The sequence below is a fragment of the Mchenga conophoros genome, linkage group LG15 (assembly GCF_057382185.1).
Source record: "Mchenga conophoros isolate Kocher_MC1m ecotype Shallow Benthic linkage group LG15, M_conophoros_male_GT1.1, whole genome shotgun sequence".
NCBI lineage: Eukaryota > Metazoa > Chordata > Actinopteri > Cichliformes > Cichlidae > Mchenga > Mchenga conophoros.
Window position 1 is genome coordinate 29,076,272 of NC_140540.1, and position 141,056 is coordinate 29,217,327.

General features: G+C 40.6%; 1 protein-coding gene across 4 annotated transcripts; it reads left to right on the forward strand.

Moving 5' to 3' along the window:
• The first annotated feature begins 1,282 nt into the window (after window positions 1-1,282).
• cd2ap (CD2-associated protein) lies at window positions 1,283-111,486 on the forward strand. Of its 4 annotated transcripts, none has more exons than XM_085247056.1 (19): window positions 1,283-1,646; window positions 27,480-27,637; window positions 44,170-44,338; window positions 47,415-47,515; window positions 48,302-48,431; window positions 49,925-50,103; window positions 51,563-51,650; window positions 58,782-58,900; window positions 59,946-60,044; window positions 61,705-61,758; window positions 67,451-67,487; window positions 68,480-68,542; window positions 75,178-75,325; window positions 92,500-92,600; window positions 101,541-101,656; window positions 102,351-102,431; window positions 104,713-104,891; window positions 105,361-105,424; window positions 107,732-111,486. In XM_085247056.1, exons 1-19 carry the CDS (start codon window positions 1,643-1,645, stop codon window positions 107,771-107,773), a joined length of 1,932 nt encoding a protein of 643 aa, XP_085103182.1. In that variant the 5' UTR covers window positions 1,283-1,642; the 3' UTR covers window positions 107,774-111,486. The 4 variants fall into 4 exon arrangements, with proteins under 4 accessions (XP_085103182.1, XP_085103179.1, XP_085103180.1 ...); XM_085247053.1 differs by having other exon boundaries at window positions 1,284-1,646; window positions 58,806-58,900; window positions 102,339-102,431; XM_085247054.1 differs by having other exon boundaries at window positions 1,284-1,646; window positions 58,806-58,900.
• Window positions 111,487-141,056: the final 29,570 nt, after the last annotated feature.

Consider the following 141,056-nt stretch of genomic DNA (forward strand, 5'->3'; position numbering starts at 1 on the left):
AATGTCATTCTAATTTTTCCATTTTATCCCAGTGCTTACATTACATTACGGCTTTGCACATGTCTTTAATTGCTGGTGTTAATTGCTGCCCTCATTACTTACTTCCTGTGCTAGCTTTTTGCTCTTTATACATTACAGTGGCAGCCTGTTTGTTTGACCTGCCCTCTAACAACAGTGCTGTTACATTGTGACAAGTCACAGCAAATTTAAATACAACAGACATTAACAAAGTGCTACACTACAAGTAAATCTACCAGCAAACAGTGCTAAACAGAGCAGATAATTAGAGAATAAAAAATAATATAACAAGAAAAGATACAACCTGTTGAAATAAAGTAATAAAAGAGGCCTATTGGGGAAAAATGACACTGTCAGAACCTGAAAATGTTGGGACTTACATACTGTTAGTGAGGGAGATGATCTTTTCTGAAGAGGGAAGAGGTTTGGAGCTGAAAATGAGAATACCCGGTACAGGCAGTGTCAGGAATCTGCATTACTAAAAAATGCTGATCACCAGCAAATGTATGCAAGACTGGTTGAAAGTGGTCTCCAGCTGCTGCTTGTGAAGTTGACTTTGTGATTTCGTTGCCCTTGTTAAAGCATCTGACACAATATTGACGATGAGCCACAGCAGAGTGAGTGATTGAGTTATTTTATTCTGTTACAGCTTGAGTCCTCGAAGAGTGTCAGAGACCGTGACTCTGTGAATATTATTACTATTCTTAATTTCTGTCAAACACTTTCTCTTGTGTATGGTATCAGAGATGAGTGTAATTAAATGTGTGCACTGTGCAGTCATCTTTATTTAAAAAAACAACAACAAAAAACACCCCTTTATTGCCAGCACTATTGAGACAGCTGAAAACTGTACTGGGTTGTTTAACATTATGTCAACACCGAGTTTCAGCTAAATTAAACAGGAAATGCTACATGTCTTTGTGGCACCTTGCAAACCAATGCACACATACTATAGGGAGACACTATCACAATATTTCACTTTGGTACTTCATTCTGTTCACATAATCTACTAAGTCTCCCAGAATTATACTCAGATCAGACGCGTTTGGGTCTACCAGTGCTACTTTTTGCACTTATTGCTAAGTTATGGCACTGGAAGGTCTGCTATCGTTCAAACGGCCCAAAAATTATGGGCCTGACATTCATAACAGCGTATGTTGTGTAGGTTAGATGTGGTCCCAAATGTCACAAGACATCTGAAATCACAAAGTTAACAGGAGGAGGTGGTGGTTGGGGTGTCAACATTCCATTAACCATTCCTCTCGCGGGAATGAAACATCGCGAAGTTTCCTGCTATGTAGTGTTTTGGTAGCAGCAAGGATCAGGCAATCGGAGTAGCAGCGAGCCGTGGAGGCAAGTCCAAGAAAGGTGGAGACTCCTGGGTAACGTCCTGCACTCAACTCTAGAAGCACTACCGAGAGACACAACCAGGGAGGCTGCTGCCGCTGCTGAAGCGAAGACGAATGGATATACCCCTCATCTGGCTTCTTTTTCATCAGTAACTCGACTAGAAAACTCTTGGCGGTTGGCCGTGCTCATCTACCTGGTTAGTAGTTAGCTAGCAGCGAGGCTGCTGGACGACAGAATCCCAGCATTTGATCGCGAGGCGCCGAGAAGGACAGGAATGGGTGAGTTTCCATGATGTGGCGCTTGTGTGTGTCTGTTTGTGTTCATACGTTAACGGCTTTTTATTTCCCCACCCAGCCCGCAATCGTAACCCAGACTGAGCTTCAAATTAAGGGTCTTAAGTCACGCTGTCAGCGTCCCCCCTCCCCCCTTTTTTATACCAGCAGGGAGTTAAAGTTAGCCAGCCTTGGAAGCTAGCCTAGCCAGCTAGCTGACTGCCTGGCTGGATAACGCCACCTCCATCCCACCAACGGATTTGGCTGTGGTTGTAGCTAATGTTACCAGGAGCTTCGAGTGAGCTCAAGTCCACACGGCCTCCGCGAAAACACTCACTGTGCTGAAAATAGCGTAGCAGCTCGGAATTCCCATTTTATTCCCACCCGGCAGAGGTAATTATCCAAACTGAGGATAGAAGTACGCAGACTGGAAACTTGTGACGTGAACCTGGCGTCTTTGGCTCTGAAAGGGTATTAATAACTTCCTTTTCTGACGTTTGCTCTAAGCCTGATGTGATTTGGAAGTTTTCCGTGGCATACTCTCCTTGACTTCCCACACCCTAATGCATGCCATCCTCCAGTTTCCTCTGCTTCGTCTTGCGTGATCGTACACCAGGGTCTTTTTTTTTTAAGGTGGACTCAATATGATAGAAAAAATGAAGTGGATTCTTCCAGACTTAAACAACTGTGTAACTGCAGCTTTTGATGTTGCACACATCTCTGTCAAGGAGAGTGTGGTGCTGCTGTTGTGACCGTCATGCTGCTTTTGCTGTCAGCATGCAAAGCAAACCTCTGATGTGTGTGTGTGTGTGTTTGTGTGTGTATGTGTACAGTGCAGACCTCCCCTGTTGTATCATCAGACTGCAGCTCTCTGTAGGCTGTGGTTAGTGTAGCGGTGTGCACTTGTTATCTCTGCGTGAAATTTTACTTATTTACTGTATGCTGTAAAACCGGTTTTAAGCTCAGGCTTTTGCAGCTTTGGGTGTCTGGGACTTTTTGGGATTTTCAAGTGACAGAGATGCTTAAAAAGACCCACAGCCACAGGGCTTTTAACTAGCTTAGAGTTACTGTGTCTGACTTTGCTATGCCTTTGATCAGGTAGCTCATTCATAGCTGCGTTTGAACATGTCCCAGCTATGTGAGTGAGCCCCCTCACTCACACTGTTTGCTTTCCCTTCTCTTAGTTTAGGCTACAAGCAGTCAGCCTCAAGGTGACAGATCTCCTGGTCTTTAACTTTTAGCTTTTTTATGACAAGAAAGAAAGGAAGATGGGTTGCCTGAGATGACAAAGAAAAAGCAGTCCCCAGATATCAGCATAGAACTTTTCATTACACACATAACTGGAGCAGCAGGATGTGAATACCACAGCAGAGCCTAAATCAGTCTGGACATGGGCCAAACTGTTTGATTTAATATTAAACCCAATCTCTGCTGGCCTCAGCCAGTATTTAACAGTCTGTCGTCAGTGTTGACCTCCCACCCTGGCGTTGGTGGCGTTGGGAACGATCATTTCTCTAGAGCCGTGTCTAGATATGTTGCTGTTTTTGTCAGCCTTTGAAAACATCTAAAGACAGATGTAAATGCTGTCACCTGTCAGCTGATATCTGTCACAAGTAAGGGATTAAGGTAGACTGGATCATTCATGGCCATATGGAGAGCATTGACTATCAGTGCTCTTTAACAACCAGCTTCTAATCCAGTGTTGGGGGTTTCTGATAGAACAAGCTCTCCTACATTGTGTTTAAATAGTCCTTTTTCAGTATGTGTCACTTTAACATCAATAGTTAGCATTGATGTAAGTAGGGCTGGGTATCGTCACTGATTTCTAGAATCGATTCAATTCCGATTCACAAGGTCCCGAATCGATTCGATCCACGAGTCGATTTAATTCGATTCGATTCGATTTAAATCTGGGAAATTTTGACAGTCAGAGATATAATTCAGATCAGGACATTTACATATTTTTGTATCTATAAAAAGGAAGCTGACACTCTCAAGACTTTATCCAAGGTGTGAGCATCACAGCAGATGCCTTTGTGTCAAAGTAGCTGAAGATAAAACACAGAAAAACATGTAGGTGATTTTCCTGGCCTGGGATTTTATAAAAATATTCTGCAGTACATCAAAAACGAAAGAAAACCATTAATTAATGAACATTACCTCTGACGTTACAGCGGTTTTATTAGAGACATGACTAAGCATTTTGCATTTTGAATAATTTTAAAAAGTTTCAATTTGTTCAGTATTGAACAGCAGAAATGAGGTTTTCTTTTCGGAAGAATGTAAAAGGGGAAAAAACAGCGGCCGACAGCGCTGTAAGCAACAGTAGACTTGTGTAACAAGCAAGCGAATAATGAAGAAAGCGAAACTGTTCGAGAGAGAGAGGGGGGGGAGAGGGGGAGGGAGAGAGGGAGAGAGGGAGAGAGAGAGAGCTGCGCATCGCAATGGAAGCAAAACAGTAAAAGAGTGAATTCATGACGATGTTTATGTGAAGCGTTTGGATCTTCTTTTGCTGCTGATTCGGTCAATATTGTTTGGAGAGAGATCAAACTAACAGCTTTAGAATCAGCGCATAAAGGGCGTGAACACAAAGCGCGGACCCGGATCAGCGAGCTGTCGGCTTTCAGCCCCGACTGTGAGAAAGGCGACATCTAACTGATTCTGATCCGCGGGTCGCGCTGTGTGTTTAAGTCTATGTGCAGAATCCCTGTACCTGCTCTCATTTACTGTTTGGTGGTTCTTGAAATTTTGTGAGATGTCACCAGAGATTCTGGCATTTCGGACAAAATAAATTTATATTAAAAAATCGATTCAGGATTTTAATGAATCGATTTTACGTTATCCAAGCCAGAATCGATTTTAATCGATGAATCGATTATAAAAACCCACCCCTAGATGTAAGCCATCTCAGACTGCCGGGACCTGTTTGACACGCATACCTGCTGTTTGCTTATAAAGCTACTGGTTAAGTCCCTAGTAGAGCAGGACCTGTTTAAATATTAGCTTAAAATAGGGGTCCCACTGAAGGCGAGTTTGACTAGTTGACTGAAACTTAAACTCCATTTGTGTTTAATGTGTGTTAAGGCGTCAGTAAAACAACCTGTTAAGCTGTTAAATGGGGAGAGAATCCAGGCAGTGAGTGTCTTTTCTCCTAGCAGCACACTGCTCTTTGTATCAGCCACCTCTCAGATCAGGGGGGAAGGAATGCAGTTATGAGTTTCCTCCTTACTGATCGTGTGTGAGTGACTGAGTGAAGCACGCAGCCTGCCTGGCAGTCGGCTCGCTTGCGTGGCCTTGTGTACCCCCCAACACCCTTCGCTCCTTCCTTCCTTTCCCCCCTTTTCTCTCTCCCCTGTAACATCCTCCTCTCTGTCATCAGCTTATATAAGATCCCAAAGTCTTCACCTGCGCCGTGCAAGGCGAGTCAAACCAGTATAGCTCGTCTATTGATTGTGAGCTCACAGACAGGACATATGGTGGGAATTTGCTGCTCTTTGCATTTACGAATTTGATAGCTATGAGTGTAGTTGGGATATGTATATTTAGATTGAATAATATTTTTTCCCCAGCTGAGTTGAATCAGAATGCGCAATGACTAACCAGAGTTGCAGCAGAGGTGGACAGACACTTCACCTGGTCTGGGTTCTTTCCTCTTTTTTTTTTTTTTTTTTTTTTTTTTAAATTGTTCTCTTGGCACAAAGACAATAATCATTCTGACACATGCACATGTGAAAACTATTCAGTCTGTTTTGGCTTCTCTAAAATATACAGGTAACAGTTATCACCTATGTTAAGTTTGGAGGGTTAAGGGATGATTTTCCTTATGTATGTTTTAAAACCTTGTAATGAATGCTTGAAAAAGTATAATGAAGTCGTGTGGTTTAATTTCAGTTAATTAATTTAGTTCAACTTCAAAAAATTTTTTTATCCTGCAAGTCAGTACTTTTACTTGGTAAGCAAAAGGTCACTGGTTCTATTCCAGCCGGAGATGGAAATCCCCTTTGGGGTTGCGTAAGGAAGAACATCCGCCATAAAAACTCTGTCAAACAAAACATGCAGACAATACCTGCTGTGGCCAGTAGCTGCTCCTTCTTCTATAACTGGGAAGAGGTAAAGCAAAATGGACAGCTTCCTGATTGAATAGAAAACAAATATCCTATCTGTGTTAGCTCATGCCATCTGCAGTGTGTCATGGTACAGTTAAATGCAGTTTATCCTACAGCGCTAGACTGGATTTATGGAAGTATTATTGTCATGTGGAGCTTGCAGCAGATCTTCAGAGTAGAATTGTTACTGTTGCCATAGACTTGAGTTGGAATTCATTTGACTGTCTTGATTATGATATTTTCGGGCATTTGCTGATCTGTTCGTCCAATGAACACCACTTTGTTTACCTAATAAAATATTGGTGATGGTAATACAGCCAATCACAAGTCTTCAAACATAGGGAAGATGGTTAAATATAGGCCTAAATGACAGTTGGATGTATCAGTGTCTGGTTCTATAGGCAACCACTTTACAACCAGTAGTAATTGCTTCAGTCATTTTCCTGTGTTGAAGAACTTGAGCTCTGAACCCACCTACTGTGCTTTGCTGCATTTCATTGATATTGCACGGCTCCTGGTTGCTAAATCTGCATTGGTCTGTTCCTGTGTGAACACTCCTTGATAACTTCAGAACACTTCACTGGGGTATCTGGACGTTTAAAGAGCAACACTGGACTAGCTTACAGGACTACTAGTTACTCAGAGCTGACTTGCTGGGACTAAATACTTTAAATGATCAGGCCAGTAACAAAGCAGCCATTCAGTTAGTCCATCAAGAAGTGTTGCTCTTGTCTCTTGATATGAGAAGATTTAAATAGAAGATAGAAACTTAGACATTTTAAAAATTTCTTGTTAACTGCAGTAAAATTCAAGGCCTTTAGATCATCATTGGATTCAGTTTTAAGGTGTCAATATTAGGGCTGCACGATTAATCGTTAGAAAATCGCGATCTCGATTCATACTTATGTGTGATCTCATTTCCAAATGACAACGATTTAAAAAAAAAAAAAAAAAAAAAAAGAAAGGGGAAAAAAAGACGACGATTGTACCGCATTTTGATCCGGGACGTAATCTGCAAGAAAACAAGCGCTCACTCTTCCTGCTCAACAAATGACAAGGGCGGAGCCTTATACCACGTGATACAGAAGCTGTGCCGTGTGATGTTAAAATTAGCAGGGAAAAAACAACGGAGAACACGTCAGGGATGACGAGAAAGTGACAGGAGAAAATCCGTCCCGGTCAACCACCCAAACATCAATAACGGGAACCTTATACAGCGCTTCCCTATACCCGTCGAACTCCCGCAGGCACAAAGACATTACGGAGGCTATCACTTATCACCTGACCAAAGATATGGCTCCTATCAACACTGTGCAAAACGAGGGATTTAGGAAAATGATCAACACCCTAGACAAACGCTACACAGTGCCGTCCCACAACTATTTTTCTATTGTTGCACTACCTGCTCTATACACGCAGCGTCGAGCAACGGTGGAGACGGAATTTCAAGCAGTACAACATTTGGCAATGACAAAATGTGAGACATTTGTTGTTTTTATGTTTATTTATTGTTTTTATGTTCAGTTTCAACTGTTACGAAGTTGATGTGCAGTTAATAAGCGCAATAAATATTTATACTGGAAAAGAAAATCGTGAGAGAATCGGGATCTCAATTCTAAGCAAAAAAATCGTGATTCTCATTTTATGCAAAATCGTGCAGCCCTAGTCAATATCCATTAATGCCATTATGGTTGTCCTAAATTTGATCCTCTACATGGGACTGGAACTGAGCTTGGCATCTAGTGGCTATTGGCTCTGTAAACCCTGACCCACTTCAACACTTTGCTGTGCAGATGTACAATTTTTGCATTCCAGTATAACCTCTGAATACACATGACACACAAACAAGAAGCAGCTGTTTGAGTTAATATTCAGATTTTAAAAGAATACATGTTTGTTAATGCAAGTCTAGTTTTAGTGTCCAGCTGGATCAGTTGTTGTAGCAAATGACCCAAATACAGCGGAGCTACATTTGAATGAAGTGGAGTCGTTTCACGTATTAGTGAATATTTAAAGACCCAGATCAGAGCTGAATGCAGTGAATTATAAAGGGGACCTGCTGAGTCAGCGTTTCTTTTATATCGCAGTCCCAAACTCTGCCGTGTGCGTGTTTCCAAAGTGGATCAAGTCCTCAAACATAAGCCGTCTCCCTCTCTCACTAATGTCACAGCAGCAGCAAATATGTCAAGAATCCTTAAGTACCGCTCCACCACGCCTAGGTGTCATCACACTGTTACCGTCACTGTTACTGTTTTTTTTTTTTTTTTTTTTTTTTTTTAAATTTCTTTCCTAACATTATTTTTGCTAGTTTTTTCACACCCACATCAGAGACGGCTGACTTTGCTTTCCCTGTGTGGCCGTGCTCAGTAGTCAGTAGGGCAGCAGCATGGATGTGTGCATTGTATCCACTCAGAGATGTGGTTGCATCTCCATAGAAATGCCGTCTGTTGGCTGTGAGAGTGAGGCTCCGTGGGTCTGTTGTACAGCCAAGCAGCGTTAAGTGGTTTGTAAATGTTAATGTTTCCAGGCATTCCGTATCATGATCCATATCTATCAGAGACAAGAAAAGGCCTGAGGGAAAGGGGTTTATCACACATGTCCGTAAGCGCGGTGAGTCAGCAGCAGCTGGACCTGCTGTTTTGTCTTGGATTTACACCTGGCTTACCAAGTGCAGTCTGGCTCATTCAGACACATCCTGCTGCATTTACACACTTTGTTTTCACCCACCCAGATAACATACAGAATGCTGAGAGGTGGTGTGACAGTGTGCAGTTGCCCATATCAGTACACACATACAGTTTCCCACACGTAGACTATGCTCGTTGGTTGTCTGTTTTGGAGATGAAATGGATTTGTTTCTTATGGATTTTGATGTGCAGAATCCAAATACGACACTGGTATTGTGGTCACTTTGCAGGGCGTTTGGGATGGACACCCAATTAATGGAAACAGGTTAGGGTTATGGAAATGGTGGTTAAGAGGAGATGAACACTGTTATGAGCTGTGGCACCAAACAGGAGGTGCTCTCTGTCATCAGCTGGAGCTCCTCTGTTTTGACTATTCCTACCATTTAATTGCTGTGCTTCTGGGAGCTCTTGTCTCTCCGTTCCAGTTGTGCATTTAGAGCAAGACAGTAGAAGCACTCCTGCAGCAGGGATGTGGCTGCCGCTGGCCACATTATTGATGTATTCTAAAAACTTGAGGTGCTTTTACCCCCACCACTAGAGCAGGGCGATATGGCCAAAAATATTTATCACGATATATATTTGAAAATTTGCGATAACGATATAACTGACGATATAATTGATGCGAGACAAAATACAACTCCACAACATTACTAGCGCAAAAAGGCAACCTTCCATTTATTTTCACTTAAACAAGAAGCTGGTTTTTATGTACATTAAAGCTTTATAAAAATTTAACAGTGCAAATGCAAATTCCTTGCTGAAAGTTTAACCAAAAGGCATTTCCAGTAGAAATGGGCTGACATATCCTGAGCATAACCATGTATAATATCCACTGAAGTTAAAAAGAGGTGCTTTGCAACATTAAACTGCAGTGTGCAGTACGTATTTTTCGGACCATAAAGTGCACGGGATTATAAGGCACATTAAGCGAAACAAAGCAGTCAGATAAATCAAACTTTATTAAACTAATTCTTCTTGCTTCCTCCACTTCTGTACCATTGATTCATTAATGCTGTATTCTATCACAGCTGCTCTATTCCCATGTTGTTGCAGTATATTAATGACTAACCTCGTATTGTGGATGGATTATCTCAGTTGTTCTCCTGACTGAAGTTTGGTCCGTTTACAGCATCCTGCCATGCGATTGCATTTGTCTCTAACCATGAAGAACCTTCACGTTAACTTTTATCGAGTGGAAAAGTGTTAGTGTTCGTCCTCCAGCTTCACTGTTTATGTTATGCTAACATAGCTGTGTCGCTACCGATCAGGTAGCACATCATTATATACCAGCTAGCCCAACTTCAGTAACCCTATAAACGTCACTGCTGTTTAGTTTCCTGTCTTCATTTATGTTGGAAGTGATAGCAGAGCTGTACGTTTGATTTTTTTTCAGAAATCTCTATATCATGCTTAGGTAACTAGCGAAACTAGCGAGCTAACTTCCGCTAGCTTCCTGCTAACTTCTAACTCCGTTAAATGTAATACATTTTGTTTTCATGGATGCCTGGAAGTTAAACTTCATAGTTACACCTGGTAAAGCAGCAATGCTGATCGTTTTAATAAAGATGAAAGAATTTAGACAGTTTTTAACTCTCAGTGATGCTGCAGTGTTCATTTGACCTGAAGATTACGGAGTTTAGGACCCAGATTACTCCCAGATTTAAGAGCATCTTAGTCCGACAAATACGACAATAACGACGGCCGCTTGCATGTTCTGCAAAAAAAATGTGCTTTGCCGTGTATCTGACGGACAAACACCAAACCAGTTCCACATCACTGAAGTTGCACCATTTTTACAAACCAATTCTGGTTCATCTGTTTCACTCAACAATCGGCCATGTGCGTATGAAAACAAAGGCACTGCGCATGCGAGTTTTACTCATATTCTATCGCGATATTTCATTTTCCTATTGTTGCCTAACAGTATTACCGTGAACAGTATAATATGGCCCAGCCCTACCCACCACCACCACCATCGATACTGTGTTCACATTAGTTTGGTAAATGATTCAAACTAAGGTCCAGTTAATTTCACATCATTGATGCAGTAGGATAGCTGTGCACCAGTAACGGAGCCAATCTATTGTAGTCTGGTGTCACCTGGCCATGAAGGACTAGCAGACCTGCTGACCTACATCTACACAGCAATACAAAGATGGCGAGGCACCTGTAGGCCCGTCAGCTTCCTGCTTCGGTGCTGAAAGTTGTTTGTCAACGCCTAGCAAACAGTGAGTGTATGTTCAGATGTGCTGTATGGCAGAGCCCAGTTATGAGGTGTTATGAATATAAACTGTAAAGCAGTGTAGCTGTTTCTGGGGCAGAGGCCAGGACTAGAGAACTTGAGGATATGCCTTGTCTGTAGGGCTGCCATGATTAGTTGACTAGTCACGATTACGTCGACTATTAAAATCGTCGACGACCAATTTAATAGTTGATGCGCCGTTTGAAGCTTTGTAAGATCCTGAAAGACGCAGGAATAAGTAGTAGGATTTAAGAGTATAATAACGGACTGAAACAGAAGATGGCAGCACTGCATGTCCAGGGATGCCATCTGCCGTTAAACCCTGAAGAAGAAGAAGCAGTGTCCGGTTTCATAGCTGTGACCAGATTTAGCAGCCACATCCTTCGGAGGCTGCATTTGTAGGCGAATTACGTTACAGTGACACGGCGAAGCCTGTCCAAATTCAAAGACTCCCCCAAATGCGGCCGAAAAATGCGTCCTTCATTTCCCCAGATTTGAAGGATGGGTCGGTGTATCCGTTGTGGCCCAACCTGTCTCAGAGTTCATAGCGCGGCCCAGCCAATTCCAGTTTTCAACAATGGCGGCAGCTACTTAGTTTTAATATTACTCTTATTTCTCTTTCTGGGTCACAAAATAAACTTGTAACATATTTTCAGGCGAGAATGTAGCTGTGTAAACCTCAAATATCTGCTCGGTTTAGCAAGACATCACATATTTGCAAAAGTGCTCCGACGTTTTCGGAGAACCACCAGCTCGATAGCTAGAGGGTTCAAGGCCCACTAGAGCTGGCGAGAACAGCAAACTCCCGGGGCACATCATTTTCAAACCCCCCGCGGTCTTTCACTACTCAGGTTAAACATGATATATAAGTCACTCAGATAATTTAAAAATGTCAAAGGAGCTTGCAAAGAAAAGCGTCTGGACTTCTTTAAGTTGCTTGAAGACGTTTCACCTCTCATCCGAGAAGCTTCTTCAGTTCTAAGGTCAAATGGTGGAGAGTCCCAGATATAAACCTAGTGGGAGTGACCCCCCACGGAGGGACAAAAGGACCCCCTGATGATCCTCTAATCGCCTGAGCCAAGGTGGGGAAACTGGGCGTGGGTCCCAATCAGCCAGAGTTTCGGGTGTGTTCATTGTGAAACCTGGCCCCACTTTATCATGCGAATTCCTGAGGTCAGATGGCCCAGGATGTGAGTGGGCGTTAAGGCGTCTGGGAAGGGATCTCAAAACTGGATTATAGATGGCAGAGAGTTGGTGTCGTAAACCCCCGCCTCTGTTCAAAGATGGTCGCTCACAGTGGACATAGATGGCTTCTTTCACTCCTCTTTCAAACCATCTGTCCTCTCTGTCCAAAATGTGAACATTGGCATCCTCGAAAGAGTGTCCTTTATCCTTAAGATGCAGATGGACTGCTGAGTCTGGCTCAGGCGATTAGAGGATCATCAGTGGGTCCTTTTGTCCCCCCGTGGGGGGTCACTCCCATTTAGGGATGGGTACCGGTGTCCGGTGCCATGATGGCACCGGTTCTGACATAAACGGTAGTAACCAGACCGAAAAGCAGCGCACATTTCGGTGCTTTATTTCGGTGCTTTTTTTTCCTGAGCTGTGATACACTTTAGATTCTAGCCAATCATTTTACGTTTCCGAGGATAGTAGGCGGGGCCAGGTACGTACGTTCTGTTAGAGCAGAGCTACAGATTAAAAATGTCCAAGGCAAAGCGGTCAAAAGTCTGGCTGTACTTCACAGCAAAGTATGCAAACTCAGCAGCCTGCAACAAGTGCTTTAAGCTGATACTGTGATACTGTCAAAGGAGGTAACACCTTAAATCCGACGAAACACCTGGCGACGCATAGCGTTTTTTTTAAAAGCCCAGAAATGCGCCGTATTTGATAGCTTGCTGCGAGACCTCACACCGAGCACATCTACTGCGGGTGGGTTGCCTGTTATGCAACATCCCCCAAAAACACGAAGAGGAGAGTCCTGGCCCCTAGCCCTGCCAGTGTAGCAGAAATGATGACGGATGATGGTGGCAGCAGCAGCCGTTCTTCTCTGCGTGAATAGCTAATTTACGTTGAGTAGGCTAACCACGTTATTACATTAATGCATGTAAGGTGAACTAGCAAACATCATCATAGCTACATGCGGCTGTCCTCTTGTTTGATGGCAGATACTCCCTTCACCCTGGCTAAAAAGGCTAAAATGACCAAAGGAAAAAGTGGAAAACAGTTAAACATGAGAGGTTTAGGACAAAGTTTGTGTTTTTTCCATTGTTTAAGCACTGCTTCCAGCCAAGAGTGATACCATATATGCCCCATAGCTGCAGAAAAGGCTAACATTGTTATATTTTTACAAAAAACAGCTGAACATGAGAGGTTTTTGGACCAATTTTGTGTTCTCCATTCTTTAAGCACCGGTTTGAGCACCGTTTGAGCACCGGCACCGTTTCAAAAGTACCGATTTGGCACCGGTATCGGATAAAACCTAAACGATACCCATCCCTACTCCCATTAGGTTTATATCTGGGACTCTCCACCATTTGACCTTAGAACTGAAGAAGCTTCTCGGATGAGAGGTGAAACGTCTTCAAGCAACTTAAAGAAGTCCAGACGCTTTTCTTTGCAAGCTCCTTTGACTACGATGACCTGGATGACTGAGAACCTTCACAGACATAATTTAAAAATGTTATTGTTTGGCTTTTTTCAATGTTTTATTTGTTCCTCAGTAAATTGGTTTGGCTGAGATTAAAGTTACAGTTTTTACACAGCTGAATAAATGTCAAACAGAGAACTGATTAAACAGAAGTGTGAAATGGTAGAGAATTTACTCCAGTATCCTGTTGTTATATTTTACATTTGCATTTACAATCTGCAAATTTCATTAAAAGTTTAATAAACTATCATCTTGTCTTTATTTTTAGTTAGCACATACCTTAAACACTTCAAGCTGTAAGCTAATGATAGTTATATAAGAGCAGGCGCACGCTGGTGCGCTTTACGTCCAATGGATGCATGATCCGATTAGTCGACTAATCGCAAAAATAATCGGTGACTAGTCGACTATCAAAATATCGTTTGTGGCAGCCGTACTTGTCTGAAAGTTGCTGCTTGATCTGAGCTTGTCCAGCTTAGGCTATTAGGAGACTTTTCTTCACTTTCAGTTTTCAGGAAACTCTAACTTTCACCCTCAACGTTACTTCATAGGTTGCAGCTGTTTCAGCCTCAGTCTTGCTGCCCCGTGGCGTGACTCTAGTGACTAGGCAGGAAGTTTGCTGATGCCACGCACACACAGTACCTGTACGCCGTCTTTTAATGCGCCCATGCTTAACATATTTGGAAAGGCATTTCCTCCAAGGAACAAACCAAGAGGACTTTGTCCACTGCTACACCAACAACTAAACAAAAACGCATTCTAAAACAAAGAACCCCCCCCCCCCCCTCCCCCAGTCCCACACAGATCAACACAACCATCAAACATATTACAGGAATATATAGGGCTGTGCGATATGACCAAAATCTCATATCCCGATATTAAGACATCTATCGTCCGATAACGATATAAATCACAATGATGCAACATTTTCTGTAAATTCTGTGAATCTCAGGCAGTTCGACTTCTGTGAAGTGTTTCCAGCTGGGCGTCATAGACCTAGAGTCGAGTGTTTTAACTGATGCATGAAACTATACATTTTTAGACATAGGTTGTGACGGCTGCCGTTTTCTTTGTGAGTATTTATTATCATTATTATTATTATGTTTTAAGAAAAACATGACATCTTTAAGCCACCGGGAAATAGTAGGATATTTAACAGACTTCCAATGCAACAATATTAGACGTCTCGCTAATAGGGATGTGAAGGCTATAATATCCTTTTGTGTGGAATCAAGTGTAAGTGAGCGATCAGGAATCCCGACTACAGCAATCAGAGGACAAGGATGAAGAGTTACCCCAAGAACAGTTGACATAATAGCAAAATACCCTGTCCAGAAACCTTCTAGCTCAGGACACAGAAAAAAACATGTGGCTAAGGTGACAAGGAGAGCCATGGCATTTATCACATTTATTTTCCACTTCTGGATACAATTCAGAAAGTCTAGACTTAGAGAAATGCACCCTGTGTATGACCTTAAATTGAATAAGTCCAAGATGAGCACAGGAGGTGGAAGATCGTACCCTCGCTATAGCCTGTTCCCAAGACTCCTCATGTATTCGAATTCCTAGTTCTCCTTCCCATGTACACTTAAGCTTAACATTAGAGTCCTTACTAAAAGACAAGATAGCATCATAGAGTTTCGAAATGGTTCCTCTGTGATGAGGAATAAATGATAACGTCGTTTCTCACTGCTGTTCTGGAGGTAAAGAGGGGAAATTTGGGAAACACTTGGCAACAAAATTTCGAATTTGAAAATGGCGAAACAAATGGGTAATAGGGAGATTGTAACGAGAAGACAAATTGGGAAAACTATTGAAAACACCATCCACATATAAATGTTTGAACTGTTTTATACCCTTGTCACACCACACGTCTAAACTGAAACCAGATTTTGAGTGTGTTAAGAACCACCTAATTATCCAGAATACTTAAAACAGCAAGGATGGAGCGTACAGGGTCAGTCATATATAATAACAAGTCATCCGCATACAATGATACTTTATGTGCAATTTCATTACGGATGATTCCCCTGAATACAGAAGGAGGTCTCAATGTAATAGACAGAGGCTCGATGGCAATGGCAAAGAGTAAAGCTGACAGAGGGCAACCTTGACGACAACCACGACCCAGCGCAAAATAATCAGAGTAAACATCATTAGTTTGAACACTGGCTTTAGGGGACGAATAAAGAAGCCGAATCCAGGAAATAAATTTATCGCCAAAACCAAATTTCTCTAAAACTGCAAACAAGTACTCCCACTCCACCCTATCGAAAGCCTTTTCAGCATCTAAAGAAATCACAAGTTCAGGAAATTCAGATAGATGCTTTGAGAAAATAGCATTAAAGAGTGTACGGGTATTAAAAAACAATTGTCGTCTCTTTATAAAGCCATTCTGCTCTTCAGATATAATTCGAGGAAGCACATCCTCTAGGTGAGATGCAATTACTTTAGCCAATACCTTTGCATCGGCATTAAGCAGAGATAATGGCCTGTAGGAACCACAGGAGGTTGGGTCCTTGTCATTTTTGAGAAGGAGCGCTATGGTGGCTTGTGTGAAAGTAGGTGGTAATGAACCCGTTTCCAAGGATTCATTAAACACAGACAAAAGCAATGGTGCAAATTTACCAATAAATGTTTTATAAAATTCAATTGGAAACCCATCTGGGCCTGGAGCTTTATTAGGCTGCATAGATGTAATAGCTTTTAATACTTCTTCAACAGATAATGGGGAGTCCAATTGCCCGGCAATATTAGTACCAATAACAGGGTTTGAAAGATTATGAAAAAATTCATTCATTTTAGCTTTATCCGTGGGAAATTCGGACTTGCACAACAAAGAGTAAAATGTTTTAAAGGTAGAATTAATTTCCAAGGGATCTGTAGTGATATTGTCATAAGAGATTTTAATACTGGGTATCACATGTGAGGAGGCATGACGTCGTAAATGATGTGCCAACAAGCGACTAGCCTTGTCACCGTATTCATAATATGAACCACGACTGCGTAGTAATAAGTGCTCAGCCTCTTTGGTTGACATAAGATCAAATTCTGCTTGCAAATCAAGCCGCTGCTTCAGTAATTCTGGAGAAGGGTTCAGTGTATAACTTTGATCAAGGTTACTAATTGCAGCTATAAGTTCTTTAAGCCTGGCATTAATCTTTTTATTAGCACGAACAGAGTAAGAAATAATTTGACCTCTCAGGTAGCATTTAAGAGTCTCCCATAGCAGAGAATATCAAACAGAATCATTTTGATTTAAGGACAAGAACTCCTCAATAGAGCTTGAAATAAATTCACAACATTCTTTATCCGCCAGAAGGAGGGAGTTAAATCTCCAAAGTGGAGGACTACGTTTATAGGTAGAAAGTTGAATATCCAATAGCAGAGGTGAATGATCAGATATTATAATACCAGAATAGTCGGAAGAATTAACACACGAATTAAGAGTTCTGTCGATGAAAAAATAATCAATCCTGGAATAAGACTGGTGGACCTGGGAGAAAAACGAAAATTTTTTGATTGAAGGGTTGCGAAATCTCCATGGATCAACAAGATCATTCTGTTTCATAAAATCTGAGAATGTTTTAGACATAGATGATGGAGTCAAATTACGAGGAAGAGATCGATCCAAGATTGGATCAAAAACACAATTCAGATCACCACCAAGGATAAGCAAATGAGTATTCAGAAAGGGGATGTTACTCAACAAACTATTAGCGAATTCAGCACCATCAAAATTCGGGGCATAAACATTTACCAACAAAACCTTTTTCTGCATTAGGGTATCAGCAACAATGATAAATCTACCATTCCTATCAGCGATAACATTGGTCGAAGAGAATTGAACTTTCTTATTAATGAGAATGACCACTCCTCTAGCTTTCGAATTAAAATTTGAATGAAAGACCTGACCTACCCAAGGGCAATATGACCTATAATGATCCTTAATGTGAAGATGAGTCTCCTGTAAAAATGCTGTCAGAATTTAGACGTTTCAAGATCTCTTAATGGGGTTACCCATACATATTCCAACTAATGAATCTAAGAGGCATGCCTGACCCAGCAATGCTGGGGTCTATATTGCCATTAACCATTCATAAAAAGGAAGAAGAAAAGAACCAAACCAAAATGCCAGTGGCCATGAAGAGCTGAAATGGGACAGCCTCCCTCCCCAACCCTAAACACAAATACACCCCAAGTCTCCACAGAGCAGAACAAAGGAGACAGCAGTGTACCCCAAAGTAGCAAAAATGATTCACCAATGTGACTGGACTAATTGGAGTCCGAATAAAAATAAAAGCGAGAGAGGGGAAAAAAAAAAAAACAACCTCTCGCCAACTTCTCTACAGTATAACAGTGTGCGCGTAACATTAAACATGTTTTTTTTTGTTTATTTTTTTAAAAAAGGGAAAAAAGAAAAAGACCCCCCTCCCCCACCCAAACAAACAAAAAAAAATCTCACAGTACAAAATATGATTTCCTCAGATGGAGAACTTTACAACACACCAAAAGTGCATAAAATTTAAAAAAAAAATTAATTAATTAAAAAAAAAAAAAACAACCAAAAAAAGATGACAGAAACAAAAAACAACCCAGTCCTGTGCAAATCAATGCAGCAAGCTTGGAGAAGATTGTGCTGGACTGGTCTGAAGTTCAAGAGTATATTATATGATTCAGTTTCATTATATAACAATGAAAATAAAAGGAACCAGCACACCAACAGTACAATAACTAGCACAACGGCCTAAGAAAACAATGCACAGATGGCGTTAAACCTAACGAGAGTGTGAACCCTTATTAGCATTACAGCATCAAACTGAGGGGCTATCGAGGCTCACCCAGAGATCAAAGTTTTGACATAATCACTGGCCTCCTCTGCTGAAACAAAGTCCTTCTCGACACCCTTATATGTGATGCGGAGTTGCGCTAGATGAAGCAGGCCATACCGAACACCTTCAATGCCACGGAGTTGCTGCCTGACAGTGTTGAATGCAGCACAAGCCCGTGCCACCCTGGCGGTATAGTCGGGGCAGACTGAGATGGTCCGGTCTCTAACTTTAATCTGTCGGCGTTCTCTAGCACGTTGTAAAATGTCAACACAGTCAGTGTGGTAATGAAACCTGCATACAATGGCTCGTGGACGGTCGCCAGGCTTCGGTGCGGGTTGGAGGGTCCTTTGCGAACGATCCAAAAGCGGCTCCTTCCCCAGATCAAATGCTTCTTTTAGCAAGGAGGCTACGGCAGCAGTGGTGCACGTGTCAGGGCCCTCCGGTACTCCCACTATCCTAACATTGTTGCGCCGCGACCTGGACTCCAAGTCTTCACACTTATTTTCCAGCTTGGCTACATGAGCTGTGAGGCCCTTGATAGTGTTTTTCATCTCAGCTATATCATCAGAGTAGACAGTAAGTGCGTGCTCCATCTCCTTGACCGTACCTTTTAGCTCGGACACGGTAGAGTCATTGGCAGCTTTATCGATCGCGTCTTCACCGCCTGCAGGTCGAACTTAATGGTAGACAAAGCATCACCCAGAGTGTCCTGAAGTTCCTTTTTAAAGATGTCGGCGATATCTTTCCTCAGCGAAGCCAACAGCTCGACCTTGAGAGCCTCAATATCAGGATTAGCTTGGCACGAGGGTCCATGGTAGTCCATGGTAATATTATGTTGAAGCACAGTACACAGTACGACGGCTCACTCGAGGTATTCAACATACCTCGAGTGAGCCGAGGTATGTTGAATACCTCAACATGGTCGCGGTTTGCAAACTAGGCCTCAGTTGTGTTTGAATCCGGTTGTTCAGTCTGACGTCACTAGCCGTGTCTGGGTCTAAACTCCGCTGCAGGTCCATATATCAAACGATCACTATGGCATTACTGAGAGTTGAAAAACTGTCTTTAGTCTTTCATCTTTAATAAAATGATCAGCGTTCTGCTCTACCAGGTGTAACAACTGAGTTTAACATCCAGGCATCCATGAAAATGGAATTTATGACATTTAACAGAGTTAGAAGTTAGCAGGAAGTTAGCTCGCTAGCTTCCATGTAAATACAATATAGCATGTCCTGACTGCGGGGTTTTGGAAACAAATTAAAACGTACAGCTCTGTTATCACTTCCAGCATAAATGAAGACAGAAAACTAAACAGCAGTGACGTTTGTAGGGTTACTGAAGTTGGGCTAGCTGGTATATAATGATGTGCTACGTGACCGCTAGCGACACAGCTATGTTAGCATAATATAAACAAGCTAACTTTTTTTCCACTCGATAAAAGTTACCGTGAGTGTTCTCGGTGGTCAGGAACAAATGTAATCGCATGGCAGGATGCTGTAAAAGGACCAAACTTCAGCCAGGAGAACAACTGAGATAATCCATCCATAATACGAGGTTAGTCATTCATATACTGCTGCATGGGCTGGGCTGTAGCTACATCCTAAGGTTTTAAAAACTGAGCTTAAATAAATGATTAGCGGTAATAAAAGCCGAGGGAGGTCAACGGTGATCACTGACTGTTTTAGGAGCTTTTTGAGATCAAATAGAAGAAAATACATAACATTAAACATGTTAACAACACAAAAGCCATATTAAACGCAGACTACTTTAGACCCGGAAGTAGGATTCGTCGCGTCATCACTGAACAACCGGATAGAAGTAGTTTTAACATTTTTTGCTGCCATTTTACGCAGGCCCGAGTAAAACTTCTCAACAAAACAATCAACAAACCAAAACAGGACTGGAAATATAGCCGAAAAGCGCGAATGAATAACAATTTAATCGAAATCGGCGGCAGCTCCCAGACTCGCGTCCTACTCCATCAAAGCTCTTCCGGAAGTCCATGGTAATATTATGTTGAAGCACAGTACATATTACTGCTCGAGGCTCTTGACTACGGTAGCCGTAATGCTCCGACAATCGTGGCTATCTGACGGACAAAAACCATACAAGTTCCACATCACTGAAGTTGCACCATTTTTACAAACCAATTCTGGTTCATCTGTTTCATTCGACGATCTGCTTTTGTCCTTCTCATTCTCTGTTGCCGCCATGCTTTTTCCGCCATGTGCCTAATAAAAACAAAGGCACTGCGCATGAGCGTTTTACCCATATTCTATCGCGATGTTTCATTTTTTTATCATTGCCTAACACTGTATTACTGTGAACGGTATAATATGGCCCAACCCTAGACGGTATATTTTAGAAATAGCTGTAATCTTGACTGCAGCGATAGTCCTCCACTATCCTATACTATAGCATTTAAATAGATGATATCATTGCCATTTATATGTTGAATACTGCCCTACTTCTCCATCACACCATGTGCATTAGCTCTGAATTCACAGGCTTTAGCTCTAGTTTGTGATGACAGTCATCATTCTGCTGTGTAGTATGATCAACACCTGCTGCAGGGGGTGATCAGAACAAGAGCTAGTATCAGCTGTAGTCAGAGGTGGTGAAGATGGAGGCAGTCTGATTGTAGGATGGCGTCTTCGCTGTACGAGCAGTTGAATGATGGTGGACTGTGAGAAATGGGCTTTGTATTGAAATTTATTGTATTTATTTTATCTGTATTGAAATACAAGGTGGGCAGGGCTGCAGCTAGTTGGACATTAATGGATTAAATGGAATGGATTAAACCTTAGAAATAAAAGCAAGCAAACTGTAGACTAGTAAAACAGTCACACATGGACATTCTTAGACGGTTGGAGTAAATTCCTGTATATACTGACTTCAAATGCTGTTTGTGTGTGACTGTTTTGTTGTGTTACAGTTGTCTGACGAAAAAAGGAGTCGGTCTTCTGCGCAGGAAAAACCCTTTAAATTGGGACTCCTGCTGATATTTCCATACTGAGAGGATTCTCAGTGTTTTAGCAGTGCACAGGAACAGCTTGGAAGTGAGTGGTCATTGGTCATCACAGGCTAAATTTATGTTGTACGTGTTTGGTCATCTGACAGAAAAACTTGTATTCTGGGCTTAACTCACAACCTGATAGCCCTGTGTTTTGTTGATCTCACCCTACAGTAACACACATTTTAAAAGAAGATGCAAAATAAAACAGTTTCTTGGTTGCCTTCTCTCCACTGAAGACTATGAAAGCAATAATTATCTTAAGCTGACTTCCGTTGGCATATAAGTGGTGTTCAGAAGAGATTTGAGTCAGACTGATTGAGGAGCTGTGCTGCTCTAAGCCAGGGTCTATTTGTGTGATCTCTGAGGGGCTGTTTTAAAGTCCCTTTGCTCCACATCCAGTCTTGTGCCCTGTGTATTGAATTAACTGAGGGTAGGTTTCTGCCTATCGGAGCTCTCCATTGTTTGTTTACTACCGGAGTTCGTATCTCTTCCTGTGGTTACACAGACAGATATTCCTAAATTATGGTCTGGGGCCTCGGCTAAGCTGTTTATTTTTCTGTTGCTCGGCTTGTGCTTCTTTTATGCATTTAATGTGTTTAGACTGTCGTTTACAGTGTAAATGCAGACTAGATTTCTTATAGGCTTTTGTAAAATTACAAATGTTGATAAAAGCCAACACTGTGTGGTTTATTGTCTAGTTCCATGAAGAGGAAGGAATGTAATTAGCTAACATGTGTGGAAGGATATCAGTTGAATAGCCAACGGTAAACTGCATAAAGTCACAGTTGTGCCAGGGCTCTAGACTAACTTTTTGCCATGGTTGCACTGGTGCACCTAACGTTTTTTTTCTTAGGCACACCAGCACAAAAGTTAGGTGCACCCAAATTTTTCAGCCGCATCGCTTAACACCACAATTTTATATGTTCACTTTTTTCGTTGTTTTTTTGGGGAGTAATTGCTGACCATACAGACAATATTGATTTGTAAATGATTAACAACACTAAGTTCTTTATTTGGAACCAGAGATGGGCTGTAATCTGATTACTTTTTTCAAGTAACAAGTAAAGTAAGGGATTACTATTGCAAAAACTGTAATTAGATTACCGTTACTTTCCCGTAGGAACGCTGCGTTACTGCGTTACTAAAACCGTGATTTTTTTTTTTTTTTTTTGCGAGAATGTCTCACGACAGTGACGTAAGCAAGTGCGACGTTTGTGACAACAGCTGTGTGCAGATCAACAATGGATAATATATCGAGTGCGGGAGAGAGTATGAGCATGCAGCGTTTAAAGCGTGGAAGTACTGACCTTCCTTTAAGTTTGATTCCATAAAACGTGACAAAAACATTAGCATCCATTGTGCGTGGGAAGAAAACTTCTTTTTACAGCGAACCCCCCCCCCCCCCCCCCCCCCTCCTAAACTTCCAAGCAAGCACCGAGTGCGCAACGACGTAATGGGAAATTCACGCGGTCAGTTCTTCAACTGCATACCTGCACCAGGGTAAACCTCCGCCTACCCTACTCCTGCTTTACAGGTGAAAATAGAGCAAAAGGACCGCTGAGTCTTTGATTTTATTTATTTTCTGCTGTGTTTTACTTGCATCTATTTGAAAGAGTGAGTGTAAACACACACACAAAAAAAATTATGTGCTGGAATGTGCAGAAAATAGGTTTAAATATTAAACAAATTTCTTCCAGTCAGAGAATGTTGCATATAATTAAATTTTTGCTTGATGCATAAAGTTAAAAGATTAAAACTAATAAAACAAGTTTTAAAAAGGGACCTTTCCATTTGATTATGATGGATTATGTAGAAAAAGTAGAATTGGGCTGAAAGATCTATCGCTTTATCACCTATTCAGGTTGTAAATCGTGTTTTTAAAAAGTAACTAAGTAATTAATTACTTTTGAAAATAAGTAATCAGTAAAGTAACGGGATTACTTTTTTGGGGAATTAATCAGTAATTAGTTACTGATTACTTTTTCAAGTAACTTGACCAAAACTGTTTGGAACACAGTTCTACAAGAAAGATAAGATCGGGCCTTAACATAAAAGTTATCAATCGTTCTTTTCATCTTTTCTCATTACACACAGCTACATCCACTTCTGCAGTTTTGCACAGTAAAATTTTTAAATAGCTTTAATGCACATAAGTATTTTGTCTCGCGCCAATTATATCGTCAGTTATATTGTTATCGCACATTTTCAAATATATGTTGTGATAAATATTTTTGGCCATATTGCCCTGCCCTAGTAGTTACCATTAACTTAGCTTGCAACACGCTGACAGAAACTCTATTCAGTGTAACTGCAATTACACTGAGTCATTATTGTATTTATAAGTAAACAGATTATTCAGTAAAGGTGGTATTTACTTTTAGCTATAGTGAGATGGATGAATATTTTCAAAAAGAATGATCGGTGCCATATTGTTGCTTTTACGGGCAGTCTAAGGCTTTAGATTGTATTTTCTATTATAGCAGGATATGAAGCAGTAATTTTTCTGGTGTAGATTCTGGTTAGAGTAAACCAGTGCAGGCAGAGACAGTGCAGCTGGAGTATGGCAACCACAGTGAGAGATCCTACGTGTAACAGCTGAGTGACTTGAAAGCAATTTGGCCAATGAGCTGGCTAGAGGAAAGAACCCACAGAACATCTGAAATATCAAATTAAAAGGACAGGGATGGTCCCCTAGTAAGTCGTGGATGACGTCGTCGTCCTGAGTAGATTAAAAGATGCTAAAGTTAAAGATGCACATCAGTGTTTCCTGCTCAAGTAAGTTCTATGTGTGGAAAACGCTGATGTGACTCTGGTGTGAGGGTTGATGTTAATCACTCTGACATTTCGGAATGTGGCTCAAAAACTGTGCTGCCATGTAATACAGTGAGAGGTCAGCAGGCAATTGGGGCACTCTAAATGTACAGTAGAAGAATTGTAATGTCAGAAACTTATGATAACAATCCACATGGTTAATGCTGGTAGACACACTTTTGTTAGCCAGCCAATAGGAATGCAGCATGAAGTGATGTGGAAAAAGCAAAACAGACCCACAAGGGGTGCATGGTAGTAAACTATTTGGGTTTTAACAAAGCAGAAAATGCAGTGAGGTAACTGCAGCAGAAATTAGTTTGGGTGGTGTGGCCTACAGCTGTTCTTGTGACTAAATAAGATGTAGCATGGAGAGATACTGCAGTCTCATGAAACAAATCTCATCAGCCTTTCTAGTGTCATTCTAGCAGTGTCAGCAGAGCAGGCCTAACAGGAAATAAACTTCTTCTAACTGGGGATAGTGAACATAAATCTACCAGTATGGTCCCTGCTGTTTTTAGTCAAATCAGTAGGAGGCTGATGTGAATCTGGTATTTGTCTGACCATTTTCCATAACAGTAAATGGACAACCGAATCATATCTGTTGGTGATCAGCCTTAAAAATTCCTGGTTAGGTTTCTGTGGTGCAATGTAAGTGTTTCCATCAGTGAGGCTGTCCAGCAGGCGTTTAAGGAGATCGTACCTACCTCATTGGTCCTCCTCTTCTCCTTGGTGTTTGATGCTGAGGGGAAAAACTGCTGTGAGATCATTGGTCAGGAAACTCTACTTATTCTGCATGTTTTTGTTTCTGCTTGGTGCGAACTCAGCCATGTCAGCGGAGCCTTTCCGCTATGAGTCATGAGTTAAAAGGCCACCCTGTGTGGCTGGAATACCTCACAACCTGTCACTCCTCCTAAGACTGTTTATTGTCGGAAGCAGTTCAACCTGCTGTGCTGGATTCAGTCAGGCAGCCTCTCAGTATCTGTTTTCTGACCTCCTTTTACTTATTGTGCATTTTCGTGTCAGTTTGTTGCTAAATACTGCAATTGGAGGGACCAGTCATAGCATGTACTTAAAAGATAAAAAAAATGTCTGTAACCACTGTGATATCCATCATTGGTTTCTGCAAGGAAACTTGGTATGTTAGTATTAGTGTTTTGGTTGCTGCCATATTGGCATTTTGGGGCCAGAGGTGACTGTATCTTGACAAAAGTTAAATTAGTGACAAGCTATGTCCAAAACTAATACAAAAGTATTGCATACAAACTGTAGAAGTGCTATACACAGACCCACATATCTGCTATTAAGGGCAGTGTAACCTCTTGTACAGTCTGTGCTGCACAGCAAGCCATAGTGTCTGCCATTAAGAGGTCTACTTCAGAGGCTGAAACTAACAGCAGCGTCAGAGTGGCCACACGTCTACCTTTAAACCTTACTGTACACTCATATTTTAATAGAACTTCATTAAAATTCAGTTGCTAGCCCTGGACCTGTTTTTGCCCCCTGGTTGGGTCACTGGCTGTGGTTTTTGTGTACCTGCGTCACTGGCGATGTCCTCCTGTGTTCTGATGGACTTGGAGTGGCCCTTCAGCTTGTAGCAGATATCCAGAGGACTAATGTCTCCATCTAACTACTTTCATCACCATCTTTAGCAGATGATTGTGAAGTTGGAGTTAATCAAAGAAACTGAGCTAATTATTTTACTCAGATATTAAATGTTATATAGCCAATAAAATATTTGCGGAGGAGAAACATTAACTGTAACGGTTATGTATGACGTTTTGAACTGACTAGACTGTATATAAAAGATGGGCAAATCGGCATTCTTTCTGTGTGGCAAGAAAGGAGGAGATCCCCCCTGGTTATATAAAGAAGCCTGGTTACATATGAGTGATGGCCTTTGGCTGAGTTATAAATGGCAGGGATAGCTCAGTAGGTAGAGTGGTGGCCCCATGATTGGAAGGTCGGGGGTTCGATTCCCCTGAACAGCTACCCTGAGGTACCCCTGAGCAAGGTACTGTCCTTTCACACTGCTCCCCGGGCGCCCAATGGCTGCCCAATGCTTCACTGAGTGAATGGGTTAAAGGCAGAGAGGAATTTCCCCACGGGGATCAATAAAGTACACTTTCTTTCTTTCTTCTTCTTTCAATCCTGGGTAAATGTTCCTGATGAGTTCATGGGCTCAGTTGCTAGTTTCTGTTCTTAGTGGAAACATTGTGGTGTTTATTTAGTAAAACACAATCCTGTGAGAGTCAATAAGGGGGATGAAGCATTGTATGCTATAGTGGACATACAAGTTACTAAACTATGAGTGTAAAGTATGTCAGATCCACCCCATGAGTGTTGCATCTGCTCTGCTCAAGGCTTCACAACAAGACCTCACTAACCAAAGGGTGACAATGATTGTCTATTTAATCATCTGCCACAACTAGAATATACATCTGTGAAAAACTCTGTTAGCTTAGCTGTGCACAGATGTTGGAAGCTCAGTTGTCAGCACCATATTTTCCATATTTTTATTCCATATTATACAAAGTAATTGCTTTGTAAGGCAAGTTGTTAAAGGTCTTGGTTTTGACTATGAAAGAGCACTCTTTTCACTCAGTCAGTATAATCAAACATGTATTCATGTGTCAGCATGAGTGTGGTTTTTTTTAATTTATTTTTTAAATTTTTTTTATTTCAGTAAATACGCTTCAGTATACGGTAGAAGTCTGTACAGTCTGTGGCTATTGTTTTTTTTTTCCCTTTGTCTTTTTTGTGGTGTGTGGAGCATATTTCATATATTTCAGTTTGGTCTCAGACTAAACTTTTTAATGTGTAGTATTTTTCTGTTGAAAAATCTTGCTTATCCTGCAATTACAGATGTAGATAGAAACATTGAAGTTGCATAAATCATTTAGTTTGCCAATTACACTGATTGTTGGTAGGACCAGACATTCATAGAATCACATTCTTTCTGAATTATTATGGAAGCCCATTTGTGCCAGTGTGGGTGTTTTGCTTTGTTTTTTCTTTTTTTGTTTGTTTGTTTGTCGCCCCCCCCGCCCCCCCAATTGATGTAAAATCATGAACTTTGGACTCTTTTTTTTTTTTTTTTTTCCCCTTTTCAAGTGAGAACATTTAGCTAATAATTGTGACTTTTACCATTTTATTTAAACGTTTAAAGAAAAAAAAAACAAGACTAGACTGTTAGCCATCGTTATTTTCGCCACATTTCTCAAAATAAGAATTTTAACTTTTGAGATTAAACGTTTTAGAGTGTGTGTGTGTGTGTGTGTGTTTTATGGGATAGTAGTGATATTTTCCTTTAAATCCTTTAAATGTATCAGTTAAATATTTCACTCAAGGGTGTTTAAGAGATTTATGTGTAATAAACAATTTTACAAAAGTATCGAATTTTCAATTTTTCATTAAATTTGGACTTCATCTTGGCTCATCCATTCCCCCCCTGCCTTTCCCCCCTCTTTATCATTTCATCATCCTTGTCTGGAGTAGAGGTTGTGGTGGAGTATGATTATGACGCGCTCCATGATGACGAGCTGACCCTGCGACCTGGCGACATCATCAAAAATGTGCGCTACGTAGAGGAGGATGGTTGGATGGAGGGGGACCTCAATGGGAAAAGGGGCCTCTTTCCCGACAACTTTGTCAAGGTGAGAGATAGATTAGTGTTCATCTATCAACTGGCTTATATCAAATTGCAGCTTGTTTGTTGGAGTAGAGCTAACCGTGTTGTCTATCACACTGTTAGTGATAATCCTATTGAAACTGGGAGCATTATCAGAGTATAGCAGTCTGCTACACAGAAGAATTTTTGTGCTTTATATTTGTGTGGATGCTTTAAGCATCCACACTATTGAGTTCCTCTTGGGACTTCCGTACACTTTTTGGCACTTAACTACTTCCACAATTTTCAGTCGATTTTCACCGTTCAAATTTTAAACTATTCTGCTATTTCTGCTAATGTGTGCTATGTCTTTTGGTATTTTTCACTATTATACTTTTTAAAATATTAAGCTTAATTTGTCCCATTGAAATGAATGGGAAACTTCTGCAATTCTGCTAAAATTTGCTTGTTTTCGAAACTTAACTACTTCCTCATATTTTCACGTAGAACAAGCATTCAAACTTTAAAATGTTCTCAAATTATTGGGCTATTCAGGTATTAATCAGCTTTTTCAAATCTTTTACCGTTTTACTTTTATGCCTCTTAAAGTTTTCAGTTGCAAAATTGTGATTTTTCACAAAATACATGCGTTGTTGGGTGGATGCCGTAGGCATCCACACTATTGAGATCCTGTTTCTCTTTATTCTTTATCCTTTATTATTCTAGTTGCTCCGTTTCTTTGCCGCTTAACTACTCCCTCAGTTTTCAGCCGATTTTTACCATTCAAACTCTAAACTGTTCTGCTATTTCTGCTTTCGACTGCTATATCTTTTGGTACTTATTACTATTATACTTTTTAAAATATTACACTTTTTTCCTTTAATTTGTCCCATTGAAATGAATGGGAAACTTCTACAATTCTGCTAAAACTTGCTTGTCTTTGAAACTTAACTACTTCCTCATACTTTCACCTAGAAACTCCATTCAAACTTTAAAACGTTCTCAGATGATTGGGCTATTCCTGTGTGATTCAGCTTTTTCATATCTGTTACCGTTTTCATGTAATGACTCTTTAAGTTTTCAGTTACAACTTTGTGATTTTTCAGAAAATACATGTGTTGCTATGGTTGCTATGCAATTAACTCCCACTGCACACTCGTCCGTTCTGAATTTTCTCTTCATGTCTGAACAACTCCTTGCTACTCGCTCAATTTCCACTCAACTTCCACAAATTATACATCAAAACGTAGGTATTTTTGCTGGCTTTAAGACAGTGTCACTATAATTATTGTGAGAGTTACGTTTTTTTCACAATTTGCCTCGAAGTGACACATGGTCTAAAAACTCCCCATTCAAAGTCTATGGGGAGGTTGTGAAACTCAGAGCTGAAATACTGAAACTGAAGGCATTTTCAAATCGTCATATCTCCTTAACGAAGCAAAGTTAAGACATGAGGCTTGTCCCTGTATATCTTCAGACACTCCTGACACTCACAATTCAAGAATTATTTTCTCACCTATTACCGTTCTGAGATGAGTTAGACTTGTTTGAGGGGTGGAAATCTGTCCTCCTCTCATTTTTCAAATTCCGAAAATGAAGCCGTTTCTTCTCTCGTCATATCTCCGCGACGGAGATACAAAGAGCTATGTAAATCGCAGTCAAAGTACACCAAAGTCCGCTGATTCACCCAGTGCAAGAATTATGCTTCTATCCCACCTAGTTTTTGAGTTACACGACGTTTTGTAACTCCAAAAAACGGCGTTTTTCGCGTCTCACCGCGATCTAATTCTGACTCCTCATCACCCTTTTTTTCAAAGCGCCCGCCCCCTTAGAGGTGGCGCGATTGGTAATGACACCGCTCTTCAGACCAGAGGTCGTGGGTTCGATTCCACCTTGGCCCACATGTTTTTTTTTTAACTACAAATTTATACACTATCACAGACCGGTAATTCATATTGATAATTTATTACAATTCTGCAAAGTTTAATGATTTTAGCAGCTTTTCTAATATGGACCTCAGATTCTGGTTAACAGTCTATGGCAGAAATACATACAAGTACACAGCCTGATGAAGCAGACAGAAGCAGTACCTCTGATTGGTTCCGCAGTTTCACCTCTTATCAGCACAAATCTCACCCTCTTCTGCTGTTTTCACCTCTTTTCTGCTAATTTGAGCTTCTGTTCCACAGTGCACTCAGCCTCTTCTGCTGTTTTCATTAGAATTTTAAGCTTTTCCACCTTTTTTCAGTTACGTGAGAACCAGTTTGGCTCAATGAGTAGCTGAAAAATATCAGCCTCTTCTGCTGTTTTAGCAGGATTTCAGAGTTCAGCTTTTTCACTTGTTTTAAGCACAAATTTCAGTTTCTTTACCTCATTTCACAACAAAGTTCTTCCTCTTCACCTCTTTTCTGCTAATTTGAGCTGCTGCTCCACAGTGCACATTTTCCCTCTCATCATATCTTTGCTTGTGACCAGAACTCATTTGGCTCAGAGGGTAGGGCATCTGTCGTGAGACCCGGTGGCAGAGGTTCGAATCCTACCTGTGACAGCTGCTACACATGTTCACTGCTTGCATGCGCTCTGCTTTCTTGACACTCTCCAGTGTGTCATTACACATACAGCCATCTTCAGCAAGCACTTCTGCTTCTACACTTCTTTTCAACTCGGCTTTTTGCTTCTTTACCTCTTTTCAGCAGAAATTATTCCTCTTCACCTCTTTTCTGCTAATTAGAGCTCCTGCTCCACAGTGCACTTAGCCTCTTCTGCTGTTTTCATTAGAATTTTAAGCTTTTCCACCTTTTTTCAGTTACGTGAGAACCAGTTTGGCTCAGTGAGTAGCTGAAAAATATCAGCCTCTACTACTGTTTTAGCAGGATTTCAGAGTTCAGCTTTTTCACTTGTTTTAAGCACAAATTTCAGTTTCTTTACCTCATTTCACAACAAAGTTCTTCCTCTTCACCTCTTTTCTGCTAATTTGAGCTTCTGCTCCACAGTGCACATTTTCTCTCTCATCATATATTTGCTTGAGACCAGAACTCATTTGGCTCAGAGGGTAGGGCAGCTGCCGTGAGACCCGGGGGCAGAGTTTCGAATCCTACCTGTGACAGTTGCTACACATGCGCTCTGCTTTCTTGACACTCTCCAGTGTGTCATTACACATACAGCCATCTTCAGCAAGCACTTCTACACCTCTTTTCAACTCATCTTTTTGCTTCTTTACCTCTTTTCAGCAGAACTTCTTCTGATTCACCTCTTTTCTGCTAAATGTTTAGCCTTTTCACCTCTTATTAGCACAATACTAAGCAGCTTCTGCTAATTTCACCAGAATTGTCAGTCTCTCCACCTCTTCTTTGTAAGAATCAGTTTGGTCCAGTAAGGTGAGACGCCGCCTATAGATCAGAAAGGCCAGGTTCGAATCTCGCTCAGGGCAATGTTTTTTGTTTTTTCAACTTTTTCTGCTTTTTTCAGCAGAAATCTTCAGCGTAAGGCATCCACACAGCATTTTCGCAGGAAATGCAATTTTTTCTAGTTATGGTTGCTATGCACTTGGCTTCCAGTGTGCCACTGAAGGTTTTGCAGTCTTCTCTTCATGTCCGAACAACTTCTTGCTACTTGCTCAATTTTCACTCAACTTCCACAAATTATACATCAAAACGTAGGTATTTTTGCTGGCTTTCCGAAAATGTCACTATCATTGTTGTGGGATTTATAGAATTTTGGCAAATCTCCTCAGACCAACACAAAGTCGCAAAACTCTCCATAGAAAGTCAATGGAGAGCTTGTTCAAAATCACCGCTTGATTTCTGTAATGAGAGGCATATTCCAATCGTCATATCTCCTTAACGAAGCAAAGTTAAGACATAAGGCTTGTCCCAGTATATCTTCAGACACTCCTGACGCTCACAATTCAAGAATTTTTTTCTCACCTATTGCCGTTCTGAAATGAGTTAGACTTGTTTGAGAGTAGGAAATTTGTCCTTCGCTCAGATTTCTTCAGATTTCAAACTCTGGAAATGAACCACTTTTTTCTCTCGTCATATCTTTTTAATGGATTTCCACAGAGACCTGAAAATTTCCATGATTGTTCACCAAAGCCTGCTGTCTCTTACGGTGAAAGAATGATATCGATACTCCAAATAGATTTAGAGTTAGAAAGCGTTGTTTGAGGGCAAGTCAAGGCAGTTTTTGCTTTGCTCTACTCAGTTATGGTGCATTAGAAGTCAAATATCTTTAATAATTCATATTTTAATGATAAATTGTCAACACTTTAAGATTCCCCCATCTCTTCTGAACAAAACGGTGTAAGAATGACCGTTCTAGCCCCTACGGTTAGGAAATTATGGTCATTTGTTTGAGGGGAGTCGTCATTACGAGAAATAGACTGCAAAAATCCTGTGTCTCTTTGTGCTGCGTGCACCTGTTTTGGCGGGAAAAAGTGCACAGGCTCTCTGATTGGTGGATTCAAATTGAGCAGCTCCCAGGCTGCTTGACTGAGCATGAAACTTGCTTCTCTCTCCCTGTGTGTGTGTGTGTGTGTGTGTGTGTGTGTGTGTGTGTGTGTGTGTGACAGAGAGAGAGAGAAACCCTTTTTATGGGATGATCTCATTGTAAGATTCAAATTCAATATATTTAGACTGGTTGACTGAATTGGATCTTGTGTGTGTGTGTGAGAGAGAGAGAGAGAGAGAGAGAGAGAGAGAGAGAGAGAGAGACCCTCTTTAGGGCAGCATCTCATTGTTGGAAAAAATATAATATATTCAGACTGGTTGACTGGCATAGACCCTCTGTGTGTGTCTCTCTCTCTGTGCATTTGTGTATACATATTTGATTTTGTGTGTATCTGTTGGCTGTTCCTTCTTGTTTTTTAAATTTATTTTTATTTCTTTATTTTTTTTTCACAGGTGAATAACAATTAGTTTTGAGGGAACTTAACCATGTTCCGTTTTTTTTTCAGCTTGTCATCTTACATTTTCCAGTATTTTCACTTAAGTTATTACTATTCTGTTCAATCATAGTATTTGTTCTAAATCATTGTTATTATGCTATATTGTAGTATTTCTGCTAAATCATACTATTTCTACTATACTATATTTTTCTTTCTAAATATAGCATTTCTGCTATATAATTGTATTTCTGCTATGTTATAATATTTGTGCTAAACCAGAGTATTTGTGCTGAAACATGGTATTTCTGCCAAATTATAGTATTTCTGTCAAATTATAGTATTTGTGCTGAAACATAGTATTGATTTAAAATTACAATATTCATAGTTCAACACAGTGTCTCTGGTAAATCACAGTATTTCTGCTCTGTTGTACTATTTTTCTAAATCATAGTGTTTCTGTAATGCTTAAGTATTTTTGGCTAAATACATTCTTTCTGTTATCTTATATTATTTCTCCTAAATTCTTGTATTTTTGAGAAGTTATCATGTTTCTGGTAAGTTACAATATTTCTGCTAAGTTCTGGTATGCTATTGTATTTCTGCCAAGTATTATGTTTCCTCTAAGATATTGCAGTTCTGCTAAGTTATTCCATTTTAGCAAAGTTCCTTTGCTTCTGCAAAGTTTTTACAATTTCTGCAACTTTTCAGCCTTTTCAGCTAGTTTTTGCATACAGCTTCAGCTTTAAAGCATCCACACTGCATTTTCGCAGGAAATGCTAATTTTTCTAGTTAATATTACTTTGATGAATGATGTAAACATTTTAGAATAGAAAGGATAGAACTAAAGATCAGAAAGTGTTTACAGAATTCCTTTTGCGAAGTTAGATTTGTGTTTTGGAAAAGCAGAACCTTTTTATTGGAATAAAGGTTTAAAGGGGTAACTTGACCTGGTATCATTTTGATGGATTATTTTAGAGACATGAGCAATGTTCCCTCTAATTTTTCATGTGTCTGAGCGAACACACAAACTCCCTGAGCGGTCCCTTGGACCACTGTGAGCAACAGCAGACATGTGCACTGTGGTCACGCCAGCATTGAATCCATCCAAGTTACGTGGTTTATTAAAATAATCAAATTACAGCATTTATGATAGACTACTTTTAATTAACTGCTTTAGCCCACTTACAATGAAAATTAAAAAAAAATCTTGTTCATGACCTGTGTAGTATGTTAACTAGTGGTGCAACGGATCAAAAATCTCTCGGTTCAGATCGGATCACGGTTTTAAGTCACGGATCGGATACATTTTTGGATCAGCGAAAAAAGACAAAAATTTAACATTTACTTATTTACTTATTGAAGTATTTTTTGCCTGTTAAAAACATTCAACTCAAGACTCATTCCACGCACTTATAAAAAAAAATAAATTATGGTACAATATAGGGCAGTACAGGTCTTTGTATCTACCACTCAATTCAATTCAATTTTATTTATAAAGCGCCAAATCACAACAACAGTCGCCTCTAGGCACTTTATATTGTAAGGTAGACCCTATAATAATACATACCGCTCATTATATCGCACTCTGCTGTGATATAATGAGTTGTCACGGTCACGTAGCTTTCCGTTGCCCTGGAGGTCCACCCATTTGTAGTAGTTGGGGCAACAGTAGATGCCTGGGACAGTTCAGCCACGACTTAAATCTTTTCTAGCTCATACATGCTTGGATCTTGCCACTAAAGTGGACGCGAACACAAACGCATGGCATAAGCACGTTCATCATAGCTTAAGCCCCTTGTTTTGCACAACGGAATACAGCCTTCCATCTGCAGCTAAACACCCCAATAGCTTTTGTAATAGCTTTAGCCCGGTCGGATTGGGCAGCAAAGGGCTGCTTAAATACCGCAAACGCCTCTGCTCCTCCACTTAGACCGCTAGCGCTGGCCATAACTATCGCTTGACAGACCCACCACACGCACCATACACATACTTTTTTTTCTTCTTTTTCGAATCTTCGGATCACGTGCGTACCGAACCGTGGAGTGGGATCGGTTCGGATTACGGATCAACCGTGATCCATTGCACCACTAATGTTAACACTATTGGAAGTTTAAAAAAAAACAAAAAAACAAAAAAAAAAACACTTCAACTCCAATTTTGAAAACACAACTTTCTTTCTTTTTTTTTCTTTTTTATAAAGCCCTGACTTGTATTATGAGTATGAGTCTGTGGTCTGGGAGAGCGTCATGTAACTCTGTAATAACCAATGTTGGGCAATTAATTATATAGTTACTTCTTCAACAAAGTAACTGAGTTATGCAAATTACGAAGTTTTTTTGCAGCTGTTTATCTAAAAATGCAGCCAAGGCGGTTTTTTAAATAAACATTTAAAACTATTTACAGAACAATCAGGTGTTCTGCATCAAATTTGATGCCACACAAATTATTTGTGCCACTTCAAAAATAATTTCTGTCCACTATGAGATAAAGGAGAACAACCTGATACCTGCAGGCCTGACAACAGGAGATGTATCACTCCTGTAACACCTGTAATATTCAGTAGTCGCCTCATTGTTCTGACACACACAACAAAACTATTGACCACACTACACACTAACAACACAAGATTTGCGCTAAACGTCGTAAATCGCTCACATCTCAAAACACCGCCGTCACTCCTAAAACTCCCCCCCTTTCCTAAACAACTAAATGCCATGTTGGCATATCATTTTTTGATTGGGCGACATGATACATTTTTCGACCAATAGGAAAGGGTGGGGGTTTTTTGGTTTTGTTTTTGCTCACAGGCGGCGAGTGCTTTCAAGCGCTTTCAAGCGCTTTCCTTATAAAACGCTGTTTTTACTGTTTCTTCCCGCAAATATAAACAACGATAGTATTCAGGAAGCAAACCAAACATTGCATATATTTTTATCATAACTCTGGTTTTACGTAGCCTATCAACACAATTTAAAAACTGGTATAAAGTCCACACTTTTTCCGTCAGTTGTTCCGTCTGTCCTGCTCACATATCTAATGGTTGTACACGTTGTCATTAACGTGGCTTCACTTCACATCAGCCACACTGCTTTGCTAGCTAAAACACTGGTGTCGGCACATAAGGACGCTGTCATAGCTTGTCAACGACGTTGATTAGCTGCATATATACGAATGTGAATCGCATTATTGCCTGGACTATGGGATAAGTTGGCATCGTTGTTATCCCATACGGGAGCAGCCAGTCACTTACTGACTAACACTGCAAAACAGAATTGTTTAAGTTTTAATTTCAATTCAGGTTAAAAAAAATTTTTTTCTTTTTTTTTGTGCGCAATGCAGATTTTCTGTGCGCAGAGACCGTGCCAGCAGTGTGCAATTGTGCACGTGCACAGCTTAGAGGGAACATTGGATGTGAGGTATCTTGTATTTAAAAGCACCTCTGTCTTCTCGTGTTACTTCTCTGTCTCTTATGTTAAGCACTTTGGTATACCGCTGGTTTTTAAATGTGCTCTATAAAAAAGTTTGTTGTTGTTGTACCTTATGTGTCTGGCCTTAGCCTCTAAGGAACAGATACCACTGAGCTGAAAGCATTGGTATCGACACTGCAATACTAATTTAAAGATTTGTAACCCTTACAAAGGTTCCTTTTTAGATGAAAAGATAAAAATAAGACTGAGTAGTACTTCAGTCTGTCACCAAACAATCTGATATAGAAACAAATGCAGAGGAGCAGTATCGGGATTGGGGTGTTGACTTTTTTTTTCCTTTTCTGGAGTGAAACTGGTTATTAAACTGTCGTCTGCAGAGCTGTGTCCGGTCTATGATGACCTTTCTTTGAGAGATAATTTTGTGCTGCTTTAACAGTGAAATGTAGGAACTGCCAATTGCAAAGTCATTCTTAAAGCGTAAACACTACTTCAAATCTAAAGCACACACTGATAACACAGTATAACCTGTATATAAAAGATACAATGTAACCAGTTTTTTCCAGCCTCAACCATTTTCCAAACCGTTTCTGTAACACAACAATACTTGTCTGTTAATTAGTGGTGTTTATCAGATAGTTGTAATACTGCAATATAAAATAGTATGTAGCCATAATATTTCTAAGATATTGCCAATGGGTCGAACACAGTTAAGTTGTCTAGTGAACAGCTAACTGTTATCTGGGCCTCCACTAGCAATCCTGTAACTCTAAACGGCTCTCCCTTGCCTTTAAGCCTTTTGACAGGATCAAAATTATCTTAAGGTAAATAATAAATTACAAAATGTACCCATCATACAACTGCTAATGGGGCCAGGGACTCTCCATGGAGGCTAAAACTTGGCTATAAAGATGCTTCGTAATGCAGTAAAACTAGACATTTTAATATAGAAATAAAGCAAAAGTGCTACATAGATAGCTTAAACAAATTGCCACATAATGATCTTACATTTTTTTGACTTGGGTTTTCACAGTGTAGTGTCTGGAAAGTTCCACTAATGTTAATTTATTACATTAATGTCGCATGATAATAGTAAAGCTCACTGAGTATTTCTCCAGTGGTCGGGTAAATCATTCCCACAGTTTGAATGAGCCAATGAATTTACAGCCACCAATAAACAAGTGCTGCTTAGTGCATTTGATAGCACAGCAACTTTCTGGCATTTTGGCAAAGATAAACTCAGAGGCGTTTAAAGAATGGTTGGAGAGCCAAGAGTATTGTTTTCTGCCCACCTACTATGTATTGGGATAACTTGCTTTTTGAGCCAATTTTTGGCACACTTTACATTGCTGAATCAAATTAGGGTGATCAGCCCGGATACAGTTGGTTTCCAATAGAGAATTTCCTATTGTGGCTTGTCATTATGAATGAGCTTGGACTGTGAACGATGAAAGTGGCCTCTGATTTAGCGAGGGCTTAAATTGGTTGATTAATGCTAGTGGTCAACCTTTTGCTGTTGGATTTGGGTGATGCTGCTACTAGTAGTAAATGGCCTGTATTTGTATAGCACTTTACTTAGTCCCTATGGACCCCAAAGCGCTTTACACTACATTCAGTCATTCACACATTCACACACAGCTAATTCACAGCTGTGGATTAGCCGTCAGTCAGCTCTGTGGTTTTAATGTAGCTCACTCACCTTTTATTACTTATTCGTGCTGTCTGCATCTGACTGCTTCTCCTTCTGCACAGCTAATGCACTGAAAATGAGTCCCTGAACTGCTGCCCTCTTCTCTCCTCTCCCCACCATCACACAATCCTATGTAGTGTAGAGCTGGGCGATATGAGATTTTTTTCATATCACGATATGTTTTTTTCATTTCAGGCGATAACGATATCTATCACGATATAAGCCAAATAACTATATTTGTAAGATTTAAATGTGCCATTGCTCACAAGTAAAATGTGAAATAATCAGCAGCTTGTTTTTATTTAAATATTTATTTCCCATAATAAGTTCAACAGGGTAGATGTACTTAAGGAACATGAGACTTTTTCAGATAAATAAAGGCAAATATTGCAAACTACACAAAAGGCAGCCGCTAAAGCGTTTAAGTTTCAAAATAGAACAAACGAAACAGACTAAACTGTCAATTCCACTTAGAAACAAAATATTAATTCTAAAAATAAATCTTAGTTTGTTTTACAGAAGAACAGACAAAACTGACTTTTGTCAATATCAAATAAACTGAGAACTAAAAGCAAATTCTCAATCTCTCCTTGCTGTATAGCTTAGCTTTTCAAACAGTTTTAACAGTTACTTCAGTCTGACAAAAGCCGAATGACGAATTAGCGCTTCCAGTCAGAGACTGAGGCTACGTACACGGGTATTTTTGAAAACGGAGATTTTTTGTTTTCGTTTTAAAAAATAATCCCGTCCACACATAAAGGCAGAAATGAAGGAAAACGCTGCTATGAACATGCCAAAGCAGCAGGTGGAGCTGGATTCCTAACCGTGCAGAAATGTTGGCCAATCAGAAGTCTAGAAGCCTCGGTGGGAAAAAGCAAACAAAGCTGGGGCATAGAAGCAGAACAGAGTCATATGTGTGGAGGGACAGTAACTGTGTGTATATGTAAGCATTTAAACACTGCAGAGAGTAGAATTAACAGTAACAGTATTGTAGAAATTCATTTCACCGAAACAATAACGTGGCGCACAATGTGACGCATGCACCAGTTTATTGTATTTCCAGACTTGCTTTCGGCACAATTTACAGTGCACGCTACTCTGTTTTTTGTCAGACATGAAATAGCCGAAATACCTTCACACTACGGAACTTCTTTGGCTCTTCCGTTCGACAATCTCTCCGGCATTGGAACCATCATCTGTTTTCTCTTCGGTCACGCTCGGTTGATTTTTCTAGTCGGCACACTCATTTCCTCCATTACGCGCTGGCTCCATTACCCGCTGGCTGCTTCCCAAACAAACAAACGTGCGGCTTGGCACTTGTGCTGTACGTAACAAGTCACGCGACGTGACGCTGCGGCTGTGATTGTTTCGGCTCTGCGCTACTTAATTTGGATTGGCTGACCTTTTTTTATTTTTTTATTTTATTTTTTTAAGAGGACAAGAGCAGCGAGGTCTATCGCGATACATATCGTTATCGTTCTATCGCCCAGCTCTAATGTAGTGATAGGTAATCTGCTAATCAGCCTGGTCTAGTCACTGTGCTCAGGTATTTAATCCTCTATGGAGCCTGCTGGCTGTTGAACTTTGCTCCTTATGACATAACAGTGGTATGACTTATTGCATTTCTTCTTCCTCCTCCCTTTAATTGGAGTCATACTTGTGTGATCGGAGGGATGTGAAACTGAGGCATGGTAAGGAAGTTGGCTAAATGAAAGACTCTCACAATAATGGGAATGCTTTAAGGAATTTTGTAATTGATCATTTTTTGTGTATGGGTAGTGAAGGGTTTGGAAGCTTCTCTCTTCCAGTTATTCACTTTCTCCTGGTTTTACTGGTTTAAATGTTTCAGGCTCTGAAAGTGTTTGTGTTTTTGTAAATGGAATACAACTGTATGGTCTCAGACTTTTAGGTTACATTGTACTAGCTAGCTGATACCTATCTGTTGGCAGCTTCTCGCAGTATTAACTTTTTTGAAACTCATTGTCTTCATTGGGAAGGACTTATTGACAGTCAATTATGGTCACAAGTGTCTGTAACATTTACTGATAGCAATGGTTTCATTTTGGATAAATGCGTTAAGACTGTCTGATAATGAGCTGAAAGTCATTTAAATTCAGCTCATAGATTAAAAACACTGTTTTCCTGACACAAAAACGATTACTTACAACAAATAGACTCATTGATTCCTTTTTTTTCTTTTTAAAATGTTACCATAATCTATGAATTTCACAATCAGGAAATTCTTTTCTAGTTAAAATCAATCTATGCATTATTTTTGTTTTTAAGTCAATTGTATAAGGAAATGTAAAATATTTGTTGACAGTCTACAGCTGAGAATTAAAGTTCAAAATTCTATGTACACTCATCACAGGCATGAATGCCATGGAAATTTTGGGCTTTCAATGACCTTCGCAGTGGGTTCACAGCTTAGAATTTATTTATTGCAGAGGGTCAAATATATACTTAAATCCCAGTAATATTTGGTTTAATGTCCCTTTGCAAGTTGCAACTTGATCAGATGCCATCGGCAAGCTTTTGACACAATGCTGGTTGGATATTTGACTACACGTTTTGGGAAAAATTAACGCAGTTCATTTAAATTGGTTGGTTTGGTGGCATAGGAATATTCAATAGGATTGAGGTTGGGGCTTTTGGACAGCCATTTCAAAGGCATTTTCTAACAACTGCAAGATTATCCGTTGGACACAACTGGACATAAGTAAATGTTTGTTTGGGTCTTCTTGTTGACTTTGGAAAACTGTCATCCTCAGATGAGAGGAAATTGGTTTGCATATTGAGTAAGCTTTTCATAGCCATGGGCTGAGGGTTGCCATCCAGGAAGGAAGACTCTACTCCAAAATCAACAATTTGCAATTTCCCACATAGACAGACAAATGCCTTCTCGAGAAATGTTTTATATTCAGACAGGACAAAGATTGAGCTATTTGGAAACAATGATAGGAGGGTTTCAGACCTAAGAACACTGTACTTACTGTCAAGCATGGAGGTGGTAGGATTATGCTCTCGGACTGTTTTGCTTTGCACAGAGTGGATGGAATAATGGAGGACTACCTTCCAATTCTTCAACTTTGCTTGAAATTAACAGAGGGGTGGTTGAAACTTGTACATAACTGGGACATTCCAACACATCAATGATTCCAAACGCATGTCAAAACTGGTTTCTGGAATCATCTTCCCAAGGCCCCGACCTCAACCTTTTTCAACATTTGCGTCCTATACTTACAAATTGGGGTCCAGGCCTCCAATTTAATTGAGTGCAGCCAAGGAGAGTGCTCAGATATCCAGCCAGAATTGTGTCAGAAACTTGATGCTTAGCAAAAGCCTTTGGTCAAACTAAATATTTGTGTGGATGTATGCATATTACCAAATCTATGTATAATGTTGAATGGACTGTACTTTTATAGCACTTTTCTACTCTCTACTCGATTTCTGCTACATGCTTCATTCACCCATTCACACATTTATACCAGCACTTCCTTTTAAGCCCGGATGTGTCCTTGAATTGACACATGCACTCACACAATGATTGATTGGGACAACCTAGGGTTTAGTATTTTGAAGTATACTTGGCCATGCAAGACTATGGGAGCCGGAGATCAAACCATCGACCTTCTGATTTGATTGTCTACCTCCTGAGCCACAGCCACCCAATAATTGTGACCCTTTGTGGATTAGAAAAAATCCTAAATAAATTCAAACTTGTGCACTCAGTGCAGCATCTGTAAGAGTTGTTGAGTAGACGAAAGTGCACAGAGACAGCTGCTTGGATGGCTGATTTTGCTGGAGGAAGATGTTTGTTCATACAGTGAATGTAAAAAAAAAAAAAAAAAAAACCCCTCAAATTAATACTCTGGCTGTGTGAGGTCAAATATTTTAAGTTCTCAGCAGAGGTCAGAGGAGAGGTGTTGTTGAAGCAGCGTACATCGTGTTCATTTCTTCCATTTGTCATATCTCAGCTTGCTGGAGCTGAAACTTTTTTAAAAATGTATATATATTTTGAGGCAGACACACAGCTGGGCTTCCTCTTCTGCAGAATAGTAAAGTGAGTGTCTGTGCACCAGGAAGCATGTGGTGAACTGTTCACTCTTTAACCAGCACAGCTTTAAAGTCCTGTGGGGTGGCGGTCTCCAGATCAGTCCCACCAAGGACAGTCCAAACTCCTCCGAACAGTTAAGTTGCTTTCATTTATGTTAAATGTGGGAAGTTGGTGCATTGAAGCTTTGATGAACTTTAAAAGTGTGATCACACTTAAGCTTCTGTTGCGGGGGTTTTTCTGTGAAAGACTCATTGGTTCAAATTTAAGCACCAAGAGAGAAGAGGAAAAACAGAATTGTTTTCATCAACCGCAGCGCAGAGTCAAATTTTGCAATAATTTAGTCCTCTGTTTGTATTTGCTGCACAATCAACTGGCCTGACATACTTCATGCACAGACTCGATTATATAGAGAAGCTGTGACTGGTGCCCTGCTTTTTAATGCTTTAAAGTTTTAACTTTACTAAGTGTTTGGGAATTGAGCTGCTTTTGGATCCGCTACCTCCTCTCTGCGTTTCTATGCTGGCTTCAGTTTTAAGGCCCAGATGCTGTCATTTGAAATAATGCCACCTGTACACACACTAAGAGGTGGATCAGAGATTCAGTATGCTTTAGTAAAACAAAAGTCTTTGTTGGTGCATTTGTTGTTGGTGTAGTAGTAGTTGTTTGGTGATGATCTGCAGTTGTTGTTAAAACGTTCTGACTCGTTACCAGTTTACACCTCAGTACTTCTTGCGATAAATGGTACAATACATTGAAAACTCTAAGCAATGTTACTCAGCATGCTGGCTAGTGTCCCTTCATCTGTGCACTCGTGACAGTATTTAGTGAAGGTGTGACCGGGACTTCGTGCTGTTGTCAGGGAATTTCCCAGGCAGGCAGAATGTGGCAGCTGTTTTATAGCCCGACTGTGTGGCGTGGTTGGGATCATTAGCAATTGCTACATTCAGCTGTAAGTAGTACAGTCTTACTTTGCAGGCTGATACTGGTTTCCATACTTATGGTTTCACGTTGAACATTTTAGATTACGTTTCAGTTCCCCTTATGTTGTGTGAAACTGACACACTGTTTTTTGTTTGTTTTTTTTCTTCTTTTATTTCCACCTAATGGAACCTAATGTCTTATTGTCCCTTTCGGTGACACTGGAACTGTCTCAGCCGCTTTCATCCTGCGTGGCTCACATCCATGGGTTCTGTATGTTGAGAGTTTTTCAGAACACATTCAGAAGCTGTTTAAATGGCCAAACTGTGAAATTTTTTTTTTTTTTTTTTTTTTTTGCTGCAGTAAGAAGGAGAAGAAAAGAAATTAAGAGAATTCCATTGAGTTCAGATTTTAAACTTCTATTTTAGTAAATAAAATCTTGGCCATGAGTACATTTCCATTTGATTCTCTCTCTCTCTCTCTCTCTCTCTCTCTCTCTCTCTCTCTCTCTCTCTCAAAATCGTTTGAAGCTTTGTAAAATCACATAAGATGCAGGAATAAGTAGTAGGATTTAAGAGTGTAATAATGGACTGAAACAGAAGATGGCAGCATATATTACTGCATAATATTTATGCATACAAATAACCAAACATCATGGCAAGCTGTGTAGCCACACAATGCACAATTGCATCAAACTGACATTGAGGTATGTCAATTTGTAGTGTTGCTCCATGGTGCAGCCACGACACCGTAGCAAAGTTTACACACTATGTCTACTTAATCCACGTCTGACTCTGCAAACCCATAATGTTTCCACACCACTGAAGTCGTTTTATCTCTCTTTTCAACCAACGGCATTCTTTCTTTAGCAGCCATTATCCTATTCTCTCTAAATAACTTCTACTTAGCTTTCCGAGCTTCCCTCGAGTCCTCTTTATTGTTGTGATGTGTGTTCGAAACGCAGAGAGGCGCGCTTGATTTGCCACACGGAGCAGCGCGAGAGTAAAGCACGAGGGAGGTGCTAATAATCGGCTCAGTCATTTTTAATGATCGTTGAAAGCCGAGATCGTAATTTAGATTAAAATTTGATTAATTGAGCAGCCCTACTTCCTTCATATTTTTTTTTCCTGATGGCTGCTCCTTGTAAAGTTGTAAACTGATTTGAATAGAACATGGGTGGCACATCTGTGAGGAGATCATATTAGCAATGCCTGCTTCCAATAGCAGGAAAAAAAACTGTGTGAAACTATGTGTTTGACCTGAGGTCTTGTCTCACAGGATTTACTTGTTCATATGCGGACCTCATTATTTGAAACTTTGGCCATCTACAACAACAATGTCTACCAACGTAACAACATTTATGTAACAGGAAATGAAGAAAAGCTCAAGAAGTTCCGTTTAATAAACAGTGGATTGTTGTAAAATTCATAAGCAGACACCTACAAAATGGCTTCAGTTTGTTGATCTCTAAGTAGTGAAGTACTAGATTATTGCTTAAACTTGGTGTGAAGAAATGCTTCCCACTTACTACCAGCTGCCTGGTGTGTGATTGTTACTCATTTATGTATATATGTATGTATGTATGTGTTTGTATATGTATTCATAGGAACTGAAAAAGGACCCTAAAGAGGGCAGTCAAACAGCAGATGAGCCAAAGGAAGAGCAGCCTCAGAAGAGAGAGAAGGTGGGGAACGTGGCCGGCCTGGTCCAGAGAATAAGCACTCTTGGCATCCCGACCGGTGCCTTCCAGCCACCAGTGCCCGCAGCTTCAAAGAGTAAGGAGCCCGAGTTTGGTGTTTGAATGTTTGGAGGGAATGAGACTTTAAAGTGCTTGGTGTCCAGGACGTGGACTTCTGGTAAAACTTGTTCATGTAGCATCTGGCAGGTTAAGAGAAGTTGATGCTTCCTTTTATTATTTCAGCTGTACGTTCCACATCTTCACCGTGTCTCGTTTCGCTCAGAGGTCTTTAACTGAATACAGATCTTTGTCTTCTGCATGTATCTATCTATTCTTCTGAGTGGAGAGCTCAAAGTGTCCATGTTACAGTAGAGCTGGGCGATATGAGATTTTTTCATATCACGATATGTTTTTTTCATTTCAGGCGATAACGATATCTATCACGATATAAGCCAAATAACTATATTTGTAAGATTTAAATGTGCCGTTGCTCACAAGTAAAATGTGAAATAATCAGCAGCTTGTTTTTATTTAAATATTTATTTCCCATAATAAGTTCAACAGGGTAGATGTACTTAAGGAACATGAGACTTTTTCAGATAAATAAAGGCAAATATTGCAAACTACACAAAAGGCAGCCGCTAAAGCGTTTAAGTTTCAAAATAGAACAAATGAAACAGACTACTAAATTGTCAATTCCACTTAGAAACAAAGTATTAATTCTAAAAATAAATCTTAGTTTGTTTTGCAGAAGAACAGACAAAACTGACTAACTTTTGTCAGTATCAAATAAACTGAGAACTAAAAGGAAATTCTCAATCTCTCCTTGTTGTATAGCTTAGTTTTTCAAACAGTTTTAACTGTTACTTTAGTCTGACAAAAGCCGAATGACGAATTAGCGCTTCCAGTCAGAGACTGAGGCTACGTCCACACGTACACGGGTATTTTTGAAAACGGAGATTTTCCGTTTTTGTTTTAAAAAATAATCCCGTCCACACATAAAGGCAGAAATGAAGGAAAACGCTGCTATGAACATGCCAAAGCAGCAGGTGGCGCTAGATTCCTAACCGTGCAGAAATGTTGGCCAATCAGAAGTCTAGAAGCCTCGGTGGGAAAAAGTAAACCAAGCTGGGGCATAGAAGCAGAACAGAGTCGTATGTGTGGAGGGACAGTAACTGTGTGTATAAGTAAGCATTTAAACACTGCAGAGAGTAGAATTAACAGTAACAGTATTGTAGAAATTCATTTCACCGAAACAATAACGTGGCGCACAGTGTGACGCATGCACCAGTTTATTGTATTTCCAGACTTGCTTTCGGCACAATTTACAGTGCACGCTACTCTGTTTTTTGTCAGACATGAAATAGCCGAAATACCTTCACACTACGGAACTTCTTTGGCTCTTCCGTTCGACAATCTCTCCGGCATTGGAACCATCATCTGTTTTCTCTTCGGTCACGCTCGGTTGATTTTTCTAGTCGGCACACTCATTTCCTCCATTACGCGCTGGCTCCATTACCCGCTGGCTGCTTCCCAAACAAACACACGTGCGGCTTGGCACTTGTGCTGTACGTAACAAGTCACGCGACGTGACGCTGATGGTTCGGCTCTGCGCTACTTAATTTGGATCGGCTGACCTTTTTTTTAAGAGGACAAGAGCGGCGATAGCTTAATTTCTCTATCGAGTAAAAGTCATATCGCGATACATATCGTTATCGTTCTATCGCCCAGCTCTATGTTACAGGCAGGTAAAGGCAGCCTCAGAGCACTAAGAAGAGACTGCGTCGATGCATCCACCTGTTTAGGTCATTCTTTCAAAAAGGCCCTGAGACACTGATATTGAAAACCTTGAAGTAGTTTAAGTAAAGCTGAAATGCTTGTGCCAGCTGACCCATCAAGGTTTCATTTACTGAGTGGTGAATTAAAATGAATTAGAAACAAGCGTAGAGCTCAATCTATTTCCACTTTTTTGTTCTTATTCCGATTTTGATTTATTATAAATTGAAAAACTGTAATAGAAAATAAATCTGTATTCTTTGGGTTCTTTTTGTGACAGAGGGTTGTTTATGTTGTTGGAGTTTATATTGTGCTGCTTGTAGTCCTTGTCCTGCTCTGCAACCACAGTGAACTCAGTGTAACGACATATGAGCCAGAGGGAGATGGCATGCATGGCCTAACTGAATTCATGATATTATTCAGTGTCCAACCACATCGAGCTACACAGAGCAGGCAGGGAGAGCACGAGGTCAGAAAGTAATGTGGTAGAGAATAGGATAGACCCACCTTCTGATTGAGTTGACTAGCTGAGTGTGCCATATCCTTTGGGTTCTCAGTTCTCAGTATGATCCTCCCCTTGTCACGCCTGGAGAAGATGGAGAAGGCTCCAGCTTTAAAAAATAAAACCCAGTGTGTGAGGTCACAGTTGCTACATTGTCTTTGATATACAGTCTTTGGGCTTTATAGTTTTGATACTTTTTGTGATGCCAAGAACACAAATTCATATGAGCTTGACTGATTTCTTTATCCATGGTTGGTTGTTATTAGCCAATATTGGCTGTTTGCTGAGCCGCATTTATAACATATAAATGATGTCACAAACACAGAAGACAGTTGGGCAAGAGTGTAAACAAGTAAATAAAAGCAGAACAAACAAATACAACCGTTATGAGGATAGTCTCATATAAAATATTGGCCAATGTACTGGACTATTTGAATCAATGATTACTTGGTATCTTAAAAGACAGTTAAATGTGTAATCATAAACGGTAATTTAAACTCTAAAATGTTGCATACTGTCAGTAAGTTGGTTAAACCATTCGTTTATTAAATAAAGGCTAATGCTACTAGCAGCACCTTTCTATTAGAAGTGATATTTTCTAGGAAAAAAATGAGAATTCTAAGGTTGATTAAAAACATTTCACTAAATGACCTATGTGAATATCCATATTCTTTGAATATTCTGCACAGCTCTGCTTGATCAATAGGGCGGGGCTACTTCATGCTGTATGATCACCTTGTAGAAGAGTTTCTTATGAGCGAGCTTTTCATTAAAGGCCATCCCACTGGCTGGATCCATGCCTTTGTTGCTTTCCTGCATCGCTTACTTTTACGTTGCAGACATGCAGGTTTACAAACAGCAAACGCAGGTCTGCTTTTTTTCTTCTTCTTCTCAGAGCCTAAGAAGAGACAGTGCAAGGTGCTATTTGAGTATCAACCGCAGAACGAAGACGAGCTGGAGCTGAAAGTTGGAAACATCGTAGAGATCACTGAAGAGGTACTGTGAAAAACCAGGCCCCATTGTCAAAGGAGCTTGCAAAGAAAAGCGTCTGGACTTCTTTAAGTTACTTGAAGACGTTTCACCTCTCATCCGAGAAGCTTCTTCAGTTCTAAGGTCAAATGATGGAGAGTCCCAGATATAAACCTAGTGGGAGTATCCCCCCACAGAGGGACAAAAGGACCCCCTGATGATCCTCTAATCGCCTGAGCCAAGGTGTGAAACTGGGTGTGGGTCCCAATCAGCCAGAGTTTCGGGTGAGTTCATTGTGAAACCTGGCCCCACCTTATCATGCGAATTCCTGGGATCAGATGGCCCAGGATGTGAGTGGGCGTTAAGGCGTCTGGGAAGGGATCTCAAAACTGGATTATAGATGGCAGAGAGTTGGTGTCGTAAACCACCGCCTCTGTTCAAAGATGGTTGCTCACAGTGAGAGGTGAAACGTCTTCAAGTAACTTAAAGAAGTCCAGACGCTTTTCTTTGCAAGCTCCTTTGACTACGAGGACCTGGATGACTGAGAACCTTCACAGACACCAGGCCCCATTGAAGATATTTTTTAGTCTAACTGCTTCCTTGTGTATAGGTGTAGTGTTACATGAATGTTATGGTTTTGCAGTGCAGACACGTTTTGGCAAGTGAGAGATGTCAGTGGTTGTGCTGTGGGAAAAGTTTTTCACTTTTCCTTTGGACCTTTCTTGTTGCCCTCATGGCATCAGAATGTTCTGACTGAACCTCTCAATCTCTCTACACAATCAGGACTGATTGCTTTATTTGACATGTGCACAGGTAGAAGAGGGCTGGTGGAGCGGCACCTTGAACGGTAAATCAGGCATTTTTCCCTCCAACTTTGTCAAAGAGCTGGAGCCCATGGGAGACATCGGAGAGTCCAATGACACCAGCAGAGCAGATGACACTGGTAAAAATTTTAAAAAAGGGTGCAGCTGAATTTAAAAACATTTGGATTTGAATTTACTAACTTTGTGTAATTTGTCTTTAGTCAGTGTGCTAATCATTTAATAAACCATAAATACCACTTATACAATAGTGTTTATGGAGAAATACCTCAGAGCTGTGGAGGTAGGAGTGTGATATGATTTTAACCACAATAAAATGATCAGAGAAAGTTGGAAGCAACAGGAGATCACTCAGTTTTCACTGTTTTGCACACTGCTACACAGCAAAACACACCGAAGTGTAATGATCCCAGCAGTGAATGAAGGGGCCGTAAAGAAACCAACCAAACAGCTGGCCATCAGCAAACATTCATCAGACACAGTGAACACTGCTAGTTATTTTCTAAATCTAGAGCTTGTTAGTTAAGCTGTGTTGTTTCTGTATTTAAAGGTCATTACTCCATTGTTAGTAGAATTAAGTGCAATTAATGAAGCCGTTCAGTTTAGAATGCAGTCCGTCTGAAACAAGCCTCAACAAGCCAGTAGGCTAAGTTGTTTAGTCTACAGCTGCATGTTTTTAAGCCTTCTGCCCGGTTCTTCTATGACTGAGAGATACAGAAGCTCTTTTAAAAAAAAGTCAATTTAGGATCCACAGATTGATGGCAGTCAGTAGTAAACAAGTATTTCATATGAGAGCGTATTGGAGGAAAGTTCTATCAGTCAGAGTGTGTGTGTGTGTGTGTGTGTGTGTGTACTGTAGGACAATGAGAGCAGAGTCAACACGTTTTTTATGAAACTATAAAAGCCAGATATGTTGTGTAGCTAAACCACAGCTAGCTGGGTGACTACCTTTTATGTTGATTGTCACTGTGAAAGGTAAATCTTTGCATTACTGACAGAGCTGCTTAGCTCAACTATCAACACCATTTCATATTGTACAGAATTTAGTAACATGGATCATGTTAGCTGCTGAAGTAATTTGGCAAGCTGATAAACTAGCATTTCTACCGGGATATGACTTTGCTAGTGATAACGTTAGCAATGAAGCCGAACAAATGACTATCCAGCTAGCTATGACTGATCTACACTGCATGCAATTGTTAGATTTGTGACCAGAGAACAGAGAAGAGGTCAGGACCAGTTTTAATCTGAACACTTCCTAAATGAATCATGCTCAGCTGAGACTGATTTTAATCTTCCCTGGCTTTGGATTAGACCATTGATGGATATTTTTGTTTTTATGGTACCGCTTGTCATAGGTGCTTAATTCACTATGAAAGTTGAATGAAAACAGCATTTCCTTGACTTTGTAACTAAGAATTTCACTTTAAAAGTATTATTATTGTGATGGTCAAGCAGAAGCCCCACTATGATTTGAGATGGAATACCCTGTTTAAGAAGTAAATCACAGTTGCAGCACTGACTGTCGGCTGAAAACAGACTCTTCTGGTGTCTTATAAAGTACTACAGTAATAGTAAAATGAACCCCTGTTAACTCAAACTCTGTCTCAATCAGATGGAAATGGAGCGGAAAGCATTGGCACACCCACCTCACCATTGCCCACTCCGGGGAACGGAGGCATTGCCCAGCCCAAGAAGATCAAAGGAGTCGGCTTCGGAGATATTTTCAAAGATGCTTCTTACAAAAAACGGCACTCAGTGCAAACCCCTGACAAAGAGGAGAAGAACGAAAACGTAAGTGCGATTTACACCACAGTAATGGCAGACATCAGGCAAAAGCTCCTTGCCATAAATCGAGCTGCCACACGTTTCTCCCCCCCATTTTTCCTGCAGTTATAGAAATCACGATATTGTGGATTTCCTTGTATCAAGCATCACAGAATGAGTGTTTGATTAATACCATGCATTACTGAGGGCAGTGTGTCATAATATTATTGTGACATGACAGGATTGTATCTAAGTGGTTTAGTTTTGTATCCTTATGTTATTTGACTTCGTTCTGGTAACCATATCGTAACAACATCAAATCCTTATATTACTGCGATAATATCACATCTTGATATTGTGACAGTATTGTACTGTAATAGTATCATGTCTTATTGTGATAGTATCATGTTGTCACAATATTCTATCCTAAAAGTATCACATTGTGAAAATATTGTGTCATATCTTGACAACATCAGGCCATGATAGGATTATATTAGGACAGTATTATTACATGATCTTAGTGTGCTGTATGTTTCTGTTGGTTGACACCCCATGTGTGATTCAAGTCATATCTGTAATGATTATTTTTATGTTAGCTTGTCAGCTCTTCTGTTCAGTCTGACACTCATGAGGCTCATATATTACTGTGGACACTGAAGGACCATACCTACATTAATGTTTATTTTAATGAACACACTTGTTGCTATCATCACAGTAAGTCCAAGCCGGAACTTTCACCTTCACCTGTCAAGTATAATTTTCTCAAATATGGAAAGAGTAAATCCCAGCCTGCTCCTGATAAACAACTCGATGCATAAGCTCAGTGAATAATTAGTATAGCTTTTATTGTTTTTCTGAAACTTTGCCTCTCTCTCTCTCTTCTTCACAACAGCTTTCACACTCTGTCTTTATCACTAGCTCAGCTTCCCCCACTCTCCTCCACTCCTTACATACCACCACATTTCACATGTTCTCCCACAGTCTTCTTCACAGCTTCAGGTATCTTCATGTGACCTTCATCATCCCTCAAACACTACTGTCTGACTTTGACTTATTGCACCTTTTAGGGACACACCCCCCCCCCCGACCCGACCCGACCCGACCCGGCCCGGCCCGACTCAAATAAACCCCCAAAACCTTAAAAACTGATTCATACCTATTCCTTTTAGCACCTCATTGTTGCTGGCATTCAAACATTTCTCAGGATTCTTTATCCTCATGCTCTGTTTTTCTTGCCTGTGACTGAAGCACTTGTCGTTCTTCTTTCCTGCTGCGTCCTATGATCCGTAACTATTAATCTCATAATTAGCAACACAGTCCATCCGATGTCCTTTAAAAAAAAAAAAGAAAAAAAAAGAAAGAAAGCTGTTTGGATTATTCCACTCATTTCAGTTCAGACACACTGTTCAACAGACAACGCGCCTCCAAACACTGTCCACTCATGTCTGATAAATCATTCCCATCTGTATGGTTTGCTTCATTTTAGCCAATCCCATCAATACCCCTTGCTGCAAAGCCCGCCCCTCCCAACACGACAGATTCACAGAAAGCAGATGGAGACAGCAAAGCCAAAGGTAACACACTACAAACATACTTCAGGTGCATTAGTGTAATTTCTGTCACCAGTCTATAGATCTGTATGAGAGTGATGTTTGTCTTTTTGTTTATCTTTTTGTGAGATTTATTGATTTTAAATACTGAAAACCTTGGTTCAAAACAGTCTACAGAGTGGAATTGCAAGCCTTAAAATGTACTGTAAAATCTGAAGTGTGATCTACATGCATCCCTTTTCTGCTAAGGGGTATTGATTATGGAGGAGTATGGAGCAGCACTGACCAATTAGCTGCCACCATGCAAAAAAGAGTCACCTGTGCGTGTTTATATTAATGAACCTAAATGAAGCATTAGTGCATTACTGGTGATGTTGTTAAAGCGTTCAGCATATCGGTGAGCTACTGATATTTTGGTGGATCTGATGCAGCTTTGCATTTGTTGACAAGATGTAGTTGGAACTATTTCCCACATGCAGTAACCCTCTGTAGATTATTTCAGAAAATTAACAAGCAGCAAACCTGCAACAAATCTGGTAGAGGTGAGTTTTTCTCGGTGGCAGTGGGTTCTTAACTTTCTACAAAAAGGACTATGTGAAATGAATCTAAGTGTACATCATTAAGCCCAGAGTAAACCTGGCCACGTGCAGTACCTGATAGATGTACTAGTCTGCCCCCCAGTGTAGTATTTAGGCCACAGCTGTCCCACATTAACAGTATTGGTAAGAAATCCCTTTTATGCTTCTGTCATGGTCAATCCACCAGTATGCACAGGTGCTTTCATCTGAATTTTTTTAATGCTAAAATATAATAATAAGTATTAGTATTATTATTATCCATGAATTTACAGAGTAAATAATGAAGCACATGATTATTTTTTGATTCAGATGCCAAATTAGCTATTTGCTTGCATTCTTGGACAGAAAGTATAGCCTTTTTGTTTGAATATTCTGTTTGATTAAATGTACTGAAGCTTTAAGTACTAGACACAGAAGGATCAGATCAGTTGTCGGTTCATATAACAATAAGACAATGACCCAAGCAGGCTTCAAAGCTGTGCAGAGACCCAGAAGAAGGAATCTGGAGTGCTGGAACTGATGGGCCAACCAGGTCAAAGTCCGGACTATTAAACAAATCTGGAATTTAGTGGATTCAAAGATAATCAGACAGCTAACCTATGGGATCTAATAAAAGAAACTGTCAAAGTGCATAAAAACAATGCCAGAATACCAGATGTTATCAAGGCCAGAGGAGGTTGCATGAAAATATTTCTATGGTCACACTGTGTGAATAAGGACCATGTTAATTGCCCAAAAATGTCAAAATAGTGTCTATAGTTTTAAACACGTTTTTGGCATTTTTCTAAAATATTTGTGTGTCTAATAAACGTGTTAAATGGTAAATAGTCATGTTGTTTTACAACACTCAAAGCACATTCTATAACATTCATAAGCACTTTTTCTACATGTCAGTGCTTTCTGTCCAATGTTCACACATTTACACTTGGTAGTTTAAGAATATAATCCACCCACTGTTATCATCTTCAATGCCCTGTACCAACATAGAGCAGAGCAGCTATCTGAATACTACTCCAACAGAGGTCGATTATTTTGTTAATAATTTTACCTCCTCACTACGTACGACTAACTCCTAAGCTGAAGAGGAAATGGCGTATCACAAATTTAGAGGATCATCATTTAGCCTGGAGAAATAGTTTGTTGCTTTATAAGAAAGCCCTCCGCAAAGCCAGAACATCTTACTATTTGTCACTGATTGAAGAAAATAAGAACAACCCCAGGTTTCTCTTCAGCACTGTAGCCAGGCTGACAAAAAGTCAGAGCTCTTTTGAGCCAACCATCCCTTTAACGTTAACTAGTAATGACTTCATGAACTTCTTCACAAATAAAATTTTTATCATTAGAGAAAAAAAATTACCAATAATCATCCCACAGATGTAATATTATCTACAGCTACTCTTAGTACCATTGATGTTAAGTTAGACACTTTTTCTCCAATTGATCTTTCTGAGTTAACTTCAATAATTACTTCCTCCAAACCATCGTGTCTTTTAGACCCCATTCCTACAAAACTGCTCAAAGAAGTCCTGCCATTAATTAATTCTTCGATCTTAAATATGATCAACCTATCTCTAATAATCGGCTATGTACCACAGGCCTTCAAGCTAGCTGTAGTTAAACCTTTACTCAAAAAGCCATCTCTAGACCCAGCAGTCTTAGCTAATTATAGGCCAATCTCCAACCTTCCTTTCATATCAAAAATCCTTGAAAGAGTAGTTGTCAAACAGCTAACTGATCATCTGGCTTATTTGAAGAGTTTCAGTCAGGTTTCAGAGTTCATCACAGCACAGAAACAGCTTTAGTGAAGGTTACAAATGATCTTCTTATGGCCTCTGACAGTGGACTCGTCTAGCAGGACAAGCACAGAGATCTTAGTGCAGCACTCGATACTGTCGACCATAATATCCTATTAGAGAGATTAGAACATGCTGTAGGTATTACAGGTACTGTGCTGCAGTGGTTTGTATCATATCTATCTAATAGACTCCAATTTGTGCATGTAAATGGAGAGTCCTCTTCACACACTGAGGTTAATTATGGAGTTCCACAGGGTTCAGTGCTAGGACCAATTCTGTTTACACTATACAGTGGGGCAAAAAAGTATTTAGTCAGCCACCGATTGTGCAAGTTCCCCCACCTAAAATGATGACAGAGGTCAGTAATTTGCACCAGAGGTACACTTCAATTGTGAGAGACAAAATGTGAACAAAAATCCATGAATCCACATGGTAGGATTTGTAAAGAATTTATTCGTAAATCAGGGTGGAAAATAAGTATTTGGTCAATAACAAAAATACAACTCAATACTTTGTAACATAACCTTTGTTGGCAATAACAGAGGTCAAACGTTTACTATAGGTCTTTACCAGGTTTGCACACACAGTAGCTGGTATTTTGGCCCATTCCTCCATGCAGATCTTCTCGAGAGCAGTGATGTTTTGGGGCTGTCGCCGAGCAACACGGACTTTCAACTCCCGCCACAGATTTTCTATGGGGTTGAGGTCTGGAGACTGGCTAGGCCACTCCAGGACTTTCAAATGCTTCTTACGGAGCCACTCCTTTGTTGCCCGGGCGGTGTGTTTTGGATCATTGTCATGTTGGAAGACCCAGCCTCGTTTCATCTTCAAAGTTCTCACTGATGGAAGGAGGTTTTGGCTCAAAATCTCACGATACATGGCCCCATTCATTCTGTCCTTAACAAGGATCAGTCGTTCTGTCCCCTTGGCAGAAAAACAGCCCCATAGCATGATGTTTCCACCCCCATGCTTCACAGTAGGTATGGTGTTCTTGGGATGCAACTCAGTATTCTTCTTCCTCCAAACACGACGAGTTGAGTTTATACCAAAAAGTTCTACTTTGGTTTCATCTGACCACATGACATTCTCCCAATCCTCTGCTGTATCATCCATGTGCTCTCTGGCAAACTTCAGACGGGCCTGGACATGCACTGGCTTCAGCAGTGGAACACGTCTGGCACTGCGGGATTTGATTCCCTGCCGTTGTAGTGTGTTACTGATGGTGACCTTTGTTACTTTGGTCCCAGCTCTCTGCAGGTCATTCACCAGGTCCCCCCGTGTGGTTCTGGGATCTTTGCTCACCGTTCTCATGATCATTTTGACCCCACGGGATGAGATCTTGCTTGGAGCCCCAGATCGAGGGAGATTATCAGTGGTCTTGTATGTCTTCCATTTTCTGATGATTGCTCCCACAGTTGATTTTTTCACACCAAGCTGCTTGCCTATTGTAGATTCACTCTTCCCAGTCTGGTGCAGGTCTACAATACTTTTCCTGGTGTCCTTTGAAAGCTCTTTGGTCTTGGCCATGGCGGAGTTTGGAGTCTGACTGTTTGAGGCTGTGGACAGGTGTCTTTTATACAGATGATGAGTTCAAACAGGTGCCATTCATACAGGTAACGAGTGGGGGACAGAAAAGCTTCTTACAGAAGACGTTACAGGTCTGTGAGAGCCAGAGATTTTCCTTGTTTGAGGTGACCAAATACTTATTTTCCACCCTAATTTACGAATAAATTCTTTACAAATCCTACCATATGAATTCATGGATTTTTTTTTCACATTCTGTCTCTCACAGTTGAAGTGTACCTCTGGTGCAAATTACTGACCTCTGTCATCATTTTAAGTGGGGGAACTTGCACAATCGGTGGCTGACTAAATACTTTTTTGCCCCACTGTACATGCTTCCCCTAGGCAGCATCATTAGAAGACATAAAGCATAAATTTTCACTGCTATGCAGATGACACCCAGCTCTATCTGTCCATGAAGCCAGATAAAACACAACAATTAGTTAAACTGCAGGAATGTCTTAAAGACATAAAGACCTGGATGGCCGCTAACTTTCTGCTTCTTAATTCAGATAAAACTGAGGTTATTGTACTCGGCCTTGAAAATCTTAGAAATATGGTATCTAACCAGATTCTTACTCTGGATGGCATTACCTTGGCCTCCAGTAATACTGTGAGGAACCTTGGAGTCATTTTTGACCAGGATATGTCCTTCAACGCACATATTAAACAAATATGTAAGACTGCGTTCTTCCATTTGCGCAACATCTCTAAAGTTAGAAATATCCTGTCTCAGAGTGACGCTGAAAAACTAGTTCATGCATTTATTACTTCCAGGCTGGACTACTGTAATTCATTATTATCAGGATGTCCAAAAAACTCGCTGAAAAGTCTTCAGCTAATCCAAAATGCTGCAGCAAGAGTCCTGACAGGGACTAGAAAGAGAGCATATTTCTCCTGTTTTGGCTTCCCTTCACTGGCTTCCTGTTAAATCCAGAATTGAATTCAAAATCCTGCTCCTCACATACAAGATCTTAAATAATCAGGCCCCGTCATATCGTAATGACCTTGTAGTACCATATCACCCTATTAGAGCACTTCGCTCTCGCACTGCAGGCCTACTTGTTGTTCCTAGAGTATTTAAAAGTAGAATGGGAGGGAGAGCCTTCAGTTTTCAGGCCCCTCTTCTGTAGAACCAGCTTCCAGTTTGGATTCGGGAGACAGACACTATCTCTACTTTTAAGATTAGGCTTAAAACTTTCCTTTTTGCTAAAGCATATAGTTAGGGCTGGACCAGGTGACCCTGAATCCTCCCTTAGTTATGCTGCAATAGACGTAGGCTGCCGGGGATTCCCATGATGCATTGAGTTTTTCCTTTCCAGTCACCTTTTTCACTCACTATGTGTTAATAGACCTCTTTGCATTGAATCATATCTGTTATTAACCTCTGTCTCTCTTCCACAGCATGTCTTTTATCCTGTCTTCCTTCTCTCACCCCAACCGGTCGCAGCAGATGGCCGCCCCTCCCTGAGCCTGGTTCTGCCGGAGGTTTCTTCCTGTTAAAAGGGAGTTTTTCCTTCCCACTGTCGCCAAAGTGCTTGCTCATAGGGGGTCATATGATTGTTGGGTTTTTCTCTGTATCTATGAAGCACCTTGACGCAACTTTTGTTGTGATTTGGCGCTATATAAATAAAATTGAATTGAATTGAATAGTACTCGGCCTTGTCATACACTGCTTTGAAAGTAACAGTAACAGTATTGCTAGTAGCTGCTTGGCCCATTCAGCGTTCTAGTCACTTAGCAATCCTACCAGGTATTCCCCCTGTCATTCAAGTACAAGTTACTGAGTTTCATTGAGGTTCTGTGCTCTCTGCTGTTTTTGTTTTTTCTCTTATTTTGAATGATCTTTAATAGGCTTAAAAGGTGAGCAGGACAGTGACCCTAAATATCTAAGTAAGAGCACTGAATGACATCACCGACAACCTTCGCCGATCGAGGCGATTCAGTTGGAGCCCAAACCCTGTAGAGATCCTCTGGATTGATCTCAGTAGCTGTTTACACTTGATATCCTGAGAATGTGACTGAGCTGAAACAGTTCTTCCAAGAATGGGCTAAACTTCCTTTTCGAGGTTTCTGCTTGCCTGATCTGTAGATCAGGCAAGCAGAAAGCAAATTCCCAGGCAAGCTGCTGGGAATTTGTTTGTGCTACAGAAAATGGTTGACAGCTCATTAAAGCCGAGCATCCTTTTACCGTCGGCACTGGGAATGTTTAACGAGTGTGTCCAATAAATGCAGGAATGATTAGAATCCCATTGTTGAAGAAATAAAGGTAAAAAGAGACTTGCACAAAACCTGAGAAAAGTCCTGCCAAAGGTGATGAATCTCAAATTCAGCTGTTTGTCTTGGCCAGGTCATTCATATACAGCAGACAGGTGCTGGCTTGAGGTCATGGATAAAAGAAGCAGAAATGAGCTTTTTCTGAATTGTGGCTAGGCTCTGCTTTCCTGATGGGCGGCGATCTTGGTCTTTCAGGAGGGGCTTGGAGTGGAGCTGCTACTCCTCCACGTCAAAAAAGAGTGGGATGGGATGGAATGGGATGGGATGGGATGGACGCCTCCAGGCCGAGGTGTTATCCTGCAGGGAGGAGGTCCTAGGACAAACTACAGAGGTTGTAACTGTCAGCTGGCCTGTTAATGTCTGAAAGTTGGAGGAAGCAGGTGGAGAAAGGGAGGTCACTGCTCATCCTTCTGCCCCTGCAGACCTGCCCCAGATATTGTCATAGATTGATTGATGAATGATTAAAAGTCGATTGCCTTTTGGGTGAAGGGTTAGCATATTTGTTGGTCTGAATAAGTGTAAATGAGATTATTGAAAGTTTTTATGTGCTCCTTTTTTACCTTTACGTATTCAACATGTATTCAACATGATGTTTGCTTAGCACCTCACTTTGAATAATATATGAACAAAAATTGACAGTTATTGTTTGCTACTAGCCAATGCATGTTGCTTTTGTTTATAGGTTTATATTTTTTTGTTTTATATGTAACTCACTAGGAGTTAGAAATTGAGTGAGAAATTGATGTAGAACACTGGGCAGGCTCCCCATGCTTCTCACATCACACTATCTGGCTGAGAAACATGAAAACATCCCCGAGGTTGCTCTTTAAATATAGATACTGTTTAATATTTTTCGTCTTTTAGTAAAGAGACAAATGTGGTGACAAGTTGAATAAAGTAGTGTATTGGTGATTTTTCTTTGTGTCTTCAATCTATAATAGAAGCCAATGTTTTGGTTTCCACAGCTAAAGAGTACTGTAAGGTGGCGTACGCTTACAAAGCCACAAACGAGGACGAGCTCACCCTGAATGAAGGCGATATTGTACACGTGCTGAGCAAGGTAAGCCTCCAGGTGACTCATGCTGTAAACTTGTGTAATGAAATACCTTTTCGTCAGTGTCACAACCCAACATGTGAAGCAGAAGAACAGGTGAAGAACAAGGGAACTTTAGCAAAAAGGAAATGTGCAATCCTGTTATATGTCTGTGTGCACCAACTCTTCTCACATGATCAGGAGTTGAGCAGCTAAATGTGTATCATCTGATATCATAATGTTGCCTAGCAGCAATTTAGCAACAGGCTAAAATAGCTTGTGCTTAGCACTTAGGCACATATAACACTATATAAAAGCATTATATCACTGTAATTTAGCAATAATAACATTTCATTTCTGCTTGTTGTATGATGATACTGTTATGTTGCCTGGCAAAAAACAAACTGTTCTTTGCTTTTGTTTTCAGCACCTCATACAAGTTATTGCTTCACAGCAACATTATAAAATCATCATGCTGCCTGAAATCACCCATTTTTACCATTTATGCATCTACAACATGAACATTGCTGCTTTCATTTTGCAGCCAACCGCACAAACAATACTGTAGCATGGACTTGTACCAAACCAGTTACACTCTTATAACCTAGCTCTCAGAACTGGATGTAATTATTTATGTGTGGGGAGTTCATAGCAGCCCTATAGCTGCATTGCAAGAGAGAAAAGTGGAAGCAACACGTGGTTTCTTGTAATTCTTGGGAAGCTGCCTCCATCTAGTGGTGAAACGAGAAAAGTGCATTCAAATGAAAACAAGTTTTGACATATTAGTAGAGGGAGTTAAGTTTTGTTTTGTTTTTTAAGCTGGTCTTTTTGTTTTTCCCTGTCCTGTTTTACATATTTTCTTTGACTCCTTTATTGCCAAGACCCCTGATAGCGTAGGGTCAGGGTTCAGGCTATGTAGTTTTCAAAGTAATAAAAAACTTTCTTTCTTTTTTTTTTTTTTCAAAAAGGAGATTACATTAGTTTTAAATAAAGAAAAAACAACAGCCTTATTGGACATACGTGTGATGTCATGCTAGCCTCCGCTCATTGTTTTCTGTTGCCTCTGTCACAGGACACAGGAGAGCCGGGCTGGTGGCGAGGCGAAGTCGGAGGCAAAGAAGGCGTCTTCCCTGACAACTTCGTTGTCATGATTTCTGAAGCAGAGAAAGAGGTGGGATTGGAAAAAGAACAGAATGAACTCATTATGGTCTACAGTCAACGTTCCCAGTCATTCGTTACTAGATCATCTGTTATAGGTTCTTTAAGTTAACCGAGGGATTCGTGAGACTCAGGAGGGTGTGGCGGGTGGTGTTCATGGTGTAAAATATGAGAGTAAATAGATACAAGGATATGTTCTTTATATTTGCAGTGATGCAAAATTTAGAAACATCCAGAGTGATCCTTAGAGGCTTACTTCCTTCACTTCATGCTGGAGCAGTTAACACTTAGCTATCCCTTAGTAATGCTGCTATTGGCTTAGACTGCTGGGGGACTTCCCATGATGCACTCAGTCCTTTTGCTGAGCTTCCCCATGTATTTATATACTACTATAAAATCATCTTTCCATTCCCCTCATCCATTAACCAGTCACAGTGGATATACTGTGCGTATAAATTAAAACCAAACGTCAATAAATTAATTCAGTTTTTTAACCTGAACTCAATTTGATTTGGACCAATGAAAAAGAAATTATGCAGTACTATGTTTTAGTCCTGATTTGTTTTCTGTTCACACGGACCAATCAGGAGGAGTAAATATGATGTCATTCAAACTCTCATCTCTTCATCAGCTTATCAGGACACTTAGGAAAATCACATTCTGGTGACTGACAGCACGTTAATGCTGCGCATGAGAATGAGCCCCACAGGGATGTAGCACTGTGGTGGTCTCCGTATCATTTGAGGTAATCTCCATGTGCAACTCTAAAACTGTTTTTAGCTCTTGTGTCCTGAAGTCTTGTTCAGTTCCTTTGCAAAGTCACTATGATGGTTAGATGTATAGATTAAGTCATCTAAACTCCTCTTAAGGAAAACATTGCAGTTTGGTTTCATCCTTTGGATGCTTTCAGTGGACTCCAGGAGACTTTCCAAAGTGAATTGTTTAATCCACACACATTCTTTTTTTTCTTTTTTTTCTTTTTCTTTTTTATAAATTTCCTGGCTTCTAGTTCCTGTTGCTGTGTTTTAATTCTTGCCCTCATCTGCTCAGTTCAGCTTGATGTAGCCTGGGGTAAAACAAAAACTTTGCACTATTTATGCTTCGATTCCTGTACAAACCTACCTTTCAGGCAATCACCACTCCACCTATGCGTAACATCACCACTCTGGCGTTCCACATTGTGTTTCCCACATCTGTCTCTGCATGTCAAAAAATCTCCTGAATGTGCAGTTCAGGATTTGCTCTTTCTACACAGTTTGATCCCCAGCTGTGTAGTAAACTCTGCAGCGTTCTTACATTTTATTTAGTTTTTAGTGTGAAAATCTTTTGGTCTTTCCTACCCATGAAATTAAACGCAGAGGTTTAGATAAGGACTCCCTGCTTCACACTGCTCACTCAATCCCAGTTTTGACATATGGCGTACTGTATCTTACATCTACCAATTAGTTTTATGGAGCTCGAAGTCGGATTAAATTTCCCATGTCCCAAATGCAGCAAGTAACTGTTGGTGTCGTCCAAATGCTTTTTACAGTACAAAGGAGCCTTTTGAGATCAGTGGAGCAGTTTTTAAACAGTCCGTCAGGTTGTGTAAAATAGTGTGAAAGTCTGACTGATTGATCTCATCAGAGAAAGCTGTTGGAGTGACTTTCTAGCAGATTTCTGTTCTTGTTCAGGCTCCCACATCAATAGGGTCCATCAAATCATCACCAAAGCCAGAGGCAGAAGAGGTAAGCATCCAGAGTACCCGAACTATTCACAAGCACTTCTTTTCATCCTTAGCTGCCTGTATGTAAAGGATGGGTGCAGCTATCATAGTTCCTGTGATGGAAAACTACTACTGGTCTCTTCTTGTTGAAAGGGTGGTCTTCCTCCCCACTGTTGACAGTCCTTGCTGATGAGAGATTTTTAGATCTGTGTTTCTGTCAAATACTGCAGGGATCAACATTCTGAGATACACTTTCTTGAGGAATTCACATCAAATTTTCTGTTGTTGTGAAAGGATGCTATTTAAGTTACACTACAGGGAGTGCAGAATTATTAGGCAAGTTGTATTTTTGAGGAATAATTTTATTACTGAACAATAACCATGTTCTCAATGAATCCAAAAAACTCATAAATATCAAAGCTGAATGTTTTTGGAAGTAGTTTTTAGTTTGTTTTTAGTTTTAGCTATTTTAGGGGGATATCTGTGTGTGCAGGTGACTATTACTGTGCATAATTATTAGGCAACTTAACAAAAAACAAATATATACCCATTTCAATTATTTATTTTTACCAGTGAAACCAATATAACATCTCCACATTCACAAATATACATTTCTGACATTCAAAAACAAAACAAAAACAAATCAGCGACCAATATAGCCACCTTTCTTTGCAAGGACACTCAAAAGCCTGCCATCCATGGATTCTGTCAGTGTTTTGATCTGTTCACCATCAACATTGCGTGCAGCAGCAACCACAGCCTCCCAGACACTGTTCAGAGAGGTGTACTGTTTTCCCTCCTTGTAAATCTCACATTTGATGATGGACCACAGGTTCTCAATGGGGTTCAGATCAGGTGAACAAGGAGGCCATGTCATTAGTTTTTCTTCTTTTATACCCTTTCTTGCCAGCCATGCTGTGGAGTACTTGGACGCGTGTGATGGAGCATTGTCCTGCATGAAAATCATGTTCATCTTGAAGGATGCAGACTTCTTCCTGTACCACTGCTTGAAGAAGGTGTCTTCTAGAAACTGGCAGTAGGACTGGGAGTTGAGCTTGACTCCATCCTCAACCCGAAAAGGCCCCACAAGCTCATCTTTGATGATACCAGCCCAAACCAGTACTCCACCTCACCTTGCTGGCGTCTGAGTCGGACTGGAGCTCTCTGCCCTTTACCAATCCAGCCACGGGCCCATCCATCTGGCCCATCAAGACTCACTCTCATTTCATCAGTCCATAAAACCTTAGAAAAATCAGTCTTGAGATATTTCTTGGCCCAGTCTTGACGTTTCAGCTTGTGTGTCTTGTTCAGTGGTGGTTGTCTTTCAGCCTTTCTTACCTTGGCCATGAGTATTGCACACCTTGTGCTTTTGGGCACTCCAGTGATGTTGCAGCTCTGAAATATGGCCAAACTGGTGGCAAGTGGCATCTTGCGGCCCTGTTGACTATTTTGAATGAAATGCTTGATTGTTCAATGATCACGCTTCAGAAGCTTTGCAATTTTGAGACTGCTGCATCCCTCTGCAAGATATCTCACTATTTTTGACTTTTCTGAGCCTGTCAAGTCCTTCTTTTGACCCATTTTGCCAAAGGAAAGGACGTTGCCTAATAATTATGCACACCTGATATAGGGTGTTGATGTCATTAGACCACACCCCTTCTCATTACAGAGATGCACATCACCTAATATGCTTAATTGGTAGTAGGCTTTCGAGCCTTTACAGCTTGGAGTAAGACAACATGCATGAAGAGGATGATGTGGACAAAATACTCATTTGCCTAATAATTCTGTACCCCCTGTATGCTTATCATCCATGGCCACATTCAGTGATTACTATAGGAGATCAATTGGTGCAAATTTGATTTGTTTTGAGTCATTTGATTTAATTTTTGCTTTCAGTTTTGGTGTTTTCTCGCTCACAGGTCTGCTGCTCACCTTTATTATTTAATTTTAATTCCTTGTTATTTACGGGTTTCAACTTTTGGCTTTTATTATTCTTTACTGTTTTATTCTTGTATTTTGGTGCTCATTGGTGTTTTGTTGATTTACATTATGCCCTTACATTTTGTGGCCCCACCTTCTGGCTCCTGCTTTGTGGAGCACATTTTAAATTCAAAGTCCCCGCACAACTATTCAAATCTTGAATCGCAGAAACAGAGGAAAGCAGAAGTGAAATAGCAGAACTGCACTGATATATTTAAAACTATTTCTGTTTTACATTTCAAACTGTTGCTGTGTGCTGCTTGTTGCTGCATGATCTGTACCACAAAGCCTGTTTGCTCGGTACAAGTGAAAATGCATATATGCACAGGAAAAAGTCATTGCTATGCGTTGTTGCATTAAAATGACATCTTTACCTTTTTTGTTCACATGAACAACGTTGATCTATAAAAAGATAGACTAGGTTTGTTTGCTTGTTCTTGCAGTCCGGATTTTTTCCCCCACTTAATAGATTATTTTATTGCACTTATGACTCTTCTACTTTCTTTAGAAGTGGGATGTGGTTTAGTTTAGTTAAGTCTGAAAGCTTAGGAGAGACATTAATACCTAAATATTTAATATTTCCGGATTGCAGTAGGGCAGAGGAAGAATTATGGAAGGAGCAGTTAATGGGGAGAACTGTAGATTTTGGCCAGTTAATTGAATAATCTGAAACTCTTGAAAACCAGTTTATTAAAGTAATTACCTCAGAGAGGTTGGTTTGTGTGTTTTGCAGAAAAAGCAACACATCATCCGCATAGAGACTGATTTTATGTTCTATGTTCTTACATTTTATGCCCTTAATTGTTGTAGCCTGTCTAAATGCTGCTGCTAGAGGTTCGATAAAAATTGCAAAAAGTGAAGGGGAGAGTGGGCATCCCTGTCTGGTGCCCCTCAGGAGACAGAAGCTGGAGGATGTCTGGTCATTTGTTCTGATACGAGCCGTTGGGGAATTGTATAATATTCTTATCCAGTTTATGAAAGAGTTTCCAAAACCAAATTTGTGTAAAGTTGCGAATAAAAATTTCCAATTAACTCTGTCAAATGCTTTTTCTGCATCTAGAGATAATATTATGGTTTCGATGTTTTTATCGTATGAGTAGTCTATTAAATTAAGTAATCTACGAGTGTTTGTTGAGGAGTGCCGACCTTTTATGAAACCAGTTTGGTCAGGATGAATTAAGAGGGGGGTCATTTTCTCTAATCTCTTTGAGAGAGCTTTGCAGATTATTTTAAGGTCTACATTTAAAAGAGAAATTGGACGATAGCTTGAGGGAAATAAAGGGTCTTTGCCTGGTTTTAGCAGGAGACTAATGTTGGCAGAATTCATATTTGGTGGTAGTCTGCCCTTTTCCTCGATTTCCTGCAACATGCTGTGGAATACTGGTGCCAAAATTGTCCAGAATTCTTTGTAGAATTCTGCAGGGAAGCCGTCTGGACCTGGAGCCTTATTATTGGGCATACTTATCAGGGCTTCCTGGAGTTCACTTGGCGTCAGTGGCGAATCCAGTTCCATTGCTTGACTGTCTAGTAATTTTGGAAGAGTTACGTTGTCAAGAAACAGATCAATTTCATTTTTAGATGGGTTTATTTGTGGTGAGTATAAAGTTTCATAGAAATCCCTAAAAATGTTGTTTATTCTTCCAGGATCATATATTGTGTTCCCCGATAAATCTTTAGCAGCACATATAGTTGTTTTTTCTTTATTTATTTTTAGCTGGTTAGCTAGAAATTGACCTGATTTGTTACTGTGTTCAAAATTCTGCAAGCGAAGTCTTTGTATAAGGAATTGTGTTTTTTTATTAATAGTTTCATTTAATTCTAGTTTTGTTTTTCTTAAATACACATAAAGGTGAGTTATAATCATGGATCATGCTGATGATTGAACCATATCTTTAGATATACAGTCATGTGAAACAAGAGTGACCAAGAATTACAGCTCAGACTCTACAGGCCTCTGTTACACCTGATTTATGCTTCAGCAGCAAACCTATGACACACACACCAAGAAATGTAATTACATATCGGGTCAACGCAGCCTGCAACAATTAAAAAGATTCCCTAAATCTAAATCAGGCCTTAATGTGTTAAATATTCATGAATGAGTGAGTGAAGTCATCTGACAATTAAAGCTTTGCTATGCACAGGAACAATAATCCCAAGCACAGCAGCAAATCTATAATGGAAAGGAAAGACTCCAGGTGTTGCAGTGGCCCAAAGTCCAGACCTCAATCTGACTGAAATGCTCAGGGTGAGGTTGTGGGTGTGTGTGTCTTCTTTCTTTTTTTTAACATGACTGTATTATAAATCAGACACACACATAAAAGCCTGTTACGTTCACTGAATCTATAAAAATCTTGGGAAAAGAGCCACTGTGTGACTTTTATCATTGACATGTAACATGCGTGCCCTCAAATCCCTCCATAATCCCTTCTCCGCTTCCATATTTGACTCTTACTTTAGATGTGAATTGCTGGGATGAAATCAGTTTTTATTTAATTTGTGGGAGGTAGAATCGTCTTTAACTGCACATGTTGAAATAACACAACAAGAGAAGTCCTGAACATATTTCAGCCACCCGCTCTCACACTTTAATGTCAACTGGAACAATACAATACATATATACACCTTTGTATATAAGATTTACTGTAATGCTGATGAGTAATTAAAAGTGTTTTCCAGAGATGTTGGTGTGTATTTGCAAAAAAAAAGAAAGCGGGGAAAAAAAGATATATACCCCATTCATTTTGAGAACTGCTTTTGTGTTTGTCATGTTAGGGTTATATAACATGACTGGACAGTAAATAACTCACTCAATGAATGCTGTAAGCCCATCACTGCTGACCATAATATTTTTATGGAAATAGATTTTATTAATGGGTATTAGGATACCAGTGCCTAAGCTATTAAATGTCACAAAGCGGCAGTCTAACTAATGCAGCACAAGTCAGCTGGCGAATCTTGTACTGAAATATTGCCCGTACAGGCATTATTGTCATAATTATGCCAAAGTTTATTGTTGGGAACAGTTAGATGAGAGACACAGTATTAATATAAAGAGAAACCTTTTTAAGTCTGTGTCTGTAAACACCAATAACCTTTAGCATTTTGAAAGTAGCAGCCAACACCTACATGTCTGAGCAAGTAAACCTGCTAAGTGCTAAATGCGTCCAGTGTGATACTCCAGTGCCCGGGTTGGTTTCGGGTGACACTCGCTGTACTTTGCCTCTCCTCCCACCCTATTTCACCCCGTTTCATAGCAGATGGAACCTCGTCATTTTTTTTTATTTTATTTTTTTTTAATTAGTGAAATACTTTGTGTACGTCTGTTAATAATGGTTGAAACCAGCATTGTAAGGCCTTTAAAATGTAGGTCTTATATATTGACTTGTGTTGGCGTTAATCATGTTAGACAGTCAGACTCGTGGTTAATCTTCATTGAATTAATATATTGAGTTGTAATCGAAGAGGGCTGTGCTGTAAAATGACAAAATATTTAAACTGCCTGTGTTGCTCTCCTAATATAAGAAGACAATCACAACATTTCACTGCAGGACTGAATCTAGTGCAACAAATTTAATCTTTGTTTAGACCAAACCGAATTTGTACCTTTCTCCTTAACTCCTGCTTTTTTTTTTTTTTTTGCTTTTTTTTTTTTTTAATAAAGTTAATCACTTTGTTGTGTCATCCTCACACTAACATTTATTAACTCTCTACTTTTGTCTTCCTGTCAGAAACCGAAGAAACCGCCTCCACCATCTAAAAGCACGGGTAAGGAGCAGTTTAACCTCTTTGTCTTATTATCTGCTCTCAAGTCAGTGGGAAGTGTGAAAACGGGCTTCTTACTTTAAATGTCTTGCTATTGAGCAGCTCATTTCTTAAGTAGAATTAGTAGGTGTTTACATTTATTCTACACCGCCTCAAAAATATGAAGTGCATTAATATTACTGTTTGGAAAAAATATATAGATTATTGTTAGAATAATCTGTTAATTTTTTGGTTTCAATCCTTCTTTATAGCCAGCGTCTGTGCTGTTTCATTGCTGAAATATCATCAAGGACGCAAAAGAAACAGCTGTGTACTCAGGATATTTCCATCATCATGTCCCATTGAGTGCACCTGTGTACATGCTGGGATCCTGTAACTGTAGCAACTCATAAAAAAAAGAAGTATATATACACATGGTAGAAAGTAGATTAAAATCCAAAAAGGATTGGCTCCTCTGCCATGTACTCTTTGTTTACGTTTAACTGATTGAGGAAACATTCATCAAAGCCCAAAGTGTGTGATCTACTTCTACTTCAAGTAGAAGGCTGTGTGGTGACTGAGTTTGGGTATAGAGACAGCAGTCCCTGGTATCAGCAGCAACATCTACAGTTTGCAAAATGCACATTTGCATAATTTTTTTTACCACAGGGTTTGCATTCATATCCTGCTAGGACTGTGTGTGTGTGTGTGTGTGTGTGTGTGCATGAGTTCCTGTCAGTGTAGAGATTTTTTTTTTTTTCTTAATGTGTAGATGTTAAACATAACCAAACCACACTGGTGTGCACCCACCAATACATACACAGTGTAATAGTCATCTGGCAATTCTGTGCTAATTTCATACCCGCCTGGAAGTGTCTGGTAGAGGATAGTGTATTTGTGTCAGTGCTTTGTTGTGTTTACTTGAGAAAGTGTCTTCCTATCTGTTGTGTGAGTCTCAAGTCAGTCGCGTCAGACAGACGAGGTGACTCTTGTGCGGACCATGTTTCGTTTTTCAGCTCTTAAGCCGGAGATCCCGAGTGCTGACAAGAAGCCTCATCTGGTCAGGCCAGAGGACAGAGGTACGGTTGCACTCCGTCTTTGCTCGCATCCTTCTTTATGTTCCCATTTCTCCACATTGCTCACAGCTTTGCTCCACATATCAAAATACTTTTTTTTTTTTTTTGGACATTTCCCTCCAAATTTGGCACTGAACACAGATCTCCATCCGATATTACTTTCCTGTTATGGCCTTTTCACTCGGTGCATAAATCCATCCTACTTCTGCCACATGGCATTTTACTCAGCATACTGTTGGATAAGCAGCCTTCCTCTCTGCTTGGTTTAAATTGAAGAAAACACAAGTTAACAGAGGATTTATGAAGTAAGAAGCTAATGTTACTAGGTATGCCTGAGACAGCACCTCACTGTCACCAGCTCCTTCTAGCTCACTTCACTTTGCTGAAAATGTTGGGTAGACTGGAACACAGTCAATAAAAGCTTTAACCACAGGTTTAACTTTAGTGTTCAAAAGTTTAGAAGACATTGATTCATATTCTGATGGCTTTTATGGAAAATTCTAAAAGACAAAAGTCTGAGTTTGTGTCTACCTGAAGCGCCTCTTGTGGTTCCTTCGTCTGTTTTGTTGTTGCTGTTTTTGTCTCGAGTCTTCACTTTCTTCAAAGCCTTTGTTCTCTGACTTAGTGGGGTCTTCTATATTGTGTCTCCCTTCTACGTTTCGCTTACTTTTTTGTTCATTTGAATGTTTTTCCTTCATCGATGGAAATTAGGTTTCAAAATACACTGGTTCTTTTTGTTTTTGTTTTCCCTTCCAAAAAGTACTGCTTCTAGAAAAGGCTAAAACACTTGCACTATTTGAAGATAAACAGAAAGCACTGATTTGCATTTAATATAAATAAAAACTGCCATACACAAAAAAAACCCAATATGGGTCCAGATTCATTAGGATGTGTATGTAGGTGGAAAACTGTCCCACAGGCTAAAAAAAAACAACAACAAAACAACACTTTCTCGGTTTAATGTCTCTTTTAAATAATATTCAGGTAAGGTTTATAAGATTTTCAAACTTAAATACGTTTATAGTAAAAAATTAGCCAGCTTCACAACTTGTGGGGGAGATGGATGCATTTAATGAGTTTACTTGTGTGGTGGCTGCTGTACACCTGAGGTCAGTTTATTTTTATGGTATAATCACAGCACATGTTGAAGCAAGCTCTAGTGCTGTCAACGCAGTTTCTCTTGCTGAGCCGAATGCAAGGGGTGTGTGTGTGTGCGTGTGTGTGTGTGTGTGTGTGTGTGTGTGCGTGTGTGTGTGTGTGCGTCCCTGCTAGAAGCTGCCCGTACTGCTGAGTTGGTGTCTGTCTTATGTAATCATTTTAGATGTAATTAATTCGGTGTTCAGGATTAAAGCTTTATGGATAGAAGATAATCTTCATTGTGATTGTGTAGAGATTCCAAAATCTGTAATAAAAACCCCAAAGCAAATGCAGTTGGATCTGGAAATGTCTGGATACACATATTAGCTCATTTGGCCTCAGGCATGTTGGTACATTCTCTAAATAAAGAGTGGAATAGTAGAGGACAATAGTGGTAGATGATCACTGGATCCTTTCCATAATAAAGGGAAAAATAGCCTCTAAGGTCCATAGTACATCATCAGTTCAACATGGTAAGGCTTCTTTGGCTTTGTAGCATGCCTCTCAGGAGGTAGACGTCAAAGACAAGTGATACCAAAAGTTAATAATTAATGAATTGTTATGCAATTCTGTTTATATAGACTTGAAGGGCTTTATCTGCAGTACAAGCGGTAAAATGATGCCGACTGAAGTTTCAGCTTCATGTGTGCTAGAAGTATTTATACGATTTTTATCAGTGTGTGACTGAATAACAGCAACAATGATATAAGGGGGTCAGCAGGATCAGCAGTACCTCCTGCTGTCATTTTTTTCAAACTTCTGCATATTCAAATTTCTTCCTCAAATCTTCACTTCACAAAGTATGTGTCTGCTCACTCTAGGTTACTTTCTATGTCTCAAATCCCCCCCCACACACACACACACACACACACACACACACACACACACACACACACACACACACACACACACACACACACACAAGTTGTAACACTAATCTCTTTTTCCCTCGACATTATTGTCTTTCATCCTAGTGCTTCTTCGTATTTGTTTCTTTTTGTTTTCTTCTCTCCATTTGTGTCCTAGGAGGTCCTTCATGGGAGGTAAAGGAAAAATCTAAGAATCACACAGGGTTATTTATGTTCATAGTAAAGGAACCAGCAGACAAACAGGAAAAGAATGAATCACAGTAGCTGTTGTGGAAGTAAAGCTAATTGGTCTTCCAGAAAACATTGCCGCTTGACAATACAGCTGATACTTTCAATTATGTTGCATTGTCACAGATGATTGCTCACGCAATAAATGCTTTTCCTGGTTAATAGGTAGGTAACATGACACACAATCACATCACTGTTTTCTAATCAGTATGACAACAGATCTGTGGAAAGCAATAACGACAGATCAGGACACATGTCGTGCTATGTGTATTACATTATTTGCCCATCTTTCTATCTGTTATCTATCTGTGTATGTAATCTAGTCTGGTCTATCTTGTGCTTCCCATGTTAGGGTGTTGGGTATGGGCAGAAATCTGTGCCATCAGAAACTGAATTTGAATAAGTTCAATTTGAATTTGAATTGCTCAGATTGAATCTGAATTGTAACTTGAATAAATGCTTTTGAAAACTGAATTTGAATTAGTCTAATTTGAAGTTGAATTTATGGTTTGAAAATGATCATCACTAAATTGAAATTGCATTTTATATTTTGAAAATGAATTCATTTGCTTTGAAACTGCATTTTATCCTTTAAAAATTCAGCTCTCGAATAATTTCAGTTTCACTTCTCACCATTCAGTTTCAGTTCTACAATTCAATTTCAGTTCCAAAATTCAGTTTTTTGGAACTTACATCCGGTTCCGGTTCAAGCGCAGATTAATAGAACTACGTTTTACTAGCGGACCAAAAGTGTTACTGACGGGAATCTACAGCGTCTTGAGCTGAATTAAGACTTCAGAAGTCATTCGTCATGTCGAATGACCAGCGGATAAACTCTCAGGTTGGTAATAAATGTATTACATGTATAAGAACAAGCGTCATGTTAACAAATGATAGCCGTACAGTAGCTGTTATGCTTATTGTAGCTGCTAGCTAAAAACGCTAATTTAGCGTAGTTTGCCCTGAATTCAGCTTTGACAAACAAATATGATCGACTGTTTCTAGTAGAATTCCAAAGTTGTCATCTTGGACCCTCTCAGAGTACCCCCTCTGTATGCTTGCAGAGACCCCTACAGTAGCGAAACATGCAAAACGGTGCCCAAACCTTTGTATTTTAGCTTTATTTATGTCTTACACAGCATCCCAACTCTTTAGCTAACTTAATAACTTTAGCTAAAGTGAATAGTTAGTCTAATTCATTAGTGCAGGATTACTGGATCACCTCTGTTTGAAATGATATAATGTGATATACAACTATCACTGTGTTTAACTACCATAATAATTCTTAGGGTACTGAGTGCATGCTTAATTGGGGTTTTTTTTTTTTTTGTTTTTTTTTTGTTTTTTTTAAAGCATACTGCTCCATTACTATGTTTGACAGGCTGAAGTTGTCGGGTCACCTCCTAAATCGACCATCTTTTACAGGTGTTTTGTGCCAGAAATGGAGTGTCCACTGAAGACTGAAGGTACTGAATCTCTACGCCTTGCCATTGATCCCTCTTGTGCCTTCATCTAGACAAGAGACATTAACTTAACCACTCTCATATGCTCTGTACCTACATCACCTTCCCTGACAGTTGTATCTTGGTGTTCATCTGAACAATAGACTGGACTGGACTCATAACTCAGACGCCCTCTACAGGAAAGGGCAGAGCAGGCTGTACCTGCTGCGGAGACTCAGGTCGTTTGGAGTGGAGGGCCCACTCCTGAAGAAATTCTATGACTCTGTTGTGGCTTCTGCTATCTTTTATGGCGTGGTCTGCTGGGGCGGCAGCATCTCTGCTGGGGACAGGAAGAGACTGAACAGGGTGATCCGAAGGGCCAGCTCTGTTCTAGGATGCCCTCTGGACCCAGTGGAGGTGGTGAGTGACAGGAGAACGGCGGCTAAGCTGTCATCCCTGATGGACAACATCTCCCACCCCATGCAGCAGACTGTGACAGCACTGAGCAGCTCCTTCAGTGGGAGACTGCGGCACCCACGGTGTGGGACGGAGAGATTTCGCAGGTCTTTCCTCCCCACTGCTGTCAGACTCCATAATAAAGACTTTAACTGATCAAGCACACACATCCATACATATGCAATAATACTAAGTGCAATAATCCTTTCTGTCATCGTTGTATTTTTACTCAGTTGTATATAGTATTTGTATTCTATTTTTATCTTATTGTATATTTATTTTATTTTATTCTACTGTATATAGTGTTTTATTTTATTCTATTCTGTACAGTTGTGTACTGTATTTATTCTTATTGTATTCTAATTTTTGCCTCATAACTTTTGCACTGTCCACTTCCTGCTGTGACAAAACAAATTTCCCACGTGTGGGACTAATAAAGCTTATCTTATCTTATCTTATCTTATCTTATCTTATCTTATCGTGAAATTATAAGAATGTGTTATTTTGCAAAGTGCTCTCTAGGGTTCCTAAATAAAATATGGCATTGAGGTCATTTTTTTAAAATTAATCCCTTCTTCTGAAATATAAGAACCTCTCCTGGTTTTAATGGCACTTTGGATTTCCTTACTTTCTGTTCCACTTCCAAACCCAAATAGATGCTGGCAAGCTGACACAGTAACATGGAAGAGGGAAAGACGTTGGAAAGGACTACTACAAATAAACCTAATGCCTAACAATGAAAAGTGTAAAATAAGAACAATAATAATAATAATAAGGATAAAAGATGAAGTAACAAGTTGTTAGTTTTTTGTTTATTCCAAATGATCATCCAGATGTCTGTGACATGTGATGACAAACACCATAATGGAAGGCCTTAGTCATCACATGCATGGAAAAGTTGCATGACACTTTGACCATTGAGGACTGGAGTTTGAGACCCCTGTCATACGGAATATGACAGGTGTGGTTGAACTGCATGAAGACTCTGAAGTTTCTCTTCTCTTCTGGCAGGACAGGAATGTGGCCTTGTCCTGTGAGCCACCGTAAGAATGTACTTAGAGTAGAACTGGACTGTCACCGGCCTCAGGCTCTTCACCCTTTTCAAAGACAAAGCAGTCATTTAGATAAAATATTAGATATTGTTTACCTGTAAATGCACAAAGTAAATTTAGAAATGTTATTATTGTCAAGCGTGAACAAGCACTGATAGTGTAATCTACAGCTTTGGCCAAACGTTTAAAGAATGAGAAGTGTTGTTTGCTTATTTACAAAGTTTGCTGTTTCAGTGATAGTTGTATATCACATTATATCATTTCAAACAGAGGTGATCCAGCAATGCTGCACTAATGAATTAGACTAACTATTCACTTTAGCTAAAGTTATTAAGTTAGCTAAAGAGTTGGGATGCTGTGTAAGACATGGATAAAGCTAAAATACAAAGGTTTGGGAACCGTTTTGCATGTTTCCCTACTGTAAGGGTCTCTGCAAGCATACAGAGGGGGTACTCTGAGAGGGTCCAAGATGACAACTTTGGAAATCTACTAGAAACAGTCGATCATATTTGTTTGTCAAAGCTGAATTCAGGGCAAACTACGCTAAATTAGCGTTTTTAGCTAGCAGCTACAATAAGCATAACAGTTACTGTACGGCTATCATTTGTTAACATGACGCTTGTTCTTATACATGTAGTACATTTATTACCAACCTGAGAGTTTATCCGCTGGTCATTCGACATGACGAATGACTTCTGAAGTCTTAATTCAGCTCAAGACGCTGTAGATTCCCGTCAGTAACACTTTTGGTCCGCTAGTAAAACATAGTTCTATTAATCTGCGCTTGAACCGGAACCGGATGTAAGTTCCAAAAAACTGAATTTTGGAACTGAAATTGAATTGTAGAACTGAAACTGAATGGTGAGAAGTGAAACTGAAATTATTCGAGAGCTGAATTTTTAAATTTTAAAATGTAGTTTCAAAGCAAATGAATTCATTTTCAAAATATAAAATTCAATTTCAATTTAGTGATGATCATTTTCAAACCATAAATTCAATTTCAAATTAGACTAATTCAAATTCAGTTTTCAAAAGCATTTATTCAAGTTACAATTCAGATTCAATCTGAGCAATTCAAATTCAAATTGAACTTATTCAGATTCACTTTCTGATGGCACATGCCCAACTATGGGCAGAAATGCCCATAGTTGGGCAGTTTAAAGTTTCTGTCATCAGCATGTTAAAGTTCAGCTGAGGGCAAACAGAATCAGCTGATGAACTGCTGTACACCATTTTGTCCTGCTTCCCAGAAGAACGAGGCTTGAATTTCAATCAGTTATTCTCAGTTACAGTGTGTAATTGTAGAATAGGCAGCATAACATGATGGTAAAATAGTTCATTCAGCCAGTAAATGATCTTTTTTCCCCTCTTGTTTTTTTTCTCTGTCCATTTCCTTTCTTTTTGGTTCATATTTCCTGTTTCTAACATCTACCTGACCCCTTCTTTCTCACCAGTTGACAAACCCATACCAGATCTTAAACCTAAACCAGCTGCGCCCTTAGTCCCGCCCAAGAAGCCGGTCCCTCCTCCAGGGAAAGGCCGACCAGGAATGATCCCACCAAAGAGACCTGAGAAGCCTCTTGCTTCCTCACCCAGCTTCAAGTAAGTATCTGTTCATCATTTGACCACCACTGATAAACTCCACTGCAGCTTTGGGTTAAAAAAAAAAGACAATTCGGTTTAATTTACAGTGCTTTATGTCGATACTGAGCAGCATATTGACACCAAATGTAATTTACTAGGATGTAATTGTGTGGATGCCCTCAAAGGCATCCACACTATTGAGTTCCTGTTTCTCTTTATTCTTTCTCTTTATTATTCTGCTAGTTGCTTCCGTACGTTTTTTGGACGTTAACTACTCCCTCAGTTTTCAGCCGATTTTCTCAGTTCAAACTTGAAAAAATTCTGCTCTTTCTGCTAATGAGTGCTATGACTTTTGGTGCTCATAACTTCTATACTTTTTGAGATATTGAATTTTTGCAATATTTTTTGCCCATTTCTGCCATATTATCAGTGGCCTCACTGATTTTCCTTGCCGGGTTGACCTGTGTTTTAGCTCAGTGAGATGAGCATCCGTTCTCAGACTGGGAGGCCTGGGTTCAAATCCCGCTTATGGCAAAATTTCTTTCAGTTAACAGTAAAACTTTTTTAACTCTTTTCAACACAAATTTCAGCTTTTTCAACCCTTTTCAGCAGAATTTTCTGTTTTTTCACCACTTTTCAGCACAAATCCAAGCTTTTTCAACTGTTTTCAGCAAAACCCTCTTTTCAGCAGAATTCTGCTCATTCAACGCTTTTCAGCAGAATTCTGCTCATTCAACTGTTTTCAGCAGAAATTCTGCTGATTGAACTCTTTTCAGCAGAATTTTCAGTTTTTTCTGCTGTTTTCAGAAAAAAACTCTTCAGCAGAAATTCTGCTCATTCACCTCTTTTCAGCAGAAATTCTGCTGATTGAACTCTTTTCAGCAGAATTTTTAGTTTTTTCTGCTGTTTTCAGAAAAAAACTCTTCAGCAGAAATTCTGCTCATTCACCTCTTTTCAGCAGAAATTCTGCTGATTGAATTCTTTTCAGCAGAATTTTCAGTTTTTTCTGCTGTTTTCAGAAAAAAAACTTTTCAGCAGAAATTCTGCTCATTCACCTCTTTTCAGCAGAATTTTCAGAATTTTCACCTCTTTTCTGCCCAAATTCTGCTTATTCACCTCTTCTGAAAAATTTTCAGCCTTTTCACCTCTTATCAGCACAATTCTCAGCAGCTTCCGCTCATTTCAGCAGAATTGTCAGTCTCTCCACCTCTTCTTTGTGAGAATGAGTTTGGCTCAGTGAGATGAGTAGCCGCCTTGAGACCAGAAGGGCCATGTTCGAATCCTGCTCAGGGCAACTTTTTTTCAACTTTTTCAGCTTTTTTCAGCAGAAATCTTCAGCGTTAAGGCATCTACACAGCATTTTCGCAGGAAATGCAAATTTTTCTAGTTGTATCTAGTCTTTTTCATAGGTATGTGCTTAACCACAGTTTTAGTTTAGTTACTCTAAGTCCAATGCTTGTTTATTTTTTCTTTTCTTTTCCAAGTTGTGTTGTTTTTTTGAGGGATTTTAACCCTCTGGGTTTGTTCAAAATCAATACCTTTTCAGCTTGTTTCGTGGCCAAAAGTGGCCACCGACAGATTAGGTCTGTAATTTTTATTTTTTTGGGGGGTTTTTTGGGTTTGTTTTCTTTTTTTTGTTTGTTTGTTTTTTTTACCATTTTTTCTGCATAAAGCTTTTAACTAACTTCAGTTATTTTCATAAATATAAAATAGTTATTACTTTTTACATTTTTAACCCTTTAAACACCAGTTTGTTTGTCCACTGCACTAGCTGTAAAACAACCTCAAATTTCACAATTTTATATAATTACAGTTCTACTGGAATTTCTTGTATTATTAATAGTGGAGTCTGGGGCATGTAATTGATTCACATCAACATTGATTATAATGCATTGTTATTTTTGTGCAGGGAGAGCCAAAACATAAAAACTTCCTCTCAGCTTGTTCGTGGCCAAAAAATGGCCTATAAAGACACATCTCCTGGATGCACTGGTACGCATCTTCAGTGATGTATCCTAGGGTCATCAGGTGTTTCGGGTCTCACAACATTATACACCCTCGCCCAGGCGACCCAGCCGGGGGTGATCAGGCCCCGACTTGCGTACCAGTAGCTACCAACGGATCAGCCCTCTTGATCCACAGCCACCTTGTGGCTTTCTCTGCCGCTTCACTCACAGCCTGGATGGCCCTCTTCTTGGCTGCCCCCGCCACGCCCAGTCGGCCTAGGACTTTGCAGAGTGATCGTCCTGCAAAGCCCCTACAACCCACTTCTATGGGCTCATAGAAAGTCTTCTAGCCCCTTCCCCTGCACTCCTGCACTAGTTCCTGGTACTTTCCTCGTTTCCTTTCATTGGCCTCCTCAATCCGTTCTTCCCAGGGCACTGTAAGTTCCAGCATGATCAGCTGTTTTGAGGCCTCAGAAATAATTATCATGTCTGGCCGGAGTGATGTTTTTGCAATGTTCTGAGGGAACTTTAGTTGTTTACCCAGGTAAGCCTGTAGCTGCCAATCAGAGGCTGTATTGAGGAGGCCAGTTGTCAAATGTGGGCGCACCTGGGGTTTCTCTCCAGCCTTAATAAAAGAGATTGCCTTCCTTGGAGCCTGAAGATGCTTGCTGGTGCTGATTGCTGAGACAATCTTTTCAGCAACTACTCTGAGCACCTGGTCGTGCCGCCAACGATACCGACCATCGGCCAGGGCCCTTGGGCAGCTGCTAAGGAGGTGTCCTAGGGTCCCTCTTCCAGAGCACAGGGGACAGGCAGGTGTCTCGCTCTTTCCCCACAGATGGAGGTTTGCTGGGCTTGGCAGAGTGTCGTATACTGCCTGCACTAGGAATCGGATCCGGTGGAAGTCTGCCTGCATGAGGTTTGCCCAGGTGACCTTGCGCTGCAAGGTGCTCTCCCACCTTGTCCATGCTCCCTGCCGCTTAAGGCCTACAGCTCTACTTACTCGCTCCTCCTCCACACCTGCTTGGACCTCTTCCTGGAGTAGCTGGTGTCTCTCCTTTCCCTGTGCCCTGCTGACCTGGGCCTTTGGGAAGTACCCCAAGCCTGCTCCCCCTGTTGCTAAGACCCCCATCAGTGTTTTCTGCCTTAGGCGTGACTCCGCCACCTCAACTGCCTTCTCAGCCTTCCACTTTCTTCCTGTCCTTACCTCAATACCTGCTGATGCCACCTTGCAGTCTTTAGAATCTCTGTACTGTAGGGCTTCTCGTGTGCAAGCCACCTTGAACTCTTCTGTGAGACCACTGAAGGGTAACTGCACGCTGTTGCTTGCCCCATACAAGGCAGCGCTGGTGAGACTGCGGGGAAGTCCCAGCCACTTACGAAGAAAGCCACTGATCTTTCTTTCAAGGGATTCCACAGTAGTTATTGGAACTGTATAGACAAGCAAGGGCCACAGGATTCGGGGCAGGATGGAATGCTGGTAGATCCAGGCTTTAAATCTTCCAGGCAGGCCGGACTTATCCACCTTAATGAGCCACGCTCCCAGCTCCTCATTTGCCTTCTGAATAGCAGTAGAGTCTTTCAGGCTGGAGTCAGAGAGTTTCCCCAAGCTCTTAACTGGTTGTTCCGTTATGGATGGAATAATGGTTCCTGAAATTGAGAACCGGAACATGTCCGTCACCTTGCCCTTCTTCACTACCATCGATCTTGATTTAGAAGGTTTAAAACTCATCCTTGCCCATGAGATGAGTCTCTCAAGACCTTGCAAGATCCACCTACACCAGGGAACTGATGATGTCGTAATGGTGAGGTCATCTATATAGGCTCTGATAGGGGGCTGACGAACACCTGACCTTGTCAACGGCCCTCTGCACTCCACCTCCGCACCATGTTCATTGCCAGGGCAAAGAGCGTAACTGAGATGGTACAGCCTGTTATTATAACTTTCCCGAGTCGGTGCCAGTCTGAAGTAACTGTCCTAGAAGGGACCCTAAGCCTGAAATTGGCGTAATAGTTCAGGATCAGGTCCTTGATCTTGCTGGGGACATGGTGGAAGTGTAAAGCATGCTCAACCAGTTTGTGTGGGATCGACCCATACGATCATTGATATAACATTGATTATAATGCATTGTTATTTTTGTGCAGGGAGAGCCAAAACATAAAAACTTCCTCTCAGCTTGTTCGTGGCCAAAAAATGGCCACCCCTTGTTTACGTTTACAAAATGCTATAAAATTCATATATATTAATTAATTTCATTCAAATTCAGAATTTTAATCCTTTAAATACCAGTTCAATCACATAATCCTAGGAAGTCATAAATGGAAAAAATCATGAAACCCCAATTTTTTTCCAAATAATACATGCCATCTGATTTATTTTCTAACCACAATGGAGGTTAGATGTGTAGCAATAATTAACAGTAGTATAGTATGACTTTTATGCATCTTTGTTTTTGTGCAGTGACAGAAAAACAAAAAAACTCCCTCTCAGCTTGTTCGTGGCCAAAAATGGCCACCCCTCGTTTACATTTACAAAATGCTATAAAATATATATATATTAAAACATTTTTCTACTTTCATTGACTTGATTTTTTTAAATTAGTATCAGTGCTGCTCATCCAGACTAAAATTTCATTCAAATTCAGAATTTTAACCCTTTAAATACCAGTTAAATCACATAATTGTAATGATTTACATAGGGATAAAAGCATAAAGTCCCTTTTTTTTCTTTTTTTTTTTTAAATAATACATGCAAATTGATTTATTATCTAACCATGATGGAGGTTAGATACATAGCAATAATTAAAAGTATCAATGAGTTTTATGTATCTTTGTTTTTTTTGTGCAGTGACAGACAAACAAAAAATCTCCCCCTCAGCTTGTTCGTGGCCAGAAAGGGCCACCCCCTGTTTATGTTTACAAAATGCTATAAAATTCTACTTTCATTGACTTGGTTTTTTAAATTCCTACTCATGAAAACCAAAATATAATTCAAAATCAGAAATTATACCCTTTGAATACCAGATTATTAGGGGTGCAACGATATTCGTATCGATATTGAACCGTTCGATACAGTGCTTTCGGTTCGGTACGCATATGTATCGAACAATACAAAATTTTTAATTTATTTTATCTGAGCGTTCGACTACTCCGCCTAGGCTCGACAATGCAGCCTAGGCGGAGTAGTCGAACGCAGATTCACTGAGCGCTCAACACAGACAGCATCGTCAGAAGGAAGAGCGCAGGGCAAGCTAGCGAGACAGAAGTTAAGCTCTCCTTGCAACATGGACCTTCCCCACCCTCATTCAGATCTGGCGTTTAGAATTATTTTGGTTTTCATGTGACGTATGACCCTGAAGGTAAGCGAGTCATGGACTAAAGTAAAACAGTATGTTGGATGTGCCATGCAATGCTCAATTACATGGGTGGGAGCTAGTGTGTTAGCGCAGTTAGCTCGTTAACGTGTTGGCCGTCTAGCCCCATGCACGGGGCAATCGGCGGTAGCTCGTTAACGGAGATTTGCCGTGTTGTGGCGTTAAGGTCATTTCAACGAGATTAACCTGAAAGCACTAGTGGGAACACAACGAATATGACTGCACATTTACGCCGACATCATCCTAGTGCAAAGACAAGTGGAAGCAGAAAAAAAACAAGCAAGCATGCTACTAACTTTAGCCGAGTCATTTAGACAGCTGTTAGCACATGATTCTCCTTATGTGTTTAATATGCTGCTGAGAATATAGCCCAGAAGAAGCGGATAGTATAGCTTTTATTTTGGAAAGAGACATTTCACTGTAATAAACTCTCTTTTCCAAAGATGAGTGATGAGTGATGATCAATCAGATACAGGGCTCACAATATCGCTAGCCCGACGTCCCGGGGCTAGCGATATTTTCAGTCGGGCTACCAAAATCTATCTCTGCCCTGCCCGTCGGGCTATTGTAGGAAGGAAAAATATATGTCAATGCTTTTGCATTCTTTCAGAAATGTAGCTGGGTAATTATGTCATTGGCATCGGTGAGCCATTATCAATATGTGACATATTGAAATCGCGTTTGAATTTGCGCTTGTTTTTTTGCTTTCACTTTGCAATCGCGCGAACTGTGTATAGAGAGCGACAGCACTGATCTGTGAGTGATGATAATTTGTGCACCAATTCCTCTGACATCGTCTTATTAATCGGTAGCTTACTATGCAAACATGACAAGTGAAATCTCCGGCAGCAAGCTTAAACATGTGAGAGGTTGATCGTGCAGAGAATCGCTGAGCTTATGTGAGTGCGTGTGTAAAAGCAGCAGGATATATATTTGACTACGATGACCTTCACAGACAGATATATATTTTAGTTCTGCTGAGCGAAATAAGACAGGTCAGGGTGACAGCCAAAGAAAAGCTTACCACAAAACGGAGAAGTTATGACAAATCAGACTATAAGGCAAAAAGAAAGTGCAGCTTTATGGTTTCATGGACAAAAGAATTTCTGTGGCTGCAATATGACGAGCTAAATAACCAGGGCTGCACATAAGTGGTCCGCAGGTGCGCATTCGCTGTCAAAATAAAAAACACGCACAAGGGTTAGGGTTAAATTTAAAAACTGTACTTTTGAGTTAAAATATATATTTATAATTTTAATAAATGACAAATTAAAAAGGCATGAACATTTTTTTTGTATCGAAAAAATATCGAACCGTGACACCAAAGTATCGAACCGAACCGTGAATTTTGGGTATCGTTGCACCCCTACAGATTATGTATTATTACTACGCTTTTGGGGGAAAATAGCAATAAAGTTAACATTTTTTAGAATATGAAAGATGAAACCTAATTTTTTTTTAATCATCATTGCAGGCACCAATAACAGTAACAATGATTTATTTTTACTTTATTTTTTGGGGGGGGTGAATGGCCAAAAAGAAAATCACACATGGTGTGTTAGTGGCCAGAAAGGCCATTTAATGACCAAATAACCACTGAAATGACCACAAAAATGATCAAATTTTATATTACAGTGTGTGTGCTTCTGTGTGCATCCTCATTAGCAGAAAGATTTGCTAACCACAGTAGAGTGGTTTTTGTAGGCACACTTTCTACACCCGGTGCAAAGGGCTGCTGTTCCAATCCTGGAGGTGCGCCACCCACACTGTGGTTCAGACTACTGTATCTTGAGATCAATGGCAGAAGTGGCTGAGAATCAGGGACAAGGGTGTCTTGCAGTTGTTGAGGTCACCAGCATGTGCCCCAGCTCTTCCAGGATCACTCTTCATTTGTAGGTTGTAGAGGACTCCCCCACTTCAGTGAAGTTGTTTCCGGCGGGCGGGACAAAGGCATCGTATCTCAAGACATCCAGGAGATTGGAGAAAAGAGCCAGCAGCCATCAGTTAGTTTGCCTTCAACAACTCCTCTCTAAGTTATCCAAGCTGTATTTGTGCCTATTGTAGTGCAGGATTGTTTCTTGCTTCCAGGCGTCCTCTATTCCCCATCACTGACTGCTGGTTCCCTGTGAGTTGCTGTCAAAAGAAGCACATTCCTCCGTTGTTTTGGCATGTGGGATATCGGCGTGGTGGTTTAGGTGAAGCCAAAGACAGACAACAAAATCTTCCTCTGTTGCAACTGGAGGAGCTGGGGAGGGAGCTCTGGGTTGTTTCCCCTGTGCCAGTTTTCATGTGAGGGGTTCCTCTGCCAAGGTGACCGAAGGAAAGATGTTGTCCTCGGAGCTCCTCCATCAGCTGGAGTCTGATCTCATGCCATTTTTTTACTTCCTGATACTTCCAGTGTTGTCATCCAACATGCTATGTATTGCTTTATCCTGTTGTTGGCTCACATCTCCACTTCATCTATAATCCTCCAATCCTCACACCTTCACCTCCCGTGCAGGTTTGTAAGGGTGCACAGATCTCCTTTGTTATAAAAATGTCGAAAGTAGATCTCAGACTGCTAATGCAGGGATCTCCATACAGGGTGAGCCCTGGTTTGATACCAGTGGGTACTGGATTGTAGAGCAGTCTCTCTTCAGTAGTGGGACCCACATGGTTTTCCTTTCATGAGGGATCCACTTAGTTGCCTGCTCCTTGGTCTCAGAAAATGCTCCTATGTTGTTTTCCATCAGCTGCTCGGCCTCCACCTCCATGCCCCCCAACCCCAATCCTCCCCCAAAGAAGAGGATTCAGGCACTGGCTAGTACTCTTCATCAGTGGTGACGCAGTCAGCTTCTTTGGAGATTGTCCCCTCATCTTCTGGAGAGGAAGTTTCTTCATCTTGGGCAGGTGTCTTTTCTTCAAGGGCAGAGGACTGCTTGCTGTCCTTGCTCTCTGACCAGATCATATAGACAGTGCTTGAAGCAGTGATGACTTTATTGCCATATTGCCTGAATAAATTATCTGGAAGCTGTTAGGCTTACTTACAGCAGTAGTAGGGTAAAAGTGCTTTTAGCATGTGCTTCAAAGCTAAGTTTGACTGGGAACCTCAAAGCTCAATAGCCTGCATCGACAGAAATTCACTGCAGCCTATGTAATATTTGATGTCATTATTTATTTCAGTCTATCTTGCAAATACATGTTTGTGCTGCAATGTCATACACAAACACAAACTATTAGATCCTTAAGATCAAACCTATGTAATAATAATAATAGTAGTAATGGATTGCATTTATATAGCGCTTTTCGAGACCCTCAAAGCGCTTTACAATTCCACTATTCATTCACTCTCACATTCACACACTGGTGGAGGCAAGCTACAGCTGTAGCCACAGAAGCGAGGCTGCCATATCGGCCCCTCTGGTCATCACCAGTAGGCGGTAGGTGAAGTATCTTGCCCAAGGACACAACGACCAAGACTGTCCGAGCCAGGGCTCGACCTGGCAACCTTCTGATTACAAGACGAACTCTTGAGCCACGATCGCCCCTATATCAAAATTGTTTCATTATTTTGGTCCATTGGAGTGTGGTAAGCCGCTACTAGAAACTAGGAATATTACATGAAATTGCTTGTTTGGCCAAAAATGGGTAAATTTGGTAAAGAACATGAAAAACTACAATTTTCATGTGTTGAGTTTAGAATGAAAGCAATTTTACCTAAATCGCATGATATAGTTCTGTCAATAAATAGGAATCAAAAAAAGGTGGTTATAATGGGTTTCAATTGGCCAAAAATGGCCACGATAGAGCCAAGAGGAACAATTTTTTTTTTTTTTAAACGTATGTTTATTTGTTTTTGTTTTTTCAACAGTATCAACACCAACATAAAATGAACGTATGGCAGTCATTAAAATAATAATAATAACAACAGTAATAATAATAATAATAATAATAATAATAGTAATAACGATAATTGAAGTGTTAATCCTAAAAGATTCCAAAGAAATGCATAAATGCATAGTTAAATAAATTAAGACAGAAACCATACAAATAAATATAATTTTAAAAAAAATATCATAATATAGATTGCACAGTATATTCCCAACAGCAAGTCAGACATTATTCATTATCTAGTTGTCTTATTCACTCACCCCCCCCCCCCCCCCCCACATCCCCACTCCTCAGTAGATCCAAAAATATCTTCCAGATGTTGTACAATTCAGAAGCCTTCTTTCTAACAATATAGTTCAGTTTCTCAAGAGCTAAACTCGATGTTAAGTTATTTAACCAGTGGTTAAAAGAGGGGCAACCAACATTCTTCCAGCATAAGGCGATACAGCGTTTGGCCTGTAGCAAACAAAGATCGACCATTTTTCTTTCCTCACACGACAGAGTACAGTCATCTGGATACAAGCCTAAAATGCATAACTTAGGGCAAAGCGGTACAGGAGAAGTTGTGATCTGAGAGATATATTTTAACACAGAGCTCCAAAATTTTTGGATCTCTTCACATTTCCACAGGCAGTGATATAGTGTACCCTGATGCCTATTACACTTATAGCATAGATCAATTATATTAGGATCAAATTTATTTAATTGTACAGGGGATATGTATGTTCGCATTATCCAATTAAATTGTATCATTCTCAAACGAGTGTTAATGGTTTGAGTGTGTGTTTTTGAACATATTTTACCCCATTCAGTATATGAAATATCTTCTTGTAAGTCACTAATCCACTCCCGTCTTTTACTATCAGAGTTATCCTTATGGTTTTCAACTAAAAGGCTATAAAACTGGGACACCAGTCTTTTACCAAAACAGTTTTTTGTAACATGAGTTTCTAGGATGGAGAGTGGGGGTTGGTGCACTGAATTGTTTAAGTGTGCCAGAATAAAACTTCTAAGTTGCAGATACTTAAAAAAGTGTTTCTGCGGTAAATCAAACTTTGCCCTTAATTCACTGAATGACATTAGAGAATATTCCTCATATACGTCCTGTAGTTTCGCAATGCCCTTGTTCAGCCAAGCTTTAAAGCCCATGTCATTCTTAGCCGGGGCAAAGAGTTCATTACCCCAAATTGGGGAGAAACAGGACAACCCAGGAGAGTCATTCAACATTTTTTGTACTTCATGCCAAGCAACAACAGTGTTTTTTACAAAGGGATTAGTAGTAATTTTCTTTAAAGTTTTAAAGGGTGCTGAGTATAAATAGCTATTTAACGACAGACCCTTTGAGGACATTCTTTCAGTTGCTAACCAGGGAAGGGAAATATCGTTTGAAAACCAAAACATAGTGGTCCTCAGCTGAGCAGCCCAATAGTACCATTTTAAATTTGGAAACTGTAGTCCTCCCCTATCATATGGTAAATACAAGAGGGAGAGTCTGAGTCTTGGCTTCCTATTGTTCCAGATGAAATTAGAAAGAAGTTTGCTGGTCTTGGAAAAAAAAGAAGGAGGAGGGGCCAGCAGAATTGACTGAAAGATATATAGGAATTTAGGTAATATAGTCATCTTTACTATGTTTATTCTTCCCAGTAAAGAAAGAGGCAATGATATTAATCTAGTGATCTCATCCGACAACCCTTCCACCAAGGGCTCATAATTGGCTGAACTAAGATTGCTTATCGTTGGGGTTACTCTGATGCCTAAATATTTAAATCCCTCTGCGGCATTCACAAATGGGTGGGATACAACTGGTTTCAACCTCTCGTTCATATTTAAAAACATAATGGATGATTTTTCTTCGTTCACTTTGAACCCAGAGAAACTGCTAAATTGATCGAATAGCTTCAGGAGAGATGGTATTGATTCTGCAAGGTGTGATAGAAACACAACAGTATCGTCAGCGTACATTTCAATTTTGTGTAGCATCTCCCCAATTTTAATACCATGGATCAAGGGATGTGATCTAATTGCTATCGCTAAAGGTTCCATGGCTAGTACAAAAAGCACAGGTGAAATCGGAGACCCTTGCCTGGTGCCTCGAGATGGCTCAAAAGGACTAGAGATGAGATTATTGGTAGATACCATTGCAACCGAATCAGCAAGTAAAATTTCAATCCATCGGCAGAAGTGATCACCAAATCCAAAAAGCTTAAGCACCTCAATTAGACAGGGCCATTCAACTCGATCGAACGCCTTCTCCGCGTCGAGTGATAGTATTGCAGTATATTGAGAACTCTCCTCACGTTGTGGAACCCCTGGCGATTTTGAACGAAACCATTTTGATCTCCGTGTATAATGACTGGAAGAGCCCTCTCCAGCCTCATAGCCAGAGCTTTAGCTATGATTTTGGAGTCAGAATTTAACAGCGATATGGGTCTGTAAGAACCGCTTTCGGCTGGCGCTTTGCTCGGTTTTAGAATGAGAGTGATCAGGGCACTACGAAATGTAGCAGGGAGGCGACCTGTTTCATAGGATTCCAAATAAACATCTAATAATGGGGGAATTAATTTTGCTTTAAATAGCTTGTAAATATCTATCGGAAGCCCATCAGGACCCGAAGCCTTACCACCTCTCATGTTCGTAATTGCATCAGAAACGTCATTGAAATTTATTTCTCTCTCCAATTCATTTTTCATATCCTCAGAAATACAGGGAAAGATCAATCTATCCAAGAAAGCATTTTGGCTTACCAGGTCCAGTGGGCTGTCAGATTTATATAGGGTTTTAAGTTTCTTTATCTGCCAAGCTTAGTAGTCTACCCAGCTTTTCACCCTGATCATAAAACGTCTGTTTCAATCTTATTAAACCATCTTCAGCTTTAAGCATAGACAGCTCCTCGTATTTAAGCTTTAAGGTTAATCTATTCGGGAGTGGGATTTAAATACTGCTGAATAGCATGAGAATTCCCTTTTATTGGGGTTTTGAATTCTCCATGGATCAGAGGTTCAGATCTTTCAAATATTGTTGTATTTTTTTTCTTGTTTGAGAGTGTGAAGTGTCTATCCCTGATGAGCGGTCAAGCTTCGGGTCCAGAGTACAATTTAAGTCACCTGCCAATATTATCCTACCAGGAAGGGTAGCTATCAATAGTAATAAATTCTCAAAAAATAAAGGGTTATCATCATTAGGGCCATAAACATTAACTAAATTGAAATTCTCTTTCAAGAGAGTTCCTTGAACCACCAAAAATCTGCCAGCTTTATCATAAATAGTGTTATTTACTTGGAAAGGCACTGAATTATGAATTAACACCATAACCCCTCTCGCGTGCGAAGGGCAACAGGATGCTAGCACTTTGCCTGGCCATCTCCTACGTACTTTCACCAGATCCTCTCTGAGTAAATGGGTCTCTTGGATAAACGCTATTGATGACTCAAGTTGTTTAAGCCTGGTAATAACCTGTTTTAGTTTAACCACTTTTACCATTCCTCTCACATTCCAAGAAGTAAATTTAAAAGTCTTATATGAAGTCATCTATTCTTATTAATACAACAGATTGTGCAACATAGTATCTTCATTTGGTTGTTGGTAAACCTTTCAGTATCTCTAACTGTTGTGCTGGGAGTAAACCAGTAAAAAGCAACACGTTGTGAAAAATACAAAAACACAAAGAAATAACACAAAATCTGCCATAAATGAACCCCCTTAGCTGTCAACCTGAACCGGACAGCCCCTCGCCCTACCCCGCCCTCCCCCTGACCTTGGGGTGCAGTTAAGTGCACACGCTGATCCAATGTAAACAAGGGAGCAGCTAGACCAAACCGAGCTGACATGGTCAAACAAAACCAAACCACCTGGACAATTGCGTCTCCTGACGAAAATGTATATCCTACATGAACAAGTATGTATACAATGATCATTACAAACTTTCTTGTAGCATAACTCTCATCCCGGAGAGCCGACTGTATGTCGAACAACCAGTACTCCAAGACACAAATGAAAGCCCAATCAACGAGTGGGCGTGGCTAGTTATCTATAAGGGATAAATAAAATGCCCAATACAACTGAGGAGAACGAAGGAACGGTAAACCAAAGTAAATACAAAAAAGAAAAATACTCTCCCCAAAAAATTCAACAGTAAGGATGAGCGATATTGACCATTAAATCCAACAATTTCAAACTACAGCTGTTATGGGCAGATAGTGAAGGATTCGGCAGTCCCCATCAGATATTCTGCTAGTCCTCTGTATTCTGCAAACCTCGGATGAACTTTTCCGCATCTGCTGGGGTCTCAAAGACATGCGTATGTCAACCAGATGACACTCGTAGCTTCGCCGGGTAAATTAATCCGTAACGTACGTTCATCGCCCTGAGCTGCTGTTTCACCCGGTCGAAGCCCCTCCTCCGTCGGTGGAGATCTGTAGAAAGATCCGGGAAGTACATGACCTCTTGACCCCCGCAAATAACTTTCCCTTTGGCCATAGCCGCCCCCAACACCCGAACCTTGTCTTGGAAGTTTAAAAACTTCACGATGAGGACTCTCGGTGAGGGTGGTCGGTTGGGTTGCGTCCAGCCGGGCAACCGGTGAGCTCTTTCGGTGAGAGGTTGTCTCGGGAATGTTGCTGGTCCCAGCGCTTCGGGGAGCCACTTCTCTAGGAAAGCCACCGCGTCATGTCCTTCTATTTTCTCCGGCACATTAACTAGTCGTAGTTTGGAACGACGAGAGCGATTTTCGAGGTCCTCGAGTTTGTTCGTGAGGAGAGCCACTTGTTTAACTAGCGCATCTATCTTGCCTTTCTCTGAGTTAACGGCGTCCTCCACGCTGCTAATGCGCATCTCTGCCCCATCCATGCGCACCGAAAAGTCCTGCACATCTCTTTTAACATCTTGGATCGCTGACAGGACCACATCAAGTTTTGTGGAAAAGTCATTTCTGATTCCGTCGAGTATTTGAATAACATCCATGTTATGGGCCATTCCAGTACCCACGTCCAGGAGACTCCCAGGGCTAGCATCACCTGCAGAGTTAGCTTGACTGCTAGCGTCAGAGATGTCGTCTTCCACACTCAGAGAAGAGTGTGCCTTAGATTTATTTTGTGCTTTCTTAGCCGGCATAATGTCGCGGATATACGATAATAACTCGTTACAAGCAATAGTTATCACTGTTGACGCAGTTAAAGGACAGTTTTCAGGAACTTACTAAAATATCACCAGGAGCTCACAAAAATATGTGTGCCTAGTTCAGCGCCATAACCACGCCCCCCAAGAGGAACAATTTCATGTATAGTGTATACAGTGGCTTGCAAAAGTATTCGGCCCCTACATTTTGTCACATTACCACCACAAACATGAATCAATTTTATTGGAATTCCACGTGAAAGACCAATACAAAGTGGTGTACACTTGAGAAGTGGAACGAAAATCATACATGATTCCAAACATTTTCTACAAATAAATAACTGCAAAGTGGGGTGTGCGTAATTATTCAGCCCCCTTTGGTCTGAGTGCAGTCAGTTGCCCATAGACATTGCCTGATGAGTGCTAATGACTAAATAGAGTGCACCTGTGTGTAATCTAATGTCAGTACAAATATAGCTGCTCTGTGACGGCCTCAAAGGTTGTCTAAGAGAATATTGGGTGGCTGTGGCTCAGGTGGTAGAGCAGATCAGCTACTGATCGAAAGGTTAGTGGTTCGATTTTAGGCTTCGCCAGTCTGCATGTCAAGTGTCCTTGGGCAAGATACTAACCCCAAATTGCCCTTCGATGCGTTCATCGGAGTGTGAATGTGTGTGAATGTAGATTAGGTTTGCACTTGCGTTTAGAAGTGCTTGCATGAGTGGGTGTGAATGGGTGAATGAGGCATGTTGTATAGAGCGCTTTGAGTACTCCGGGAGAGTAGAGAACCGCTATATAAGAATCAGTCTGTTACCAATCCGTAGTCCGTAACAACACACCAGACGGGTCAGAGATAAAATTATTGAGAAATTTAAAGCAGGTTTAGGCTACAAAAAGATTTCCCAAGCCTTGAACATCCCACGGAGCACTGTTTAAGTCATCATTCAGAAATGGAAGTGTTTCTGTATGGCACAACTGTAAACCTACCAAGACAAGGCCGTCCACCTAAACTCACAGGCCGAACTAGGAGAGTGCTGATCAGAAATGCAGCCAAGAGGCCCATGGTGACTCTGGACGAGCTGCAGAGATTTACAGCTCAGGTGGGGGAATCTGTCCATAGGACAACTATTAGTCGTGCACTGCACAAAGTTGGCCTTTATGGAAGAGTGGCAAGAAGAAAGCCATTGTTAACAGAAAACCATAAGAAGTCCCGTTTGCAGTTTTCCACAAGCCATGTGGGGGACACAGCAAACATGTGGAAGAAGGTGCTCTGGTCAGATGAGACCAAAATAAGGTTCACCTTCCAGCAGGACAATGACCCTAAACTTAAAGCCAGGGCAACAATGGAATGGTTTAAAACAAAACATATCCATGTGTTAGAATGGCCCAGTCAAAGTCCAGATCTAAATCCAATCGAGAATCTGTGGCAAGATCTGAAAACTGCTGTTCACAAACGCTGACCATCTAATCTGACTTAGCTGGAGCTGTTTTGCAAAGAAGAATGGGCAAGGATTTCAGTCTCTAGATGTGCAAAGCTGGTAGAGACATACCCTAAAAGACTGGCAGCTGTAATTGCAGCAAAAGGTGGTTCTACAAAGTATTTACTCAGGGGGGCTGAATAATTATACACACCCCACTTTGCAGTCATTTATTTTTAAAAAATGTTTGGAATCATGTATGATTTTTGTTCAACTTCTCACGTGTACACCACTTTGTATTGGTCTTTCACGTGGAATTCCAATAAAATTGATTCATGTCTCTGTCAGTGCGCCCCAGGGTGGCTGTGGCTACAATGTAGCTTGCCATCACCAGAGTGTGAATGTGTGTGTGAATGGGTGGATGACTGGATATGTAAAGCGCTTTGGGGTCCTTAGGGACTAGTAAAGCGCTATATAAATACAGGCCATTTACCATGTTTGTGGCTGTAATGTGACAAAATGTGGAAAAGTTCAAGGGGGCCGAATACTTTTGCAAGTCACTGTATTATTGGCATTATTAAGGAGCTGGTGTTGAAAATTAAAAACTCTGGAAAAAATACACACCTTTGGGAAGTTTCATTCCATTTGCATTAACAGAACAAAAATGGTTGAAAAAACAAAAGTGAAGTGGCCACAAATGGCCAGGATAGAGCTACTACTTTTCATGGCTGTTTTGATATCGCTCTCTCTCTCTTAACTGATCAAATCTCGCTGTGGTAACAGCTTTAAACTCGGTATGACCCAGGTTGATAGAGGGTGCCCAGTCTGGATCGCATTCCAACATTTTGAAGGCTGGTTTTCCTACAAAACACAACAAACATTAGCCCGCAAAGGCACAGTAAACAAATTCAATTCAAATCAATATAAGACTTATTTGTAACCTACATCAACTATTATTATGTTATGATAAATTACTTAACCACAACAAAAGACTTACCTTTGTGGACATGCTTGGAGCAGACTAACATGTGAGCTGGAGTGTGCTGAAATATTTAGTCTTCGAATAGCTGCAATCCAGACCATCCATCGGCTCTTTGTTACTTCGGAAACATGGCTTGAACAGTTTCTCTTCCACGATGGAATCCAATAAAAACCGATCTGTTTACCCGTCAGCTTCCCGTGGCTGTCATGCGAAAGGCTATTGCATACAACAGCTTCTTGCCATTATTTGTGTTTCTTTTTATCGCTGTGTGACTGTTTTCTTGTGAAAGCCTGCATGCGCTAGTACCACTTGCCACTCGTACCTACAATCCTTTGCGGTTTTGATGTCACATTTTCAATCTGTATAAGACTTTTAGAAATCCGATGGGATGATGAGAACAATTAATTTTGTTATTCGTTTAATATAAAATGTAAAATATCAGCTAAATTGTCGCTGATATTGCTAAAGTGAAGTTTTTCTCTTTTAACCACAGGCACAATGGAGAGGTGCCATCCACACGACCAAAGTCTGACTCCGAGCCATTACCTCTCACCAAACCGGTGTCTGCAGACTCTGTGGAGAAGTCGGGTACAGGTATGTCCATACTACTACATGCATGTCAGATTGCTACGATCATAACCCCTGGTATCAAATTATTTCCACTGTAGCCACATTAAAAAAACATTAAAGTGTATCTATAGTTTTTTTTCCTACTTTAATTATTGTCGGTTGCTTATAAGAAGTCAATAAATGACTTCACCAGAAGATTTTTGCTTTGACAGTAAGTCTTTTTTGTGACCGTGGTAAATAATATTTCTGATTTTTTTTTTTTTTTTAAACGTATGTTTATTTGTTTTTTCAACAGTATCAACACCAACATAAAATGAACGTATGGCAGTCATTAAAATAATAGTAATAATAATAACAACACTAATAATAATAATAATAATAATAATAATAGTAATAGTAATAACGATAATTGAAGTGTTAATCCTAAAAGGTTCCAAATAAATGCATAGTTAAATAAATTAAATTAAACCATACAAATAAATACAATTAAAAATAAATAAATAAATAAATCATAATATAGATTACATAGTATATTCCCAACAGCAAGTCAGACATTATTCATTATCTAGTTGGCTTATTCACTCACCCCCCCCCCCCCCCCCCCCCCCCCCCACATCCCCACTCCTCAGTAGATCCAAAAATATCTTCCAGATGTTGTACAATTCAGAAGCCTTCTTTCTAACAATATAGTTCAGTTTCTCAAGAGCTAAACTCGGTGTTAAGTTATTTAACCAGTGGTTAAAAGAGGGGCAACCAACATTCTTCCAGCATAAGGCGATACAGCGTTTGGCCTGTAGCAAACAATATCGACCATTTTTCTTTCCTCACAAGACAGAGTACAGTCATCTGGATACAAGCCTAAAATGCATAACTTAGGGCAAAGCGGTACAGGAGAAGTTGTGATCTGAGAGATATATTTTAACACAGAGCTCCAAAATTTTTGGATCTCTTCACATTTCCACAGGCAGTGATATAGTGTACCCTGATGCCTATTACACTTATAGCATAGATCAATTATATTAGGATCAAATTTATTTAATTGTACAGGGGATATGTATGTTCGCATTATCCAATTAAATTGTATCTTTCTCAAACGAGTGTTAATGGTTTGAGTGTGTGTTTTTGAACATATTTTACCCCATTCAGTATATGAAATATCTTCATGTAAGTCACTAATCCACTCCCGTCTTTTACTATCAGAGTTATCCTTATGGTTTTCAACTAAAAAGCTATAAAACTGGGACACCAGTCTTTTACCAAAACAGTTTTTTGTAACATGAGTTTCTAGGATGGAGAGTGGGGGTTGGTGCACTGAATTGTTTAAGTGTGCCAGAATAAAACTTCTAAGTTGCAGATACTTAAAGTGTTTCTGCGGTAAATCAAACTTTGCCCATAATTCACTGAATGACATTAGAGAATATTCCTCATATACGTCCTGTAGTTTCGCAATGCCCTTGTTCAGCCAAGCTTTAAAGCCCATGTCATTCTTAGCCGGGGCAAAGAGTTCATTACCCCAAATTGGGGAGAAACAGGACAACCCAGGAGAGTCATTCAACATTTTTTGTACTTCATGCCAAACAACAACAGTGTTTTTTACAAAGGGATTAGTAGTAATTTTCTTTAAAGTTTTAAAGGGTGCTGAGTATAAATAGTTATTTAACGACAGACCCTTTGAGGACATTCTTTCAGTTGCTAACCAGGGAAGGGAAATATCGTTTGAAAACCAAAACATAGTGGTCCTCAGCTGAGCAGCCCAATAGTACCATTTTAAATTTGGAAACTGTAGTCCTCCCCTATCATATATGGTAAATACAAGAGGGAGAGTCTGAGTCTTGGCTTCCTATTGTTCCAGATGAAATTAGAAAGAAGCTTTCTGATCTTGGAAAAAAAAGAAGGAGGAGGGGCCAGCGGAATTGACTGAAAGATATATAGGAATTTAGGTAATATAGTCATCTTTACTATGTTTATTCTTCCCAGTAAAGAAAGAGGCAATGATATTAATCTAGTGATCTCATCCGACAACCCTACCACCAGGGGCTCATAATTGGCTGAACTAAGATTGCTTATCGTTGGTGTTACTCTGATGCCTAAATATTTAAATCCCTCTGCGGCATTCACAAATGGGTGGGATACAACTGGTTTCAACCTCTCGTTCATATTTAAAAACATAATGGATGATTTTTCTTCGTTCACTTTGAACCCAGAGAAACTGCTAAATTGATCGAATAGCTTCAGGAGAGATGGTATTGATTCTGCAAGGTGTGATAGAAACACAACAGTATCGTCAGCGTACATTGCAATTTTGTGTAGCATCTCCCCGATTTTAATACCATGGATCGAGGGATGTGATCTAATTGCTATCGCTAAAGGTTCCATGGCTAGTACAAAAAGCACAGGTGAAATCGGAGACCCTTGCCTGGTGCCTCGAGATAGCTCAAAAGGACTAGAGATGAGATTATTGGTAGATACCATTGCAACCGAATCAGCAAGTAAAATTTCAATCCATCGGCGGAAGTGATCACCAAATCCAAAACGCTTAAGCACCTCAATTAGATAGGGCCATTCAACTCGATCGAACGCCTTCTCCGCGTCGAGTGATAGTATTGCAGTATCAGGTAACTCTTCACATTCGTGGATTATATTGAGAACTCTCCTCACATTGTGGAACCCCTGGCGATTTTGAACGAAACCATTTTGATCTCCGTGTATAATGACTGGAAGAGCCCTCTCCAGCCTCATAGCCAAAGCCTTAGCTATGATTTTGGAGTCAGAATTTAACAGCGATATGGGTCTGTAAGAACCGCTTTCGGCTGGCGCTTTGCTCGGTTTTAGAATGAGAGTGATCAGGGCACTACGAAATGTAGCAGGGAGGCGACCTGTTTCATAGGATTCCAAATAAACATCTAATAATGGGGGAATTAATTTTGCTTTAAATAGCTTGTAAATATCTATCGGAAGCCCATCAGGACCCGAAGCCTTACCACCTCTCATGTTCGTAATTGCATCAGAAACGTCATTGAAATTTATTTCTCTCTCCAATTCATTTTTCACATCCTCAGAAATACAGGGAAAGATCAATCTATCCAAGAAAGCATTTTGGCTTACCAGGTCCAGTGGGCTGTCAGATTTATATAGGGTTTTATAATACGAGACAAAGGTGTTATTAATTTCTGTGGGATCTGTGGATAATTCCCCTTGATCGTTCCTAATTATATTAATGGCTCTGTCAGATTCAAGTTTCTTTATCTGCCAAGCTAGTAGTCTACCCGGCTTTTCACCCTGATCATAAAACGTCTGTTTCAATCTTATTAAACCATCTTCAGCTTTAAGCATAGACAGCTCCTCGTATTTAGCTTTAAGGGTCAATAACTCCTGTTTTTTCTGTGTTGAATCATCTATGTTAACTTCTCTCTCTAATTCTCTAATTTTATTGTCTAATTCGTTCATTGTCTGTTTGAATTTGTTAAATTTAGAACTGGTGAAACTTATCATTTGTCCACTAATATATGCCTTAAAAGCTTCCCACCTAACGGCTGCTGTTGTTTGAATTGTATTAATTGAGAAGTAGAGATCAATGTGTTCTCCTACAAATTTCATAAAGTCAGAATCATGTATCCATTTAGGGTGCAAGCGCCACTTGTTTGAGCGGCTATTCACTTGTTCTACCTCATAAAATAGTGATGTTGGGGCATGATCTGACAACACAATGCTGTCATATATACACTTAGTTATATTGGGTAGCAAAGATGAGGAAATTAAAAAATAATCTATTCGGGAGTGGGATTTAAATACTGCTGAATAGCATGAGAATTCCCTTTTATTGGGGTTTTGAATTCTCCATGGATCAGAGGTTCAGATCTTTCAAATATTGTTGTATTTTTTTTCTTGTTTGAGAGTGTGAAGTGTCTATCCCTGATGAGCGGTCAAGCTTCGGGTCCAGAGTACAATTTAAGTCACCTGCCAATATTATCCTACCAGGAAGGGTAGCTATCAATAGTAATAAATTCTCAAAAAATAAAGGGTTATCATCATTAGGGCCATAAACATTAACTAAATTGAAATTCTCTTTCAAGAGAGTTCCTTGAACCACCAAAAATCTGCCAGCTTTATCATAAATAGTGTTATTTACTTGGAAAGGCACTGAATTATGAATTAACACCATAACCCCTCTCGCGTGCGAAGGGCAACAGGATGCTAGCACTTTGCCTGGCCATCTCCTACGTACTTTCACCAGATCCTCTCTGAGTAAATGGGTCTCTTGGATAAACGCTATTGATGACTCAAGTTGTTTAAGCCTGGTAATAACCTGTTTTAGTTTAACCACTTTTACCATTCCTCTCACATTCCAAGAAGTAAATTTAAAAGTCTTATATGAAGTCATCTATTCTTATTAATACAACAGATTGTGCAACATAGTATCTTCATTTGGTTGTTGGTAAACCTTTCAGTATCTCTAACTGTTGTGCTGGGAGTAAACCAGTAAAAAGCAACACGTTGTGAAAAATACAAAAACACAAAGAAATAACACAAAATCTGCCATAAATGAACCCCCTTAGCTGTCAACCTGAACCGGACAGCCCCTCGCCCTACCCCGCCCTCCCCCTGACCTTGGGGTGCAGTTAAGTGCACACGCTGATCCAATGTAAACAAGGGAGCAGCTAGACCAAACCGAGCTGACATGGTCAAACAAAACCAAACCACCTGGACAATTGCGTCTCCTGACGAAAATGTATAACCTACATGAACAAGTATGTATACAATGATCATTACAAACTTTCTTGTAGCATAACTCTCATCCCGGAGAGCCGACTGTATGTCGAACAACCAGTACTCCAAGACACAAATGAAAGCCCAATCAACGAGTGGGCGTGGCTAGTTATCTATAAGGGATAAATAAAATGCCCAATACAACTGAGGAGAACGAAGGAACGGTAAACCAAAGTAAATACAAAAAAGAAAAATACTCTCCCCAAAAAATTCAACAGTAAGGATGAGCGATATTGACCATTAAATCCAACAATTTCAAACTACAGTTGTTATGGGCAGATAGTGAAGGATTCGGCAGTCCCCATCAGATATTCTGCTAGTCCTCTGTATTCTGCAAACCTCGGATGAACTTTTCCGCATCTGCTGGGGTCTCAAAGACATGCGTATGTCCACCAGATGACACTCGTAGCTTCGCCGGGTAAATTAATCCGTAACGTACGTTCATCGCCCTGAGCTGCTGTTTCACCCGGTCGAAGCCCCTCCTCCGTCGGTGGAGATCTGTAGAAAGATCCGGGAAGAACATGACCTCTTGACCTCCGCAGATAACTTTCCCTTTGGCCATAGCCGCCCATATCACCCGAACCTTGTCTTGGAAGTTTAAAAACTTCATGATGAGGACTCTCGGTGAGGGTGGTCGGTTGGGTTGCGTCCGGCCGGGCAACCGGTGAGCTCTTTCGATGAGAGGTTGTCTCGGGAATGTTGCTGGTCCCAGCGCTTCGGGGAGCCACTTCTCTAGGAAAGCCACCGCGTCATGTCCTTCTATTTTCTCCGGCACATTAACTAGTTGTAGTTTGGAACGACGAGAGCGATTTTCGAGGTCCTCGAGTTTGTTCGTGAGGAGAGCCACTTGTTTAACTAGCGCATCTATCTTGCCTTTCTCTGAGTTAATGGCGTCCTCCACGCTGCTAATGCGCATCTCTGCCCCATCCATGCGCACCGAAAAGTCCTGCACATCTCTTTTAACATCTTGGATCGCTGACAGGACCACATCAAGTTTTGTGGAAAAGTCATTTCTGATTCCGTCGAGTATTTGAATAACATCCATGTTATGGGCCATTCCAGTACTCACGTCCAGGAGACTCCCAGGGCTAGCATCACCTGCAGAGTTAGCTTGACTGCTAGCGTCAGAGATGTCGTCTTCCTCACTCAGAGAAGAGTGTGCCTTAGATTTATTTTGTGCTTTCTTAGCCGGCATAATGTCGCGGATACACGATAATAACTCGTTACAAGCAATAGTTATCACTGTTGACGCAGTTAAAGGACAGTTTTCAGGAACTTACTAAAATATCGCCAGGAGCTCACAAAAATACGTGTGCCTAGTTCAGCGCCATAACCACGCCCCTCTGAACACAGATTTTAAATTTTTGGTCAGAAAATCACGACTAATTCGTGAAGAGCACCAAAAAAGTGTCACCAAAATACCAACACCATTTATTAAACCAAAGAAAAATAATAATTTAATTTCAGTTCATTTCTGATTTGTTAGTATAGTGCAAAATTGTAACTATAGATGATAATTTTCTCATGTATGGCATGTGTACCTAATTAGCTTAAGCTTGTTAGTCTGTATAAGACTTGAATGCTAGGAGGCCAGTCATAAAGGTTTTCTGTTTTGCTTGCTTTTTCCAGGCTATATATTACCTTTATGAGCTATTTGCCAATATATTGGCCAACCCATAAAAATGTAAAAAAAGAAAAAAGATGAGACTGAAGAAACACCCTTCAGTCACATTCTCTGTGTTGATATTCCATAGTGAATCCGCCAGAGGACGCCTTGCAACAATCAGCTGATCTTAGCAATGTTGGGGAGAGCTTAAACAAGTAATCCACGACTTGCTGTGAGAACAAAATAAGCTTATTTTTAGACTGGGTTGTCCTAGCGTTTTAGTAAGAACTCATAAATACCTGTATATTTCTTGTGTCACATGGGTTAGACATTCACTTGGCAAGGAAAAGGTTGCTGATTCACTTTCAGCCAGAGGCGCAAACGTTCTGTGGAGTAGTAGCAGGAAGGACATCCAGCGTAAAACTGCTAGATCAAACATGCACAGCTACCCACTGTGGTGACCCCCTTGTAGCAAAGCAGCAGCTGAAAGTAGCTTTGATCTAATCAGAGGCTTTTAATCTAAAAACAATTCTTCAGGTCGTTTAGTGACTGCAGCTAAGCAGATCTGGAAACAAAAAAAAAAAGAACACAACACAAACAATGATCTTACAAGCAGTTTTATCAGTAAAAGCCTGATATCCATTTTTAACTGCACGTGTATGTTAACTTGACATGAGGTTGTTTACATACAACACAATGAACTACAGGCCAGGAAGAATGGAGTTATTGCTGCATTTAAAGTGAACGGTGAAAAACAGTGAGTACTGTGTAACAGCACTTTGCACCTACTCAGCGGTAAACTGCTGGCTTGAGTTGCAGCTGAGATTGAACTTTCATGTTTCATGGGTGTGCGTGACAGACTGGCTTCTGGAGACTTGTCGACTTTTAGCACCTCAGCTGTAGCAAACAGTACCCCTGAGTGAAAGCCATTCAGGTCTGCTCTATTAAATCTATTTCAGGAGTCCTTTCTCTGAGACCTTTCAGCTTCCCTCACGGTTCCTCTGTTTTAAGGTCAATATTGTGTCAAGCACCCCACGTGTTTCTCCAGGGGCCAGACAGGAGGATCAAACAGGAGTTACTTCATCATCCAAAAATATGAAAGCTGCCCCTTGTGTCAGTAGATTTAAGTGTTTAAAGAAGAAATTTTTTACTGTTTTTATTAGTGCTGTCAAAATTAATGCGTTAACGCACATTAATTTGCTATCACGGTCAACGCAATTACAATTTTTAACGCAATTAACACATCTGGAGTGTAGACTGACTCTAAATCCCTGAAATGCTTCTGTCAACGCATTTCGGGCTGTTTGTCCAAGTAGAGTTACTTTCTCACATGCGCAAATGGACAGTTGATCTGGTAGTGATGGGTAGCTGAACCAATCAACTCAGTTTGGAAGATGATAAACACACATTGGCCCTCTGATGGGAAATTTGAGTATTCCAAAAATAACAAGACAGAACAGTCGACCGACAAAGTATTATGCACATTGTGCAAGAAGGAATTTTCTTTTCACCGAAGCACTTCCAGCTTAAAATGTCACATTGACGCAAAGCATGCGTTAGTCGGGGATGCTGCTAGGACTTTGGCTAACGCGTCACCGAGCTTGCGACAAACCATTCACGGAACATCAGGGACTCAGTGAGTCTACCTCGGAATTATTGACTGACGTAATTGCCAAGTGGACTGCAACAAACTGCAGACCTATTAATATCGTTGAGAACGCGCTTTACATAGCTTTGGTTCCTCGTTTCAAGGACTTGAAGTGCCTCCCCAAGAGTAACAGAGAGAGGGTGGATAAACGTTTACAGAGTTTTTTGTTAACATGAATGTTCAAGATGTTCAGTAAACATGTTAATTGCGTATATTTTCCCTTTTTTCTCGAGTCTGTTTGCTAAAGCAAAATGAATTGTGGTATAGAATAAAAATAAATTATATTTAATCGTGATTAATCAAAATTAATCCACAGTAACCCTGTGATGAATCTGATTAAACATTTTAATTGTTTGACAGCTCTTATATATATTATATAAAAGTGTATACTTACCTATTAGTATATAGGTTTTTTAAAAAGTTGTACGTCACATCAGAAAACCTTTAAAAGATTGAAGAAAACTATTCAAATTATCTGAATATAAGCATACATTATTTGTGTTTATTCTGAATTTACTTCATTATATTGCATAAATGTCAGTTACAAGCTTAAATATAAAGTCCAGGCTATTGATCAAGTATTACGATTAATCGCGATTAATTCCAGAAAATTGTGAGATTAATTAAAATTAAATTTTTTAATCTATTGACAGCACTAGTTTTTATATATTCTTTTTATATTTTAGTTGTTTGTTTACCCTTGTGCCTGTGTTTGGCTGATTTCCTGCTTCTGTGTGTGTATTAATGTTGTTAATGAGGCAGAAAATAAACCAAAAGCCAAACTGTTTGTGAGCAGTTACAGTGCATTCAAAGTGAATCAAAGGAAATTATTGAAAGTGTCAGTTCGCTTGTGGATGTTGGGTTTAATCATAGCTGAAATGTTTTGCTAAAAAATAATTCTATTATTTCTCTCGCCTCTTTCTCTCTCATCTGGCTTCAACAGATCTGATGAGTTTTGATGACTTGTCGTCTACCTCGGAGAAGCTCTCTCACCTCACGACCAACCGACCAAAGATGACTGGAAGGAGGCTGCCCACGCAGTTTGGCGGAGGACAATTGGTGAGGATGTGCTCTAGCGCTAACAATCCCCCGCTCCCTTTAAGTTGACACTGACCTTTTTTCTTTTGATTGTTATTATGAGGAGCTGTCTCTCTTACTCTCATCATTCTTACCATCTCATGTTAAAAGTTAGGCTGACGTCTGGTAATATAGTTTCTGCAAGTTGGTCTCTATATTTGTTCTTACGTATTATTTATGTGACAGAAGAAATCTCTTCTTTTCTCTGACAACTTTAGTATACAAGCCTTCACCTGATAGTTAAAGAGATTTCATGAAAACAAAGACAAATGGCTTTAGAACAGCAGTCCTTGTTTTTGCTCAAAGCTGGTGCCTTACAAAGCAAACTGCTGTAGATAGCAGGTGTTTGGCTTTTCCCACATTTGGACCACATTCTTGAATGCAACCAAATACTGTTATCATTAAATTGCCATCAAGGTCTTTATATCAGTTTATTTTGATTTCGGGTGTACATTTGTATCATAGGTTTGGCGTCTTTTCTTTTAAAAATCTAACTTCTTTATACCTGCAGACTCCTTGCAAATCCTACCATGACACTAGAGCTAATAGTGTAGCTGTTAACTGTCATTGACAGATGCAATCGTTTCAGGACTCTGCAGCTTTTCCTGTTTTCCCTGTTTTCCCTGTCACGAGCAGCACATTTTATCCCAACATGATTCCACAGTTTCCATTACAGCCCAACAAGGAAGTGAGTGTGGAGAAAACCTTTAAGATTGATGAAGAAGATGCCAAACCAAAGCTAACAGAAACCAGAAAGGTAATTTAATTTCATGTCTGTTTAGAGGAAACCTTTAGTTTAGTTACAGGTGCCCGCTTAGTGACATAACTGCCTCATGAAATGAAGCAAATAATGAATGGTCTTAGCAGATCTTTGGGTATAAACCTGTGGAAGTGATGGCAGCTGTTGCCAGCGGCGTTGCTGATGGTAGCACAGCAGTGATGGTTTGTGTTGTGTGAATCTGGTAGGAACTAAACAGTATAGCACACTGCCTGCTTATGTTGAAATCAAGTCAGCATGGTACTCCAGTCCACATTGAGGCTTCTAATGTGACATTGTGGACATTGGTCAAAAGTTGTCCGCCATATTGGATGCAATGCAACTGCTGGTTGTTAGGGAAGCAAGTCGTCGCCATCTCATTGGCAGTAGTTTGAGGTTGCTGAGTAAATCAGTTGCAGAGAAGATGCTGCACCAAAAATGAAATGAAAAGGGATTGTCTTTTTCTTTCTTTAGCTGTTTCATTTTTTAAGGCAGACTGTCTCCGTTCTTGGTTTGTGTCACACTTTTCAGTTTCCCTATACCTCAGAGAGCAGGTGGATAATGTTTATGGACAAATCAAAGACGTCTAATCAAACCACAGCTGCAACAAGATTCTAGGGTCCAAAGCAATCATAAGGAGCTTTCTATATATTTTTCCCTAGGAACTGGTGGTGACCACTCTGTAGGCTTTGGTGACTAGCCTTTTATTCACTATGTTGTCACCATGAATGTCACACATCCAAACTGGCAGATAAGCCAACATCACATGGTTAATGCTGACATGCAAAACCATAACACGGCTCTTTCAGCCCGGTACAAAAAGGTGTTTTTCGATGCATCCTATAAACCTTCATACCAAATGGACCTCTCAGTCATGTTTGTGGTATTTGGTTTCTTAGTTCATAGATGCTGCTTCACAATCAAGGTTGCAAACATTAGTTGATAACTTGGAACTCCACTCTGGTCTTGCTCCATTACTGATGCCAGTGTTGAATTAATAATCTGCACCTCTCACTGTGAGTAAGAGAATTGAATGTGTCAGGAATCCTCACAGCTTTGTGTACTTTGTTAGTGTTAGTGAAGTGATAAATGAAAACAGGCCCAGAATAAATACAGTAAAATAAATTTAATGTTTTTCACTTTTCCTGTTTGCACACAGATGTGCAGCTGGCAGTAAAGAGCTGAAGTGAATGATATTCAGTCACAGTGTATTACTATGTGTTATTATTGCTTCTAGCTTCTCAAATAAGGTCTCTGACCGAGCATGAGAGTGAAAGCAATCAAGTGCACAATCAAAAGGAAGTGGAACATCATTGTTGTTGGCCCTTTTCAGTCATGTTGGCTCACTTTGACCACAGTTTGCAGTTAGATAAAAAACTTTGGGGGGAAAAAAACGAGTTGAAGCTGTTTGTGATTGGACCGTGGATCGGCTTGTCGTCACCAATACCCAGTCCAGCTTTTGTGGCTCAGTATCTGACCAATACCCAATGCAAGCCTCACATCAGCACATCTGGAGTACATAGCTACATACAGATTCTTTTAAGTGTAACAGTAAAAACAATGTCTTGATTGTATGGTCAGAATAAACCACCATAGTGGAAGTTGTCACACCCGTGTCAAACAAGCTGTTGCTCAGCCCCTGCTACTCCTATTTCTCACCATCACACATTTACAGTTCACATACTCCGATTATTTCCTGACACATTACCTACAGTCTGTTTGTTCATCTTGAGACTTCCATCTGTTTGGTTCCTTTCAAGTCCTCTGGTTTCAGATTTGTCTAATTAAAAGCTAAAGTTATCCCCAAGTTGGCTTTTTAGGGAAAGTTTGGCATGTCACACAATCCTTTTAGCATTACATCACTTTTTCTGAAAACGCTCACTGAATACAAGTAGCTACAAAAAACAGCACTTTGTTATTTTGCTTTAAGTCAGTGTTGTTTACCTACATGAAGACACGAAGTGCGATGGGGTGATAAAGACTGAATATCCCCCTTCACTGGAAAACACATTGTGTAAATCAGCCCCGTGTTTTTCTTCCTACACTGTAGCATTGGATTTAAATTCCTCATCTGCTCTGCTGTCACAGTGGATTTAATTTGAGAGCCTCACCATTAAATTTGCATCACAGATACTTTTCCCTGAGGGTGCAGGTATTATAATGACAAGATAAAAACATCCAATTAAATTTAGTTTTAGATTGGAGGTCAAAACAGACACACAAAAAAGAATTATTGCAGAAAATTCTTGTCTTACATTTTTCTCCTCTCATGTCTTAATAGCCTTCCACAAACACCTTATTGTCACCGTCATTCCACAAGCCTGACTTCGGAGACTTCGGAGCCTCTCTGGGCAGCAAGGCGAAGGTAGAGCATGAGGAGTCGAGCTCCCAGCTGGAGGAGCTGAGGAGCCAGATGAAGGAGCTGCAGCTCACGGTGGAACTGCTCAAGTCCCAGCAAATGTAAGGACACATGAGCCTGATAAGGTTTGAGGGCAGGACAGGAATGGAAAGCTAAAATTGTTCTTCAAGGTTCTGACCTTATAAAATAATAAAACATTATTATAAATAAAACATACATAAATATATGATTTACATCAAATTATTACGCCACTGCCAAACCCAATACCACTGAAATGGTAATGCGTACTCCTGTATCTCTGAATTAGCAATAGCTACCGTTTCTGTCGAGCTGATTTATCGCCTCAAGCATTTTCCAACCATCATTCTCTTTAAAACCATCCTGGCTTTTTATAATAAGTATTATAATATGTGTCTTTTGGATTCTGACGACATTAACTCAAAGTTCATTTGAGGCACTGAAACTGGTTCTGAGGTGTGTTTAAAGGAAGAAAGTGTTTAGATATTTATGATATTCGCTGCTAAGGTAGCCACATGCTAAGGTTGCACATCTCTGTTCGTTTATTTCCAGGAAAGAGATCACTGAGCTTCGAGGAGAGCTGGATGACGAAAGGCAAAAGCGTGTGTCCCTGCAGGTAGTATAGCTCGCAACTGAAACACAGGCTGAGCTGTCCACATTCATTAGACCCATTAGTTTAGACAAATATTGATGCTTTTTGTGCACACGTGAACAGCATCCAGCTCTGTACACTAGTGACTTTCTACTGACTCAGTAATAGAAGTTCTATGTGATCACAGCTGGGACCGTCTAAATGTAACTTATTACATCCACTAAATAATGAGTGAACACATGAATGCATGCAATAATTAGTCATTGTTCATTAATGTCAAGACCTGCTGACAGCAAAACACCAAAGCACTCCAGTCCGTCCGTCTTCATTAAACTCTTCTCATCTGCTGACATCAGTACCAATTGAATATTTTTGCTCAAAGCACATACTGCCTCAGGGTTGAAAGTGCAAAAACAGCATTGTTTCATTTCGCAGTCTATGCGTTGGCATGTGTTGAGTGTCCTTAGTTTATTACCAGCAGCAGATTATTTCCTCTTCCTTCCTGGTCAACACTCACACGTTAATGAAAATCAAAACAATAATAAAAAAAAAAAAAAAAACTGGCTGCATTTACGAGTTTTAAAGATTTCATCCCCACAGCATCATGCACACATGAAGCCTTCGGTTTTTTCCCTTTACACATGTAAAGAAATGTAACTGTTTAATAACACATTAAGCCCTTAAGGGACACACTGCACCAGCTATACACATAACGGTTACTGTCTGTCCTGAGTTGTCCCATCAGCTCATAAAAGCATGAGTGTTGTGCAATGTGTTTGCTAACTCTAAGCTCAGATTATTCAGAGTTGTGTTTATGATTCTTCTCAGCTCCAGTTTGAGCTTCAGATAATGAAAGTAAAGGAGTTTGGGATGGATCAGCATTATTTGGGCCTTTTTTTTTCCTGTGCTAATGACAAAAAGCACCTACAATGGACAATGTTTATCGTTAAAACAGGGCGGTTATTCAGCGAACATGTTTAAGTTGCATCGTAGGAACTGTGGGATCCAGGGTTTTGGAGGTGAAAAGAGAACTGTAGTATAACATCTGTGGTGTTTAATCCCACATATTGTGGAATTAAACACCACAGGAATTCTGGGTTTTTCCCCGATCCTGTCAGGAATTCTGCCTTAAACAGACAGGCTCTCTGAGCATGATGTCTGTGAGAGAGACATTAGTAGAGAGGGTTTTTCTGTTAGCTGGTTTCGTTATAAATTTCAGGCTGATGTTTCACCAGGTGAGCAGCTACCTGATGGATCCTTTTTTTTCTTTCTTAAAAATCAAGTTCTGTGCAGAACGTCAAGAATGAATATTTAAATCATTCACTTAAAATTAAAGAAAGAAAACTGATGACCGAGGATACGCCTCTAGGCTAACTACACTCCCTGACTGTTGAGAACACATTCAGCGTCCATGTGCTGCTCATGTTAAACTGAGAGATTGAAGGTTGGTCCACTCTGCCCGGCCGACCTTTCTGTCTTCAACAGGGCACCAATATAAATTGGATCACAGGAGGAGGGGTCCCCCGCAGAGAGCCCCACGCAGGGTCAGACTCGCATACAGAGAAACATAACTGCAGATTAGTTTAAGCCCCCCTGCAGTTAACTTCAGCTTCCACCTCAGCTTCCTCATCCTCGTCAAAGACGTTGGCCGTGCCGCTCAGGTTTTCCTCCGGCTTGTGCTTTCATTGTCATTCAATTCTCCTAATCCCCACCAGTGGAAAAGCCCCACAGCAGGATGCCACTGTACCTCACAGAGGGATAATGACAATAACTGACTCACAAGCTCAATCTACTCTGGCAAATCGAATATGGCTGCAGCGCCTTTTCAGTGTGATATGGGGCAAAACATTATGACCAATCACTTAATTTGAAGTTATTTTGAATACCTGCACTCTGCGTGACCTCTGGAGGTCTCTGGCATTGGCTCATTCGCGGCATGTCATGTCCTGCAGAGCATGAGCCATAAAATGGGAGAAATCATTGTGAAAGTTACAAATCTGCTCTAACAGTAAGGAGTGTTCCTGGTAAACGGCTGTGGAATTGAACCAATTTGAAATCAGATGACCCTGCATATAAATCTGTGTTTTATAATTTACACTTTCTTTTGAGGATTTTTTTTTTTTTTTACTGCCTCTTTCTCCAACAGTACAAACATTGTGCTACATTTGTAGCCTTGATAACATGTTTTTGGCCTCGTTGGAGAGGTGTGCACAGTGTTGTTCCGTTGTTCCTCTCTCTGCATAGCCAAACAGCTACTTCATTGGACACAGTGTAGCTCCATGCATCCCCACCCTACACACCAACTGTAAGAAGTTTATTTTTTCTTCACAGATGGAGATCGAGAAGCTAAAGCGAACCATCCACTCGACGTGAAACTCCTTGATCTAATCAACGGCAGTCCTCGGGGTCAGCTGCTGGCCTGCCCGTCGATCAACAGGAGAGCAGGAGGGCAGCGATGTATGGATGGTCAAATGGAGGGAGAGAGGGTGGAGAAATCCACCCACCTCAAGCACAATCCTTGTTCAGTGATCTACAAAAACAAACAAACTCACTCTCCATATTTGTAAGATTTACATTTTGCACATAAGATTTTTTTCAAGCTAGGTGTAAGTTACAGATGTATATGTTCCTCTCTCTCTCTTTTCTTTCTTTTTTTTTTTTTTTAAACTTTTGCCAATACAAAAAGAAAAAAAACCCGAGGCCTTACTTCAAACTACTGCGCTGGACTCACAACTCTGCTGCTCTGGCTCTTTTCCAATCACTCTGGCGTTCCTTGAACTCCTCAGGGATGCTCCCAGTACTACTGACTTTGTGTAAAGCAGAGGGTGCTCGTTTTCCTTGCCTAATTTCTTTTTGATTTTTATAATGCACAAAAATTTATTTTAAACAGATTTGATTATTTGAGTTTTCATCTTCAGATTAAAATGCGTTTTTCTTTCTTGCACGGCGCCTGTCAGCACAGCACCACCACATGGCTGCAGCGTGTCAGAGCAAGCTCTCGCGTTTCTTTTTTGTTGTCTTTTGATGTTTTCTAGCATTCCTACCCAGAATAACACTACTGTGCCTGTTTCAGAAAAAAACAAACAAAAAAACAATCTATTAAATGTTTGTAATGGGATCTGGAATATTTGCAGCATGATATTGTATATCTATATTTTTAAATCTACTGACACGCTTAGTCAAATATTATATAGAGGGCCTCTTCTATGCTGGCTCTTCTATTTTTGTGAGAAAAACACAAAAAACTTAGCCAGAGTCATAAAATGCAAGAAAGGCACGAGGAAGGAGGGACTACATTCTTCTGAAAAGGCAGCCTCATTACGATCATCTCTGCTACTCGCTTGTCTATTCATAGCTCTCTCCCATCCCTGTCATTTCTACCTCCACCTTCCTTACTCTCATCCATCTTTGTTTCCTGCTAAATCGTCTGGTGTCTTTTTGCTCAGCCGACTACCCCCTCCCTCTTATGTTTAATCTACAACTCCACATTCCAGACACATGGGTTAAACTAACTGGAAGAACATGATGAAGCGGCGAAATTCACTCACGTCCTTTTTTTTTTCTTCCTCCTTTTAATCGTCTGATGATAAAACACTGCTGAAGAATGAGATTATCCTGGTGGAAACTGGTGCGATATGGGTCAACTAGTGTGTTTTTAGCCATGTTAGCATGGATGATGGGTATAAGTGTCATGCAGCTTGATCCGTAATGTTTCAGCAGACTTAAAGTTACATGCATACATACATCCACCAGATTTGCACTACCATGATTTGAACTAGTAGTTGGTTTGTCATGTTTGTCAGTGTATAGTTACAGCACACTGCGCTGCCACACCCTAGGCTAAATTTTGTGTTTCCACATTTCCACTTCAAATGCCTGCACAACTTGCCACAGCCATGTTTATCATGCACCAATTAGCCATAACATTAAAACCATTTTCCCAATATTGTGTCACTTCTGCCTGTGCCACCAAAGTGACACAGAAGAGCTCAGGAGGAGCTCCAGGAAAGACCTGTGGCATCTGGGAGTTGGCGGTGTTCAACGGGTTTCAGATTGGAGAAGTACTTTGAGCACCTCTCATGTGTTTGGTCTATTACAGTAATGATGCCAGAAATCCAACATTTCTTCATAACATGATGGTCAGTGTCGTTCACTTCACCCAGTAGTGGTTTCAATGCAGTGGCTGATTGCTGTATGAGGCATCAAATGAATCAGTCAATTAACTGACTGATGATTAAATTAAGCTTTATAAAGTGAGCAGGGCTGACCACTAGGAGTCTACAATCTGAAAAATTACACATTAGGGGTTTTAAGATGGAGTTAAATAAAGATTAGAAGTTACTGCTTTTTACTGGACATTGAGCAAACAACTGTCGTTAAATCTCAGGCAGTTTCTATAGCTGGAAGTACTGCTACAGTTAAGAAAGGTAACTGGGTTTTTCTCACTTGTCATGATGTTTAGGGGTACAGAAATGTAGAGCATGGTATCACTAACGCAGAAGGCCAAACTCAGTCAGTTCTAACTGGAAGCTGAATATATTTGTTCATAGGAGTATATTTCTGCCATAATTTGGGTCCACTTGTTCCTGCAGGGATCATTATAACAAAACATTTTTGTGGAGTTGGGAGGTGCACCATCCATAGTTTCCATGATTCACTGTATGTTTGAGTACACAAATCATCTGAAACCTTTGCACACAGTGTGAAATGGAAATTAAAAACAAAATGTAGAAGAGCGCAAAAACAGCATCAAATGTTGAAACTGAGAACCTTTTTTAAAAGCACTTTATGTCCATGAGTACTTCTTGTAGTTTTGCCTCTGTACACTATCACAGTGGATTTTAAATCAAACAATGATTTTTTTTTAACAAGAGTTTTGGATTATTTGGAATTTCTATGAAGTAAAATTTACATATACAGCTACTAGCCATGCCAGCTCCCATAAACTGTGCACTGATCAAAGAAGAAGAGGTAATGCAACCTAGTAACAAACATGGCCCTTTCTCAGCTTATTTATAATTCATTGCTGGTATCAAATTTAAAAGGAGCTTGTAATTTAAAAAAACAAAACAAAAAACAGATTTCTCAGTTTTAACATTTCATGTATTATATTGTTTCAACAGTTTGCAGCTGATTGCAAATTGGCTGGGATAAATATTGGCACCTTCAAAGATGGATGCAATGGTTCTCAGCTGGAAAAGGTGGAGGATGTCCAGCTCCAGTTTGGGAATGAATGTGCCTCTGTAATGTATTCATGAATGGAGATTAATAAGTTAGTTGGGATGAGGAGCTCAATCATTTGAGAGGGTGCACTGCTCCAAGTAGAAAGGAGGCAGTTGAGGTGTTTTGAGCAGTCGGGCTGATGTCTGTCTTCATACTGCTTACGCTCTAGCTCCATTCTGTAGCCCTGACTCTCACAATGTTCAACAGCTTAACTGAGAAACTGAGAGCAGCACAGTACCAAGTGCATCCACCTCTGGCTTCACTGCAAGTTACAGGGATGTTTAAATTCTGACACTCGTAAGTTTTGTTTCCAGGTTAGATGTTCCACATTGTGCTACCACAAGGACAAAAACCTGTTACTGTTGTTTGTATCTTTGTCTTAATGTTGTTGTACATATCTCACAAATGTCTTAAAAAAAAACCCATCTCTTTGTACTTTGAAGTCTTTGCCGGGCCTGATTCTGTGTGCAAATGCTCGACTGGAACTGTCCATGATTGTGTTGGAGAAGAATCTAAGCCCCACAGTGGCCACTTTGATGCTTTGTGATCTGACCTGAGTGGTCATGCACTCACACAATACATGGATTTCTGGCTTTGAACAAGTGTGGCTCTTAATGCAGTGTGGCCAGGCAATAGGCTAATGTGGGAAACAAGAGAGGGGACGTTTTAGGTGATGGCTATTTACGGAACATCTGTAATATGACTTTTGCATATTTTACATTCCAGATTTTGACACCAAGAAAATAAGAAATGTGTGCACATTTATAACATATTTTCAAGTGATTTTGTTTACAAGAGCTGTATCCTTGCATGAGCTGAGATTCTTTGCAAAAATGAATAAACATCATCTTTATTTACTGTCACAGATGCTTCCTTTTTCTTTTTTGTCTCTGCTTTTGAAATTGTATTTCACTTAAAGGTTTGCATGGACCCACAACAATCCTGAGACCTTTTCATGCTTGAGTTCTTTAAAACATTCAGGGAAATATTGAGTGGAAAATATTGACCGCTGACTGAGAGAGAGTCAGTGAGTTTTCTGAGGAAATGCAGCTCCCAGTGAACTTATCCTCAGCTGACAGATTCTGTCTATAATAGTACGTCTGCTCGTGAGTATGTGCGTTTAAATATGCAAGTGTGAACCTGGTGGGTTTAAATAATAGGATATTGTAGACACAAGTGTGGAGTTTTAGAGACGCAGGATAAAAATTTACATTTCTAATGTTGCCTCAAGACATAGACATGAACTTGTGCCGGAGTTCAGAGTCTATGTTAGTTTACGGCTGCTGTCCTTTTGCTGTTGCGAAAATCTAGAAATCCAGGTGCACACAAACTGACTGTCTTTAATTTATTAAGGCCAGCTTGATTCAGAAAAGTACCAGAAGCTCAAACATTTCCATTACATTTCTTATTTTTGTTCATCCATCCAATCTGACACCAGTATATCACATTTGTCACACAATCATCAGACCAAAACAACAAAAAGGTTTAATTCAGGCCTAGTTTGGTTTGCATTCTTCACACTTCTCCTATATCAGGGCTTATTTGGCCATATTATCTAAGTGGTGATATCTATCATACAGGAGAACACTGCAGTGGCTTCCTGCACCTTAATGACGGATATACATACAAGTAACTGACAAGGTTGCAGTGGTGAGCAAAGCAACCATTATGGCTGGTATACTGGCACCTTTAGTCCATCGCACCTTACTGCAGTATTGCCCTAGAGGTGTCTAGTGGCTGGAACTTGGAGTATGAGGATCAGCACTCCTTTCTGGGTTAATAGAGCAGGTCACCTCCTAATCAGAAGGTTAGTGGTTCAATCCCAGTCTGCATGCAAAATATCTTTGGCCAAGATAATAGCCCGAAGTTGCTCTCCGATGTATTTATTGGAGTATTAAGGTGTGTGAATATTAGATAGAAAGCACTTAGAGCATAGATGAAAGTGGTTATGTTAATTGGAAAATGAGGCAAGTTATGTAAAGCGCTATATAAGAACCAGTCCATTTAACATTCACCGCTGAAACAACAAGGCTGATGTGATATTTTCCTCCCAAACCTGGTGTTTAGTGGAGCAAAGCGATTTTACTTCATCCACCCTTGCTAATGGAATACATTGACAACAACTTGCATGCACCCACGTTTCCCTTTTTGCACTGTCACCACTGTGTGTGCCATTAGAGACACCTGGAATAGGCCGCTCCATTGTTTGCTTCCTCAGCAGGTTGCTAACCACCAGGCAGTCTCCTGGTTTGAAGTCGTGCAGTGCGTGGTCAGCTGGAGCAGCGTGTGCATCCTTCACTTGAACCTTTTGAAAGTGCCCAAAACAGCCAGACTCAATAAGCATTTACATCAAAGCCTCAGCCAAGTTGTGACAAGAAATTTTATAAAACTCAAACTCAGAATCACTGTTTTATTTTTTTCTCAAAATAAGGTTTTTATATCTATTTTTTAAAAGTAAGGAGTTGGAAATAACCCACCCTTTTGTCAACAAGAAAGGTGATTTTCTGGCCATGCACTGTTAGGTCACATTCAACCATTTTCAAAATGGCATCAGCATGATACGTACCCGCAGTGTATGAATTTATCTTCAAAATAGAAAATCACTATGTGAGCGTAGGCTGTGCACTATTATGTGTACTGTAGGTGTGATACCTTCAACCTCAGCAGTCAGAAGGACCTCTCCTGCAAGGTATTACCCATCACCCAGTTATGTTGTCCTTGTTGGGGTGCTCTCTAGTCCAGCGCCCCCTTTGATTGCATGGACTACAAATGTTTGAATTATATTGTCATATTCTGGAGCTACCTCTCCCTCTGCCTGTGTGATTGCATCTTCCGGTGTTTGGGCATCTTCTTCCTGCAGCAAGAACTTGATACATGGTTGCCAGGTGGAATCTATTTGTTGATTTCATTGTTCAGCCACTGATGAATATGCCAGTCAAACATTCATAATGTATTTCTGGTTAGACGTATAATCCATGCAGCGTCACTATGTGGAAGAAAAGCCTCCAACTCATTAGGGCCGTTATGGTTTCCTTGTATATCTGACTGTTAACATCTTGATCATAATTTTTTTATGAACCTCTCATGTAGGATATTTCCCAGTAACTTTTGCCATGCTGGTGCTAAAGTTTTACCCTTAATTTTAGCACCAGGCACCCTATTTTTGCCATGACTCTCAGTGTGGTTCGTTGGAATCCAAAAGCCTTAGAAATGGCTTTGACTGATAGATGTCAGTGACTTTGTTTCTCATCTATTCTTGAATTTCTTTATATTGTAAAGAATATAACAATATAGCGTTTGTTATATTCTTACCAAACAATATAACGCTAGAGCTATTGTTACTTTTTTTTGCCAACTGTTGTTGTCAGAAGTTTTTATACATTTAATGTATATATTGAAAATATATATATTGTGGTAATTTTTTACACTTTTAATGATTTCTCTGAACATACATATACATATAGTCTCAAACATATACATATATACATACTCCCCCACTAACATTTAGTTAAATGTCCCTAAGCAAATTGCACATCAGCGAGTCGCTTTTGGTAGCTATCATTAAGATTATATTATAATTCTCGCTGCATAGTTGACCTGTTAAATTGGCAGAATTGTTAAAATTTATTTAAACTGGTTTCCTGGTGTAGAGTCAGTTTAGTCCTAAAATTTTCAATTGGGTTGAAGACAGGGGTTTGGGAAGACTATTCTAGAAGCTTAATGTTAGCCTGCTTTATCTATTCCAGAACAAGTTGTGATTAGGAATCACGGTCCTGTTGGGTCTTGTGTATAACTGTACACAACAATTGTGTATAAATTGTGTATAATAATCTAGCTGTTGCTTTGAGATTAAATGGAAGAATCTGAAGATTGTCGTCCTGTTTTATTATTCACCACATTTTGTGCAAAGTACCAGCACCCTGGTAGCAAAACAGCCTAGAGCATGATGCTACCGCATCCGTGCGTGACAGCTGGACAGTGTTGGGAAGGTTACTTTTGAAATGTATTACACTACAGATTAAAAAATACATGCCCCAAAATATATTTTGTAACGCATTCCGTTATGTTACTCAATGAGAGTAACGTATTTTGAATACTTTGGATTACTTAATATATTGTCATGCTTTTTACAACAACCTGAATGTACTATTGCTGTGTGATTTATTTCTATTACTGAAGGCTATTCGCCATAGCAATACCAACTAGATTTTTAAAGCTTAATATAAAATGAGTAACAGTAGGGTGGACATTGAGTAAGGATGCACTTTTTGCAGTTTAGAAAACTATTCTGCGCGTATATAAAACAGGTCAGTGGCTCCGAACTATAGTAAAGGGACTTACTAGCAACTTTGGTAGTGAGAGACAGAGAAAGGTGTTGAAAGGCTGCTCCAATGGAACTTATTGTTTCGGAAGAAAACGTGAACACAGTGTACAGTCGAGTCTTAATAGCTTACTTACAACTGGGCTCGTCAGGCACTCTTTTTGGCTGCAGTGGTTATTATTATATTTACATGCTTCCATCTCCCGCTTCAGGTCGGTCATTTTTTGAAAAATGATTTTTAAGAAATATTTCTTTACGTCATTATGCGGCTGCAAGTAGAGGTGACATGGGCTGTGAGATTGAGAAACAGACATTAGAGTGTGTGAATGTGTTGATTTAGGAGTGGGGGCTTAGAAAACCCAAGGATATTTGGCATGCAGACTAGAGCAGACTGGGATTGAAACAACAACCTTTCGGTTAGTAGGTGACCCGGTTTACTAGCTGAGCTACAGACACCCCGCTCCATGTTTTGTAACCATTTATAGTAATCTGCCTTAGCTAACATAGCAACAAATGTTATGAATATTCGTGAGTGTAAACAATAAAAGCAGCTTGCAAAAGGAAGGAACTTGAAGTGGGTTGGAGGCAACTGCTTCCCTTTCGTGAGAGAAAACTTGAGCTCTTTGTGATCTCATTCCTGAGTGAGTTTTTGTTTATCCAGCAGTATCAGAGGTGAAACTCTGACATTGTCCAAGCCTGTGACCTGGTGGGGCATCACTGTCAGCAGTTGTGCAATCCAATAATTTCAGGACAGTTTTAAACATTTTGCTTATAAACCCTAAGTCATATAAAGTCAGTGAAGTCTTCTATACACTTAACTAAATTGAGTCGCTGATTGTATGACAGTAAAAGTACGTAAAGTCTGGGTCACTTCAGAAATTCAGCTGGGAACTGATGATTTATAAATATTCCAGGATCTCTCTCTGGAAAGATTTAAATACTTACGTACAGCATGTAAATTGTTACATTTGTGACCCCTGGTTACACCAGATGGCTAAAAAGGATGTGCCTGTATTTATGTAAAACCATGACCCAAGCTGAGATCACAGGATACAAATCCATTATGCCTTACTTGATGCATCAGTTGATCCTATTTTAGAACAAAGAACAGTGTTCTACTTGTTTGTACATTCAGTGTCATAAATGAGCAGACAATCACTTGAGGCAGCTCGGCATCTACAAAGAGCTTCTTAGAATAAATGTTCTTTGGACTAGCTTTAATTCTTCAGAGGAAGAAAGGTGGTTGATGATGGTTCGATCACGTGTGATTGTTTCCTTGGCAGGAATTGTTGTCCCTTAAACTCAAAAAGAAATCAATTATATCTTTGATATATAAACAACTTATGGAATTAGATGTCCATTGCATTCAGTGGTTAAAATTAGGTTGGTTTGGGAGCGGGAGTTAGGAGTAATCTTTTCAGATCAACAATGGGAGAAAGCAGTATCCAATGTCCGTTATAGTATGTCCTGTGCTAGGTTACAACTTATCCAGTTCAAGGAGGACTAGAACTGCCTAACTTTCAGCACTACTTCTTAGCCAACAGGCTTCAGTTTATCTCAGGATGGCTAAAACACACCCTCTTAGATGAACCTTGGCTAGATGTAGAACAAGCACTCTGCAATAATCTAGAGATCTCAGACCTACCATTTATCAGCTCAAACATCCAACGACATGAATGCTTTAAAAGCATCAACATCAGCTCTTCTCTGACAGCATGGTGGGAGTTTCTAAAATTGACGGCGTCTTCATTAATCCCATGCAAACGTACACCTATTTGGAACAACCCTGACATATTACAAAACAATAATATGATAAACTTTTCAGATTGGAGTGATAAAGGAATCAAATATTTAGAACATATACTAGAAGGAACAGAATTTATTTCATTTGACGGACTAGTTACACAATATGGGATCAACAAGAAAAGATTTTTAGAATATCAACAAATTAAATCCATAGTAAAAAAGAAATTTAAACCGGGTCAAGTTGAACTACAAACACCACCAAGTGTGGTTCAATTTCTTACTCTTAAACCCCCCAAATTACTATCCAAAATATACAGAATGCTTTCTAAAACAGATGAATCAATATCACTTCCTATTGCAAAATGGGAAGCGGATTTATCAGTTAACTTAGACCTAAACTTCTGGTCTCAGATTTGCTTAAAAACCTTTCATCTAATTAGAAATCCCAGTCTTCAATTAATTCAATACAAAATATTACATAGAGTACACTATACAGGTCATCGGATGTTCAAGATGGGCTTTACGTCTACCAACAACTGCTCACACTGCCAAACCAATTCACCGGACAAATATATCCACGCTCTTTGGTTCTGTCCACCAGTTCAGAAGTTTTGGCGCGAGATATGTGAATACTTATCGAAGTGTCTGAAATGTAACATTCCAACTTCCCCCTTAGTGTGTTTGTTGGGCAGCTTAGATAATGTCACTTCAGAAAAGAATATAGCCCATATGGTTTTCACTGCCCTATGCATAGCCAAGAAAACAGTCCTCATGAACTGGAAAAATAAAAATAATCTTAATTCTAACCAATATAGAAATTATCTATTAGATTACATTAGTCTTGATACAGCCTCTGCCACCACATCAGATCAATTGCTCTGGGCTCCTTTGATCAGCTCCATCACCTAGTGGGGGTGGGGGGTCATAGTTTGGTCCCGCCTTCACTGTTGTGATTGGTGTGGGGGTAGGGACAGGCTTAGGGCGTCGGGGGGTTCCCCGGAGGCATCTTCCTTGGGGGGCTCAACCCGGGGTAGCGGTCATGTCCGGTTAGGGGCTCTGTTGGCTCTCAGGTGACTGTTTCCTCGCGGTTGCGTGCAGCGGGGCTAGGGGAGGGTCTGTGCTGACGGACGTGGGTGACTGCGGTCTGGAGTGTGGAGCCTTCCTGCTGCTGCGGAGTCGGGGTGGTCTGCCTCCCCCCACCGCAGGGAAAAGGGAAACACCACCTGGGTCTGGGTGCAGTTCCCCCCTCCAGGGGCGGGGGCACCTAGACCCGGTTTGTAGAGTACGCTTGGGGAGTGTGATCGTGTGTACAACGTCTCTTTATGTCTGTCTCCACGTTGGTTGAGTGTGGAGTAAGTGCATATGAGAGCATGAGGGTGGGAATGGATGTTTGTATCTGTGTGTGCCTGTATGTCTGTGTCTATATGTCAGGTTGGGTGTCAGGCGCCACCTCTCTGGGGACATCTCAGGCCCTCCAAGGTTTGGAGGCCTATCTCCCCCTACCACCACTTCCCCTGCCAGTGGCGGACCCCCTCAGACATCGGTGCGTTGGTGGTTCTTTGTGTCCGGGGATGGGCGTCCAGGTACACACCGGCTCACTCCTTGGCGGCCGCTTATCGGGGCCTGGAGCCTGGGGCTCGCTCGGGCCACTTTGGAGGGGGGGACCCACGGCCTCTCCGCCTGGGGCTCGGTCACTCAGGCGCAGCTGGCTGCCGGCGGAGCTCACGGGCGCGTCACTGCAACTCCCCCTGGCTTCTGCTCCGCGGCTGCTGAGTGAGCACTCATCTGGGACTCTCCTCAGCTCTTTCCGGGACAGTGGCGCAGCTGCCCCTCTGTTGGTCTTCCTTGGTCTCTTGTGTTCTGGGGGCCTCTGGATGTCTGGAGTTTTGATCTCCTCCACACCTGCTTCATGCCCTGGAGGACGGGGCTGTGGCCCCCCCACACCCTCTAGCAGATTATTACATGAAGGAACCTTTTAAAAAACAAAAAACAAGCGCGTCCATGCTCACAGGTGTACACACGGGTGATCACACCCACAAACTACACCCTTTTTGGCTCCTACCTCAAAGCACACTGTGTTCTGTTGATCTTATGTGCTGCACAATAATGTTTAATATTTAGTATTTACTGTCATATTCCCATATATCATTGTGATGTTGTTTATTCTATTACTCTTGTTCTCTTCTGCTTGCTTTCTTTTTTCTTTCTCAGCAGGTGATCCAGGTGATTGATATATGCATTTTTTTTTCTCTGCCCGTTCTGTTGGTTTTTGTCTTTTGCCCTTCTCCCCCGTCCCTCTTCTCAGCTGTTTCTCTTTCCCTCTTTCTTTCTCCCCTTCTTTCCCCCAGTCAAGTCTGTCCCGTATTCAGTAAGTGAAAATAAAATAAACAATAAAAGGTGAATCAAATGGACCATTACGGCAAGGCTGGGATGGTCAGTTTGGTAAAGTAAATCCGTTGGGCATCTTTCTTTGCCTTTAGACAACAATTCTGATGGCAAAGAGCCAAACGGGACAGGCCAAAAAAAAAAAAAAAACTTATCCAGTTCAAGGCATTGTACAGGGTTTAATATTCGAAGTCTCGTCTGTCTGAGATTTACCCACAAGTGGTGGATCAGTGTGAGAGATGTCATGCAACCCCATGTGACCTGAGTCACATGTTTTTTCTTTGACCTAGACTCCGTGGCTTCTAGAGTCAGTACGGTACTCAGTTATTCTTTCCAAGGCTCTTGGGACTCAGGTCTGCATGGACCCTTTTTTGGCTATTTTGGGGCTTCCAGTTAATACTGGTCTAACTAACCCTACACACTTCAAAATATTAGCCTTTACATCACTTTTTGGCCAGATGTTGTATCTTGCTCCTTTGGAAATCTTCAAAGCCACCTTCAGTTTCTTTTGGGTTTTGAGATGTGATGTCATTTCTTAAATTGAAAAAGATAGGCCTAGCGACAAAGGCCAAATATGGAGAATTTTATCGAATCTGGGGCCCCTTGTAAACCATTGCAAGTCATTAAACGTTTTACCAGCTGATTGATATTATCACCCCCCCCCCCCCTTTTTTTAATATTTTTTTTGTTTTGTCTTGTTTTGTTTTGGGTTTTTTGTTTTTTAATTTTATTTAAGTGTGTGTGTGTGTGTGTGTGTGTGTGTGTGTGTGTGTGTGTGTGTGTGTGTGTGTGTGTGTTTTCCTGATCCTTCTTTTTATTGATTAAACATTCATGATAATATAGATTTAGGTTTAAATGACCTCATTTACATTAAGTTGCACAGGAGGACTGTTATACAACATTAATAACAACATAGTGCACATTTGCTTTGTAAACCTGGCTTACAGCTACAGAATAAATTGTATGCCATCAGGATTAAAATGCAACTTCCTGAAAAGATGATCCAATCTGCAACCAGAATGATCCATGAGGGATTCCCACCAAGATTTTTTTTTTTTTTACCAAGAAGCCACAAAACACATAGCATTTCAGTTCAAAGTGTCTAGACATTTTAGTTATGCTCTGCCACATGTTTCTATTCACTCTTTAGAAATGAACCGTGAAGTGTAAACACCTGTTGATAACATGGACAGAAAGAGATCCATTAGTCAGTATTGGTGAACTGTCATTCTGGATCATGAGCACTACAGGTCCTGGCTGAAGAAAAGCAGTCAATCCATGTAGCACTTTTTAGTGCCTCTGTTGTATTTAAAAGTATGGTCTACAAAGATTAGTGCTTATAAACATTATTAATTGCATACCAGAGACAATGCCATTCGATTATACCATGAAAATAACATTTTAATTGAGAAACTGGGGGTTTGTATTTACTAGAATACATGTATCAGGTAATAATTATGATAATCCATATAATTATGTTGATAGCTACCAGCTGTAGGATGCAAGCCTGATTAGAAGCTGCAGGAGTGAACCAAAACAGTAAATGGTGAAAGCAAGCTTGGAAACATTCCTTTTATATAGGAATACAACCAGTTGGCAACCAGTTGAGCCAAGTCCAGATTGCAGATTGCCTCCCACCAGGCAACATGTGCAACTGGGTTGTGATCAAAAGTGATGTATTTGGTCGCTGAAGGCAACAAATTAAAAAACAGTGGAATCACTGGATAACCAACAATTTTCTATTAGTTGCAAGGAGGTTGGCATCTTATTTTTTACTATGTGACAGTGCCATTAGGTTTGGTTAACTATTAAAACCTTAATGAACATGTCTGAAGTGGTTTATTGGTTGGAAAATTAGCACCAGCTGTATATCTTAATGTAAAATCGATCTGCCTTTAAAAGCAGGGTTAGATTGACCCTAACTTTTACAATGCTGCCTTCTTGACATTAAACAGTGGATGTCTTTAAATGTTCTAAAGTTAAATGAAAATAAAACTGAAGTTGTCATTTTCGGCAATGTTGACAACGCTCTGGGCCCCCTATCCTCCTACTGCAAGACACGTAGGAAACCTCGGTATCTACCTTGATGGTTCCTTTAAATTAAGTAGGCAGGTGAGGGCAGTAGTCCAATCCTGCTTTTTTTAGTTAAGACAGCTAGCTAAGGCAAAGCCATAACTCCCGACTAACGTCTTCAAAAGTGTCATTCACCTTTTCCATACTTGCAGATTGGACTACTGCAATTCATTGTATTTTGGTCTTGTTACGAACTTGCATTTTCATGTGTTTGTTCTGTGCAGGTAATGTATCTGTTTATGTTAATTCAGCTGTGCCAGGGCCCTGCTCCGATTGGTGCGTGGATATACAGCCCCGTCGTGACTGGTTCCAGCTGGAGGACCCGCCCATTAGAAGGAGGCTGGAGTGCCATGGTGGGAGAGGTCCTCGCGTTTCTCCTCATGACCCAGCAGTGTACCTGTGACAGCCGCTGGCTGCAGTGCTGTTTGAAAGTTGTGGAAGTGGAGTGGGTAGGGGTGAGCTGCCGTTTCTTTTGATCACCAGTTTTCTCCTGTTTTGAATTAGTTAAGGAGGTCAGACTCTGTCTTTATTTTTGGACTTTGTTTTGGGAAGGTCGGGGGTGCGGGATTTGTGTAGATTTTATTTTTGTTTATTATTTTGGCCTTGGCTCACCCTGAAGTGTTGACACTCCCGTTTCGTTGTTTCTCTTTTTTCCACTTTATAAATAAATCACATTATTAAGAACAGATTTGTTTCCTGTGGCTGCTTGGGTCTTGGGGGGGGGGGAGCGAGTGCCTCACTCATGTTATTGCCTGGCTCTAGACGGGTCGTAACAGTCTCGACCAGGCCTCCATTTATTGTCTTCAGATGGTCCAAAATGCAGCTGCTCATCTGCTAGAGAGGATATAACCCCAGTTCTATCTTCTCTACACTGGCTTTCTGTTTCCTACAGGATCCAATACAAACTTTTACTTTTTGTTTTTAAGTCACTCAATGCCCGAGCCCCTTCATACCTGTCTGTGCTCCTATCTGTTTATGCTCCAGGAAAAAACCATGAGGTCCAGCTCAAAATCAATGCTATCCATTCCTCAGACTACACTCATATCTCGTGGTGATAGAGCCTTCTCTGTGGTAGGCCCCAGACTTTGAAATAGTCTTCTCCTAAATATTAGGTCTGCACAAACACTTTTCACTTTTGTTTGGGTTTCCACTGGTGTGGAATTACCAAAAATAGAGAGGGCAGAGCCTAACATATGAAACATGATAAGACCGCCGTGTAATCCCTTTATTTCAACAAAGTAACTGTATTCTGAATACCACCTTTTTAAACGGTAACTGTAACGGAATACAGTTACTCATATTTTGTATTTTAAATACGTTATGCTGGTACATGTATTCCGTTACTCCCCAACACTGTTTGACCTTGACCTTTTTTTTTTTGTTGCCTGTCCCGTTTGGCTCTTTTGCCATCAGAATTATTGTCTAAAGGCAAAGAAAGATGCCCAACGGATTTACTTTACCAAATTGACCATCCCAGCCTTGCCGTAATGGTCCATTTGATTCACCTTTTATTGTTTATTTTATTTTCACTTGCTGAATACGGGACAGACTTGACTGGGGGAAAGAAGGGGAGAAAGAAAGAGGGAAAGAGAAACAGCTGAGAAGAGGGACGGGGGAGAAGGGCAAAAAAAAAAAAACCCAACAGAATGAGCAGAAAAAAAAAGAAAAAAAAATGCATATATCAATCACCTGGATCACCTGCTGAGAAAGAAAAAAGAAAACAAGCAGAAGAGAACAAGAGTAATAGAATAAACAACATCACAATGATATATGGCAATATGACAGTAAATACTAAATATTAAACATTATTGTGCAGCACATAAGATCAACAGAACACAGTGTGCTTTGAGGTAGGAGGCAAAAAGGGTGTAGTTTGTGGGTGTGATCACCCGTGTGTACACCTGTGAGCATGGACGCGCTTGTTTTTTTTAAAAGGTTCCTTCATGTAATGATCTGCTAGAGGGTGTGGGGGGGCCACAGCCCCGTCCTCCAGGGCATGAAGCAGGTATGGAGGAGATCAAGACTTCAGACATCCAGATTTCATGATTTTTATGAACAGAATTTTTAGACATAACCAAGTGGCAGAAGGCATCCACCTGGGTGGTGTCAGAATCTCATCTCTGCTTTTTGGAGATGATGTGGTTCTGTTGGCTTCATCAGGTGATGGCCTCCAGCTTGCACTGGAACAGTTTGCAGCCAAGTTTGGAGTGGTGGAAATGACACTCAGCACCTCCAAATCTGAGACCATGGTCCTCAAACAGGAAAAAGGTGGAATGCCCACTCCGGGTGAGGGACAAGTTTCTGCTCCAAGATGAGAAGTTTAGCTTTGGATAGTGACCGAAAGAAAAAGATCACAGACACAAGTGGCAGAAAAGAGCTTCCTTTGAAGGGTGGAAGCTTAGAGCTATCTCTAAGGAGTTCGGCCATCTGGGAGGGGCTCAGAGTAGAGCTGGTGCTCCTCCACATCAAAAGGAGCCAGTTGAGGTGGTTTGGGCATCCAATAAGGATGCCTCCTGGGTACCTTCTAGGTGAGGCATGTCCCACCGGGACGAGGCTGACCCAGGACACGCTGGTGAGATTATATCTCTTGGCTGCTTTCACTGCAACCCAGGCCCAAATAAGCAGAAGAAGATGGATGGATAATTGGATAGCTTGCAGCTAGTCTGCCCTGTTTGAGAAGATCTCACCTACAGATAGGTGCAGTGCATAACACGCAGGGTGTTATGCATGTCTCTTTAATGGTACTGGGAAAGTTAATGTGAGTACAAGAAAATAATTATTATAATATGATGTGTTAAATTTGTTTAGATCGCAGGAATAAGGAAGGATTGGTCTGTGTTTTAGTTTGGCTTAGCAGTAGCCTGAGAGTGTGTGTAATTGTTCAGAGAGAAAGGAATTTATGGACACTGGGGGTCTGGTGTCATAAAAGGAGTCAGGAAGCTACAGTTGGGGGTTGCTGATGCTGATGCTTATACCTTTAATAAAAGTTCATAATTGCCATAACTTAGAAGTAGGTTTGCAGGAGACTCTCCACATGCTTATCTGTAAATGTAAAACTACAAGAGGCCAATGGCCCAGTGAATGCAGAGTGGGGGTCTCAGTGTTTGTAATATGTTAACTCTGTTTTCTATGTTGTGTAGAGGAATTTGGTTTAGCTTGGGTGAGGAGATTACTTTTATGACCCCCAGGAAGTCACGTATACAGCGACACACACAGGGCTTTAACTGTTACGACACACCCACACCTACATGCACACGCACTCACGTAGACTCACTTCTATAAAGCTGGCTGTAACTAACAAAGAGGTGGAAGATCTGCAGAGGGACACCGGCCTGGCACATCTCCCCTTCTAGAAGATGCATGCTTAAATGAAGATGAATAAAGATGAATAAAGGTTTTGTGAAATAACTACTTTTGAGTTCCGGTGTCGTCTCTGGATGCCCGAGGAATAAAAGAACTGGGGTGAAACTGATTTCGCAACATTAACCAAACATGAAACTATAAAAAAAGAAAACCTGTCTTGAAACATGCTTTTGGTAAATGCATTGGTTCTTATATAGCACATTTCTACTCGAGTACTCAAACCACTCTATACAACGTGCCTCATTCAACTAAACACTTCACCCCCCCCCATAGCTAAGTACTTCCTATCCAACATTTATATTCTGACCAACAGTTCAATATGTTGCCCAAGGATGCTTTGGAATACAGACTGAAGTAGCCAGGGATCAAACCACCAACCTTCCGATTAGTAGATGACCCATGACCTGTTCTACCTCCTGAGCTACAACCACCCAGGGGTGGGTTTAAGAGACTCCAAATCAATTTTAATATGAATAATGCGATATTCATTCATTAAATACCGTAATCAATTTTTAAATATAAATGTATTTTGCCAGAATCTTAACTTAAAGCTTACAAAACTATTTCAAGAACAGCCAAACAGCTAAAACAGCAAATGATTGAAGAGCAGTTTGATGATTGCAAAGAGCAGGTTTTCACAAGAAGATTTGGTTTCATCACTCCCCGACCAAAATTCACTGAACCAGCACCAAAAGAATATCAAAACTACGCTTCATGTTTGAAAAAACATTGTCATCAATTCCCTCATACCTTTGCTGTTTTGCTTCCACTACAATAAAATCACACTTCCTGCACAGCTCTCTCTCAATGTACTTCAATACCACTTTACCATCTCTATTTTCTGCATTATTCGCTTGCACCAGTCCACTGTTGTGTACAGTGTTGTTGGCTGCCAGGTTTTTTTTCTCTAAAAATGACCTTCGACAGCAAATGCTAATACTGAAGAAATTTCAGCTTTTGCAAATTACAAAACACTTGGCTGTGTCAAAGGAGCTTGCAAAGAAAAGCGTCTGGACTTCTTTAAGTTGCTTGAAGACGTTTCACCTCTCATCCGAGAAGCTTCTTCAGTTCTAAGGTCAACAATGTGGTGTATGCTGTACAGTGCAGCGAGGAATGCTCAGACCTCTACATTGGAGAGACCAAACAGCCACTTCACAAGCGCATGGCACAACACAGAAGAGCCACCTCCACAGGACAAGACTCAGCAGTCCATCTGCATCTTAAGGATAAAGGACACTCTTTCGAGGATGCCAATGTTCACATTTTGGACAGAGAGGACAGATGGTTTGAAAGAGGAGTGAAAGAAGCCATCTATGTCCACTGTGAGCGACCATCTTTGAACAGAGGCGGGGGTTTACGACACCAACTCTCTGCCATCTATAATCCAGTTTTGAGATCCCTTCCCAGACGCCTTAACGCCCACTCACATCCTGGGCCATCTGACCTCAGGAATTCGCATGATAAAGTGGGGCCAGGTTTCACAATGAACACACCCGAAACTCTGGCTGATTTGGACCCACGCCCAGTTTCACACCTTGGCTCAGGCGACTAGAGGATCATCAGGGGGTCCTTTTGTCCCTCTGTGGGGGGTTACTCCCACTAGGTTTATATCTGGGACTCTCCACCATTTGACCTTAGAACTGAAGAAGCTTCTCGGATGAGAGGTGAAACGTCTTCAAGCAACTTAAAGAAGTCCAGACGCTTTTCTTTGCAAGCTCCTTTGACTACGATGACCTGGATGACTGAGAACCTTCACAGACACTTGGCTGTGTCTCCAATAAAACCTGCTTCACTTCAGCAGCATCAGGTAATGTTCATATGCTGAGTGATGTTTATGATCTACTGCAGAATAAGGGAATAAGGGGGTTATATGCAATAAAAGACCAGGGCAGGAAAATCTCCTTCATATTTTTCTGTTTTATCATCAGTTACTTTGACACAAAGGCATCTGCTGTGATGCTTTCCCATGTAATGAAGTTTCAGAAGAGTCAGCTTTGTTTTTATACATAGATATAAAAATATGGATATGCACTGACAAATAATTATAATTATAATATTTCTGGCTGTCTGAGTCAAAGTTGAATTGAATCAGTTGTAGTAATTAATGACGATACCCAGCCCTACAACCATCCCATTTGATTTTTGTCGATTGCTGAAGTTTATTTTATGTTATTAGTTTCCAAGGATAAAACAAATACATTCTGGATAAGTTTGCAAAAGGTATTTCTTAAACATGATGATCAGTTGGGTTAAGATCTTTGCAGCACCTTCAGAGACCCTCACTGGGTGCTTTTAGGCACATATTTAAAGTCAATGTATTGTTGGAAGAGAGATGACCTGTGACAGAGGAAGAGTATGACACACACACAACACAGAGCTGATGCAACTCATCTTTCATTTTATTTAGTCTGTCTAAAGGATACACTAAAATTGTCTAAAGGATTACACTAAAATTATTTGCTTTGCCAATGTGCGTTTTAGTAAACTCCATGATCCTGAGTCTTCTTTAATGCAGCTCACTTTAAATAAAAAAAACCTAGGTTTTACATGACTACTTGAGTGGTGGGTAGGCTCAAACTCTTCTGAAGTTTCCTTTTTAAACCCCCCTAACCACAGTCACATCTGGGGCCAGTTTTTTTATTGTGGCCAACTTGGAGATGATGATGTTTGACACATGTTGTCTTCCCTTCATTGATGGACATTTCTTTTGCAGTCGTTCTCTTGTCCATGATTACTATGATGGACTTGAGGATATGAAACAATGCTATTCAAATGGAATGGATGCCTGATGGCTCTTTGCACAACATTACAAATAGTCAGGAACACTATAGTCAAATTGATGTAATTTCATATTTGGCAGCATCACTGTTCTGGGACCTCCGAAGAGCAGGAGCAGAATCCAACACAGAACAAACCAGGCATCAGTGACAAGAGATGTGACATTAAATCTACCCAGAATTAAAAGAGAAGTTGGGGTCGAGGAAAATCACAAAGCAGCTTGTATAATGCACAACTGCCATGGCAGACTAATGCAGTTTAATGCTCTGAGGTAAATGGTAAATGGACTGGTTCTTATATACTCCCAAAGCATAATGAGTGCACATTTGGGTGTACTAGGTCTGTGCTCAGTGATCAGTTGGCAGCTCAGCTCCTCTTTACCAAAGGATCCAAGGCTGCATGCTGTAATGCAACAATGAAACAATTACAAAAATGATCATCAACCTATAACCTAGCGTCACCCTTATGCTTAAATATGGTGTTTGTTATGGAGAAACTATGGTTAGCACAGAAGTCCAACAACATTACTCTTTTGCAGACTGGGCAGGCTGCTCCTCCCAGTTACACCCCTTGAGGTCACAGTCATTGCCCATGTGAGTGTCGATGTCCCCCAAAAGAACAACTGAGCTCCTGGTCGTCTCTGTCAAACACCATGCCGAGTGATTCCAAGAAAGCTTAGTACCCTGAACTATCACTCAGCACATAAGCATAAACAAAGTTGTCACTGCTTCTCAAACTGAAGCACTAACTCCAAATACAAACATCAACTAGAGAGTTACAGATTGCTCTATAGTGGAAAACTATGCAATATCAACAATCATACTATTTAAAAATTTCATGTATCAGCTGTTATAAATTCCAATACTGAACTATGAGCAAATAGCTAATATGAACTCTAATTACAATAATAACTTATAATAACATAATTGTTATGAGTTATTAGTGTGCAAGTTGTAATGAATTTGGGGACTCTAGTAACTGTGTCTTGAGCAGGAAACCCTTAGATTCAATTTCATTAATGTTTTTTTTCCCCTTTAAAACTCTTTTAATCTGGCCCCTCACCCAGAACCAATTTAGCCTAGGCTACTCTACTAGGGGGATACTGCTCATGACAGCATGGCTCCAGTGATCACAGAGGCACACACACTCACTCGATATGGTTAATGGAGAGGAACCTGAAAATAATGAATTCCAAGAATCCAGCTCAGGATAATAATAAAAATAATAGAGATATTGCACAGACAGTGTTGGGGAGTAACGGAATGCATGTACCGGCGTTACGTAGTTAAAATACAAAGTATAAGTAACTGTATTCCATTACAGTTACTGTTTAAAAAGGTCATATTCAGAATACAGTTAATATGTTGAAATAAATGGATTACACTGCGGTCTTTTCTTGTTTCATATGTATGGTTATGCCCTATCTACTTTTGGCAGTTCCACGCCGGTGGCCAATAGCCTTTTCTCAGTGTCATTTAAATGAATGCCTAAATGCCTAAATATTAAATATTTAGGTATTAATGTTTCTCCTAAGCTTTCAGACTTAACTAAATTAAACCACATCCCACTTCTAAAGAAAGTAGAAGGCGATCTGACTAGATGGAAATCTTTACCCATATCACTCATGGGAAGGGTCGCCACTATAAAAATGATGATCTTGCCAAAAATAAATTACTTATTTTTGATGATCCCTAACAAACCATAACAAGAATGGTTCAGATCTCTGGATTCATATATTTCCAAATTCCTTTGGAAAGATAAACCCCCGCGTATCAGCTTAAAAACGCTACAAAGAACCAAGGATAGAGGAGGATTAGATCTGCCTAATTTTCACCAATACTTCTTAGCCAACAGGCTTCAGTTCATCTCAGAATGGTCAAAACATACCTTCTTAGATGAGCCCTGGCTAGATGTTGAACAGGCACTATGCAAGGATCTAGAGATTTCAGACCTACCATTTATTAGCTCAAACATCAAAAGACATGAATGCTTTAAAAGTATCAACATCAGCTTCTCTCTGACAGCATGGTGGGAGTTTCTAAAAATAACGGAGTCTTCATTAATCCCATGCAAACGTACACCTATCTGGAATAACCCTGACATATTACAAAACAATAATATGATTAATTTCCCAGAATGGAGTTGTAAAGGAATTAAATACTTAGAACATATATTAGAGGGAACAGAATTTATTCCATTTGACAGACTAGTTGCACAATATGGGATCAACAAGAAAAGATTTTTAGAATATCAACAAATTAAATCCATAGTAAAAAAGAAATTTAACCTCAGTCAAGTTGAATTACAAACACCACCAAGTGCGGCACATTTCTTTACTCTTAAATCCCCCAAATTATTATCTAAAATATACAGAACACTTTCTAAATTAGATGAATCAATATCCCTTCCTATTGCAAAGTGGGAAGCAGATTTATCAGTCAGTTTAGACCAAAACTTCTGGTCTCAGGTATGCTTAAAAACCTTTAAATTGATTAAAAATCCCAGTCTGCAATTAATACAATACAAAATATTACATAGAGTGCACTATACAGGTTATCGGATGTTCAAGATGGGCTTTACATTTTCCAACAACTGCTCACACTGTCAAGGCAATACACCAGACAATTACATTCACGCTCTTTGGTTCTGTCCACCAGTGCAGAAGTTTTGGCGCGAGATATGTGAAGACTTATCAAAGTGTCTGAAATGTAACATTCCAACTTCCCCCTTAGTGTGTTTGTTGGGCAGCTTAGATAATGTCACTTCAGAAAAGAATATAGCCCATATGGTTTTCACTGCCCTATGCATAGCCAAGAAAACTGTCCTCATGAACTGGAAAAATAAAAACAAACTTAATTCTAACCAATATAGAAATTATCTATTAGATTACATTAGTCTTGATACAGCCTCTGCCACCACATCAGATCAATTGCTCTTGGCTCCTTTGATCAGCTCCATCACCTAGTGGGGGGTCATAGTTTGGTCCCGCCTTCACTGTTGTGATTGGTGTGGGGGTAGGGACAGGCTTAGGGCGTCGGGGGGTTCCCCGGAGGCATCTTCCTTGGGGGGCTCAACCCGGGGTAGCGGTCATGTCCAGTTGGGGGCTCTTTTGGCTCTCGGGTGACTGTTTCCTCGTGGCTGCGTGCAGCGGGGTTAGGGGAGGGTCTGTGCTGACGGACGTGGGTTACTGACCTGGTAGCCTGTCTGCCCCTGGGTGGGTCCGGGATGGGCGTGAGGTTCTGGGGGCGCTCCGTCTCTGGGCTGGGGCCCTGGCCGGGCCTCGGGGCCTTGGGTCCTGGTTGGTGTGTTGCCGGGGTTGTGGGCGGGTGGGTGCATGGGGGCCCATCCCTGGTGCAGGGTGCCGCCGGTGCATCGAGCCACCTGGGGGGCTCTTCAACTGGTGGGGGAGATTGTCACACCTTACAGGAGCTTTCCTCTCCTCAGGAACTCCCTGCAGGAGGGGGAGATACAGGAGAGGTGGAGGAAGATCTCAGCCTGGGCGTCTATTGTGTCACGGATTGCCGGGGCAAGCCGTGTGGAGTAGTAGAAAGGACCCAAAAGGTGGCAGCTCTGGTGCAGGTGAATATTTATTTACAAGGGTGGGTACAAACAGCAATGGTGGGAAAACATGAAACCGGAAACCTAAACTGGGTAAACTAACAACACAAACCAGAAATGAAGATGCAGGGAGGTCCGGGGAAATACATACGGAGAGACGCAGGGAGACCGAGGGGAAACAACACAGACAAACCAGCAACTACCATGACAGAAGACACAACTTAAATACACTCAGAGAACACAGGGAGATTACACACAGGTGGGGAACACAGCTGGGAGTGATTACGTGACGAGAGTAGGGAGACAAACTGAAAACACTCACATAAGACGCAGACCTTCACAATAAAACAGGAAACACATACACGCAATGACATAACACACCAACTTAACACAGACTGGGGGACACAGAACATAGGAACATGAACCATGAAACAGAAGAGTATAAACACCCAAGGTAACCAAAACTACAGAATGCTAATAAACTAAACATAAACACGGAGTCGCAGACTCCGGATCATGACATATTGTCTCATGTAGTCTGGAAGATGAGTGGATGGTGGGGTGGGTGCAGTTTTCTCTGTGGTGGGGTTGGGTGGACTGTCCTGGGCTCTGTGGGGCCGGGGGGCGCCGCTGCGCTGGCCCCCGGTCTGGATGGGCCTGGGCCCCCTTTCCCTGGCGGGTCGCGGAGTATGGGAGTGCCTACTGGGGTCAGCGGGGGAGCTGGCCCCAGGGAGGGGTCACCTGCCCCTCCCTTCCTTCCCTCCCCATCTCCAGCTGCCTCCCTCTTCCTGCTCCACCACAACCACCCACACATGCAGGGCCTTGGAGTAGGGGTATGTCACCAGGGTGCAGAGGAGGCTATCCCCCCCTCTGTCCCCTTCTGGCTGCCTCTGCCTCAATTTTATCCCACAACTTAGACATTCACATTACTCACACTCTCATTACACATACATATAGGATCTTGGGGGTGGGCACGATACACGGAGTCCAAATTACCATCAGGGTGTACACCTCACCCCTGGCGTCGTTGCCCACCTCTCAATACACGTAGACATTGAGGGCTAGCAGGAGGGACTATGCGCTTACCTGCTGCTCTCTGGCAGGTAGCTCCATGCCCTCCTGGGTTTTAAATGCACCTTAGAACACACATGCATCAACACTACAATGAGCGGGTGGAGGGAGGTTTGGAGTCTTCTCTCACCCCCATTCTCTGCGGCCTGCTGGAGCGGGGGGGGCTAGGAGGAGTTGGCCGTCCGACTGCGGTCTGGAGTGTGGGGCCTCCCTGCTGCTGCGGAGTCGGGGCGGTCTGCCTCTCCCCACCGCAGGGAAAAGGGTAACACCACCTGGGTCTGGGTGCAGTTTCCCCCTCCAGGGGCAAGGGTACCTAGACCCGGTTCGTAGAGTATGCTTGGGGAGTGTGATCGTGTGTACAGCGTCTCTTTATGTCTGTCTCCACGTTGGTTGAATGTGGAGTAAGTGCATATGAGAGCATGAGGGTGTGAATGGATGTTTGTGTCTGTGTGTGCCTGTATGTCTGTGTCTATATGTCAGGTTGGGTATCAGACGCCACCTCTCTGGGGACATCCAAGGTTTGGAGGCCTATCTCCACCCACCACCACTTCCCCTGCCAGTGGCGGACTCCCTCAGACATCGGTGCGTTGGTGGTTCTTTGTGTCTGGGGGTGGGCGTCCGGGTACACACCGGCTCACTCCTTGGCCGCCACTTATCGGGGCCTGGAGCCTGGGGCTCGCTCGGGCCACTTCGGAGGTGGGGTGCCCCCGGCCTCTCGGCCTGGGGCTCGGTCACTCAGGCACAGCTGGCTGCCGGCGGAGCTCACGGGCGCGTCACTGCAACTCCCCCTGGCTTCTGCTCCGCAGCTGCTGAGTGAGCCCTCATCTGGGACTCTCCTCAGCTCTTACTGGGACAGTGGCGCGGCTGCCCCTCTGTTGGTCTTCCTTGGTCTCTTGTGTTCTGGGGGCCTCTGGATGTCTGGAGTTTTGATCTCCTCCATACCTGCTTCATACCCTGGAGGACGGGGCTGTGGCTCCCCACACTCCCTAGCAGATCGTTACATGGAGAAACCTTTGGAATGCAAACATGCTGATCCACACAGGTATGCACACAGGTGTACACACGGGTATTCACAGACGCGGACTACAGCTTTCTTGGCTGCTGCCTCAAAGCACATTGTACGCTGTCTATCTTGCGTGCTGCACAATATCGTTTATTATTTAGTATCTACTGATATCTACTGCTAGCTAGTTTATTGTGATGGTGCTGTTTTTTTTTATTATGTTGCTCTTTGTTGCTTGCTTTCTCTTCTGTTTTTTTTCTCCATACAGGTGACCCAGGTGTTTTGTTTTTTTGTTTGTTTGTTTTTTTCTTTCTTCCCCCCCTTCTCACCGTCTCTTCTCCCCTTTGGTTTTCTTTCTCTCCTTCTCTTTCTTTCATTCTTTCTCCCTGTCCTATCCCCCAGTCATGTCTGTCCCATTTGTAGCAACTGAAAATAAAATAAATTCATAATTATAATAAAGGTCAATCAAATGGACCAATATGGCAAGGCCATGATGATCCACTTGGTAAAATAAATCCGCTTGGCATCTTTCTTGGCCTTAAGACAACAATTCTGATGGCTAAAGATCCAAACGGGACACCAAAAAAAATAAAATAAAATAAAATAAAATATTTGAGTATATTTATACATTTGAGCCTGTATGTATACCATGTGTGGACTATAGAAAATCCCAAATAAATGTAAAATTGTACCGTCAAAAAAATAAAAATAAAAAATAAAAAAAATTAATGCCTAAATGGACAAATGTAAAATATTGCGTGGAGCATTGTTTATACATTAAGAAGATAATATAATATAACTATATTTCATATTTCAGCGTCTTTTAACCTCCTAACACCCACCAAGTCAATTGGGGTAAGGTTGCTATCCACTTTTGTAATTTAAGGGCAATAGTTGGGAAATCTTATAACAGAGAAAGTCAACTTGTAAAAGCTAATATCCTCCTTTTATTTTAAATATGGCAAATTTACAGGAAAAATTATGTAAGTAAGGCACTACTGCTCAAAAAGCAGTGTCCATAAGAACAAAGAAGTGTCCAAAAGTTGATTCTGTTGATTCTGGACGTAGCTTTTTCAGTGGGAGAAACGTTTCGTCACTCATCCAAGTGACTTCTTCAGTCTCAGCTGACTGCAGTTTTCCCCAATCTTATAAACAGTTGAGACACATTTTTTCTAAACACTGGGTCTCTGTGGCTTTTAAACCCCAAGGATCGGGTCCCCTGACACAAACTGAGTAACATAGTGTATGCTGTTAAATGCCAGGAGGATTGCCAGGACTTATACATCGGGGAAACCAAACACCCTTTAGTGAAGGGGATGGCACAACACAGAAGAGCTACCTCGTCAGGCCAGGACTCTGCAGTCTATTCACACCTACAGGCCAGTGGACACTCTTTCAATGATGAGGATGTACACATCCTGGACAGGGAGGAACGCTGGTTTGAGCGCGGTGTCGAGGAGGCCATTTACGTGAAAAGGGAAATAATAATAATAATGGATTGGATTTATATAGCGCTTTTCAAGGCACCCAAAGCGCTTTACAATGCCACTATTCATTCACTCTCACATTCACACACTGGTAGAGGCAAGCTATGGTTGTAGCTACAGCTGCCCTGGGGCAGACTGACAGAAGCAAGGCTGCCATATCGCGCCATCGGCCCCTCTGGCCAACACCAGTAGGCGGAAGGGTAAAGTGTCTTGCCCAAGGACACAACGACCAGGACAGAGAGCCTGGGGATCGAACCGGCGACCTTCCGGTTACAGATACGCTTCCCAACCCCCTGAGCCACAGTTGCCGAAAAGGCCACCTCTGAATAGAGGAGGGCACCTAAGGGTACATCTTTCGCCATCTTACAATGCTGTGATTGGAGCCATTCCCCAACTCTCTGTGAATGGTACTAATGGCCATTTATCAGTGGTCGTGATTAGTGGTTGTTGATCAATGGTCATGAGAAATTACATAATTATGATGAAGGAACTGACCTTCCAGCCCGTTGTTCCTTCACTGGGCTGGTTTCCGTCATTATGCAATGTACTGTTTATAAGACTGGGGAAACCTGCAGTCAGCTGAGACTGAAGAAGTCACTTGGATGAGTGACGAAATGTTTCTTCCACTGAAAAGGCTACATCCAGATGAACAGAATCAACTTTTGGAAATTTACTTAACTGGATGATTGAGCATGCATCAAGGCGAACAAAGAACTGGTTAAAAACAGTAGGGGTTGGCATTTGGTTAAAAGTTGGAGTTCAACGTGTTTGTAATTATCCTCATTTGTGTGCAGGGAGGGCAAATGGTTTCCTTTCTCACTCTCTCAAGGGCTGCAGCTCCTGCACACTTGTAGTTCGATAAACTGTCAAGACAAACACAGAGACTCACAATACACAGGAAATACTACTCCTCTTCAAAATAACATTTTAGTGCCTCTTGAGAAGTGACTGCAATCAATGGTTTTCCTTATTTTTACTATCATAGAACAGTAGTGAAGGTGTCAGACTATTAACATGTGTGAAATTACATCAAAAAAATGAACAAAAACAAAACAAAAATTTAAATTTGAGGAGCAGCTTATTTCATCAAGTAGCAATTAAAGACCCTGGTGAACTGTTTAGAGCGGGGGTCGGCAACCCTGGGCACAGTGCAACAGCTGGCACATGAAGAGTTAACTGATGGCATGACCATAGCTGGACTGGCCATCGGGCATACAGGGCATGTACCCAATGGCCGATGGTGATTTTTCGTTTTTATGGGCTGATGATTTTTTCTTTTCTTTTTAGTAACAGTATAAACAATGATAGCTGGTGGATTGGCCAGGTGCTGGCAGATGTGTAAAAATAACTCTGGCGGTGGCTATGGCGGAGTTTCCACAGAGTGGATGAGGGAAAGGGGAGGCAGGAGGAGGAGAGACCTGAGGCGGCCGTGGGTCCGAGTATCAAGTGAACTGAACTTCAGGTGAGAAGTTATGACCTGCAGTCTATCTGGGTCAGATATAAACCAAGTTTAGGTGGAGTTTATTTTCGTTGTGCTGACTTTTTACAGTCAGTTACAATAACTCATACCGCCTACTAGCTAGCATGACAAAGTTTCTGCTGGGTGGGTGATATGATGTTACTGATAGTGAACTTTATTTTATTCATAAGGTTAGTTAGTAGAGAACCTTAGTTCTCTTAGTGAGGAGAACCTTAGTTAGTCATAAGCTCTCCTCAAGGGTGCGTCCTATCGCCCTTATTATTCACTCTCTATACAAATATGTGTCAGGGCAGACATGAAAACAGGGTCATTATTAAATATGCAGATGACTCTGTTATTGTCAGCTTACTGAAAGAGGGTGAAATTAACCACGGTCCAGTCATTGATGACTTTGTTCAGTGGTGTGAGGAGTCTTATCTCCAGCTGAACATATCTAAAACAAAAGATATGGTTGTTGATTTTAGGAAACAACAAAATGGGCACGGAGTCACTTTAATTAAAGGTCAGAAAATAGAGCAAGTACAATCATATAAATATCTTGGGACCATAATAAATGAAAAACTGAACTTTGATCAAAATTGCAAATCAGTTTGTAAAAAGGGTCACCAGCACCTTTATTGCCTTAGGAAACTTGTTCATTTCCACATTGACCAAAAATTTTTAACTTTGTTTTATCGTTCTTTTATTGAGTCTGTTTTATCCTTTTGTTTGGTGGCATGGTTTGGTCAGACCTCTGTCACAGATAAAAACTCTCTAAATCAGATAGTGAGATGGTCCAGTCGTCTGATAGGTGAGCCACAGTCTTGTTTAGCCTCCCTGTACTCTAAGCAGGTACAGAGGATGGCTTTATCAATCCTTAAAAATGGTTCCCATCCTCTAAGGGGTAAATTTCAGCTTCTTCCCTCAGGACGGAGGTTTCTATTTCCGAGATGCAGGACAAAGCGTTATAAAAATAGCTTTGTCCCCGTTGCTGTCACTGAATTAAATAAGAACTGTTTTTGATTCGAAATATTAAAATCACTATATATGTGCCACAGTGAGCTTTATATATTTACTAGGTATGTGTGTTTTTAAAGGGATGGCAAATGCTGTCATTTTTCTGTAAAGCAAATTTACCTTGCCCTTGGGTATAAATAAAGTTACCTTGACCTTGACCTTGAGAGTTGCCGACCGTCCCGTAAAAAACAGAATCATCAGAGAAAATATTACACATTTTGTATTGAGCTGAAAAGGAACAGTTTGTCCCGTACTTCAGCTACAATGAAAAAGACACAAAGCTGGAGTTATTCTGCATCTTTAACCTGCAGCTGCTTCTTCTTCTCTCATTCTCTCCCTCTCCTGTTTTTACTTCAATTATGAAACTGATCAATGATAAGCTAATCAACTTTTCTGTCGCAAGTCCCATCTCTCTTGTTTATCTCCCACAAGAAGAAACCAGCGGATGTCGTGCTAAACAACAGCAGCACGTTTAAGCTTGATCAGCTGTTGTTAGAATTTATTTAATATTAATTTCTAGTATCAGCTGATGTTTGCTGGAGCCACAGCTGTAGAAGCTGCTGGTCATGATATTGGTTTGGTTATCTGGTGAGAGGGAAACATGAAGATGAAACCAGGAGATGTCCTTACTGAATCATCAGAGCTGAACAGGTGATGGAGAAACAGGTTTACTTTTTAGGTGACATGAATGAGTTGAAGGGAAGTTATGAACTATTTCTGAGAGACAAATAACACCAGGATCCTTTCCTAAGTAGCTGACAGTTGGTAACTGTCAGATCTTCAATTCAATTCAATTCAATTCAATTCAATTCAATTCAATTCAATTCAATTTTATTTATATAGCGCCAAATCACAACAAAAGTCGCCTCAAGGTGCTTCATAGATACAGAGAAAAACCCAACAATCATATGACCCCCTATGAGCAAGCACTTTGGCGACAGTGGGAAGGAAAAACTCCCTTTTAACAAGAAGAAACCTCCGGCAGAAGCAGGCTCAGGGAGGGGCGGCCATCTGCTGCGACCGGTTGGGGTGAGAGAAGGAAGACAGGATGAAAGACATGCTGTGGAAGAGAGACAGAGGTTAATAACAGATATGATTCAATGCACAGAGGTCTGTTAATACATAGTGAGTGAGAAAGGTGACTGGAAAGGAAAAACTCAATGCATCATGGGAATCCCCCGGCAGCCTATGTCTATTGCAGCATAACTAAGGGAGGATTCAGGGTCACCTGGTCCAGCCCTAACTATATGCTTTAGCAAAAAGGAAAGTTTTAAGCCTAATCTTAAAAGTAGAGATAGTGTCTGTCTCCAAACTGGAAGCTGGTTCCACAGAAGAGGGGCCTGAAAACTGAAGGCTCTCCCTCCCATACTACTTTTAAATACTCTAGGAACAACAAGTAGGCCTGCAGAGCGAGAGCGAAGTGCTCTAATAGGGTGATATGGTACTACAAGGTCATTAAGATAAGATGGGACCTGATTATTTAAAACCTTGTATGTGAGGAGCATGATTTTGAATTCAATTCTGGATTTAACAGGAAGACAATGAAGGGAAGCCAAAACAGGAGAAATATGCTCTCTCTGTCTAGTCCCTGTCAGTACTCTTGCTGCAGCATTTTGGATTAGCTGAAGGCTTTTCAGTGAGTTTTTTGGACATCCTGATAATAATGAATTACAGTAGTCCAGCCTGGAAGTAATAAATGCATGAACTAGTTTTTCAGCGTCACTCTGAGACAGGATATTTCTAATTTTAGAGATGTTGCGCAAATGGAAGAACGCAGTCTTACATATTTGTTTAATATGTGCGTTGAAGGACATATCCTGGTCAAAAATTACTCCAAGGTTCCTCACAGCGTTACTAGAGGCCAAGGTAATGCCATCCAGAGTAAGAATCTGGTTAGATACCATATTTCTAAGATTTTCAGGGCCGAGTACAATAACCTCAGTTTTATCTGAATTAAGAAGCAGAAAGTTAGCGGCCATCCAGGTCTTTATGTCTTTAAGACATCCCTGCAGTTTAACTAATTGGTGTGTGTTATCTGGCTTCATGGACAGATAGAGCTGGGTGTCATCTGCATAGCAGTGAAAATGTATGCTATGTCTTCTAATGATGCTGCCTAAGGGAAGCATGTATAATGTAAGCAGAATTGGTCCTAGCACTGAACCCTGTGGAACACCATAATTGACCTTAGTGTGTGAAGAGGACTCTCCATTTACATGCACAAATTGGAGTCTATTAGATAGATATGATACAAACCACTGCAGTGCAGTACCTGTAATACCTACAGCATGTTCTAATCGCTCTAATAGGATATTATGGTCGACAGTATCAAACACTGCACTGAGGTCTAGCAGGACAAGCACAGAGATGAGTCCACTGTCAGAGGCCATAAGAAGATCATTTGTAACCTTCACTAAAGCTGTTTCTGTGCTGTGATGAACTCTGCAACCTGACTGAAACTCTTCAAATAAACCATTCCTCTGCAGATGATCAGTTAGCTGTTTGACAACTACTCTTTCAAGGATTTTTGATATGAAAGGAAGGTTGGAGATTGGCCTATAATTAGCTAAGACTGCTGGGTCTAGAGATGGCTTTTTGAGTAAAGGTTTAACTACAGCCAGCTTGAAGGCCTGTGGTACATAGCCGATTATTAGAGATAGGTTGATCATATTTAAGATCGAAGAATTAATTAATGGCAGGACTTCTTTGAGCAGTTTTGTAGGAATGGGGTCTAAAAGACACGTTGATGGTTTTGGAGGAAGTAATTATTGAAGTTAACTCAGAAATTTCAATTGGAGAAAAAGAGTCTAACTTAACATCACAATGAACAATGAAAGACGCCTTAACGCCCACTCACATCCTGGGCCAGCTGACCTCAGGAATTCGCATGATAAGGTGGGGCCAGGTTTCACAATGAACACACCCGAAACTCTGGCTGATTGGGACCCACGCCCAGTTTCACACCTTGGCTCAGGCGATTAGAGGATCATCAGGGGGTCCTTTTGTCCCTCTGTGGGGGGTCACTCCCACTAGGTTTATATCTGGGACTCTCCACCATTTGACCTTAGAACTGAAGAAGCTTCTCGGATGAGAGGTGAAACGTCTTCAAGCAACTTAAAGAAGTCCAGACGCTTTTCTTTGCAAGCTCCTTTGACTTTTCTTTCTTATTCTCATTTAAAATGTCTAGCTTTTAATAGATAATTATCTGAATCTTACAGCCAAAGTTTTTATCTGATGTAAAATGTATAGAAATTATACATATACCAACAAGACATGCATTTTCTGTTGTACAGTTCATTTGCTGTTATGGAGTTCTTGTTATGGAAAAAAAGTGTCTTTTTTTGTTTCAAAATAGCTGATAACTGTTCGCTGATAGCTGCCAACATCTGCGAACAAATATAATTCTATAAAGTTGTTCTATATAGTGTGTAACTGTTGATATAGAGGGTTATTATATTTATTGCTAATGCAATTATATGGCACATTGACTTCTGAGGAAATTTTAGATGGCACTCATCATCAAAAAGGTTGCCTACCACTGGTTTAGAGTCTACTGCTGAAAATTTAATAATGATTAAATGATGAACACAACATGCTCAGATCCCATGACTGTCATCTTTTGATATTTGTTCTTTTCTGCAAAGGCATTTTGCTACTTCTCCTCCTCCTTTTGACTAATAAAGTAGTAGCAGAAAATACAGATGGAAAAAAGTAGACATTTGGTTGATAGTAAGAAGTTCCATTAGTCTAGTCATTCTGTTTCTTGGTTCAAGCAACTCTCTTCCCCTAAGTGTCCTAGAAGAGTCATTGCATGTCTGACAGCTGCCACATCATCCTACCACTGATACTTGCTCTCCTTTGTGGTCCCAGAAATAGGTGATCCATTTACCCCCAAGAAAATAAAATCAGTATGATTTGCAAAAATCTGACATTTATGAGTTCAGTGGTACATAAATAAAAGTGAATTCAAGACAATAGCGCTCCCCGATTCCCAGTTCAAAATATTCATTTTTCAATAGTAGGCTTTAGTACTTCACTAGGCTTTAGATCATCACTTCATTTACTGTCTAACTCATGTGTTTTTAGCTCCTATCCCACCCTGAGGAGTTTACAGCCCTTTCTACCTGCACAGTCATTCCTTTGTGCCTGGGGATATTAGGCATAACCCTGGTCTA

Coding starts and splice junctions, on each gene's coding strand:
- cd2ap (XM_085247056.1), top strand. Junction 92,601..101,540: donor TGTGGAGAAGTCGGGTACAG/GTATGTCCATAC, acceptor TGGCTTCAACAG/ATCTGATGAGTTTTGATGAC. Junction 105,425..107,731: donor AAAAGCGTGTGTCCCTGCAG/GTAGTATAGCTC, acceptor TTTTCTTCACAG/ATGGAGATCGAGAAGCTAAA.